At 40.6% G+C, this 144,179-nt stretch overlaps 2 long non-coding RNA genes across 2 annotated transcripts; one reads left to right on the top strand and one right to left on the bottom strand.

Moving 5' to 3' along the window:
- Positions 1–64,783: 64,783 nt before the first annotated feature.
- LOC134480965 (uncharacterized) lies at positions 64,784–87,696 on the bottom strand. Its single transcript, XR_015633229.1, has 3 exons — positions 87,629–87,696; positions 74,165–74,493; positions 64,784–65,669 (listed from the first exon to the last, which is right to left on the bottom strand). It is a non-coding gene; the product is annotated as an uncharacterized LOC134480965 (long non-coding RNA).
- On the top strand, positions 64,941–116,408 carry LOC148002494 (uncharacterized). Its single transcript, XR_015633228.1, has 4 exons — positions 64,941–66,257; positions 72,429–72,654; positions 74,401–74,546; positions 116,127–116,408. It is a non-coding gene; the product is annotated as an uncharacterized LOC148002494 (long non-coding RNA).
- The last annotated feature ends 27,771 nt before the right edge of the window (positions 116,409–144,179 follow it).

Raw genomic sequence — 144,179 nt, 5'->3', positions numbered from 1 at the left:
ACAGAGTTCAGCAATATCTGTGTTCTCGGGTGTCCACCGGGGATCTTAAAAGCTCTTCCCTAAGAGTGAAGAGATGCGTCAGAGAGCTGGGTGGCACTGTGGCGTGCTGTGGTCAGGAATATTATTCAGGAATTCCACATGGAACTCCTTCTGCTTCTCCAGTTGAAGTGGTAACTCCAATCACAGCACTTTATGATGAGGATCTCAGGGGCGAATTCTAACCTAACATTTTTCTTTTTTTGCCATTGTAAATACGGCTGCAAATTTTAAATATGTGAAAGTAAATAGGTGGTCTTTGTCAAGCTTCTGATCATGGCCAACGGCAGGCGTGCTGTGGTGAGAGACAGAAGTAAGAACTGCAGATGCAAACATCTCAGTGGTGATCTCGTGTTGTCATCGTTTGAGTACACATTTCTAAATATACGCAGTGTGTCCCCACATGTGAGTCTGAATGAACTTGGGAGGCTCTTTCACAATCCGGGGCCTCTTTCTCAGGTAGCTACAAGCTATTTTGTGTTCTGAAATGGACAGACAGTCTGAGAAGTACAACCAAGTGTGACTGCTCAGCTGTAACACCTTAAGTGATGCCTCAGGAGAATGTGAGGGACCGTGGCTTTGCAAACTCCAGGTTCCATATATTTAGAACATTAAACATTAGTATCTTTGTCCCCTATGAGTAACCCTATACTCTCAGCATGTAAGTCTCCAACTTTATTCATCTCAGACCCTCAGTATACATCTTAGAGCCAGACACAACACACTCAAATTTAGAATAAACTAGAAATGACAGTGCCCCTATGCCCATACAAAAGAATCACTCTTCCTATTTCTTAATGAGGAGGGGAGATACAAAGAGACAAAAGTTCCACGGGCCATGGTTATGTGCAGTAGGTAGGGTTAGAAGTGTCCATTGTACAGACCCTGGACCCCACAGGCAGTTGGAAGGTAGGTCCCACCATTTTCAATTTAGCCTTTGTCCAAAGACAGAAGGTCAGAGAACCTGCATCCTTGGTAAAAGCAGCGGTGTGTTTCCAATTGCAAACTAATGCTGGTTTTAGGGTTTTCGGGAAGATGCATCCACCCAGTCACCTGGATAAACCTCAGCTGGACGTCACCACCTCTTTGTGGGCCACAAGCCCTTGACAATTGTTGGGAGAGTGTGGGTCGCACTGCGATGACAGTCCATAGCTTCCCTGAGCAGCTGGTGGTTGGCTCCATTGATGCTGGACCGTTTCTAAGCCAGGTGTGGGTTTTGTTTGGATTTTCCTCAGTCTCATAAAACCTCAGCCTTAAGGGACATTTAAGGACATGGAAGGCACAGTGGAGCATGGTTCCTGAAATGGGATATCTGTGCTGGCCATGAGGTGTCTCTGTCATGTGCTTGGGGCGGTATAATTATAATACAGAATATGGTGCCTTCTCGGGAATTGAGAATTTATTTACAGATCTGGTAACATCGCATAGTTTCTGAGTGACCTTGGGCTGCTTAATTTCTCTAGGCTTCAATTTTTACAGAAATGAGGCATTGAGCTCTAAATAGGGATTTCCGTAAGGGATCTCTCACTCCTTACTAATGATATTTCTTTCATTTTGGAGGGATCTCTCTCTTCCTTTGTTAGCTTAGGGCTTGTGACACATCCTGTATCCAAGGCACGCTTACCCACCTGTTGAGGATAAGCATGCGAGCCAGTGTAAGCCAGCCTCTGCACCTTCCACTGGGAACAACGTTCTTTTTATTTGTTTGAAGTTCCGTGAGTGTATACGATTGGCTTCATTTGCAGTCCCCACCAAACCTTATGGTCACTCGAACCCCTCACTCTGCTGAAGCATCTCCTTTCTTCCTAACAAGTCTCACTCTGGGAAGCTTCCTATGGGGGAATAGAATATTTTTCGCTGGAATGGGCAGGGAAGGCCCACCTCTTTCTTCAGAAGTGCCTCCCTGTCTGTTGTAGTGAGTTAGTTCCAAGGCATATTCACAACCTTCCAAGGTTTGACTTACTTGATATTTGCTCCTGTCAGAACACAATGAAATCCACAGACAGTTTGAGCATCGTGGTGAGAGACTACATTTTTTCTCTTTTCTTTAACTTAATATTGATTTTTCCTTTCACACTCTGCACCCCGATCCTATTCATTTTCCTACCCTTCATATCTGCTCTCTGCCGTTGAGACCTCCTCCCCAAAAGGAAACAAAGAAAAAGAAAATAAACCAAACCACCACCATCACCATCACAACCACCACCCCCACGACCACCACCACAACCACCACCACCAACAACAACCAAGACCACCACCACCCATTTAACCACCATGGAAGCTGCATGAGTGTGTCACAGTGTTTCACAGAGCATATTCTTTTGCCCAAACAGATTTCTAGCAAATGTTCATTGCAATGAGTCATTCATTGGTCTGGTTAGAGGCCTCTGGTTTCTGCCACAGCATCTTCACCAGGACTCATCTCGGATATCCTGTTGTTGCCCTGTATCATTGAGTTCCTGCAGCTTTGGATCTGTAGGGCAGCCCATCTAGCAGTGATCTAGCAGTCCATAGATGGAGTCAGACCTTGAATCTGGGCCTGGGTTGAAGCTGAGTTGTTCAGCCTGACAGCTCTCTGGCTTTCCCCAGGCAAGTGGAAGGCCCAGCTCTCCTGTCTGTGGCAGCTGGCCGGGGAGACTGGTCTCCTATCCTTTAGGGCCAGTTCTCTCCAACCCACACCACTAAGGCCAGCTCTATTGTGCTGTCCAGGAGACATGTAGGGGCTACTCTCCAGAATGCTGTACCCAGTAAGAGGCTGGACCAGCTCTGTGCAGCCCTTGGATATTAACAGACAGCAGCTGAGACAAGAGAAATGACATAACCTTCAGTGATAACACAGGTCACAGACATCGACACAGACCCTCACTGCTGCAAAGCTACAGACCCAGACATGGCCCTTCACAGCTGCCCAGTTTGGAACATTGTCCTGGCCTCAGATGACAGTACAGGTTTCTCATATCAGGCTGTTTCTTACTACCCTCCCTTCTCTACGTCTGCCTCTCTGGTGCACAAACCATCCGGCTTCTCTTGCACTCCTGTCTTTCCACCATATACTGTGATTTCTCATCACAGTGGCAGGCAGGCCTCTGAGTATCTTCTCCTTGATGCACCATGTGGTAGCAGGCTGACCTCTCAAGACTCATTTCTGTAGCAAAATAAATTCATGGCTACTAATTGAGTGAGGGATTTTGCTGTTACATAGAAATTAGGAAACTCATGTCTTTGGGCTGACTTGGCTAGGTTTTATATTCAGCTTAGCCCTGTGTCACTCAGATGTTAAGTACCATCTCTGGCCTGGACTATACTTAGCAAAGAGATGACATTTTCCCCTCCACCTTGCTTCTTATGGATTTATTAATTAGAAATCCCAGCAATGGAGAGGTATCATTTACTATTCCTTGTGTCATAAACCTTAGCAGGAAGTCTCTCCTGAGAGTTTTGGTTCTATTGAAGAGTTACCATGGGGATCACTGCAAGTTAGGGAGCCAGGGCAAGCATTGATTATGGCATGGCCTTTTACTTCCCTAGGCTACTGATAAACATGCATGTGTATACTTTTCTTGGCACTGCCCTAGAGCTCATCAGAAGCTTATGTGCTTTGAAGCCCCTTTACCTTCAAGGCAGATTCATAAACGTTCAAAACTACCGATATGACGATTTGCTTCTCTCAGGATTTCTCCAGTGAGGCCTACAACCTTTGCAAGGAAGCTTCAAGTTCATGTGAAGTCGGTATATAAGAATGGCATGTGTGTGTGTGTGTGTGTGTGTGTGTGTGTGTGTGTGTGTGTGCGCGCGCACTTTGAGGTTACTCCCAGAGAAGAATTCTCCCTGATCAGAGTGGCGTGCCTGTACTTTAGGGAGAAGCAAAGAGACTTAGCAATATTCTTGAATGCTTCCAGACCCTACAGAAGACATCAATGAAAAGATATGCATTTAGGCATCCTTTACTGTGTCTCAGTTCAGTGGAAACAAACTGTGCACACTTGGATCCAATGTTTGACTCTGCCCGGATGCCTTTTAGGCATGGTCAGGGATAGGTGCTGAATGAATGACCTCCACTGTGTGGTGGCCTCTCCCTGGCATTTCTGACAGGGATGTTTTCAGGAGGGGAATAGGAGGATCGTGACCTGGCATCTTGAGGAAGTTGAAATACACAATCTCCCTGCTTGCTTCTATTTTATCCCCCTTCCACCCCCAAGGAGTATTTAGAACAGAAAAACGACATTTGGATTTTATAAAACAGATCAAGTCCTTCTTGTGGTTTCACCCTGGAGCCTGGCATGGAGAGTCATTCTAACGGATATTTTTCAAAAATCATTAGACTCACCAGAATTCAAGCTGGCTCATGACATTTGGATGGGATCCATTGTTTCAAAACTAATGCTTTCTACCCCCAGTGGTCTCTGGCCCTCAATCCTGCATTCTACATCATAGGTTTAGTAAAACACAAGTATTTGTCCACTGAAGACATACTTAGAGTTCTGTGTTCACAGATTTCTGGGTAAGCACAGCCCCATGAACATAGAAATTGGAAGCACAGTCAATGCATAACTACCTTTTGGGGAGGCCCCATGATATTTATAACCCCTGATTTCTGCCATCATCCTTTTTGAGTCTTGTTGGTCTTTTCTTCATGATACATTATTTTCACATGTATCCTAGATAAAGTCTAGGTAAATAGGTTAAAATAGTGATTATTAAAACTGGATTTTTTTAGGGGACTTTTACATCTTTTCATTTTCAGGGCATGGTTTCTCCATGGCCCTGGTTGTCCTAGAATTCACTATGTAAATCAGGAAGGCCTTGAACCCAGAGATCCGCCTGTTTCTACCTCTCAAGTACTGGGATTAAAGGCATGTGTCTTCTAGCTCCTGGCAACTTTTATACGTTTAATGTTTGCTGATTGTGGAATATGTTCGCATAGTTAATTAGTAAAGGCATTGTTATTTCACTAGGGTGTGTATTAGTTTCTTACTACTGCTGTAACAAATTGTCACAAGATAGCATTAAACATAGCACAGATTTATTATTGCCTCATTCTGGAGGTCAGGGCTCTGAGATGGTCTTACTGGCCACAATGACAATGTCCACAGAGCCTCTTCTGGAGTGCACAGAGTAGGAAGTTTTCTCCAGTTCTTTTGGACGTAGGGCACAGAGTAAAGTGGAAACGTAAGGGTTCTTTGGAAAGTTAGTTGGCTGGTATTTTCCTGGGGCAAACATATGAAGGAATGTTTCATTAAAATGGACATAGATGTAAAACGCCATGGCAGACTCTTGAAGGAACATTTTGCTGAAGCAGACACAATATAGAGGGTGTTCTGCTAAAGCAAGCACATGAAAGGACATGTGACAAAGGATTCTTTGCTAACAACATGCATGTGTTGGCTGTCAAGAGTCCACAGAGAAAACTGCACCAAAAAACTTCTGGTGATGTACTGCTTCCGTGGACGTGGGCTGATTGTGAGTGAATCGAGGTTAAAGCACTTAAGAACCATCATTAAAAATAAGGATTGAAAAAGATTAAAGTTACAACCGAGTCACTCCAGTCTCTGAAAAACCCAGGAAATTCTCATCTATTTCAAGATTGAAACAGATTTCATCTTCAAAGTTCACCTGTCATCAAACATGCTAGGTTTCCAGATTCTAGAGCTGATGAGTGTGGGGTGTCTTTGTGAGGAGGATTTGCATTATTTTCCTCACTATGGGTGTTTTCAGAACAATTCCCACATCCACACCAGGCACAGGATGATCGGGGATTATCTAGCGATCACTGCTAGAGGGTTATTGGTCTGGATCTAACTCATTTCCTAATCATGAGACAATGCAGCACGCTTTTTCATTCTTCCACAGCCACAACAAGGACTTGCCCTCATGCCCTACTTTCTTTTCCAAGACAGGTTCTATCCCCTCACACTGAAAATTAATATGAACCCATTCTCTTTTAGTTGTCTCTTGTCACAAGTTGCCATGGAAACAGCAATGAATACTATACTGGCTGGTTGTGTGCTTGTGGTTGTGGTTGTCAACACCACCAGGCGTTATCATAGAGATAGCAGCCTCCCTTGAGGAAATGCCTCCATGAGATCCAGCTGTAAGGCATTTTGCCAATTTGTGATAAAGGTAGGAGGGCCCATTGTGGGTGGAGCAGTCCCTGGGCTGGTGGTCTTGGGTTCTATAAGAAAGCAAGCTGAGCAAGCCAGGGGAAGCAAGCCAGTAAGAGATATCCCTTCCACGGCCTGTGCATCAGCTCCTGCTTCCTGACCTGCTTGAGTTCCAGTCCTGACTTCCTTTGGTGATGAACAGCAATGTGGAAGTGTGAGCTGAATAAACCCTTTCCTCCCCAACTTGCTTCTTGGTCATGATGTGCAGGAATAGAAACCCTGACTAAGACAAATACACTGAGGCTATTAAGAGGAATTGCTTCAGAGGTCAGGAGTGCGAATTCTCCTTTCACAGTAACTGGACTTAGGGGACGAGAAACCAGTGAGCACTAGCTTGATCTCTGCCTCAGCTCCTGTTCGCAATCTCTGGGAACTTTTTGAGTGTACATGGGAGAAGGCAGTAGAGACCATTAAGCCACTCAAAGATTTCCTCCATGTGGTTCTGCCCACAGCTCTCTAGGTTGGAAACAAGCCAGGCAGTTGATCTGTCTTCCATCCCCACCTCTCCATTTGCCTTATGAGTACTCTTTGATGTCATCTCTCAATAAGCTACAGCATGGACGTTCTAGCGTAGGCTCTGCATCTAAACTGAGATATACACAGGAAAGTGCCCGAAGGTACAATTAACTTCAATTCGACGGAGCCTGTGTGCATTGCAAGCTGCCTTGGTAACAGCCAGGTGATTGATTATTCAATAGAGAGTGACCGAAAATTTCAACTGGCTTTCTCTACTGAGCGTACATAAAGAAACGTGCAAAAAAAAAAACCTTGAAGAAATTAATCTTAAAAAGCAATATGTGTAACCAAGAAGTAGATCTGCAGAAAGCCAGGACACGAATGCAGAGACATCATGAAGAGAAATATTTAGGGCAATTCCTCTGGAACAACTGCAACTTTTCACCAAACTATTTTTCCCTCTTATGAGATTTTCTGCCACTCTCTTGTTACAACCAGGAACTATAAAAGGAGTCAACTAAAATGTCTGATTCTTTTAAGTTAATCTTTATTTGTAAAGGCAAATCCGACTCATGCTCTATTTTAGAGTTAATAGGAAGTAAACGAACTTGCCCCCTCAACTTCAAGTGAAGTCCTGTGTCTAGCAATGTGATTAGGTAAAAGTCTACTTAGTTTTTGAATGTTACCATTCTTATTTAGCTGTATATAAAGTGTCCAATTTGTGTATTACATTTTGCCTCAATGGACTAAATCTTATAACCAAAGTTTTAATTTATAGAGGATTGTGTAAGACAGGGGCTCTGGCAGGTTGAAAGTTATCTAGCCATGAACTTTGAACACGGTTTTGTTTATAGCCATAACCAGAGAAAACCAAAAGGAGAGAAAATGAATAAACATATCAGTAGCTTCCTGAAGATATTAACATGCAGAGCCTGAGGGCTTGGATATGAGGGTGAGTATCTGGTCCCTCTTGGATGGTTCCTTGACATACATGGTCATCAGCAAGCATGTACTTATCGTTTATCCTCTGAGAACCATGGCGACCTTTATATGTGCCATGTTCAGTGGGATACTGGTACCAATTAGTCTGCTGCATGATATTCAGTATTTCTGAATAAATTTTTTCCTAACAACCAAGTTGCAGTGCTTTAATAAGTAGCAGACTTGGAGCAGAAGAAGAGACATTGAGAGAAAGGCAGGGCTACTCACACATGAGAAGGTTGCAAAGAAACTTAAGATCATCTAAACTGGCAGTTCTCAACCTGTGAGTTGTGACCCCTTTGAGGGTTGACTCTCCCTTTCCCAGGATCACCAAAGATCATCAGAAAACACACTACAACTTATGAAAGTAGCACAATTACAGTTACAAAGTAGCAGCAAAGATAATTTTATGGTTGGGGGTCAGCACAACATGAGGAGCTTTATTAAAGGGTCACAGCATTAGGAAAGTTGAGAACCACTTAACGCTAAATGTTCAAAATCATTTTGACTCTTCCCTGTGGGATCGTGTCTCTTAGTACTTTCACAAGCTACAACTGTGAAGTCTCAACTATGTGGCCGCCTAAACATGAACTGAACAAGGACATCAGCAACAGATGTGCCACAGTGGATGGGGAAAGCCCACGGGGCCTTATCCCTACACAAAGAACTACAGGCAACCAAAGTCTCCTTTGGGAAAAGCACACCGATTGGTTATCCTGAGCCAAACAGTCAGCCCTGAAAGCTAACATGCAGTAACAGTATATAGATTAATCGGATTGTATTGTTAAACTTGAAAGGTGAGTGTGTGGATGAGCGCATGCGCGCGCGCATGCGTGTGAGCATGTACCAACAATTAAAAAAAGGCCATGAATTTGAAAAAAAGGTGGTATATATGGGAGGTCACGTGGGGAGGAAGGGAGAAGCAAATGATGTAATCATATTATGATCTGAAAATAAGAAGTAAAAAATAAATAATAAAACATTTTTTTCTTTTTTTCTTTTTTTTTATTAACTTGAATATTTCTTATATACATTTCAAGTGTTATTCCCTTTCCCGGTTTCCGGGCAAACATTCCCCCACCCCCCTCCCCTTCCTTATGGGTGTTCCCCTCCCAACCCTCCCCCCATTGCCGCCCTCCCCCCATAGTCTAGTTCACTGGGGGTTCAGTCTTAGCAGGACCCAGGGCTTCCCCTTCAACTGGTGCTCTTACTAGGATATTCATTGCTACCTATGGGGTCAGAGTCCAGGGTCAGTCCATGTATAGTATTTAGGTAGTGGCTTAGTCCCTGGAAGCTCTGGTTGCTTGGTATTGTTGTACTTTTGGGGTCTCGAGCCCCTTCAAGCTCTTCCAGTTCTTTCTCTGATTCCTTCAACAGGGGACCTATTCTCAGTTCAGTGGTTTGCTGCTGGCATTCGCCTCTGTATTTGCTGTATTCTGGCTGTGTCTCTCAGGAGCGATCTACATCCGGCTCCTGTCGGTCTGCACTTCTTTGCTTCATCCATCTTGTCTAATTGGGTGGGTGTACATGTATGGGCCACATGTGGGGCAGGTTCTGAATGGGTGTTCCTTCAGTCTCTGTTTTAATCTTTGCCTCTCCCTTCCCTGCCAAGGGTATTCTTTTTCCTCATTTAAAGAAGGAGTGAAGCATTCACATTTTGATCATCCGTCTTGAGTTTCGTTTGTTCTAGGGATCTAGGGTAATTCAAGCATTTGGGCTAATAGCCACTTATCAATGAGTGCATACCATGTATGTCTTTCTGTGATTGGGTTAGCTCACTCAGGATGATATTTTCCAGTTCCAACCATTTGCCTACGAATTTCATAAACTTGTTGTTTTTGATAGCTGAGTAATATTCCATTGTGTAGATGTACCACATTTTCTGTATCCATTCCTCTGTTGAAGGGCATCTGGGTTCTTTCCAGTTTCTGGCTATTATAAATAAGGCTGCGATGAACATAGTGGAGCACGTGTCTCTTTTATATGTTGAGGCATCTTTTGGGTATATGCCCAAGAGAGGTATAGCTGGATCCTCAGGCAGTTCAATGTCCAATTTTCTGAGGAACCTCCAGACTGATTTCCAGAATGGTTGTACCAGTCTGCAATCCCACCAACAATGGAGGAGTGTTCCTCTTTCTCCACATCCTTGCCAGCATCTGCTGTCACCTGAGTTTTTGATCTTAGCCATTCTCACTGGTGTGAGGTGAAATCTCAGGGTTGTTTTGATTTGCATTTCCCTTATGACTAAAGATGTTGAACATTTCTTTAGGTGTTTCTCAGCCATTCGGCATTCCTCAGCTGTGAATTCTTTGTTTAGCTCTGAGCCCCATTTTTTTTTCTTTTTTTTTTATTTTATTTTTTTTTATTATCTTGAGTATTTCTTATATACATTTCAAGTGTTATTCCCTTTCCCGGTTTCCGGACAGACATCACCCTCCCCCTCCCCTTCCTTGTGGGTGTTCCCCTCCCAAACCTCCCCCCATTGCCACCCTCCCCGCATAGTCTAGTTCACTGGGGGTTCAGTCTTAGCAGGACCCAGGGCTTCCCCTTCCACTGGTGCTCTTACTAGGATATTCATTGCTACCTATGGGGACAGAGTCCAGGGTCAGTCCATGTATAGTCTTTAGGTAGTGAGCCCCATTTTTTAATAGGGTTATTTGTTTCCCTGCGGTCTAACTTCTTGAGTTCTTTGTATATTTTGGATATAAGGCCTCTATCTGTTGTAGGATTGGTAAAGATCTTTTCCCAATCTGTTGGTTGCCGTTTTGTCCTAACCACAGTGTCCTTTGCCTTACAGAAGCTTTGCAGTTTTATGAGATCCCATTTGTCGATTCTTGATCTTAGAGCATAAGCCATTGGTGTTTTGTTCAGGAAATTTTTTCCAGTGCCCATGTGTTCCAGATGCTTCCCTAGTTTTTCTTCTATTAGTTTGAGTGTGTCTGGTTTGATGTGGAGGTCCTTGATCCACTTGGACTTAAGCTTTGTACAGGGTGATAAGGATGGATCGATCTGCATTCTTCTACATGTTGCCCTCCAGTTGAACCAGCACCATTTGCTGAAAATGCTATCTTTTTTCCATTGGATGGTTTTGGCTCCTTTGTCAAAGATCAAGTGACCATAGGTGTGTGGGTTCATTTCTGGGTCTTCAATTCTATTCCATTGGTCTATCTGTCTGTCTCTGTACCAATACCATGCAGTTTTTATCACTATTGCTCTGTAATACTGCTTGAGTTCAGGGATAGTGATTCCCCCTGAAGTCCTTTTATTGTTGAGGATAGCTTTAGCTATCCTGGGTTTTTTGTTATTCCAGATGAATTGGCAAATTGTTCTGTCTAACTCTTTGAAGAATTGGATTGGTATTTTGATGGGGATTGCATTGAATCTGTAGATTGCTTTTGGTAAAATGGCCATTTTTACTATATTAATCCTGGCAATCCATGAGCATGGGAGATCTTTCCATCTTCTGAGGTCTTCTTCAATTTCTTTCCTCAGTGTCTTGAAGTTCTTATTGTACAGATCTTTTACTTGCTTGGTTAAAGTCACACCGAGGTACTTTATATTATTTGGGTCTATTATGAAGGGTGTCGTTTCCCTAATTTCTTTCTCGGCTTGTTTCTCTTTTGTGTAGAGGAAGGCAACTGATTTATTTGAGTTAATTTTATACCCAGCCACTTTGCTGAAGTTGTTTATCAGCTTTAGTAGTTCTCTGGTGGAACTTTTGGGATCACTTAAATATACTATCATGTCATCTGCAAATAGTGATATTTTGACCTCTTCTTTTCCGATCTGTATCCCCTTGATCTCCTTTTGTTGTCTGATTGCTCTGGCTAGAACTTCAAGAACTATATTGAATAAGTAGGGAGAGAGTGGGCAGCCTTGTCTAGTCCCTGATTTTAGTGGGATTGCTTCAAGTTTCTCTCTATTTAGTTTAATGTTAGCAACTGGTTTGCTGTATATGGCTTTTACTATGTTTAGGTATGGGCCTTGAATTCCTATTCTTTCCAGGACTTTTATCAAGAAGGGGTGTTGAATTTTGTCAAATGCTTTCTCAGCATCTAATGAAATGATCATGTGGTTCTGTTCTTTCAGTTTGTTTATATAATGGATCACGTTGATGGTTTTCCGTATATTAAACCATCCCTGCATGCCTGGGATGAAGCCTACTTGATCATGGTGGATGATTGTTTTGATGTGCTCTTGAATTCGGTTTGCCAGAATTTTATTGAGTATTTTTGCGTCGATATTCATAAGGGAAATTGGTCTGAAGTTCTCTGTCTTTGTTGGGTCTTTGTGTGCTTTAGGTATAAGAGTAATTGTGGCTTCGTAGAAGGAATTCGGTAGTGCTCCATCTGTTTCAATTTTGTGGAATAGTTTGGATAATATTGGTATGAGGTCTTCTATGAAGGTTTGATAGAATTCTGCACTAAACCCGTCTCGACCTGGGCTCTTTTTGGTTGGGAGACCTTTAATGACTGCTTCTATTTCCTTAGGAGTTATGGGGTTGTTTAACTGGTTTATCTGTTCCTCATTTAACTTCGATACCTGGTATCTGTCTAGGAAATTGTCCATTTCCTGTAGATTTTCAAGTTTTGTTGAATATAGGTTTTTATAGTAAGATCTGATGATTTTTTGAATTTCCTCTGAATCTGCAGTTATGTCTCCCTTTTCATTTCTGATTTTGTTAATTTGGACGCACTCTCTGTGTCCTCTCGTTAGTCTGGCTAAGGGTTTATCTATCTTGTTGATTTTCTCAAAGAACCAACTTTTGGCTCTGTTGATTCTTTCTATGGTCCTTTTTGTTTCTACTTGGTTGATTTCAGCTCTGAGTTTGATTATTTCCTGCCTTCTACTCCACCTGGGTGTATTTGCTTCTTTTTGTTCTAGAGCTTTCAGGTGTGCTCTCAAGCTGCTGACATATGCTCTTTCCTGTTTCTTTCTGCAGGCACTCAGCGCTATGAGTTTTCCTCTTAGCACAGCTTTCATTGTGTCCCATAAGTTTGGGCATGTTGTATCTTCATTTTCATTAAATTCTAAAAAGTTTTTAATTTCTTTCTTTATTTCTTCCTTGACCAGGTTATCATTGAGTAGAGCATTTTTCAATTTCCACGTATATGTGGGCATTCCCTTATTGTTATTGAAGACCAGTTTTAGGCCGTGGTGGTCCGATAGCACACATGGGATTATTTCTATCTTTCTGTACCTGTTGAGGCCCGTTTTTTGACCAATTATGTGGTCAATTTTGGAGAAAGTGCCATGAGGAGCTGAGAAGAAGGTATATCCTTTTGCTTTAGGATAGAATGTTCTATAAATATCCGTTAAGTCCATTTGGCTCATGACTTCTCTTAGTCTGTTGACATCACTGTTTAATTTCTGTTTCCATGATCTGTCCATTGATGAGAGTGGGGTGTTGAAATCTCCCACTATTATTGTGTGAGGTGCAATGTGTGTTTTGAGCTTTAGTAAGGTTTCTTTTACGTATGTAGGTGCCCTTGTATTTGGGGCATAGATATTTAGGATTGAGAGTTCATCTTGGTGGATTTTTCCTTTGATGAATATGAAGTGTCCTTCCTTATCTTTTTTGATGACTTTTAGTTGAAAATTGATTTTATTTGATATTAGAATGGCTACTCCAGCTTGCTTCTTCTGACCATTTGCTTGGAAAGTTGTTTTCCAGCCTTTCACTCTGAAGTAGTGTCTGTCTTTGTCTCTGAGGTGTGTTTCCTGTAGGCAGCAGAATGCAGGGTCCTCGTTGTGTATCCAGTTTGTTAATCTATGTCTTTTTATTGGGGAGTTGAGGCCATTGATATTGAGAGATATTAAGGAATAGTGATTATTGCTTCCCGTTATATTCATATTTGGATGTGAGGTTATGTTTGTGTGCTTTCATTTTCTTTGTTTTGTTGCCAAGAGGATTAGTTTCTTGCTTCTTCTAGGGTATAGCTTGCCTCCTTATGTTGGGCTTTACCATTTATTATCCTTTGTAGTGCTGGATTTGTAGAAAGATATTGTGTAAATTTGGTTTTGTCATGGAATATCTTGGTTTCTCCATCAATGTTAATTGAGAGTTTTGCTGGATACAGTAACCTGGGCTGGCATTTGTGTTCTCTTAGGGTCTGTATGACATCAGTCCAGGATCTTCTGGCCTTCATAGTTTCTGGCGAGAAGTCTGGTGTGATTCTGATAGGTCTGCCTTTATATGTTACTTGACCTTTTTCCCTTACTGCTTTTAATATTCTTTCTTTATTTTGTGCGTTTGGTGTTTTGACAATTATGTGACGGGAGGTGTTTCTTTTCTGGTCCAATCTATTTGGAGTTCTGTAGGCTTCTTGTATGTCTATGGGTATCTCTTTTTTTAGGTTAGGGAAGTTTTCTTCTATGATTTTGTTGAAGATATTTACTGGTCCTTTGAGCTGGGAGTCTTCACTCTCTTCTATACCTATTATCCTTAGGTTTGATCTTCTCATTGAGTCCTGGATTTCCTGTATGTTTTGGGCCAGTAGCTTTTTCTGCTTTACATTATCTTTGACAGTTGAGTCAATGATTTCTATGGAATCTTCTGCTCCTGAGATTCTCTCTTCCATCTCTTTTATTCTGTTGGTGAAGCTTGTATCTACAGCTCCTTGTCTCTTCTTTTGGTTTTCTATATCCAGGGTTGTTTCCATGTGTTCTTTCTTGATTGCTTCTATTTCCATTTTTAATTCCTTCAACTGTTTGGTTGTGTTTTCCTGGAATTCTTTCAGGGATTTTTGTGTCTCCTCTCTATGGGCTTCTACTTGTTTATTTATGTTTTCCTGGAATTCTTTCAGGGATTTTTGCGATTCTTTCAGGCATTTTTGCGATTCCTCTCTGTAGGCTTTTACTTGTTCTCTAAGGGAGTTCTTCACGTCTTTCTTGAAGTCCTCCAGCATCATGATCAAAAATGATTTTGAAACTAGATCTTGCTTTTCTGGTGTGTTTGGACATTCCGTGTTTGTTTTGATGGGAGAATTGGGCTCCGATGGTGCCATGTAGTCTTGGTTTCTGTTGCTTGGGTTCCTGCGCTTGCCTCTCGCCATCAGATTATCTCTAGTGTTACTTTGTTCTGCTGTTTCTGACAGTGGCTAGACTGTCCTATAAGCCTGTGTGTCAGGAGTGCTGTAGACCTGTTTTCCTCTCTTTCAGTCAGTTATGGGGACAGAGTGTTCTGCTTTCGGGCGTGTAGTTTTTCCTCTCTACAGGTCTTCAGCTGTTCCTGTGGGCCTGTGTCTTGAGTTCACCAGGCAGCTTTCTTGCAGCTGAAAATTTGGTCTTACCTGTGGTCCCGAGGCTCAAGTTCGCTCGTGGGGTGCTGCCCACGGGCTCTCTGCAGCGGCAGCAACCAGGAAGACCTGTGCTGCCGTTTCCGGGAGCTTCATTGCACCAGGGTTCCAGATGGTCTTTGGCTTTTTCCTCTGGCGTCCGAGATGTGTGTGCAGAGAGCAGTCTCTTCTGGTTTCCCAGGCTTGTCTGCCTCTCTGAAGGTTCAGCTCTCCCTCCCACGGGATTTGGGTGCAGAGAACTGTTTATCCGGTCTGTTTCCTTCAGGTCTGGTGGTGTCTCAGGCACAGGGGTCCTGCCGCTCCTCATAATAAAACATTTTAAAAAATCCTTCTGAGTTTGCACTACATACCAGGAAGTATGATATCAAAGACCTTCTTAGAAACAGTGCCGCATGGGTAAAGATGGTGGAGTCTTAAAGTTGCAGAGAATGGAGTTCATCTCTGTTGCTAGAATATTTGTCCTTCTCCTTTAGAAAAAGGCCCCCATGGAGCTCTGCCGTGGGCAGAGATCTCTGAAGCAACAGGAGACATAGTCTTCTGACTTAGGGTTGGTGACTCAGAAGATGGCTGAGTTGCACATATGCAGTACACATAGACTAATTGTTATCAGAGTATACTGGAGTGTGCCAGGCCTCCAGAGTCTTGGAGATACAGAAGCCTTGGACATAAGGCATTGAACTTCTTGCCTGGCCTCTCCTGAGTGCTGCCTCTACTAGGCACAGCACAAGAATGAGAGCCACGTCCCTGCACTGGTATTCATGAAAATGGTTTTTACTCTTTAAGTACACACAGCTCATTCAAAAAGTCTTCAGGAGACTTTTTGAACAAATAAACCAGATATAGGAAATTCAGGTGTTTTTCTTTGTAGTTATATAGTCTGTTCGTTCAGCAATTTTCTGCCCCTTCTGTAAGATTTCTATCCTTCATTGACTTAAGAATTCTTGGCTCATCAGACAATCTGAGACCATAGCACACCATTTCCTACTTAAAAGATTTTTTTCATTTACTACAAAGCATCATGGAACTTCCTTTTAACTCTAATTTTATTTTGAAAATTTCCTATGTGTATACAATATGTTTCGGTCAGATTATGTTCCCACTCCCTCCAGCTTTTCTCATCACCCCCCAACATATCTATCTTCTACCCCTCTCAGCATCTTGTCTCCATTACTATCAACAGTTTTCACTCCTCCCCTCTTCCATCTTCTGTCTCTGATTTCTGTTTCTGCTCTAGTTTTAGGTCTTCACCTTCAACCCCCCCCCCCCCAGAAGCTATGGGGATTTGTTTTTTTGCCAGGTTTTGTGAAAGAACTTTTGGAAGCTAGTCTTTGTTATTTATAGACCTCTCTCTCTCTCTCTCTCTCTCTCTCTCTCTCTCTCTCTCTCTCTCTCATCTATCTACATACACACACACATACATATCGAACAAACTGAAAGAATAAGGTGTCTTTTCTTTTTAGCAATATGTAGAATTTTAATTTTGGGTGATCAAATGCATCAAATTTTCACTTGAACACGTGTCTGTGTGGTAGTTATGATCTACTTTGTGAATCAAATCTGGTGTGAGCATAGGTAATTCATTTAACCTTTCTTTGCCTCAGTTTTCCCAGCTGTAAAATGGGAGTAGGCATCAGGGTCGATCTGGGATGTTTTTAGGGAATACGGTTCAGGTTAGTACTTATAATGCATCGGAACAGTGTGGGCTCAGAGTAAGTAGAATATATGTGTTTGCTCTTACAGAGAAGTTAAAATGATCAATGTTGCTGGTGCACTGAAGCTCCCGGAAAGGGCGGCGCAGATCTTCCTGGTTGCTGCCGCCCCAGAGAGCTCATGGGCAGCACCCCGTGAGCGAACTTGAGCCTCAGGACCACAGGTAAGACCATCTTTTCTGCTGCAAGTGACCTGCCTGGTGAACTCAAGACACAGGCCCACAGGAACAGCTGAAGACCTGTAGAGAGGAAAAACTACACGCCCGAAAGCAGAACACTCTGTCCCCATAACAGGCTGAAAGAAAACAGGACAACAGGTCTACAGCACTCCTGGCACACAGGCTTATAGGACAATCTAGCCCCTGTCAGAAATAGTAGAACAAAGTAACACTAGAGATAATCTGATGGCGAGAGGCAAGCGCAGGAACCCAAGCAACAGAAACCAAGACTACATGGCATCATCGGAGCCCAATTCTCCCACCAAAACAAACATGGAATATCCAAACACACCAGAAAAGCAAGATCTAGTTTCAAAATCATATTTGATCATGATGCTGGAGGACTTCAAGAAAGACGTGAAGAACTCCCTTAGAGAAACACAGGAAAACATTCATAAACAAATAGAAGCCTACAGAGAGGAATCGCAAAAACCCCTGAAAGAACTGGAAGATCTTGAAGGGGCTCGAGACCCCATATGTACAACAATGCTAAGCAACCAGAGCTTCCAGGGACTAAGCCACTACCTAAAGACTACACATGGACTGACCCTGGACTCTGACCTCATAGGTAGCAATGAATATCCTAGTAAGAGCACCAGTGGAAGGAGAAGCCCTGGGTCCTGTTAAGACTGAACCCCTAGTGAACTAGACTGGTGGGGGGAGGGCGGCAATGGGGGGAGGGTTGGGAGGGAACACCATAAGGAAGGGGAGGGGGGAGGGGGATGTTTGCCCGGAAACTGGGAAAGGGAATAACACTCGAAATGTATATAAGAAATACTCAAGTTAATAAAAAAAAATAAAAAAATATCAATGTTCTCACTGTAGGACTCTCATAAGCCTACTCTGTGACTAGACCAACGCTTTCTAGTACAAAATAAGATAAACTGTAGGTTTCCTTTTTATATCTCTAAAACTCACATATCAAAACGTAAAGAACTAAATTTTAATGATATATTTTAACTTAGGCTACTGTATAAAAATACCTCAGGATGCAGTCAATATAAAGCTATGGACAAACGATTTTGAACAATTATCATACTGTGTCAGGATATCGATGTATATCATACTGGCAGGCCAACTCAGTTCGGGCTGACTATGTTTAAGGGCTCAATGCTGTCTCATCCGGATGGATAGTATACCTGGTGTTGCAGAGGTGGACCATAAAACATTAAGACTAATATTGTGAAAGAACACCCCTTTTGCCTTTATAGTCTCTGTGGCATTGTTATCAGACTATTTGGTGGTATTGGTAACTTTGGAACAGCATTGTGCTCAAGAAAGCATGATGCAGCATGCCAATAATTCCAGCACCACGGAGCCTTAGGCAGGAGGATTTAAAGTTAGAGGACAACCTGGGCTTCATAGCAAAACCTAATCTCTCTCTCTCTCTCTCTCTCTCTCTCTCTCTCTCTCACACACACACACACACACACACACACACACACCTGCTGTTCCTCTAGCCCCAGTGAGGTTTTCCCTCCTCTGGTTCTCAAATTGGAGCTCGCTTTAACAAGCCCTGGTTTTCTACACTCCCAACTCTGGTGTACCTCATTCCTCTAGGACCTTGGTGTGACTAAACTAGAGTCAGTTCTCATTATCCTCAGCAGTTACATAACTGTTACAGGCATCGAATTAGTAAACATGAAACCAGAGTTCCCAGGAGAAATGTAAGATTAGGTTTCTGTGAGCCTCTAGCCACAACATGATACTAATATAATGTCGTTCTATGAACGTTTCAGCATATAGACGTCTAAATGTAGGTCTTATCCATCTGTATTAAACTCACAATCAACAGTACTATAATTTATGGTCAAATGAGTCTTTTCTAATGCATACGCTAGTCAACACTTCAGCACTGTGCTTGGGTCGTTTTACCGATGGAAATCATCACCAGGAAGTCCACAGATATAAAACAAGGCAGTAAGTGGACTTGGGAAAGAACACTTGTTTTACAACGTGAAGGAAAGAGGAAGGCAGAGTGTCGCCTCGCTTGACCTCGGCTGGGATCTGCTGCACTGCGTGTTTCTGTGAATGGCCAGGAAAGCAACTGGGAGCGCTGACTGTGAAGTTACAAATAAACGTCAGTGAATAGGCATATCTGTGAATAATGAGGATCAGCTGTACTGTTTACTTTCTTGACAACATTTTCATTTTCAGAAATACCTTCAGGATACTTGGGTGGGCAGTTGTGAAACTTCTCGGATTCTTCGAGCCTCATCATGTTCGGCAACAGAGAGCTGTTGGCCCCGGGAGTAGAACAAGCCAGGTAGGGTATCCTGAGAATTTTCAGGGATGGGGTCAGCTCTGAACAGCGAAATCCAGAGAAGGAGCAAGGCTTCCCACTTGGGGAAATGCGAAAGCCAAGGATCTCAGAGAACACAGACTTTACGTTCAAGTTCCTCACAGTCTGGGATAAAAAAAAAAAAACAGGCAGTAGAGGAGCCTTAGACAGTGAGGACATGTCACTGAGAGCTAGCATCAGTCACCATGGACTGCAAAGGCTAGGTAGGATTCTGGGTGAATGTGGCTGAGGCACCCAGGGCAGCCTTTTCTTGAATTTTGCATGGCAGATCCCAAGAACATTAACTGTGAGATAAAGATACAGGATTTTGAGTGAAGACAATTGCTGGCCCACACCCCAGCTTACACAACCAGCTGCAAATTATGCAAGGCATTTTGATATTTTCATCTAGTTATCACTAATCTCATCATTAATCAAGTTGACCCAAATTTCCAAATTCACCAGGGCCAAACTCTGTTTCTTGTCAGACTATTTCTTGTTTGAAACCAAGGAACATATATGTATGAGATGCAAGTGGTCTTAATGAATGAAGGAAACTGGGACATATTTAACATGTCCAGTGATTCTGTTATCATGTAAATTTACTCACTCCATAGCTTTCCCTTGGGAGACCTTGGACAAACATGGCACTTCCTTTTTTTATAAACCAGGGATGGGACTTGTTGTTCTTATGGGAACCAGTCCCATTTCACTGCAAAAAAATTCTCTGAGTCAGGTTTGTTCTTTTCATTGGAAGCACTCTTTTGCTCCTCTTTCAGAGGGAGATGGCTTTTCCCAGGGCTTATTTTATATATGATTCAGTCTTGCTTCATTTTCTTCCCACTCTGTTCTGAAAGGTTGTGTACACAAGAAGACATGTTTATATATTCATTTTTAAAACATCGGCATTCAAGTTTGCAGCTTTCATGGCATTTTTAGAGGCTTTTGGTTGCTTCTCACCCCCTGACCCTAAAACCCACTCGTCTACTCTCTCCTTGTGCCCCTTCCTTGTATAATAAATATTCTTTTTAATTCTTTTAAGAAGTTCATGTAATGTAAGTTGTTCATTCATCCACATTTCCCCCACCTCATCCTAGATCCACTCCTACTTCATTATCCCCCAAATTAGTTCTCCTCTGCTTACAAAAATAACCCATCAAGTCCAATTTGTGTTACCCATATGTACTCCTGGGTGTAGGGGTCATCCATTAGAGTGAGGCTGGTCCACTAGAGGCTTGATGAAACTGACTCTTCCTCCCACAACTATCAACTGATATTCAGGGAAGGGTGATAGCTCATCCTTCTCCGTCCACGCTAGCGTGTTGACTGTTTTGCTCTTGTGCAGGCATCCGCAGTGGCTGTGATGCATGAGTGCAGGGGTCTAGTCATGTGCAGAGGACTCTGTTTTGCTCCCTTCTGGACCTCTGGCTTCTGCAATTTTTCTACCCCCTCTGTCATGATGATCCTTGAGCCTCGTGGTGGGAAATGTGCTATAGATGTCCCATTTGTGACCGAGACTGCACTGTCTCAATCTCTGTCCCTTGACCACTGATCCCTACTCTCCTCTTAAATATATGAGATTCTTCATGGATGCATGCCATTTCTGAGAGGGGGGCATGATTACTTTGACTTTGGTAGATGCCCTACTGAAGCAAGCACCATATTTATATTTTAAACGAAATTAGCCAGCCTCCATGAATGCATTTTTGTGTTTTATTCCAATTTTATAAAAGTCAGTGGAGAACACAGAAAAAGAATAGGAAAAACTCATGGGATGCTATAACATGACACCATGAGAAGACCAACCATGGCGAGAAGGTGCTAAGAACCAAGCAAAATGAATCTGGATAAGATGAAGCTTAAAAAAAGTCGATCTCATTGAAATATAAAGGGATTAATTACTACTACTAGGGAGAAGGTACCAAAAGAAGATCGTCAGTGGGTTCGAGGGTATGCAGCAAAGCACAAATAATTTTATTTATTCTTCCCTTTTATAATGCATCCTAATTGCAGTTTGCCTTCCCTTCATTCCTCCTAATCACCTCTCCCACCTTCCTTCTCCCTTAGGTCCACTCTTTTTCCATTTTCCTTCAGAAAAATGCATGCCTCACAGGGATAAAAATTGAACATGACACCTCATAGGGATACAAACCAAACATGACATAGCAAGTAACCATACGACTAGGTACAAACCCTCATATCAAGACTGGATGAGGCAACCCAGTAGCAGAAAAAGGATCCCATGAGCAGGCAAAAGAATCAGAGACAGGCCATTCCCACTGATAGGAGTCCCACAAGACCACAAAGCTATACAAACATAACATATATCTAATATTTAGATGAGTATTTTACTAAAAGTTACCAAAACAGTGATAAAAGTATTGAAAAAAAGGCTTCCATGCCTCTTAATACTAATAAAACTCTATAAATGTCACATCTTTATCTGTCTGTGCACTGAAAGGTGAGTAGGGTTTGTCAGCTTAAGTAGAAATTAAGAGTGATTTCCAGGTCTTTCATTCCTGCACAGAAGGCTACTTGAGCCTCAATTCACTTTGTTTTCTTAACTGCATAAAAAATAAATAGATAATATGTGCAGGACAGTGAACAAGAAAGCTGAGGTAACTCTAAGCAAGTGGGTTTTACACTTGTTCTGTACCATTGCAACACTTCTGAATGCCCAAGAAAACAATTTCTAAGTTGCCATTCTGGTATGGGTTTATAGAACAGAGGCTGGACTTACACTTGTACACAGCATGTCTACCATGGGAGTGAGAGTTTCCAATACTGCCTTATACATTTTTCTCATTCGTACATATTTCTGAGAATATCCTCCAAGTGAAGCTGTGTTCCAGTGAAGCGAGTTCTGAGGTCTCAAGGGGTCTAGGTTGGGAGGTATCTTAGTTTGGGTTTTACTTCTGTGAACAGACACCATGACCAAGGCAACTCTTTTAAGGACAGCATTTAATTGGGGATGACTTACAGATTCGGAGGTTCAGTCTATTATCACCAAAGTGGCAGCATGGTAGTGTCCAGGCTGGCATGGTGCAGAAGGAGCTGAGAGTTTTACATCTTCATCTCAAGGCAGATAGAAGACTGGCTTCCAGGCAGCTAGGATGAGGGTCTTAAAGCCCACGTCCATAGTGACACACCTACTCTAACAAGGCCACACCTACTCCAACAAGACTACACCTACTCCAACAAGGCCACACTCCCTGGGCCAAGCATATACAAACCATCACAGGAAGTGACAGCAGTCTTACTCTGCTGAGCATCTTCATACTTGTCACAATTGCAGGCTATGATTCTGGGCAGAATGTCTTTTGCTATGGACGTTCTGTTTGCAGCAACCTCCTCATTCATATGCTGAAATTTAATCTACAATTAGATGAGATTAGAAGAGAGAGCCTTTGGAAATAAAGTTAGTGTTCTTACCACATGGACCCCAGAAAGCTCATTCTCTTTTGGTGGAGATGAGAACACAAGTAGACAACAACCTCCAGAACCTGACCACAAGGGCACCCTGAGCTCGGACTTCTGGCCTCCTGAGTGGTGACATATGCATACATTCTCTTTGCACTATCCACTTTCTACAATCTATTCTGTCTGAATGAAGACATCTCCAGATGTCACTCAGGCAACTGAAGACTATGCCAAGGATCTTTACCTTCCCCAGGGCTTCTGGCCTGGTTCAGCATGCTCTGTTCCTGGGCCAGGATGCTCTGGAAGCTGGAGAGGACCTCAAGCAGAAAGCTATAATCCTCTCAAATAGCGATAGTATCCATGATGCTCCTTGAGTTTCACATCCTCATCCATCAGCTATTTTTTTATTCCTTCCTCATGTTCAGGGCCAAAAGCTCCTCCTTCCACCATCAAACAATTAAGAGGCCAGGGTATCTGGAAAGGAAAAGGGTATATGACCAAAAGAGAATATTATAGAGATCTCTATTTTTTTCCAAAATTAAACGTAGCATCTAGCTAATATATTTTAATAGTGGACCATATTGAAAATCAGGCTCTAGAACATATAGTGGAGGTAGAAAGGGTAAAATGATAAAAAATAACAATGCTCTTGAGTCCAACAGGTTCTAGTCTATAAAATACCAGCAGAGGTGGGGCAGGGGCTGTAAAAATCCTTGGCAGAGAATAGGAGGTATTAACTACACAGTGACAAGTGTTTTCTCAAGAATGATATGATGACAAGACTATTTAATGAAGAATTTAGATGGGATTTTATTTAAGGAATATATTTTCTGAAGTCTTATAATGCTGCCCAAGTATTTTGTATGAAGTGTGCACATGGAGTCAGGCTTCTTTGAGTCTTTCCTAAGAAAAGGGGAGAAGAAATGGTGTTTCATCCTTTTTTTGTTCAGAATGTGCTCACTGTTCTCAGATGGTCCTTCTTTCTTGTTTTCTACTTTTCACCCCAAGGCAATCCTTTTGCATCAGTTTTAGGGATCTGGGGTGACAGGCATGAGCTGCCATATATAGTTTTGGTCACTTTTTATTGCTGTGCCACTCCCTGACTCTCAGTGTTAGTTATGACATGAAGTGATGTGCTTTTTGCATTGCTTAAACATTTGGAAATGAATCAACATGAATGGTGACCCACTCAAAAAGCATTTAGGTGGTGCGTGGCCAACAAACTTGGAGAAACTATTTTGACTTGGGAAACAATTTAGGGATCATTTCTCTCAACTGTGGCATCTTATCAGTACCATTTCAAAAGACAGCATTTTCAACAAATAGTTCAACTGGAGGTCAGCGTGCAGAAGAATGCAAATCAATCCAACCATATCGCCTTGTACAAAGCTCAAGTCCAAATGGATCAAGGACCTCCACGGCAAACCAGATACACTCAAACTACTACAATGGAAAGTGGGGAAAAGTCTTGAATACATGGGCACTGTGGAAAATTTCCTGAACAAAACACCAATGACATGCTCAAAGATCAAGAATCGACAAATGGAACTTCATAAAACTGCAAAGCTTCTATAAGGCAAAGGACACTGCCTTTAGGACAAAATGGTAACTAACAGATTAGGAAAAGATTTTTAACAATCATAATTGGTCAAAAAACGGGCCTCAACAGGTACAGAAAGATAGAAATAATCCCATGCGTGCTATCGGACCACCACGGCCTAAAACTGGTCTTCAATAACAATACGGGAAAGAATGCCCTCATACACGTGGAAATTGAACAATGCTCTACTCAATGATAACCAGGTCAAGGAAGAAATAAAGAAAGAAATTAAAAACTTTTTAGAATTTAATGAAAATGAAGGTACAACAACCCAAACTTATGGGACACAATGAAAGCTGTGCTAAGAGGAAAACTCATAGCTCTGAGTGCCTGCAGAAAGAAACAGGAAAGAGCATATGTCAGCAGCTTGACAGCACACCTAAAAGCTCTAGAGCAAAAAGAAGCAAATACACCCAGGAGGAGTAGAAGGCGGGAAATAATCAAACTCAGAGCTGAAATCAACCAAGTAGAAACAAAAAGGACCACAGGAAGAATCAACAGAACCAAAAGTTGTTTCTTTGAGAAAATCAACAAGATAGATAAACCCTTAGCCAGACTAACGAGAGGACACAGAGAGTGCGTCCAAATTAACAAAATCAGAAATGAAAAGGGAGACATAACTACAGATTCAGAGGAAATTCAAAAAATCATCAGATCTTACTATAAAAACCTATATTCAACAAAACTTGAAAATCTACAGGAAATGGACAATTTCCTAGACAGATACCAGGTACCGAAGTTAAATCAGGAACAGATAAAGCAGTTAAACAACCCCATAACTCCTAAGGAAATAGAAGCAGTCATTAAAGGTCTCCCAACCAAAAAGAGCCCAGGTCCAGATGGGTTTAGTGCAGAATTCTATCAGACCTTCATAGAAGACTTCATACCAATATTATCCAAACTATTCCACAAAATTGAAACAGATGGAGCACTACCGAATTCCTTCTATGAAGCCACAATTACTCTTACACCTAAAGCACACAAAGACCCAACAAAGAAAGAGAACTTCAGACCAATTTCCCTTATGAATATCGACGCAAAAATACTCAATAAAATTCTGGCAAACCGAATCCAAGAGCACATCAAAACAATCATCCACCATGATCAAGTAGGCTTCATCCCAGGCATGCAGGGATGGTTTAATATACGGAAAACCATCAACGTGATCCATTATATAAACAAACTGAAAGAACAAAACCACATGATCATTCATTAGATGCTGGGAAAGCATTTGACAAAATTCAACACCCCTTCATGATAAAAGTCCTGGAAAGAATAGGTATTCAAGGCCCATACCTAAACATAGTAAAAGCCATATACAGTAAACCAGTTGCTAACATTAAACTAAATGGAGAGAAACTTGAAGCAATCCCACTAAAATCAGGGACTAGACAAGGCTGCCCACTCTCTCCCTACTTATTCCATATAGTTCTTGAAGTTCTAGCCAGAGCAATCAGACAACAAAAGGAGGTCAAGGGGATACAGATCAGAAAACAAGAAGTCAAAATATCACTATTTGCAGATGATATGATAGTATATTTAAGTGATCCCAAAAGTTCCACCAGAGAACTACTAAAGCTGATAAACAACTTCAGCAAAGTGGCTGGGTATAAAATTAACTCAAATAAATCAGTTGTCTTCCTCTACACAAAAGAGAAACAAGCCGAGAAAGAAATTAGGGAAACGACACCCTTCATAATAGACCCAAATAATATAAAGTACCTCGGTGTGACTTTAACCAAGCAAGTAAAAGATCTGTACAATAAGAACTTCAAGACACTGAAGAAAGAAACTGAAGAAGACCTCAGAAGATGGAAAGATCTCCCATGCTCATGGGTTGGCAGGATTAATATAGTAAAAATGGCCATTTTACCAAAAGCGATCTACAGATTCAATGCAATCCCCATCAAAATACCAATCCAATTCTTCAAAGAGTTAGACAGAACAATTTGCAAATTCATCTGGAATAACAAAAAACCCAGGATAGCTAAAACTATCCTCAACAATAAAAGGACTTCAGGGGGAATCACTATCCCTGAACTCAAGCAGTATTACAGAGCAATAGTGATAAAAACTGCATGGTATTGGTACAGAGACAGACAGATAGACCAATGGAATAGAATTGAAGACCCAGAAATGAACCCACACACCTATGGTCACTTGATTTTTGACAAAGGAGCCAAAACCATCCAATGGAAAAAAGATAGCATTTTCAGCAAATGGTGCTGGTTCAACTGGAGGTCAACATGTAGAAGAATGCAGATCGATCCATGCTTATCACCCTGTACAAAGCTTAAGTCCAAGTGGATCAAGGTCCTCCACATCAAACTAGATACACTCAAACTAATAGAAGAAAAACTAGGGAAGCATCTGGAACACATGGGCACTGGAAAAAATTTCCTGAACAAAACACCAATGGCTTATGCTCTAAGATCAAGAATCGACAAATGGGATCTCATAAAACTGCAAAGCTTCTGTAAGGCAAAGGACACTGTGGTTAGGACAAAACGGCAACCAACAGATTGGGAAAAGATCTTTACCAATCCTACAACAGATAGAGGCCTTATATCCAAAATATACAAAGAACTCAAGAAGTTAGACCGCAGGGAGACAAATAACCCTATTAAAAAATGGGGTTCAGAGCTAAACAAAGAATTCACAGCTGAGGAATGCCGAATGGCTGAGAAACACCTAAAGAAATGTTCAACATCTTTAGTCATAAGGGAAATGCAAATCAAAACAACCCTGAGATTTCACCTCACACCAGTGAGAATGGCTATGATCAAAAACTCAGGTGACAGCAGATGCTGGCGAGGATGCAGAGAAAGAGGAACACTCCTCCATTGTTGGTGGGATTGCAGACTGGTACAACCATTCTGGAAATCAGTCTGGAGGTTCCTCAGAAAATTGGACATTGAGGATCCAGCTCTACCTCTCTTGGGTAAATACCCAAAAGATGCCCCAACATATAAAAAAGACACGTGCTCCACTATATTCATTGCAGACTTATTTATAATAGCCAGAAGCTGGAAAGAACCCAGATGCCCTTCAACAGAGGAATGGATACAGAAAATGTGGTACATCTACACAATGGTATATTACTCAGCTATCAAAAACAATGACTTTATGAAATTCGTAGGCAAATGGTTGGAACTGGAAAATATCATCCTGAGTGAGGTAACCCAATCACAGAAAAACACACATGGTATGCACTCATTGATAAGTGGCTATTAGCCCAAATGCTTGAATTACCCTAGATGCCTAGAACAAATGAAACTCAAGATGGATGATCAAAATGTGAATGCTTCACTCCTTCTTTAAAAGGGGAACAAGAATACCCTTGGCAGGGAATAGAGAGGCAAAGATTAAAACAGAGACAGAAGGAGCACCCATTCAGAGCCTGCCCCATATGTGGCCCATACATATACAGCTATCCAATTAGACAAGATGGATGAAGCAAAGAAGTGCAGGCCGACACGAACTGGATGTAGATCTCTCCCGAGAGACACAGCCAGAATACAGCAAACACAGAGGCAAATGCCAACAGCAAACCACTGAATTGAGAATAGGACCCCCGTTGAAGGAATCAGAGAAAGAACTGGAAGAGCTTGAAGGGGCTCGAGACCCCATATGTACAACAATGCCAAGCAACCAGAGCTTCCAGGGACTAAGCCACTACCTAAAGACTATGCATGGACTGACCCTGGACTCTGACCTCATAGGTAGCAATGAATATCCTAGTAAGAGCACCAGTGGAAGGGGAAGCCCTGGGTCCTGCTAAGACTGAACCCCAGTGAACTAGATTGTTGGGGTGAGGGCGGCAAGCGGGGTAGGATGGGAAGGGGAACACCCATAAAGAAGGGGAAGTGGGAGGGGGATGTTTGCCCGGAAACCGGGAAAGGGAATAACACTCGAAATGTATATAAGAAATACTCAAGTTAACAATCCTACATCCACACCCGCGGATCCCGGCCCGCAGCAGCTCTCTGCTCCCAAGCCTCGTGGGAGAGAGACCTCACCGCCTGGTCAGGTGGGCATTCCTGAGGCTGCAGAGCAGAGGAGACCACCAACACTGCCCACCCCTGCCCACATCCCTGGCCCAAGAGGAAACTGTATAAGGCCTCTGGGTTCCCGTAGGGGAGGCCCCAGGAGCGGCAGGACCCCTGCGCCTGAGACACCGCCGGAACCTGAAGGAAACAGACCGGATAGGCAGTTCTCTGCACCCAAATCCCGTGGGAGGGAAAGCTGAACCTACAGAGAGGCAGACACGCCTGGGAAACGAGAAGAGACTGCACTCTGCGCACATCCAGACGCCAGAGGAAGGCACCAAACGCCATCTGGAACCCTGGTGCATGGAGGCTTCCGGAAAGAGCGGCACAGATCTTCTCGGTTGTTGCCGCCGAGGAGAGGACTTGGGCAGTACCCCACGAGCACACTTGAGCCTCGGAACCTCAGGGGAGGGCCCAGGAGCGGCAGGACCCCTGCGCCTGAGACACCGCCGGAAACTGAAGGAAGCAGACTGGATAAACAGTTCTCTGCGCCCAGATCCCGTGGGAGGGAGAGCTAAACCTACAGAGAGGCAGACACGCCTGGGAAACCAGAGGAGACTGCACTCTGCGCACATCCAGACGCCAGAGGAAAACACCAAATGACATCTGGAACCCTGGTGCACGGAGGCTCCCGGAAAGAGCGGCGCAGATCTTCTCGGTTGTTGCCGCCGCAGACAGGACTTAGGCAGTACCCCACGAGCACACTTGAGCCTCGGAACCTCAAGTAGGACCAACTTTTCCCCTGCAAGTGACCTTCCTGGTGAAATCAAGACACAGGCCCACAGGAACAGCTGAAGACCTGTAGAGAGGAAAAGCTACACGCCCGGAAGCAGAACACTCTGTCCCCATAACTGGCTGAAAGAAAACAGGAAAACAGGTCTACAGCACTCCTGACACACAGGCTTATAGGACAGTCTAGCCACTGTCAGAAATAGCAGAACAAAGTAACACTAGAGATAATCTGATGGCGAGAGGCAAGCGCAGGAACCCAAGCAACAGAAACCAAGACTACATGGCATCATCGGAGCCCAATTCCCCCACCAAAATAAACATGGAATATCCAAACACACCAGAAAAGCAAGATCTAGTTTCAAAATCATATTTGATCATGATGCTGGAGGACTTCAAGAAAGACGTAAAGAACTCCCTTAGAGAACAAGTAGAAGCTTACAGAGAGGAATCGCAAAAATGCCTGAAAGAATTCCAGGAAAACACAATCAAACAGTTGAAGGAATTAAAAATGGAAATAGAAGCAATCAAGAAAGAACACATGGAAACAACCCTGGATATAGAAAATCAAAAGAAGAGACAAGGAGCTGTAGATAGAAGCTTCACCAACAGAATACAAGAGATGGAAGAGAGAATCTCGGGAGCAGAAGATTCCCTAGAAATCATTGACTCAACTGTCAAAGATGATGTAACGCAGAAAAAGCTACTGGTCCAAAACATACAGGAAATCCAGGACTCAATGAGAAGATCAAACCTAAGGATAATAGGTATAGAAGAGAGTGAAGACTCCCAGCTCAAAGGACCAGTAAATATCTTCAACAAAATCATAGAAGAAAACTCCCTAACCTAAAAAAAGAGATACCCATAGGCATACAAGAAGCCTACAGAACTCCAAATAGATTGGACCAGAAAAGAAACACCTCCCGTCACATAATTGTCAAAACACAAAACGCACAAAATAAAGAAAGAATATTAAAAGCAGTAAGGGAAAAAGGTCAACTAACATATAAAGGCAGACCTATCAGAATCACACCAGCCTTTTAGCCAGAAACTATGAAGGCCAGAAGATCCTGGACTGATGTCATACAGACCGTAAGAGAACACAAGTGCCAGCCCAGGTTACTGTATCCTGCAAAATTCTCAATTAACATAGATGTTGAAACCAAGATATTCCATGACAAAACCAAATTTACACAATATCTTTCTACAAATCCAGCACTACAAAGGATAATAAAGGGTAAAGCCCAACATAAGGAGGCAAGCTATACCCTAGAAGTTGCAAGAAACTAATCGTCTTGGCAACAAAACAAAGAGAAGAAAAGCACACAAACATAACCTCACATCCAAATATGAATATAACGGGAAGCAATAATCACTATTCCTTAATATCTCTCAATATCAATGGCCTCAACTCCCCAATAAAAGACATAGATTAACAAACTGGATACGCAATGAGGACCCTGCATTCTGCTGCCTACAGGAAACACACCTCAGAGACAAAGACAGACACTACCTCGGAGTGAAAGGCTGGAAAACAACTTTCCAAGCAAATGGTCAGAAGAAGCAAGCTGGAGTAGCCATTCTAATATCAAATAAAATCAATTTTCAATTAAAAGTCATCAAAAAAGATAAGGAAGGACACTTCATATTCATCAAAGGAAAATCCACCAAGATGAACTCTCAATCCTAAATATCTATGCCCCAAATATAAGGGCACCTACATACGTAAAAGAAACCTTACTAAAGCTCAAAACACACATTGCACCTCATACAATAATAGTGGGAGATTTCAACACCCCACTCTCATCAATGGACAGATCATGGAAACAGAAATTACACAGAGACGTAGACAGACTAAGAGAAGTCATGAGCCAAATGGACTTAACAGATATTTATAGAACATTCTATCCTAAAGCAAAAGGATATACCTTCTTCTCAGCTCCTCATGGTACTTTCTCCAAAACTGACCATATAGTTGGTCAAAAAACTGGCCTCAACAGGTACAGAAACATAGAAATAATCCCATGTGTGCTATCGGACCACCACGTCCTAAAACTGGTCTTCAATAACAATAAGGGAAGAATGCCCACATATACGTGGAAATTGAAAAATGCTCTAGTCAATGATAACCTAGTCAAGGAAGAGATAAAGAGAGAAATTGAAAACATTTTAGAATTTAATGAAAATGAAGGTACAACAACCCAAACTCATGGTACACAATGAAAGCTGTGCTAAGAGAAAAACTCATAGCGCTGAGTGCCTGCAGAAAGAAACAGGAAAGAGCATCTGTCACCAGCTTGACAGCACACCTAAAAGCTCTAGAGCAAAAAGAAGCAAATACACCCAGGAGGAGTAGAAGGCAGGAAATAATCAAACTCAGAGTTGAAATCAACCAAGTAGAAACAAAAAGGACCACAGGAAGAATCAACAGAACCAAAAGTTGTTTCTTTGAGAAAATCAACAAGATAGATAAACCCTTAGCCAGACTAACGAGAGGACACAGAGAGTGTGTCCAAATTAACAAAATCAGAAATGAAAAGGGAGACATAACTACAGATTCAGAGGAAATTCAAAAAATCATCAGATCTTACTGTAAAAGCCTATAAACAACAAAATTTGAAAATCTGCAGGAAATGGACAATTTCCTAAACAGATACCAGGTACCGAAGTTAAATGAGGAACAGATAAACCAGTTAAACAACCCCATAACTCCTAAGGAAATAGAAGCAGTCATTAAAGGTCGCCCAACCCAAAAGAGCCCAGGTCCAGATGGGTTTAGTGCAGAATTCTATCAAACCTTCATAGAAGACCTCATACCAATATTATCCAAACTATTCCACAAAATTGAAACAGATGGATCACTCCCGAATTCCTTCTATGAAGCCACAATTACTCTTATACCTAAAGCACACAAAGACCCAACAAAGAAAGAGAACTTCAGACCAATTTCCCTTATGAATATCGACGCAAAAATACTCAATAAAATTCTGGCAAACCGAATCCAAGAGCACACCAAAACAATCATCCACCATGATCAAGTAGGCTTCATCCCAGGCATGCAGGGATGGTTTAATATACGGAAAACCATCAACGTGATCCATTATATAAACAAACTGAAAGAACAAAACCACATGATCATTTCATTAGATGCTGAGAAAGCATTTGACAAAATTCAACACCCCTTCATGATAAAAGTCCTGGAAAGAATAGGAATTCAAGGCCCATACCTAAACATAGTAAAAGCCATATACAGCAAACCAGTTGCTAACATTAAATTAAATGGAGAGAAACTTGAAGCAATCCCACTAAAATCAGGGACTAGACAAGGCTGCCCACTCTCTCCCTACTTATTCCATATAGTTCTTGAAGTTCTAGCCAGAGCAATCAGACAACAAAAGGAGGTCAAGAGGATACAGATCGGAAAAGAAGAAGTCAAAATATCACTATTTGCAGATGATATGATAGTTTATTTAAGTGATCCCAAAAGTTCCACCAGAGAACTACTAAAGCTGATAAACAACTTCAGCAAAGTGGCTGGGTATAAAATTAACTCAAATAAATCAGTAGCCTTCCTCTACACAAAAGAGAAACAAGCCGAGACAGAAATTAGGGAAACGACACCCTTCATAATAGACCCAAATAATATAAAGTACCTCGGTGTGACTTTAACCAAGCAAGTAAAAGATCTGTACAATAAGAACTTCAAGACACTGAAGAAAGAAACTGAAGAATACCTCAGAAGATGGAAAGATCTCCCATGCTAATGGATTGGCAGGATTAATATAGTAAAAATGCCCATTTTACCAAAAGCGATCTACAGATTCAATGCAATCCCCATCAAAATACCAATCCAATTCTTCAAAGAGTTAGACAGAACAATTTGCAAATTCATCTGGAAAAAGAAAAAACCCAGGATAGCTAAAACTATCCTCAACAATAAAAGGACTTCAGGGGGAATTACCATCCCAGAACTCAAGCAGTATTACAGAGCAATAGTGATAAAAACTGCATGGTATTGGTACAGAGACAGACAGATAGACCAATGGAATAGAATTGAAGACCCAGAAATGAACCCACACACCTATGGTCACTTGATTTTTGACAAAGGAGCCAAAACCATCCAATGGAAAAAAGATAGCATTTTCAGCAAATGGTGCTGGTTCAACTGGAGGTCAACATGTAGAAGAATGCAGATCGATCCATGCTTATCACCCTGTACAAAGCTTAAGTCCAAGTGGATCAAGGTCCTCCACATCAAACCTGATACACTCAAACTAATAGAAGAAAAACTAGGGAAGCATCTGGAACACATGGGCACTGGAAAAAATTTCCTGAACAAAACACCAATGGCTTATGCTCTAAGATCAAGAATCGACAAATGGGATCTCATAAAACTGCAATGCTTCTGTAAGGCAAAGGACACTGTGGTTAGGACAAATCGGCACCCAACAGATTGGGAAAAGATCTTTACCAATCTTACAACTGATAGAGGCCTTATATCCAAAATATACAAAGAACTCAAGAAGTTAGACCGCAGGGAGACAAATAACCCTATTAAAAAATGGGGTTCAGAGCTAAACAAAGAATTCACAGCTGAGGAATGCCGAATGGCTGAGAAACACCTAAAGAAATGTTCAACATCTTTAGTCATAAGGGAAATGCAAATCAAAACAACCCTGAGATTTCACCTCACACCAGTGAGAATGGCTATGATCAAAAACTCAGGTGACAGTAGATGCTGGCAAGGATGCAGAGAAAGAGGAACACTCCTCCATTGTTGGTGGGATTGCAGACTGGTACAACCATTCTGGAAATCAGTCTGGAAGTTCCTCAGAAAATTGGATATTGAACTGCCTGATGATCCAGCTATACCTCTCTTGGGCATATACCCAAAAGATGCCCCAACATATAAAAAAGACATGTGCTCCACTATGTTCATCGCAGCCTTATTTATAATAGCCAGAAGCTGGAAAGAACCCAGATGCCCTTCAACAGAGGAATGGATACAGAAAATGTGGTACATCTGCACAATGGATTATTACTCATCTATCAAAAACAATGACTTTATGAAATTCGTAGGCAAATGGTTGGAACTGGAAAATATCAACCTGAGTGAGGTAACCCAATCACAGAAAAACACACATGGTATGCACTCATTGATAAATGGCTATTAGCCCAAATGCTTGAATTGCCCTAGATGCCTAGAACAAATGAAACTCAGGACGGATGATCAAAATGTGAATGCTTCACTCCTTCTTTAAAAGGGGAACAAGAATACCCTTGGCCGGGAAGAGAGAGGCAAAGATTAAAACAGAGACTGAAGGAACTCCCATTCAGAGCCTGCCCCATATGTGGCCCATACATATGCAGCCACCAATTAGACAAGATGGATGAAGCAAAGAAGTGCAGACCGACAGGAGCCGGATGTAGATCTCTCCTGAGAGACACAGCCAGAATACAGCAAATACAGAGGCGAATGCCAGCAGCAAACCACTGAACTGAGAGTAGGACCCCCGATGAAGGAATCAGAGAAAGAACTGGAAGAGCTTGAAGGGGCTCGAGACCCCATATGTACAACAATGCCAAGCAACTAGAGCTTCCAGGCACTAAGCCACTACCTAAAGACTCTGCATGGACTGACCCTGGACTCTGACCTCATAGGTAGCAATGAATATCCTAGTAAGAGCACCAGTGGAAGGGAAGCCCTGTGTCCTGCTAAGACTGAACCCCCAGTGAACTAGACTGTTGGCGGGAGGGCGGCAATGGGGGGAGGGTTGGGAGGGGAACACCCATAAGGAAGGGGAGGGGGGAAGGGGATGTTTGCCCGGAAACCAAAGAATTATTATTAAGTATTAAATAAATTAAAAAAAACTGAAAAAAAAAACAAAACAAAAAAAACCCCAACCAAACAAAAAAAATCCTACATCCAAGAGGGCTAATATCCTATATATATAAAGAACTCATGAAGATAGATTCCAGAGAGCCAAATAGCCCTATTTTTTAAAAATCGACTACAGAGCTAAACAAAGAATTCTCAAGTGAGGAATATCGAATGGCTGAGAAGTACCTAAGGAAATGTTCAGAATCCTTAGTCATCAGGGAAATGCAAATCAAAACAACCCTGAGATTCCACCTCACACCAGTCAGAATTGTTAAGATCAAAGCTCAGGTGACAACAGAAAGCGGAACACCCTTCTATTTTTGGTGAAGTTGCATGCTGGTATAACCACTTTGAAAATCAGTCTGGAGGTTTCTCAGAAAATTGGACATAGTACTACCTGAGGACCCAGCTATCCCACTCCTGGACATATAGCCAAAAGATGTTCCAACATATAGTAAGGACACATGCTGCACTATGTTCACAGCAGCCTCATTTATAATAGCCTGAAGCTGGAAAGAACCCAGATGTCCTTCAACAGAGGAATGGATACAGAAAATGTGGTACATCTACACTGGAGCACTACTCAGCTATTAAAAATAATGACTTCTGGAGGAAAAACCAGCAGGAGAGGGGGTTGCCAAGGCCTCGAGGCCAAGAGAACATGGCTCTGAGGACTGCCTGGTTGGAGTTGAAAACAGCCCAGATAGAATATAGTAAATAGTGATTGATAGCTCGTAGTTATCAATTAGAAGCTAGAGTCTAACAGCATGGAGGGTAGTAGTTGCCCAGCAATTGTGCTGCTTAAGGAATATTAAAATATAAAGGTGGTATGTGGGTGTCTCATTCAGGAACATAAATGGTCTAAGGCAGGTGGAAACTCACCTTTTATTAGTAATTATTATAGTCAGATGGAGAATTAGAAACAACAGCAGAAGGAGAATTAGAAATTAAGGTAGAAGAACAGAAGAAATGCAGTGTAGAAGCTAAACAGAAGCAATAGACACGTAACTTGTTAAAGATAGGTTTTCCTCCTTTTTTCTTTCTCTGAAAAATAAAGATTGGAATCACTTTTCAAAAAAAAATAATGACTTCATGAAATTCATAGGCAAATGGATGGAACCAGAAAATATCATCCTGAGTGAGGTAACCCAGTCACAAAAGAACACACATGGTATGTACTCACTGATAAGTGGATTTTAGCCAGAAGTTTGGATTAGCCAAGATACAATCCACAGACCACATGAAGCTCAAGAAGAAGGACAACTGAAGTGTGGATGTTTCAGTCCTTAAAAGGGGGAACGATAGGAGGGGATATGGAGACAAAATTTGGAGCAGAGACTGAAGGAATGGTCATCAGAGCCTGCCCCACCTGGGGATTCAGCCTGTATACATTCAGCCACCAAATCCAGACAATATTGCTGATGTGAAGAAGTACATGCTGATAGAAGCCTGTTATAACTGTCTTCTGAGAGGCTCTGCCAAAGCATTACAATTACAGAAGCAAATGCTCTCAGTCAACCATTGAACTGAGAATGGAATCCCCAGTGGAGGAGTTAAAAAAAGGATTGAAGGAGCTGAAGGGGTTTGCAACCCTGTAAGAACAACAATACCAACCAACCAGAGCTCCTGGGGACTAAACCACTACACAAAGAGTACACATGGACAGATTCATGGCTCCAGCTGCATATGTAGCAGAGGATGGCCTTGTCAGGCACCAATTGGTCCTGTCAAGGTGTGATGTCCCAGTGTAGGGGAATGTGAGGGCAGGGAGGTGGGAGGCAGTGGGTAGGTGGGTCAGGGAGCACCCTCCTTGAAGCAGGAGGAGATAGTGGGTTTCTGAAATGTAAACCGCCCCCCCCCCCAAAAAAAAAGAGCAAAAGTAAGGGAAGTGAAGTTTGGTGAACTTGTGTTTCTTCAAATTTCTTTGAAGAACAAGATCAGACTACTCATTGGCTGGCTTTTCTGTTTTCAAATCACAGTCCCAGCAGGATGCCAATGCAGTCCAGGAGTTTAAGTCATTATTATCCGAAGTCCAAGTGAGTGAAATTTTAATCTCTCCTCCTAACCACTCCATGTTGGCTTTATCTGTAATTAACTTAGCGAAAGGCCCCCGATGACAGATTCTTCCTTGTGCTATAATTCCCTCACTCAGAAGGTTCTCCACGGAGTTTGATTTAACAGCTCTCTACAGAAGAGTGCCATGTGCTAATGCCAGGATATTAAATAGGAACACTAGGTGTTTTACCAAGGCATCCCAAAGGTATTATTGGATGAGCTCACATCGGGAATGTGTATAAAGCCTTGACTGGTGTGGTCAGGTCCTGGTCAGCATCGTGGTCAAAAGAACACAGGACTGAAACCAAAATGAGCTTCCAAGGAAATGAAATCCTTTTCAACTTTCAAAAGTAATGCTTTTAAAAATCCCTTCTTCCTCTTGTCAGCCCACTGTACACTTTCTGCAGGTGTTCCTCCTGGGCTTTTATTTTCAAATGTCCTTCACTAGGGGGAAGCTGTTCACCTAATTTTATCCTCCCACCCTAGGTTCCTGTGCCTGTGTCCCCTGCTGCCTGAAAGATTTTCCCTGCATGCTGTTCTAAGAGTCAGTCTGCAAAGAGGAGAAAGTTGGAGAAGATAGACAGGCTACGGGAAGTTAGCATCCCTTTAAAAGATTTTTGTTGTTTTTGAAAATGAATTAGTTTTTCATGTGTCTGTGTATGGTTGTGTGTGTGTGTGTGTGTGTGTGTGTGTGTATGTGTGTGCATGCATATGAGTGTTGGGAGGGATAGAATGGGTTGGCTCAAGAAATGTACCCAATTAAAAACATATGGAATATTTATGTAAATTATCACTCAATAATTTTTATATTTTTATTAATCACAGGGCACTGAAACCACTGAAAACAAAAACTGTAGATTGAGGGTCTCAGTGCATGTAGCTAATGATTTAGGAAAATGCATGGCATAATAGCTTGAAAGATCATTGCATTAATAACAGACACGGGTGTCTTCAAAAGGTTACCTTAAGACATTTGAGGGACACATTCCATAATTCCATCCCTCTGTGTGCCATTAATGACTTTGGGAAGTGCTTACGGCACAGAATCAGTGTTCTCAGGATTAAAGGACGTTAAGAGAAACTATTCCTACTCCTTTAGCTTTATTTCAGTGTTTTCCTTTGAGAAATACTGTCATTCCCTGAAGCATTTCAGCCAACTTTGTCAGATGTCCTTCTGTTCAGTTGCACCTTCCTTGAACTGCATGGTCAAAATTCCTTAGGAACCCGCATCTCAGAAGGAATCAGCATTGTGTGCATAATTTACTTTGAGGATCCCCTTTGTTGAAGTTCCAAATGACCCTTGTCACTTTTCAAAGGGACAGTATATTTAACACCATGTCATGATTCGTCCACCATTTTCTTTGGTCATAACAACTGTTGAGAACCTTGGCATTTGTAATGGTTAGTTTTACTGCCAGTTCCATGTAATTTAGAGTCACCTGGGAGGTGGACTAAGTGAGTGATTATCTAGGCCGGGTTGTCCTGGGATACGTCTATGAGGAATTGAAGTGAATATGTTAGAAGACCTGGTCAAATGCTAGTGACACTCTTCCCTGGGTTTGGGTCTCGGATTGCATAAGGGTAGCGAGAGTGGGCTGAGCAATAGGGATTCACAGATTCATTTTTTTCTGCTATTGCTGTGCATGTGATGTGACCTGCTTCAAGTTCCTACCACCTTGACTTCCCTCCAGTAATCTGGAACTGTGATCTTAAACTTTTTTCCCACTAACTTGCCTTTTGTCTGGCTGTGTTAACACAGCATCAGAAAGAAAACCCAGAAAATGCCGCACTTTTGTAATGTGGTTCAAAGTAATTGATGCGTCTCTCTGGCCTGTATCCACATGAAATCTTATTTGCTGTCTTTATCTGGGGATTATAACTGTATCCTGGCATTATGATCCAAAAACAAGTTGATGAAAATTCTAAGGTAAATTATAACGTTGACGATATCATATGAGTAACACTGTGAAGAAGGCAAAATGTACTTAGAAGGGAGGACAAAAAAAAGATTTATGATAGGAGGGTTCAGTAAAAGTATTAAAAAAGAGATCTTCAGTAACTTCCCACACATAAATTTAAAATAGATGACTTATGGAGAGGAGAGACTGTACTAATTGTAGGAAGAACATTTTATTGACTAGAAGGTAAGTTTCTTATGTGTCTAGGTGCTTTGTCTTAAGACATACATTAAATATATTTTGAAAACATTTAACCTAGGAGGCTGGAGAGATGGTTCACTGATTAAAAGTGCTTGCTGTTTTCCTCGAGACTCAAATTCAGTCCCTGAACCTACATCAGGTGGCTTACAACTACCTGTAATATCAGCTCCAGGATATCTAGTGTCCTTTTCTGGCCTCCATGAGCAGACATATATGACCACACACATATAGACACATACACAGACATACACTCAGACACACACACACACACACACACACACACACACACACACACACACACAGACTGTCACTTGAGTTTTTGATTTAAGACATTCTGATTTGTGAATCAGAATCTTAGGGTTGTTTTGATTTGCATTTCCCTGGTGACTAAGGATGTTGAACATTTCTTTAAGTGCTTCTCTGCCATTCAAGATTCCTCAGCTGAGAATTCTCTGTTTAACTCTGTATCCCATTTTTAAATTGGGTTGTTTGGTTTTTTGGAGTTTACTTTCTTGAGTTTTTTGTATATTTTGCATCTCAGCTCTCTATCGGATGTAGGGTTAGTGAAGATCTTTTCCCAATCTGTAGGTTGCTAATTTGTCCTCTTGTCCTTTGCCTTACAGAAGCTTTGCAGTTTCATGAGGACCCATTTATCATTTGTTGATCTTAGAGCTGAGCTATTGGTGTTATGTTCAGGAAGCTGTCACTGTACCAAGGAGTACAAGCCATTTCCCACTTTCTCTTCTGTTAGATTCAGTGTATCCAGTTTTATGTTGAGGACTTTCACCCTCTTCAACTTGAGTTTTGTGTAGGGTGATAAAAATGGGTATGTTTTCTTTCTTCTACATGCAAAGTTCAGTTAGATCAGTACCATTTTTTGGAGATATTCTTTTTTCCATATTGTGTGGTTTTGTACTTTTTTTTTGGTCAAAAATCAAGTGTCCATATGTGTGGGTTTATTTCTGAATCTTTGATTAAATTCTATTGATTAGCCTATTTCTTTCTCTACCAATATCATGCAGTTTGAATCAGTATTGCTCTGTAGTACAGCGTCAGAAATTCAGAGGTTTGAATTGAGAATTTTCTTCCTTGGAGAAAATGAATCTTTCCTCTGTGAGTCATTGATACTTGGAGATAGATTCTGGGTTAGGGATGGGGCTTGTGTTCATTGCCCTTCTCAGCACTTGGGCTCTATTCAGTTTGGACCTGTGCAGGCCCTATGCATGTGATAGGTCATCTTCTTGAACTATATTTACTCCCCTCTATTGACCTAAGAAGAGTCAGCTAATTTAACAATGTCCTAACTAAAGTAAAGACCTGAGAACTTGACTTCTCAAACAGTGTTTGTGTGTGTCTTCAACTTTTACCACTAGCTAGCAGTCACCATGATCAAACAAGCACAACGCCCTGAAAACTGGATGGAGTGCTAGGGTTCTGACTGAAGAGAGTGCTGACAAACTACCAAGAAAAGCATGAAGCACCCTATTCCACAGAATGTCATGCATTGCAATTTATTTCTATGACTAAGTCTGAATCAAGGTATCTAGTACGTTTTCCACAGGGTGAATGTACTTCTGTAAAAATAGTGTTCTTTTCTGAGCAAGTATAGCCTGATAAAATGATGAGGATGGGAAGAGAAGAGGTGATGTAGAGGGTGGGCTGCCTCAGAGAAGTGCTGCCTTTGGTTTGGAGCCATAGACAGAGCAAGAAAATTGTCAGGAGGGCTGGGTTCTGGCTTCCTACCCAGGTACAAGATAAATGAGAAAATTTATAATGTTTTTTGACAGGCTCATGCTGTGTAGACCAGACTGGCATCCCACTTAAGATCCTCCTTGCTCCAGCTTTCCAAGTGTTTGACAGATGTACACTCTCATACTTGACACTCAAATTCTTCATATGGGCTTCTCCCTCTGTAAACTTGTGTCTATAACAGCTTCCCTGGACATTATTTTCAGGACAATATTAGAAATAGGATGTAAGTCCTCTAAGATTATGCATGAGACACTTGTATTTAATGAGGTTGGTTTCACTTTTTAGCCTGTCTGGAGTAGCTATATAATGGGGAGACAATACCCCAACTAGACATCTCATGCTAACAAGTAAAATCTCCAGTGTCAGGAATGGATTGCATCTTGTCCTATCATTTGCTAAGAGAGTCCCATGGTTCCTTTCAAAATATCACATTTTATTGTCAAGGTGATTGGTTACCCTCCATAATCTGGTAAGACTCTATGGCTGAAAACAACATTTACTTATGATTTCATACATGAAGAAGTCCATGTGGTGCCTAACTAGAAATTAATGCTTAGCATTTATGGTGTTGGACGTTATTTTGTATACTAGTGGTGGAGAGAAGTAACTATCACTATTACCTAGATGCAAACCTCGTGGCCTACAACAGAGACACACTTTTAAGATATATTGGTGTAACAGTGGCACAAATGTTATGGCAGCAACCAAAATTTTTTTATTAGATTTAAGGCCCATATCATGAGACAGAACCCACACCTTACACTTCTAAGGTGGCCAAGAACCTGAGATTAGATAGATCATGGATGTAGAAGAAAATCTACTATTTTTCTACTAAACAAACATAGCAAAAAATGACTCTTAGTGTTATATTTCTATACCCAGAGATCAGAACATCATTCAACCCGCATCAGAAAAGTTTCTTCTTGCAATAGATGGGGATCAAAAAAAGTTTTCACAACTGAACAATGTGCAGAGAGAAAAGACTTTGGGGCATTCAGCCCTAAATGAGACTTAAAAAAAATCAAATCTCTTCCTTTATGGCTCAGATATCTTTGGGGAAGGGAAGGCAAAGTGATTGTAAGAGTGATATATGTTGCATGACTCCAAGGAAACATAACCTTACAGACACGACAAGGCTGATCAGACATGAACTCACAGAGACTATGACAGCATGCTTTGGATTTGCACAAGTTCAAATTAGACAAAATTCTAGCACTGAAAGGGGAACAAGACAAAGAATTCCATCCTTAACCAAGAAGCTATTTGTCATTGATACCAACTTGGTATTAATGTTTGGTATTTTTCAATGGAGTAGCACCAGGTGTATCAAACACACTTTGAAGAAAACTCCATGTCTAGAAGTACAAAGTATGATCTATAGTTTTTGTGAGCTTTTTGTTTTGTTTACTTGTTGTTTTTATTGTCATTGTTTGTCTTATTAAACTGGATAGTTTTGTATCAAGTTGATAGGAGTTAAAGTCACCTGATAGGAAGGAATCTCACTTGCAAAGTTGCCTCTATAATATGAAGTGTAAACAAGTCTGTAAGGCACTTTCTCTCCTTTCTTTCTTTCTTTCCTTCTTTCTTTCTTTCCTTCTTTCTTTCTTTCTTTCTTTTTTTTTTTTTTGGAGCTGATAACCAAATCCAGAGCCTTGCACTTGCTAGGCAAGCGCTCTACCACTGAGCTAAATCCCCAACCTGTAGGGGATTTTCTTAATTTTCTTAATTAGCATTGTAGGTGGTGCCACTCCTGGGCTGGTGGTTCTGGGTTCTATAAGAAAGCAGGATGAGTAAGCCACGATGAGTAAGACAGTAAGCAGCACCCCTCCATGCTCTCTGCATCAGCTCTTGCCTTCAGGTTCCTGTCCTATTTGAGTTACTATCATGACTTCCTTCTATGATAAATGGTAGTGTGGAAGTATAAATCCAAGTGAACTCTTTCCTTTCCAACTTACTTTAGTCATTGTGTTTCATCACAGTCATAGTAACCCTGACTAGACTATTTACTGATGTTTCTTTACCTCCTCCTCCCACTTCTCCTCTTATTTTGTTGTGATTTTTTTGAGGGAGGGAGGAAGGGAGGGAGAGAGAGAGAGAGAGAGAGAGAGAGAGAGAGAGAGAGAGAGAGAGAGAGAGAGAGACTGCATGGGTGGGTGGATAGGACAGTGGGTAGGACCTTGGAGGAGTTGGGGAAGGGGAAAAATTATTCAAGATATATTATATGAAACTGAAAAACACCAACCAACCAACAACAGCACAACTAAAGATGAAGGAGGAGGACGAGGAAGAGAAGAAGAAGAAGAAGGAGAAGGAGAAGGAGAAGGAGAGGAGGAAGAAGAAGAAGAAAAGAAGAAGAAGAAGAAGAAGGAGGAGGAGGAGGAGGAGGAGAAGAAGAAGAAGAAGAAGATTAAGTTTACAATGTGTATTTCCCTTCTTTAAACATTTTTTATCTTGCTAGAGATCTAGCAGATAAACTTTTCTTTTCCCTTAGAGGCAAGGGAAAAATATTTTGATGACTGCTTAAAAATAAAATTATGTTCTTCTGAGGCAGTCATATTAAATAGCATTGAGTGTGATGGAAACTGTGGCACAATTTAATTCCGATGGTGGGAACACAGGTAGGAGGCAGAGAGGGTACTCTACATATTGGTGCACAGAGGAGGTCACTTCAGTCCTTTGGAGGGAAAAACCAAGAGTAAAGAGGGTAGAGGACCACCACCCAGGACAACTTGTCTTTCAGTTGGTCAGAGGCTGTGGGTACTGCAGCTTTCTACCTCAGAGAATAGTAGTTCAGCTATAACATGTTTAGATATTTTCAGGGAAAGACAATAACCTATTAGATTTTATTGAACAGCTCTATGAGCTACAGAGAATATGCTTGGTATTTTAGTGGTTTAATGGCAAATTTGTACAAAATCAATTTGGGTGAGGATTCTTGGCGCACAAATTGAGTGTTTACACATCCTGTTTTACTTGGCATGACAAGAGGAGCCTATCAGAACCATCTGTTTCTGCCCAGTGGAGGTTTCAGAGTTGAAAGGAGGACAGGCGTGTCTATGCTTGCAATGAATCCCTTAAGTATGGGTAAGGCAAACATTACATGGTTGCCTTTAGCACTCTATTGATTATATCTTTTTTCTTTAACCAAAAAGATGTGTCCTAAATTTGCTAAACAGTTTAAAAATTCTTTGCAGTTTTAAAAATTTTACTTTGGGTAAATATGCATTCATTGTACATTTTAATAGGATCTAATGTGATATGTTTCAATGCCTGAAACCAGATCTATCCCTTCTCCCACTGTGCTAGTAATTAGTAATACTAGTAATTAGCATTCTACAGTCACATAACATATATATATATATATATATATATTTAAATTGACTTAGACTTCATCCCTACAGGCTAGCTTTCACAGTGTTGGAAAGTAGTAGGCATAAATGTTACCAAATTAGACAATAATCTCCAGTTGTGGACTCCATGAGTTACAATAACCACTGGTCTGGAAAGACATGCCCACTGGTGCAGTACTGGCATAAAATGGAGGGAATTAAAAATCAGCTTCTGATTGGGCATGAGTCCCATTCCACAAGATGAAACCCCTACCTGGCACGATTGTTGGACTGAGACCCTAAGTGCATACATATATATACACATACATCCACACAGGTCATAGACCCCAAGGAGAGATTCTACCATTGTGTGTTCTGCAGAATGGAGATAATGTTGAAACAACTCCTTATGACTTATCTTTATATCTATAGATTAATGTATTCCCCAACCATCATCAGAGAAGTTCTGATTTGTTGTTGATGGTGATTCACACAAACCTGTGACTGGCCATTGAGTAGAGAATAAGGGACTGTGTAATGTTCAGTCCTAAAGGGAATATTACATTTCTTCCTCAAAAAGCTCAAGGAGCATTGTGGATGGAAAAATGTTAAGAGCCAGAGGCAGTAGATGACTACAAGGAAATTGTGACTTACACAGCAGGACAGTTGCACATATGAGTACACAGTGCTTGTCACAGCACACACAAAGTCTGTACAAACTCAAGATACACAAAACCTTGGCATAGATACAGGAGTTGGATACAACATCCTGGTCCTAGCTGATGAGTTATTGGGAATTTATAGCTACTGGGAGCAGGGGAGTCAGTTTTCTTGAAAAATGTTGCCTCTTGTAAGTTGACCAGGTCAACACACACACACACACACACACACACACACACACACACACACACACAAGCACAGACAGACAGAGACAGACACACACATACAGAGACACATACACACACAGAGACACATACACATACAGAGGCACAGACACACACAGACAGACACACAAAGACAGACAGACAGACAGACACACATGTGGTCACAAAGTTGGGTAGGTTAAGGGAGGTAGATCTGGGAAGAGTTGGAAGAGGGAGTGAACATCACCAAAATACACTGTATAGAATTCTCAAGAAAGTAAAATACATAAAAACTCTGTCTATGAGTGAGGATCTACAACATATGTCTTTTTGTGTCAGGGTTATTGAATCCAACATAATACCATGCATTCTTCATTCCACTCCATGTTGCTGCAACAACAGTAAAAACATGGGTTTTTACTTTCTCATGCCTCCAGAGACAATGGTACTTAAAACATCTTCTTTGGCAATTCCAATGTATCTACTGTTTTTCCTAAATGTGATCACAGGGTCACGCACACTGCTCCTTCTGTCATGGTGTTTTAGGAAAATTTGTGGTAACCATTCAATGACTTTTTACTACTTATATTCTTTTCATTTTTGAGAAATCATTTAAAAAGAATGTTTCTAGTCCCAGAGTAAGCATGTTTCTAGTGAGTAAGCACAGCCTTTTCCGTTTATCTTATCTGAGATCTGATTAATGCATGCCTCTATTTAAATAGTAAGTGCTTCATAGCACATCACTGGGCCTGATAGTACTTGGTATCCGTTCTTACCTTCTTATTCCCCATGGTATTGATTTATAACTGTGCCATGTCATCAAGACAGTTGCTTATTTGGTGATAGTATTAAAGTAAATTCTGTACTCTGTATGTGTTTAAATATTAATAGCTAGCTTGTTCAGGATACAACTATAAGGTTTTTTCTGTGAACTGAGAATCTAGCATTCTCTAAAGAATAGATATGAGAAAAGTTTGGATTTCTCAGTCTCTAAAACCATGAGAAATAATTTCTGCTTCTTAAACTAAAGGATTTTGCTGCAGTAGCACACATGTACAGAGGCAGTCATAATTTTAACATAAGCTAAAATTTAGATTTTCTTCTGTGGTTCAAGAGTAATACTGAAGGTCACTTTTTAAAAAATGACTCCCAGTAATAACAACACAAATTAAAATATGTGTGTTCTGTTGGGTGGAGATGGGAAAGTCACTGGGATGCTTATATTTTGGTTTACATGATCAAAATATATGTAGGAAGAACATGGAGCAACATAACTGCTGGTAATTTAGTTGTGAGTTCTTATTGTCATCTCAAGTGGATGTTGGCATCAGTGTTTATGATTATGAATTTAGCTGGACCCATCTGTGATCCCAACAAGCCTGAGACAGGATGATCATGAGTTGGAGCCAGCATGGAGAGCATAGTGAAAACCTATCTAAACAAGAAAAACAAAAAAACCAAAAACCAAAAACCAAAAAACACGCCCCCCAAAACAAACAAAACAAAACAAAACAAAACAAGAAAGCATGGTTCAGTGCTTGGCTTAAACCGATTTTCTTTGTCATCTCAATAGGTGAAGATGTCTTAAGAGTTGGTAGAGAATGGGGTGGAGGAAGTCAGTTTTCACCAACTCTGGAACACTTCCAATTTATCTTTGGTGATGTGCAATTTTGGGTTTTACTTACAGCTTCTGATGACTTACTGAATTAGTTTCACTATTGTACAGACCTCACTGCTTTGCTTTCCCAATGTTTCTGAAATAAAGGAACAGCATCCTAAAAGGTGTGGAACTGAGTCCACATTCCTCCTGCGTGGCTGTAATTCTATTAAATTCTATTTAATTTGAATTGCAAAGACTACATAGAAAGACTCCTTTTTACAAAAGAACAGCAAGCAGGCTCGCCCTTCCACTAAAGAGGTTAAGACCCTTAGACTAAGTGTCTTATCAGCCTCCAGCAAGCTTAGCTTAGCAGTGATTCAAACATACTTGCCTTAAGACCTCAGGCTCTCCAAGAAATTGCCCTGTGTTGTGGTTTGAAGACTTGTATCTCTCCCAGATTCATGTGCTGTTGCCTAATTCCTACTCCAACGGCAATGGTACTAAGAGCTGGGGTTCTGGGAGGAGATTAGATTAGCTCAGCACTCAGGGATGCCTCAGAATCCTTTCCACAGAGCCTGGGGTCTGATTTGCCTCTTTCAGCCACAGAAGGATAGAGTGAGAAGAGACTCAGGTTTATCCACCAGGCAGCAGGTCTTCACCAGACACCGAATCAGCTTTCATCTGGCACTTTTCAGTCTCTGCAGCCATGAGTTACTGTAATTTCTCTTGGTTATGGGTCTGTCTCTGGTTCTGTGTCATGATAGCCAGGATTGAGGAAGACCAAGCTTCTATATGTGTCTAATGGCTCATTATTTATTCGTTAAAATATTAAGTGTGTACTGTTCATCAGGAAGTGTCTTAGGCACAAAAACGTCAAGAAAAGTGATTACAGTGTTGGCCTCAGACCTAAATGATCCTGGTGAAAAGCAGAGAATTGTAAAATGTTTTACAATTTTCAGTTTTAGAGAAGTAGAAAATAAGCGACGTACTGAAGGCTGAGGCAGGAGGATGCCAAGCCAGCCTGATCTACATGATGATACCTTGTCTTATGTTGTTTAAAAAATTATTCACAGGGCTGGAGAGATGTGTCAGTGCCTAAGAGCATTGGCTATTCTTCCAGAGGACCAGGGTTCAATTTCCAGCCCCCACGTGAGAACTCACAACTGTCGGTAACACAAGTTCCAGTAGATCTGACTCCCTTACCCAGGCATAGATTCAGGCCAAAGACTAATGCACATAAAACTGAAAATAAATGATAAAAAAGTATAATTATTCACTTTATTTTATATATGGCTGTGTAGCATGCGTGTGCTTTGTGCCTGTGGAAGTCAGAAAAAGGCATAGGATCCCTATGGAGCTGGAGTTATGGATGGTTGCGAACTGTCCTGTCGGTGTTGGGAATTGAACCCAGGTCCTTGCCATATCCCAACTCCCGAGAGCTTGTCTTGAAAGAAAAATAGGTAGAAATTCCTTGGAGACCCGGGAAGAGAGGGGTGAACACGTGATTAGGCTGAGGGAGGGGGGCAGAGAGGATTGAACATGTGAGAGATTAAAATATTGCTGCATTACAGTGCCAAGCAAAGGGGAAGGGAAGAGGAGAGGGTGCGCGAGACGGAAGCCAGATGATAGCTAGCTGGGTGCTGCCCTAGAGGTTTGAGACTAACCAGGAATGAATCGAGAGAATTTTTAGAGAATTTTAATGGGAGGCTTACGCTGTGTCAGTGACCTTGCAATGCTCTGCTGGGAGATGGTCTGAACTGTCCCTTCACTGTTTTTATTGCAGTGTTTTACTTACAATTACCAACTATTACATAGAATGTTTGAAGGAGATACGCGTTTTATTTAAACAAGGTTGCGGTACAGAGATCTGTAAGGCCTTTCTGCAAAAATTCAATGATTCAGGACGAGAATGTTGTTTTAGGTACTGAAAGAATTGAGGGAAGGAGCTACCTAATGTACTTGGCATCAATGTCCAATACTCTTGAGAAACTCGAGTATCCCCCAAATACTGATCGCGCCAGTGATTACAAGATGTGCTGCGTCTTTGAACACTAATCATGCCACAAGACTAAGTGTATAATGTCTAATCATTACTCATGCTGTGGTTAATGCCAAACAATGTTCCCAGGCTAGTAAATAAACCTTTAGGTTGGTGCGTTTTATGAAAATATGTTGGAAGCCAAAACACTCTTATCTTACAAGTGTGGAAGTGCAACAATCCATGCTGGATGTTAGTTCGGCTCAACATTGAGTAATCAGAGCAAAGGAGGCCTTCATGCTTTCTGACGGTATTTGAGACATGATTGATGTATGGGATCTCTGATGAGTGAGATTGGAGATATGTTACTGCCATGCTCAGAGTTATGTGAACCGCTGGGCTGACGAGGGCTTTTCCTGATTAACACAAGGACGAGGACATGTTTTTCCGCACGTCTTGAGACTGCAACATGATGTGATTCCTGAAAGATAAAAACGTTCTTACCCTCAACAGGCTGTGACTTGCCTGGTTACTATCCTTTTAACATTACCGCTGCAGAGTAAACACATTGAAGGAGAATCAGAGATTTTGATTAAGAAACAGACATAAAATTCTGTAACTTTTTGGAGGCATATCTCTACCCAATGCATCGCAGAAGATTTTAGATTCACATTTATTTGGCCTCAAGGCAAATTCTTGTTTGGTTAAAAATGTTGTATTCTCCTGAGAGACACAGGCAGAATACAGCAAACACAGAGGCGAATGCCAGCAGCAAACCACTGAATTGAGAACCGGACCCCTGTTGAAGGATTCAGAGAAAGGACTGGAAGAGCTTGAAGGGGCTCGAGACCCCATATGTACAGCAATGCCAAGCAACCAGAGCTTCCAGGGACTAAGCCACTTCCTAAAGACTATACATGGACTGACCCTGGGCTCCAACCTCATAGGTAGCATTGAATATCCTAGTAAGGGCACCAGTGGAAGGGGAAGCCCTTGGTCCTGCCAAGACTGAACCCCCAGTGAACGTGATTGTTGTGGGGAGGGCGGTAATGGGGGGAGGATTGGGAGGGGAAGCCCATATAGAAGGGGAGGGGGAGGGCTAGGGGGATGTTGACCTGGAAACCGGGAAGGGGAATAACAATTGAAATGTAAATAAGAAATACCCAATTTAATAAAGATGGAGAAAAAATAATTTATTAACTCACTTATTAAAAAAAAAAGATTCGGCCAGACTTCAAAAAAAAATGTTGCATGCAATGGTAGCCAAATCTTTATTCCTATGAAAGCATTAGTTTTAATAACTTGACTTCCTTGATAAAACTTGGACAGAGGCTTAACTTGGCTTCTATGCCCAAGACCCCTTGCAAACCATTCTCTTCGTCAGGGTGTTTCCTGGCTACTGTCACTGCTCATTTTTATAGCGTCTACAAAAACCAAATATGTGTTAAATGAACTATCGGTGTTCGTATTATCCATACATAATATATTTTATTTTTACTGGACATGTAATTCACCACCACAAAAGCCTTTTCTTTCAAAATATACATGTCAACGATTTTTGGTAATTTTATAAGTTGTACAACCATTACCACTTTTAATTCCAGAACATTCTCATCAGTTCACAACAGAAATCCAACTCATTAATAGCCACATCCCTTTCTCCCTTCCCTGAATTCCTGGCAAAGACTATTTTACCTCTATAGGATTTGCCAATTCTTAACTCTACCTAATAGATGCAAACATCCAATGAGAAGACTTTAGTGGCTAGACTCTCTCATCTAGCATAATGCTTTCAAAGTTCATCATGCTTTGCTGTGTATCAGTTCTTTATTTTATTGTAGAATGGTGTTCCATTCGTTTTTGAAATATACTTAGTTGTCTTAAGCCCTTGTCAGTCATTTTATATTTACATATGCATTTTTGGGTTATAATCAACAATATTGATGTAACATTCATGTACAAGCCTCTGTGTAGAACATATATTTATGGATTTAAATATATTTTTATTAAAGTAAAAACTTACAAGCATCAGTAAGTGCTGAGTCTGACATGGTCTTGCTGGGGACAGAATGACACGTTTCCTGTACGTGGGACATGGCCAGCAGATGTGGGCCTCCGAAAGGGTTGATGGCTATCCTAGGCATATGGCTGGTTCTTGTTTGTAAAATAATGTACATGTGTTCACATTTCTCTGAGGAGTGTCTCCCTGTTAATGTTAGTGACTCTATGATAATCTGAAACTGCATCATTCCAGGAGGCAAAGGTTTAGCTAATGTCTCAGCAAAATGGTAAACACTGGGATCTTCAGGACAACCTTTAAGGTTGTAGAAAAGAACTCTAAAATCATGAGTTCAAAGATATGTAATTTCCCAACTATGCAAAAATATAAAGGTTGCAATATGAATTCTATAAGGATTGAAAGGAATAGAGGCAGCTATGTCCAGCTTGTCAAAAAGATACAAAGATAGGCAGATGCCTGAGTTCAAAGTCACTCTAGGACACAGTGAGTCCAGGCCCAGGTGTGGCAGAAATGGTAATTTGAGGATGGGGTCCCATCCAGCTGGTTTATCTCTGTGCTAAACAGAGGCAGGCAGATCTCTGAATTCTTCTGCAATGTTAAAAGGAAATATGTGCTTGCTGTTTCCTAAGAATTAAAGGGCTGGGGTCATGGGACGCTGATTTATAGTATAATCAAAAGGAATCTGGAATAAATAGTTGAATTGATATGCAAATAAAAAACTGGGCTTTTGGTCTGCTGAGATGAGTAAGCAGAAAGCCAAGTGCTAAAGCTCATCTTTAGAATTTTCTCTAGTGAGAGCTGAGTTATCTGCAGATTTCCGGACAGCAATACCAGCTCTTTGAAAAATTTTCTAACAGGTTTTATGATTTTGGTTGGAGAATCCATGGAGAGCAAACACAGCTCTTTTAGAAATTTTCATAAATCTTTTAGAATTTTTTCTAACACGACTTCTGACCAATCCTAAGAATTATTAGAGAAAGCTGACAGAGCTCTTTTAGAATGTTTTCTAGCAGCTGTCCAGAGAAGGCTGCCTGAAGAGCCAACAAAGCTCCTTCAGAAACTTTCTGGCTTTTGTATTTTGATTGAGAAACCCAGAAATTACTTTTAGAATTTTTCTAACAGGATTTCTGACTTGTTCAGAAGATCCAAGAATTTTTTATAGCAGCTTTTCTGATTTTGGTCAGAAAATCCATAAGCTATTCAGATAGCTTTTAGAATTTTTACTAGCAGAGAGAGCTGTCTCAACCAGAGAGTTTTTAGAATAGCAAGAAAAAGCTATCTAGAGCAGAGCAGAATGCACGCGCGCGCACACAGACACACACACACACACACACACACACACACACACACACACACAGATCAGTTTGTCAGGGTAGGGAGGCGGGAAGGGGTGAGGGGTGGGTGGATGGGTAGGGAGAGATGAGATAGGGGGTTTATGAACAGGAAACCAGAAAAGGGATAACATTTGAAATGTAAATAAAGAAACATCCAATAAAGCCATCTCAACAGAACTTAGGCCCCTAGCTTGGACCCACAATTTGAGTGGTTTGAGTGTTTTGTTTTTCAGCTCCCTAACACCTCTCTCTCAGGAAACTGGACCTAGCTGAGGCTTGGCAAATAAATTCACTGAATTATTAAGTTAATATAGTACAAATAATCAAATGCATTAAATTACTATTCACATTTGATTCTTATCTCTTTTCAAGACTTCTCTGGCAATTTTTATATTTCAATTACAAGTATTCTCTTCTATATACTGTATCTTTTATTTACTTGTCTTATAGAAAACTATATATGATATGTACACATAGATTTTCATCATATGTTTTAAAATCATTGATTAAATAAAAATATTATTGTCAATTATCAAGCTGACTGTCTCTGCTTTTCTTTCTCTCTCTCATCTTCCCTCCTCTCCTCCCTCCCCCACCCTCCTTCCATCCATCTTTCTCTCCACCCATCCCCCACGCCATCCATTCCTCCATCCTTTCTGACTGTATATCTTTAGTAGTTAAGCCAAGCCTAGACTAGAACTCTCAATCTCCCCTATTCAGTTTCCCAAATGCTGGGATTTAAACTGTCTACTAACTTGCTTGAACAGAATTATATTCTGTGAATTGTAATTACATTTCTTGAAGGAAATTATTGGGCTTTACTCCTTTTTTTTTTTTTTTTTGAGCTGGGGACCGAACCCAGCTCTACCACTGAGCTAAATCCCCAACCCCTGGGCTTAATTCCTAATCACCCATTTCCCCCACCCTTCATGCCATTCCCTAGCATCTACTAGGTATTTTGAGTAATGGTCACCCAGATGTTTTTTGAAATGTATTGATAATATATATCATAACACTCAAGGATGAAGGAAATCTTAGAGATCAGTGGTGATGTCACTAAAATGGGTGACTCTGCTTCAAAGTGGTTTTCAAGTAGTGTCTATAATTTCAGTTTTTAAGTTTCCATATGCAGCCACTTTGTTACATTCTTGAATTCCATCCTGTGGGAAGATTTAGGAAGAACAATAGGGAGGAATAAGATTTAAAAAACTTTTATATTCTCTATCTTAAATTTGGAAATTTGGAAAGATCTATGATTTTTTTTTTTCCATCTTAAAAGTTCCTTACTGAGAGCACCAGTGGAAGGGGAAGCCCTGGGTCCTGCTAAGACTGAACCCCTAGTGAACTAGTCTATGGGGGGAGGGCGGCAATGGGGGGAGGGTTGGGAGGGGAACACCCATAAGGAAGGGGAGGGGGGAGGGGGATGTTTGCCCGGAAACCGGGAAAGGGAATAACACTTGAAATGTATATAAGAAATACTCAAGTTAATAAAAAATAAAAAAAAAGTTCCTTACTGGAAATGCATATTTTCTGAAATTACAAAAATTTCAAAAGTCATCAGAAATCCTAGATATCTCTGGTGTTATATCATTACATATTCATAAGTTGTATCCAAGGAGTAGAAAGGAGTAGAATGCATTAGTTTTGCCTGCTGGGTCCAATTGCTGTATTTTAAAAATATCACTAATCCTGGTAATACAGAATGTAGAACTAAAATACTATTTCTAAGTAAAAGAAAAGTAAAAGAAATCTGGAAATGTTTAGGGAAGTGTCTGATTCTAAGTTTGGGGGCAGCACGCACACACACACACACACACACACACACACACACACACATACACACACACATTTATACTCAGCCTGGAACAACTAGTCAGAGTAGATTTCAAGGAAGCCTCAGAAACCCTTATGCTCTTAGGAAAAGATTTCTGAAACCTCATAAGAAGTGACTTATTGGTCCAACTCTTTACAGTAGTGTATGACAGGTATTCTTTACTGTCAGCTTCACAGGATTTTGCCATCCTAGACACAACACCCTGTGTCTATGTCAGCTTAATTGAAGGGGAAGATGCACCATGAATGTGGATGGTAGTGTTTCATAGGCTGTGGTCCCTGAACTGTATAAAAAGGAGGAAGCAAGCTGGGTACTGGAATTCAATGTTCTTTGCTTCCTGTGATGCAACAGGACCAGTTGCCTGTTGCTACTGTTAACATTCTGTTCTCATCACAATGCTTTGTATTGCCTTGACATGTAAGTCAAAGTACATATTTTCTCCTCCCAGTTACTTCTTGTCAGATATTTTGTTGCAACAATGAAATAAGTGGCTATTAGATTAGAAATCCTTAAATCCATCTAAGCATTAATTGAAAGTTATTATTGAAGGTTGTTAGGAGATCACACCCTCAGTTTAAAATCAAATGAAACAGGGGAAAACAGTGTTGTTTGCTTCTATAAAAACGCACTCCAATTTCCGAGTGACAAAGTGGATTTCAATCCTCTTCTACAGTGATTAGAACAAGAATGGCTTCCATAGCCTCTTATTTTAAGTCTTAGTCACCAGGGAATGGAATTACTTGGGAAGGATTAGATGGTCTGGCCTTGTTTGAGTAGGTGTGGTTTTGTTGGAGAAAGTATATCACTGGGGTGAACTTTGAGGCCCCAAAAGCCTAACCCAGGCCCTGCAGCTCTCTTCTTCCTATTGACTGTGATCAGGATATAGAACTCTCAGTTACCATGCTACCATGTGCCCTAGTACAAGAATAGTGAATTAAACCTCTGACTATAAGCAAGCCTCAAGTGCTGTCTTTTATAAGAGTTACTGTGGTTATTGTGATTCTTCACAGCAATAAAATACTGACTAAAGACAAATGTTGGAACTAGAAAGCAGAGTATTGCTGTGGTGTGATTGACTATTCTGTTTGTTGATGGTATGTGGACTTTGCGATTATGGATTAGGGAAGCAGCTGAACAACTTAAGTGGGGCTTAATAGGCCATACTAGTAGGAGCAGGAAAGACAGTGGTGCTAAGAGCAATGTAGATTATGACAGCCCAGCTCAAGAGGTTTCAGAGGAAAAGAATATTAGTAATTGGCCTACGACAATTCTTATGATATTTTGGCAAAGAATGTGACTGCTTTCTGCCTTTGTCCAAAATATCTGCCTAAAGCTAAATCGACACCTTTTGGTGTTGACAGAGGAGATTTCAAGACAGTCTAGTATTGAGTGTGTCATGTGGTTATTAATGGCAACTCTTATTCAGATTTATAATGGAAAATAAAACAAACCAACAAGCTGAGTGAGGAAAAATACAAAGTGTACTGTTTGAGGAGAAAGGAGTATGAAGAAGTACAGTGGAGCTAAGTCCAGTGCTTAAGGAGATAAAAAGGTTAGAGAAAAGTCTGCTATTAAATGGTATAGAGGAAGTGATGAACTCAGGGTAAGACCTTACCCTTCTACACTTGCAACTTATGAAAAGTAATTAAAGATGAGCTTAAGCAGTAGAGGAAAGCATAGGTAACAGAAAGCTAATACAAGTATAATTGAACGAGGGGCCAAGTTCCAGCCTCAGCAAGCAGAAGAACATGGCAGCTTTAGCTACATAGTTCTGATTTTAGAGGCAAGGGTACACAAAAGGGGTTGTGGAATTTCCTTCATGGCTAAAGGGAGCTACTGAGGTCAGTTATGTGTCATGGTTATCCCTACACGAACATCCAGAAAGACCATTGTGTTAAGATATGAAAGTGAAGCCTGGAGACTCCAAGATGTTACAGTCAAAGCGGTAGACCAGGTATGGAACCAGTTCAAGGAGAGAAGTGTGGTATAGTAGTCAACAAAAGTTAAAGGAGTTAGAGATCTGAAGAATGTTTTGATTTTAGACATAGAGACCCATATAGGCTTTCTTTCTCCCTTGGTGATATACATATAGACCAGATTAGACCATTTTAGGACTTCAGGGGGAATCACTATCCCTGAACTCAAGCAGTATTACAGAGCAATAGTGATAAAAACTGCATGGTATTGGTACAGAGACAGACAGATAGACCAATGGAATAGAATTGAAGACCCAGAAATGAACCCACACACCTATGGTCACTTGATTTATGACAAAGGAGCCAAAACCATCAAATGGAAAAAAGATAGCATTTTCAGCAAATGGTGCTGGTTCAACTGGAGGTCAACATGTAGAAGAATGCAGATCGATCCATGCTTATCACCCTGTACAAAGCTTAAGTCCAAGTGGATCAAGGACCTCCACATCAAACCAGACACACTCAAACTAATAGAAGAAAAACTAGGGAAGCATCTGGAACACATGGGCACTGGAAAAAATTTCCTGAACAAAACACCAATGGCTTATGCTCTAAGATCAAGAATCGACAAATGGGATCTCATAAAACTGCAAAGCTTCTGTAAGGCAAAGGACACTGTGGTTAGGACAAAACGGCAACCAACAGATTGGGAAAAGATCTTTACCAATCCTACAACAGATAGAGGCCTTATATCCAAAATATACAAAGAACTCAAGAAGTTAGACCGCAGAGAAACAAATAACCCTATTAAAAATGGGGTTCAGAGCTAAACAAAGAATTCACAGCTGAGGAATGCCAAATGGCTGAGAAACACCTAAAGAAATGTTCAACATCTTTAGTCATAAGGGAAATGCAAATCAAAACAACCCTGAGATTTCACCTCACACCAGTGAGAATGGCTATGATCAAAAACTCAGGGGACAACAGATGCTGGCGAGGATGTGGAGAAAGAGGAACACTCCTCCATTGTTGGTGGGATTGCAAACTGGTACAACCATTCTGGAAATCAGTCTGGAGGTTCCTCAGAAAATTGGAAATTGAACTGCCTGAGGATACAGCTATACCTCTCTTGGGCATATATCCAAAAGATGCCCCAACATATAAAAAAGACACGTGCTCCACTATGTTCATCGCAGCCTTATTTATAATAGCCAGAAGCTGGAAAGAACCCAGATGCCCTTCAACAGAGGAATGGATACAGAAAATGTGGTACATCTACACAATGGAATATTACTCAGCTATCAAAAACAACGACTTTATGAAATTCGTAGGCAAATGGTTGGAACTGGAAAAATATCATCCTGAGTGAGCTAACCCAATCACAGAAAGACATACATGGTATGCACTCATTGATAAGTGGCTATTAGCCCAAATGCTTGAATTACCCTAGATACCTAGAACAAATGAAACTCAAGACGGATGATCAAAATGTGAATGCTTCACTCCTTCTTTAAAAGGGGAACAAGAATAATCTTGGCAGGGAAGAGAGAGGCAAAGATTAAAACAGAGACTGAAGGAACACCCATTCAGAGTCTGCCCCACATGTGGCCCATACATATACAGCCACCCAATTAGACAAGATGGATGAAGCAAAGAAGTGCAGACCGACAGGAGCCGGATGTAGATCTCTCCTGAGAGACACAGCCAGAATACAGCAAATACAGAGGCGAATGCCAGCAGCAAACCACTGAACTGAGAATAGGTCCCCCGTTGAAGGAATCAGAGAAAGAACTGGAAGAGCTTGAAGGGGCTCGAGACCCCATATGTACAACAATGCTAAGCAACCAGAGCTTCCAGGGACTAAGCCACTACCTAAAGACTATACATGGACTGACCCTGGACTCTGACCTCATAGGTAGCAATGAATATCCTAGTAAGAGCACCAGTGGAAGGAGAAGCCCTGGGTCCTGCTAAGACTGAACCCCCAGTGAACTAGACTGTTGGGGGGAGGGCGGCAATGGGGGGAGGGTTGGGAGGGGAACACCCATAAGGAAGGGGAGGGGGGAGGGAGATGTTTGCCCGGATACTGGGAAAGGGAATAACACTCGAAATGTATATAAGAAATACTCAAGTTAATAAAAAAAAAAAAAGACAAAACAGCAAAAAAAAAAAAATAATGGATGTTACATATATTGGCTAAAAAAAAAAGTAGATAAAAACAGGTTTATTAGGAGACAGCTCTTGAATATGTTTACCAATCTCATAGATGGAGGTTAGTGAAGTCACACATCCAAGCTAAAGAAAGGTGTTTTAGAACTTTAGGCAAGAGGTGATGGTATGCCAGATAGGAGCTGGGATTGTGTCCCTACATGGTCAAAAACTGAGCTCCTGACTGGGCACTCTTGGCTGGGTTGTGGGGAAACTCACAGAGAAGGGGTGATGACGTATTACCCAGGAGGAGTTTTCTCTAAGTGGAAGTGATGGTGGGGGGTGCTTTCTGTGCAGGCAGAGATGGAGGAAGGAGGACAATAGGGATTTTTGAGCTGTGCAGGGGATGGGCATGTGTTCTAGCCTATCACAGAGTTGAGAGTTTTCCCAGCTGATTTTTGGTGTTGCTTGTTCCAGTATTTCCTCACTATTCTTCCCGTCCTCTCATTAGGAATGCTAATGTATGTTTTATGTCACTGTAGGTTGGAAATATGTGATCTGTTTTTGATTTTGATTTTTGTGGAGGTTACAGTTAAGATTGCCTTGGCATTCAGAAGAGACTTTGAACTCTGGACTTTGAAACAGTGTTTAGACTGTGATAGACCATGCATACTACTGAAGTTGGACTGAGTGCATTTTTGCATTGTAATATGGTTAAAAGCCCATAGGGGTCAGACAGTGGAATGTGGTGGTTTGAATAAAAGTGACCCCTATAAGCTCATATGGTTGAATACTTAGTAGCCAAGGAGTGGCATTACTTGGGAGGGATTAGGACGTGTGGCCTTGTTGTAATAGGTAAGTTCTTGTTATAGGAAGTATATCACTAGGGGTGGCCTTTGAGGTTTCAAAGGTCCAAGTCTCTTCCTGCTGCTTGTGGAACCACATATAGAACTCTCAGCTACCATTCTGCCTACATGCCACCATGAGGATAAATGAATGAAACCTCTGAAACTGTAAGCAAGCCATAGTTAAATGCTTTCTCTTATAAGAGTTGCTGTGTTCATGGTGTCTCCTCACAGCACTAGAACACTAAGATATCTTTCAATCATGGAATCAGAAATAGTGCCAGAAAAAAATTTGATTGGAGAAAATAACTGTGAAGGATCTCTTGTCTTCAGTGATGAATTTACAGTAGGCACATATTTTCTACACATTTGGTCTTCTCTTTAATTGCCTCCTTCTCTCTATTTTTTCTTTCCTTTCTTCACTTGGATTTATCATATACAAAGGGGACTAGGAAAGCCATTGCTAAATAGGCAGAGATTTTTATTTGTTTAGTTGAATTGTGAGTTGGTAAATTATGACAAGAGGAGTCTTAGTTGACAACTGTGAGTGGAGCTTTGCATTTCTGACATTTAATTAAAGCAAATGGAGAGAAATAGAAAAAGAGAGAGGAAGCCAAGGGGCATGATCCTGCAGGATATCTGAGACTGCCAGTGCTTTGGAGAGTCTACCAATACATCATTGCATTAAACCTTTAAATGTGAGACTTTCATTTTATTAGATGATAGAGACCGACCATTGCATGAAGAATCATCAGGGGTCACATCAAAGAGGACACATGTCTTCTCTCTTTCTCTCCTCTTTCTCTTTAGTCAGAGAATTAAGCTCTCATCCCAAACTTGCATGTACTCTCTAAGTGTCTCATCTTGGTTACTGCCTTAGCGTTAATAATTATCAAGCAGGGAGTATGATGGCCTGCAGTCAGACCAACCTGGTACTGAATAAACAGCTGAAGAACATATCCTGATCTGTAGGTGACAGGCAAAAAGGGAGTGCTTGGGCTTTTAAAACATTAAAGCTTACCTTCAGTGACATTCCTCCAAGTAGACCATACCTACTCCAATAAGGTCACACCTTCTAATCCTTCTCAGACAGTTTCACTAATCTTTCAGTAACCAAGGATCAAACATTCATTTATGAGAGCCTATGGGAGCCATTATCTTTCAATCAACCATAGTTTAAAAAAATCTCTTTCACACTTCTGACAGAGAAGTGGCACTTACATATGATTTCTGTACAAGGATTTGTTTTAATAGTCTTCTTAATTGCAGAAGATGAAATTCTTCCTCTAATGGTGTACCATCTGTTTGGTGGAGAATATGATGACAAATACCATTTTTCTCCATCTTTGTAAACTTCTAAGGGAAACATGGCACACTGATGACATAGAACAGTGTGCACATTGGCAACTGTTCCTCTGAATGAGCGGGTGGGAAAAAGATGGAAAGAGATGAAGACAGGACTTAGCCTGAGAAGTTCCACACGCTTTAATTATTTACAAAGAATAAAAGAGAACTGGAGAAATAAGATGTCTACAATTTGAGGTCAAGCTTCACTCTAGGGTATTTGCTTTGCATGAGGGCCTATTTCCACCACATGTGCTATGATATTCAAAAAAGCATGTACTTTCAAAGTGGGTATTATTGGTCATATGGCTGATGGACCTACCATTGTTCTGTTCTACTGTAGCATGAATAAGTCATAGACTTTGTAACTTTTGTCTCCCAGTGAAATAAAAGGAAAGACTATATATTGGATTAAAGGTTTTATAAATGAAATAATGAATATTTCCACTGTGGCAGAATTTATAGGTGACGTTGAAACCAAAATTTCCAAAGACTGGAAATGATTTAGATGACTGTTTGTGGATGGTGGAAGCAAAAGTCAGATGTAATTAAAGAAGCCAGACATCCTAGTGACTAAGCGTGTAAATGAGGTTTATGAAAGAGTGACGTTTCTGGTGTTGCTATCTTGAGTTCAGCGTTTTGGGGATCTCATCAAGCACCCCAAGTCTTCTCACCACGTGATGAGCAGTAGGTAATTCACCCTTCATTGCCACTGCTAGTCATACGGACTACTCTTTGCCATAATCGTTCTCCAGCCTGGGAAATAACATCATGTAGTCTATCAAATGGCTGATTTTATTGTGATTGAACCAAAGTCTGGTTTTTATTTACTTCCAAGGCTGGACCCTTCCTTTTCCAGGGTCCAACAGGAGAGGTTGCTTAGGGAGGATGTGTGCTGGCATTGACACGTTACATCTTTCTCTTTCATTGCTCCCACCACCCCTGTTGCATTCCCTCTATGGTCTGCTCTCATGTTCTTCCCAAGATGTGACTAACAGGTTCCTCATCTGTTTGGCCTTTTAAAAGCAAAGATGAAGTACAGGTGCAGTATACAAATTACAGTCATGACTAAGTATTGGTCATAGTCTCTGAAGCAAATTCCCTTCACAAAGGCTCTCCTCTGCTATATACAACTCTAGCCTCTACAACACGGTGCCTCCATTAACTTAAAGGACAGAAGACAAGATAGCCCTAAACTTCAGTGTATCATGTCTCTTTCCAATAGAATAGCTCTTCTGTGACACTTCAAAGAGTCACTAGTTTAGAAAGATCACTGTCGTGCAATGTCAGCTACCAAGAGTCTTGGGATAATGGACGATGCCCATGTGTGTGTTCTTCACAAAAGGTTTGAATAGAGAGAAAGCATATTCCTATAACCTCTACACAGTACACAGCATCAAGACACTCTGGAACTTTACAAGATAGCACATGTGGCTACAGGACTTGGTTGAGTGAAAGAATATACATGTCTCTAAATTGTTTTCATTTCATGTTCATGAAATAAAACTAAGAGGCATTTTTAATGTCACATGGGACAAAGCCATTGGCATTAGATCTTTTGCACATTTAGAATGCAGGCAGACATGATTTTGCAAAACTATAAATTCTACATTTAGTTTAAGAAAGTGTATTTTCGACTGAGGTTAACACAGTATTTAACTTAATGGAAAACATGCTTCTACTGAAGAGTGTTTCCACCAAGATTGCTGGATTCTGTACAACAATCTGTTTCTATTTTGAAAAAAACTGATTTTGTTTTGTGACCTAAATATTCATGTTTCCCCTTTTCTTTCACGTGTCTGCATTCATTTGTGACTCTCCAGGTATATTAAATAAACGACATAGGATGAATGTAGACAAAAATGTTTCTTAATTGTACATATATAAATATATATTCAGTTTTTAATCTTATGTGTATGTGCACTGCCTGTATACAGTGCCTCGGGAGGACAGTAGAGGCTGTTGGAGATGTCCTGGAAATGGTGTTAGAGATGGATATGGGCCACCACCGTCAGGGTGCTGGGAGATGAATCTGGGTCCTCTACAAGAAAAGTCAGCACTCGCACTCAAAAACTGGGCCATTTATCTCTTCAGCAACCAATAGTATGCATGTATGTATGTATGTATGTATGTATGTATGTATGTATGTATGTATCATCTATCTATCTATCTATCTATCTATCTATCTATCTATCTATCTATCTATCATCTTTTCATCTCTTTAATGGTTCATACAATTACAAAAGAACCTTAAAATTTGAGCTTAACTTCTTTGTAGAAAGCATAGGCTCTCACTGCTTCTAACCCAATGATAGAGGAGACAAACAAGTATAAATACTTAGTAATAGGGTTGGGGATTTAGTTCAGTGGTAGAGCGCTTGCCTAGCAAGAGCAAGACCCTGGGCTCAGTCCCCAGCTCCGAAAAAAAAATTTAAATACCTAGTAATAAATCATCCAGGTATTTACAGTTGAAGCCCTTTAATGCCCATGGATTTTAGAGGGAGGTTGGTTGACCTGGCCAGTACCTGTTTAAAACAAGGTCTGAGTGAACTTAGTTTCTTGGATCTAAGCCTCTCAGTGTATGGTAATTGATGCACCCAATTACCAATTACTAAAGAAGTTACAAGTTGGACATTTCTCCAACAGCTTCAAGGGGACAAGTGGGATGAAAGTGTAAGTTTAGAATGACTTCATTGGCCAAAGTAGGCCACATGGTACATCTCTTACTTTTTCTGTTGTGGTGACTATATACACTGACCTAAGCAAATTAAGGGATAAAAATTTGTTTTGGCTCATGGTTTGAGTGTACAGTCTTTCGTGGCAGGGGTATTCAGGTTGTAGGAACGTAAGTTGGCTTGTCATAGCACATCCATAGTCAAGAAGCAGATGCAGAGAGTAATGGATGAGAGTACTCAATCTGCTTTCCTTTTTTTTTTCAGTCTAGGGCCCCAGCCCACAGGAATGGTGCTGCCACATTGAACTTCCATAACATAGTCTATATAACTCTCTTACTGGTGTGGTCAGACTCAGTCAGTTTATTCATTCAAAAGGTGTCAAGTTGACAATATAAACCGTCACTCATGGCTAAATCTAATGTCAACATCATGAAGAAATTTAGCAGGAAGAACCAACCAACCAACCAACCAACCAACCAACCAACCAACCAATCAACCAACCAACCAACCAACCAGCAGAAGTGTGGAGATATGGGGTAGGAAAGAACAGGGAAGTAATAATTCAGCTGCTCAGAAGCCCAATTCGTTCTTCTCTCCTGTCTATAGGTGGAGATATTGCTATTGCATGATTTTGCCTTTTCGATGGGGGTGGGGTGGGTTAGGGTGAGAGTGGAGGTCAGGGCAGGGGCTGGGGCTGGGTGAGGGTGGGGGTGGCATTTCTGAACAAGGAAAGCAGCTGCTCCGGGAGTGTCTGGGTCTGATTGTAGGAACTCTGAAGCTTTGGTGTAGGATGGGATTCCTGCTGAGGTTGAGAAAGAAGATCCTAGACATTATTTTATGTTTGTATTCAACACACTGTAAAACAGTATTCTGCTCTACATAATTGTTCCTCAGTCTAGCTATTTACCATACCAAGAAAGCAATATCCCCAGAAATGGCTTCTTTCTTTTTTTCTTGTCAGTATCCAAAGACACATACTGACAACTTCAATTTCTTTCTGGAATTAATTTCACAAAAAATTATTTGAGCATACAACTACTTTAAATAATTTTGAAATTGTAGTCTAAAGGGGCCATAACAATTGAACATAGACAATACATTGCAAATTTCCCACTGAAATCACATATTTTCCTAAGCATTAAAACAATGGGAGATAGAATGAGAAGAAATTAATTTCAATCTGCTTTCTTTTAAAGTCTAGACAAATGGGAACAAACTCAAACACACAGGGAACAACATGAAACTATGATACAAACATATATATATACACACACACATACATACACACACACACTTATTTTTCTGGTGAGATGTTAACAAATTTCTATTTGCCCCAGAAGTGTACTTATGATAGGCCACAGGAATAATTCTACCCATCTAGCTTATCGAATCCATGAATTTTCCTGCATTATTACTTTTATTACCTCTCTGTTGCTGTGATAAAGACCATTGCCAACAGAACCTTGGGGAGTCAAGGGTATATTTGGCTTACACTTGTATATTACAAACACAGGTCATCATTGAAGGAAGCCAAGGCAGGAACTCAAGCAGGGCAGGGACTTGGAGGCAGAAACTCAAACAGAAGCCATGGAGTACTGATTATTAGCTTGCTGCTAGTGACTTGCTCAGTTTTTTTCTTATAAAATGCCAGGCCACCTGCCCAGACAGGTGCTACAGGCAATGGCTGATTACACCATACATCGATTATTGCTTTAGAAAATGCTACATAGGCTTGCCTCCAGGTCAATCTAATGGAGGTATTTTCCTAACTGAGGTTCCTTCTTCCCCAGATAGTCCTAGCTTGTGTCAAATGGACAAAACACTAGCCTGTACAACTTTATAGAATGGATGAGGGGTTTTGTATAGTTGAATGCCCAAAGAGCCTACCCAAGTATGTGGAATGACTCATAAAAGTTGGATGCTTAGAGCTCTGCATAACTGGAATGCAACTTGGTCAGTTGGCCACTCTACCTAACTCTTTTTTTAAAATGTGCATACATGTGCACATGGAAGTCAGAGGATAACAGTATAGCCGTGCATGCCATTTTTTAGGAAGGTCATTGTATTAGTTACTTCCCCATCACTGAGGTAAAGCACATGATCAAAAGCGACTTACGGAGCATAAAGTTTATTTTGGCTTACTCTTCAGAGTACACGTTTGTCATGGCAGACAGGTATGGCAGCAGGAACAGGAAGCTGAGGCCTCACATATTAAAATAGAAGCAGGAAGCAGGAAGCAGGAAGAAAGAACTAGAATTAACAGGTCTTCAGATTCTCAATTCCACTTCCGATTGATGTTCTTTCTAAGCTGCTCCCCAAAATGGCACCAACTGGGGACCAAGCGTTTAGCTATCTGAAACTACAGGGAGCTTTTCTCATTAGAGCTACCACAGTCATCCATCTTGTTAATTAATTAATTAATTAATTAGCGACAGAGTCTCACTGACCTGGAGCCCTGGCTGGCCAGCAACCTCAGAGACCCATCTCTGAATTCCCAGTATTTGGATTATAAATACGTGCCACTATACCTGGCTTTTAAAATGTGGGTTCTGAGGATGGTATCCAAATCTTTATGCTTCTAAGGCCAGTAATTTTCCAGTCTGATTTCTTTCCCCAGCCCTCTGTCATAATTGTTGTTATTTATGTAACTTTTAATAGGTGCCTTAGGAATCTCCTATGTTTCAGGAATTTCCTGGAACTTGAAAGTTTCATTTACTTCTCGAGTCTTCAGAAGCCTCTGCCTATATACCCTTTTGTTGGGTAGACTTTAAATTGTTGACTTTCGGGTAGAGTAGAGTCATATTTATGAAGTGGTAGACCTCATCCAAGTGGTTAAAGACCTGACTGGAACACAAGAGATGCCTTCCCATAAACCAGAGTGATTTCAAATAATTGTGTTTAGTAAAAAAATATCTTCATGTTGGGATTTTGATGTAGGAAAGCCAATGTTCTCACCCATGTCTGTGAGTGGTTCACTCCAGGACAAAGAACCAGCCATCTAGAAGAAATCAAAAGACAGTTGGATGCAGAATTGTTTTTTTCTTGCTTTTGCGGAAGCTGATCTTACTCTTCAAAGGCCTTCAGCTATTTGGATGAGCCTCATTGCCTTACAGAGGTCAATATGCTGTGTTCAAAATTTTTCAATTTAAGTATTAATCTCATCCCAAAGCAACTTCCCAGAAACACTCAAGAAAAATGGTTGGCCAAATATCTAGATACTATGGTACAATCAATTTGGTACACAAAATTAACATCACCATGGTCACGTCAAGATTTAGTCCAATTTGAAAGTACAAGTCCTGTTGTATGCCTGTACATCTTATATCACTATAAAGCCACAAAAAGTTTAAGTCTAACTGTTGTGAGTAGAGGGCCACTCGCATTTGTTACCTTATACTCTAGAGATAAATGACTTGATGGTTTTAAAGTTTGTTTTTAATCAGACAGTGGTGGACCCAAATTTATAGATACTCTATAATATATTGGAAGAAATTTAAATAACCAAATTTAAAATGTTTTTATAATTTACCTAACCCTCTTCAAAAATGATTATTAACATCTTGGAGAGGAGATACAACTTGAATCGGTAAGTCTACATCTTGAATTAAAATGTGGAAGGGGAAGCCCTGGGTCCTGCTAAGACTGAACCCCCAGTGAACTAGTCTATGGGGGGAGGGTGGCAATGTGGGGAGGGTTAGGAGGGGAACACCCATAAGGAAGGGGAGGGGGGAGGGGGATGTTTGCCCGGAAACCGGGAAAGGGAATAACACTCGAAATGTATATAAGAAATACTCAAGTTAATAAAAAAAAAAAACAAAAAAAAATCTTCCTACAAAACCAAAAAAAAAAAAATAAAATGTTTAATATGGACTAAAACTCATATATTTGTTACAATTATAAATATTAATCTTATAGTTGTGAGTAATCTTTAGAGTTGAAATTACCTTTGACACTATGAAAGATTCCACACTTACTGCTAGTCAGTTCTATTGCAATATAAAGCTTCTTATTTCTCTGAGAATTTCATCATGAACTCTAATGAATAACATTCATAACTGTTATTAAAGACCAAGGCACTCAGTATTTCCTATAAATGTGCAAATCTACAAAAGTAAGCTTAATACAGAAGTAGAAGATTTTGTAGAAAAAGATTTAATTGATGAGATTGATAGTATATATTTTAACACTTACATGTTAAAAAATTTAAAGGTAATTGAAGTTTGGATTCCAAAATGCTCCTATTCAATCAAAATAAAACTGTAATACATGCACTGCATGTGATTTGCTTCTTTGAATTGGATAGAGTTAAAGAGAGGACAAAAAAGAGAAATATTAGATGTGGTGAAACACATTCTTCATAGCTCTTTAAACCATAGGCCTATGTTGTGGTTTTACTGCTGATGAGTAAGAGAAAGTAAACACTCAAAAACATATGGCACAATTTATACAGTGCATGTATGTATATTTATTTATGGCTTCATCTGAGCCCAAAGAGAAATTATAAATGTTTTATAGAGACCACAAATCTTTTGCATATAGGTCAAAATGTTTATTCTGTGTGGTTTGGGATTATACATAAAGCTTCCATATGGAAAATTTTTTTTAATACAAAAATGAAAGCATTAAGCTTCAAAGAACCAACTGAATGACTGACCAACAGTCTCTCAGACTTCTAGGTTGTGGTTTGAGTGTATGCATATTTTATTTTGCAGTGTGCCTTTTGTTTTTGCTCAGGTTTACAGGGTTTCATATGAGATTGTGTTATATGCATAGTGTAAAAATGTTCACGTACCTATGCATGTATGTCTATGTGTGTATATGTTTGTATACATATGCCTTATTTTTCTAGATATTGTACTGCCATGTCTCATACTGTATACAGACCTAAGAAACGGTTAGTCATTCCAAGTACTAAATGTTCTCAGAATCTGCTTCTTACTGGGGTGGTTTCTTCCCCTTAGCACTTGGTGAGTGGCAATGCAAGGGAAAAACGGGAAGGGCAGAAAGAGTGGGCTGGGGTTTTCCAGCTTGACGAGTTGGCACTGTATGACACTTAGGAAGGAGACAAGGAAGATAACTAACAGATAAAGTGAAAGGATATGAGGCAGCAAAGAAACACGAGGACCGGAAGAGGACACAGAGGTAATTATTTTTTCTAACTTGAGCTTTGCCATTTTACAATTTCTTTTGCTTCATAGTGGATGAGTGTGCACAGATGGGATTGATAAAGAACAAAACCATAAATGAAGCCCCACAGCTCCCGAACAGCCATTAAATTGTGCAGACGTTTATTGACGCAGAGAGTCTGAAACTGGCAAGTGTTTAGTGGCTGCCATATACTGCTGTGAAGTGCTTTTATTTGTAAATTTGTTACAATAAAGTGGTTTTGTTTAAAAAGTGCCACTGTTTGATTCTGAGTTCCCAAATCAACCATTCTAGAGTTGGCTTGTTAGATAGTGAAATTACCTTTTAATTTATCAGCTGTACCAAAAATACCTATTAAGATAATAAAATTCACCAGGAAATAGATGCAATATAGGAGACAAACAAAGCCAAGAGTTCATTATCTTTTTTTTTCAGATTACTCAAACCTGTCATAGTTTATTACAGCAATTCCAGTCAATAGGTTGACATAGAACCACCCTTCAGCCATTCACTATCGTGCAACTGAGTCTTCCTATGACTGATTTGAGGTAGTATTTTCATGGGCCGATGAGTTACTGCACTGAGAACTTTGGGAATATTTTACCCAATCCTAAATTACTGGGAAGCTATGCTTGTCCAAGTTCTTGTCATTCTTTTTTTTTTTTTTTTATTAACTTGAGTATTTCTTATATACATTTCGAGTGTTATTCCCTTTCCCGATTTCCGGGCAAACATCCCCCTCCCTCCGCCCCTTTCTTACCGGTGTTCCCCTCCCCATCCTCCCCCCATTGCCGCCCTCCCCCCAACAGTCTAGTTCACTGGGGGTTCAGTCTTAGCAGGACCCAGGGCTTCCCCTTCCACTGGTGCTCTTACTAGGATATTCATTGCTACCTATGGGGACAGAGTCCAGGGTCAGTCCATGTATAGTCTTTAGGTAGTGGCTTAGTCCCTGGAAGTTCTGGTTGCTTGGCATTGTTGTTCATAAGGGGTCTCGAGACCCTTCAAGCTCTTCCAGTTCTTTCTCTGAATCCTTCAACGGGAGTCCTATTCTCAGTTCAGGGGTTTTCTGCTGGCATTCGCCTCTGTATTTGCTGTATTCTGGCTGTGTCTCTCAGGAGAGATCTACATCCGGCTCCTGTCGGCCTGCATTCTTTGCTTCATCCATCTCGTCTAATTGGATGGCTGAGTATGTATGGGCCACATGTGGGGCAGGCTCTGAATGGGTGTTCCTTTTGTGTCTGTTTTAATCTTTGCCTCTCTATTCCCTGCCAAGGGTATTCTTGTTCCCCTTTTAAAGAAGGAGTGAAACATTCACATTTTGATCATCCGTCTTGAGTTTCATTTGTTCTAGGCATCTAGGGTAATTCAAGCATTTGGGCTAATAGCCACTTATCAATGAGTGCATACCATGTGTGTTTTTCTGTGATTGGGTTAGCTCACTCAGGATGATATTTTCCAGTTCCAAACATTTGCCTACGAATTTCATAAAGTCATTGTTTTTGATAGCTGAGTAATATTCCATTGTGTAGATGTACCACATTTTCTGTATCCATTCTTCTGTTGAAGGGCATCTGGGTTCTTTCCAGCTTCTGGCTATTATAAATAAGGCTGCGATGAACATAGTGGAGCACGTGTCTTTTTTATATGTTGGGGCATCTTTTGGGTATATGCCCAAGAGAGGCATAGCTGGATCCTCAGGCAGTTCAATGTCCAATTTTCTGAGGAACCTCCAGACTGATTTCCATAATGGTTGTACCAGTCTGCAATCCCACCAACAATGGAGGAGTGTTCCTCTTTCTCCACGTCCTCGCCAGCATCTGCTGTCACCTGAGTTTTTTATCTTAGCCATTCACACTGGTGTGAGGTGAAATCTCAGGGTTGTTTTGATTTGCATTTCCCTTATGACTAAAGATGTTGAACATTTCTTTAGGTGTTTCTCAGCCACTCGGCATTCCTCAGCTGTGAATTCTTTGTTTAGCTCTGAACCCCATTTTTTAATAGGGTTATTTGTCTCCCTGCGGTCTAACTTCTTGAGTTCTTTGTATATTTTGGATATAAGGCCTCTATCTGTTGTAGGATTGGTAAAGATCTTTTCCCAATCTGTTGGTTGCCGTTTTGTCCTAACCACAGTGTCCTTTGCCTTACAGAAGCTTTGCAGTTTTATGAGATCCCATTTGTCGATTCTTGATCTTAGAGCATAAGCCATTGGTGTTTTGTTTAGGAAATTTTTTCCAGTGCCCATGTGTTCGAGATGCTGCCCTAGTTTTTCTTCTATTAGTTTGAGTGTATCTGGTTTGATGTGGAGGTCCTTGATCCACTTGGACTTAAGCTTTGTACAGGGTGATAAGCATGGATCGATCTGCATTCTTCTACATGTTGACCTCCAGTTGAACCAGCACCATTTGCTGAAAATGCTATCTTTTTTCCATTTGATGGTTTTGGCTCCTTTGTCAAATATCAAGTGCCCATAGGTGTGTGGGTTCATTTCTGGATCTTCAATTCTATTCCATTGGTCTATCTGTCTGTCTCTGTACCAATACCATGCAGTTTTTATCACTATTGCTCTGTAATACTGCTTGAGTTCAGGGATAGTGATTCCCTCTGAAGTCCTTTTATTGTTGAGGATAGTTTTAGCTACCCTGGGTTTTTTGTTATTCCAGATGAATTTGCAAATTGTTCTGTCTAACTCTTTGAAGAATTGGATTGGTATTTTGATGGGGATTGCATTGAATCTGTAGATCGCTTTTGGTAAAATGGCCATTTTTACTATATTAATCCTGCCAATCCATGAGCATGGGAGATCTTTCCATCTTCTGAGGTCTTCTTCAATTTCTTTCTTCAGAGTCTTGAAGTTCTTATTGTACAGATCTTTTACTTGCTTGGTTAAAGTCACACCGAGGTACTTTATATTATTTGGGTCTATTATGAAGGGTGTCGTTTCCCTAATTTCTTTCTCGGCTTGTTTCTCTTTTGTGTAGAGGAAGGCTACTGATTTATTTGAGTTAATTTTATACCCAGCCACTTTGCTGAAGTTGTTTATCAGCTTTAGTAGTTCTCTGGTGGAACTTTTGGGATCACTTAAATATACTATCCTATCATCTGCAAATAGTGATATTTTGACTTCTTCTTTTCTGATCTGTATTCCCTTGACCTCCTTTTGTTGTCTGATTGCTCTGGCTAGAACTTCAAGAACTATATTGAGTAAGTAGGGAGAGAGTGGGCAGCCTTGTCTAGTCCCTGATTTTAGTGGGATTGCTTCAAGTTTCTCTCCATTTAGTTTAATGTTAGCAAGAGTTCATTATCATAAAACATAAAGTTGGTAAGCCTCTGTGAAAACTGGCCAGGAGATAAATATGAACAGCCCCAAAAGTAAACAGCAGTGCAGAGTTAGAAAACATGGGAAAGCGTGGAGCACGGGCACAGAGACAGTGAGATGATATCTTGAACCACCCAAGGCCAATAATTATGAAAATGTAGATGACATAGTTCTACTGTAGAAAAACCACAAACTCTGACCTTCTAAAGGAGACTGCTTGATTACTGGCTTTATCATGCTATTAGAATTATTAAATAATTGTTTCATAAATAAATGCCTTTCTTCAGAGATAATTATAGTCCCATGTGAGCTCCTTGTGCATTTTTAAACATTAAACCTTTTTGATAATGTCGTGCACGAGTGCTGTATCGCATCATTTCTATCTCCCTCACCCCTCCCATATCCCTCATTCCAATTCCATCTCAAATCCATGGTCCTTACTTAGGCATTGTTATATACCGCACACACATGTGTACATGTGCACGCCACACACACATCACAGAATGCATACACACACACCCTTTTACATACAACATACACACAATACACACATACATAATAAACACAGACAGAGAAAAGGGAATATCATTTGAAATGTAAATGTAAATACATAAAATACCCAGTAAAAATGGGTGCTCAAGATACTGTTATTTATACCTATTTGTTGTATTATAAAGATAAAATCATTATGGCCAAATAGATGGATACGGTATGAATTAATATAACTATGAGAATTTGTATATGTTTGAGTGATAGATTAAATCTAATACTTTTGACTGTTCATGTGCAACAAGTGTTTAAGAAAATGCCAACTCAAAATTTTTGGTGTCTTTAGAAAGCATCACACACCAGAGTTAACCATACTGGGCGGAAGCCTATACAAGTCAATGAATTTTTTTAGAGTTAGAATAGTGAGTCGGAAGCTGTGGACATTTACTTCCCATATTTACATCATGGGAAACATGGCATCAGCATGTACATTAATAATGTAATGGATGACATAATAGAAATCTAAAATCAGGTTGGAAATAATCAGGTTCAACAAGACTTAGTGTGGTAGGTGTTCTTGTAAATTACCTCAATAAATCTAAAAATTAACTGTATAAATAAAGGGTAGACAAGATGTCTCTAAACATTCACTTGTAAGATAAGAACCATGAACATTTGTCAATCATGAGCTTGGGATAATCAGTGATATGATATGTTTGCTTAAAACTTGCTAATTACATTCAAGGCATAGACTCATCCATTTTCTTCAAGGACGCTCCCATTCCTTACATATTATTTGTTTTTTAGGAAAATGGAACTCAGAAGAGGAACTAAAGTAGGCCTGTCTGAGAGAAAGTCATTTGCGCAGGCAGGAATGATTTATTTCACGATGTGTTTAAACGAGTGTCTCCAGTTCATCTCAATGTGAAGTTGGTTGCATTTCCTTTCCTGCCTTCGTCAGAAGCCCACTAAATCACTCCAGTAACATGCTTTCTCTTGGAGACAGAATCAAGTTTTCCACTCAGGTGTTTAGGTAAGATTGCCCAGAGCTAAACTGAACTGCCTATTTACCCAATGGCCTGTAGAAGATTCAGGTGTTCTCTGGTTAGTCATCTGTCTATAAAACTGAGTGCACGGATGATATGCCTTTAATATCATGTTACTTATGCATTCCCTGGTGTTGGTGTTTGATCCTGATAGTGTGCTAAGTAAAACTCTATCCATAGACTCTACACATGGCACACCTGTTTGCTCTCACAAATATATTTTTTCTTTTCTTTTATTGGATATTTTCTTTATTTATATTTCAAATCTTATCCTCTTTTCTGGTTTCCACTCCAGAAACCCACCTATCTCATTCCCCCCAACCCCTGCTTCTATGAGAATACTCAGCCAGCCAACCACCCACTCTCTCCCTCCCCCACCCCTACACTGAGGGTCCAGCCTTCACAGGACCAAGGGCTTTTCCTCCCATTGTTGCCAACAAGGCCACCCTCCTCTGCATATGCAGCTAGAGCCATCAGCTCTCTCCAGGTGTACTCCTTGGTTGGTGTTTTAGTCCCTGGGAGCCTTAGGTTTTCTTGTTGGTTGGTATTGCCACACAAATATATTTTAAGCACACTGCTCACCATGTCTAAAATTTTGTACACGAAGAGAGGAGCGGTTTAACTCACATAATTCTTAGTTGGAAAGTCAATGTCCTCAAGTCTTTATAAAATTTTGAGTGACTTGAGAGTGAATTTAAATCACATGCATATTTTTCTTCTCTTAGTATGTTATACAGTTAGCAGCTCTAGGGAAAAGTCGTGTTTCAATCCAAGTCTATCTAGGAAGGTAGGCCCAAGATAACGTCATTTATGGTTAAGGGAGATCATTGTTGTGCTTACTAATTTCTTGTGGTTACGAGCCCTGGGATTTGGGATTGCTGGTTGGCTTTCTGTAATATTGTATGGTAAATATGGATGTATTATAGTACAAGCATTTAAAATCCCCAGCATGTTTTGTCTAAATAAAAGAATAATTATCCAAATTATGCCAAGCTGTATCCCACATTTTCCCACTGTGTTTCTCTTTCTTGTCTGTTTTCTTAATTGTTACAATTTTCATGGTATTGTGTTAGATTTCCAGTGCTAATATGTTTGTGTGTATATTTATTTTATGTTTTTTAGAATAATTGAGTTGGAATTTCTGTCCTCTTACGCAAAGTCACAGTATTCAAATTACAGAATTTGGGTTTGATTGTAACAGTAGACAAGGCTAATTACTCCCTGAAGTTACTCTTGGCATCATTTAGACACTGAAGGATTTCTGCCTTTTCGGATAGATCATTAACTTCCTACCATGAGCAGCATGTTATACACTTCTGCGTAACTCAGGTCTTTTCCCTCCCCTTCTCATAGGCCATGCTACTCTCTTGTCTGTTTAATTGTTTTTTTTTGTTTTTTATGCATAGAAGATCATCTAACAGGAGAAAATTATCAAAATTGTTGTCTATGCATGACCAAGTGAACACTGAAAACACAAACAGTTGGCTTAACACTTACCATGAGCTGTCACTATAACAATTCTCTCATTGTCAATTCTCTCAGTATCTTGGAAGTAGATTTTCTTTCTAAGTAACTAACAATTATGAAGTTAAACAAGTTATCAGGAGTTACAAACTCATGAAATACGGGCACAAGACTGTGATCCTAGGCTCTCCTGACACTGCAGTCCCTGGACCAGGTTTTCTCTTGATGATGGGCTTATTTTGCTTCTTATTGTATGTCCTGGTGACCAGATGACCAGCCAGATTCTGCCATACAACCTGCCACCATGTTCTGCTTCACAACAGGTCCCAAAGCGAGAGGGCTAAGTGACCACAGACGCAAACCTACAAAATAGGAGACAAAATCAACCTTTCTTCTTTATTAAAAACAAAAAAAGGTATGTGAAATTTTTGACTATTTCTTTTTAGTGGGAGATGATAATACTATCTTGAACATTATAAAAAAGTAATTATATTAGTCTATGTATAACTAAGATGCATCCATTATACTTAATGAAAAAACATCAAACATATATAGAGAATGAGTGTTGAGTTGGTGCAGGTTAGAGTATATATTGGCTGTTTTAGGCCCAGGACCACATTTCCCTAGATACACGTTCTTCTGTACTGCTGGCAAAATTTGTCTTTGAGGAGAAATTCAATGAGAGTTGGAAAGCTCACGTGAAGTACAAGCTATTATTCTTGCCAAGTCAGAGTTATTTAGTTGTCTTGACACCCCTAGAAATTTCTGTACTAGGGTCTAGCACTTCCTTGAATTGCATAAGACCATGTTTTCTTTAGGTTGTGGCAATGAATGTGACTTTCAAGCTTTTCTGAGTGGTCCACCTCATGGATTCAGTCAGTTTGTCTTCCCAAGGACAGTTTACTCTTTCTTAGGACAATTTCTAGCTAACATGATTCAGATTGTCATGGCTGCTTCCTCTCATAGCTCTATAGTTTGATTTTCTAAATTCCATCCACTTTCCCTACAATGTAGACACTGGCTTAGTCTTTCTGACTAAACTCAGATGAATATGAAGTTTTTGTTGTGATACATTTAAACAGACTTTAGTCATATATCAGTATTTCATTTTCACTGCCCCCTTACCCTAGGAGTGAAGAACAGGAGAGGAGAAATATAGATATGAAATTAGAAGCAATCATATATTGAGGAGAATCTGAAGTTGGCAAAGGTTCTGCTAGTTTTATTGATTCCTTATATAAAAGTTCATGCTTTGGAGTATATAGTATTCAACCTAATTTTGTTCTTTTAGGACCCACTGAAGATTCTTTATGGTAAGATGGGAGCTTCCTGTATTAGGAGTTACAAGTAGAGCCAATTCTTTTTTTTTTTTTGCAATCAAGAAAATTTAGTTAATCGATTTGTACATTGCATTTGTTTTCTTTTTTTTTTTATTAACTTGAGTATTTCTTATATACATTTCGAGTGTTATTCCCTTTCCCGGTTTCCGGGCAAACATCCCCCTCACCCCTCCCCTTCCTTACGGGTGTTCCCCTCCCAACCCTCCCCCCATTGCCGCCTTCCCCCCACCAGTCTAGTTCACTGGGGGTTCAGTCTTAGCAGGACCCAGGGCTTCCCCTTCCACTGGTGTAGAGCCAATTCTTACTGAGTTTACCGTGAGTCAGAGGCTTGCATTTGATATTCAGGAACTAAGGGGAATAAGCAATCTGGCATAAGTCACTAGATGGTGCAAATTCCTGAATTGATATTCTGATCTGTCTGATTTTCAAATTTCCAATGTTCTTTTCATTGGCCTGAGCTACTTCCTGCCTCTTGAGAGTTTTAAATTGGAATTGACATGGACAAGTACATGTATTTATTCCTCATCATCCTTGAAGAACCTAAATGGATTACTCTAAAAACCACTTAGAGTCAAATTCACTCTTCCTAACCACTGACAATTTTTATACATTTAGACACAATCATGGCCACAATCAATTACCTCATACAGCTGACCACACGACTCTCATCTGTTCATGTTTCAAATGCCAATTTTGGTTTGTCAAAAACAAATCCAGAATCAAGACCTTATATTACTATACTCATAAAATTGGTGAAAAACACAAGAGAAAATTAGAGGAAGGATACATTTATAATTGATCAATCTTCAAGAGTAGAAAAAGAAAAAAAGAGAAAAAATCAAGAGGAAAATGTTTCTTTGTGGCATGGCTACAAAATGCACCTCGAGAAGACACAATTTTTCTACCTGAACTTTTTTGGGGGGGCAAATGTTTAAATTGAAAGCAAATTGGCATCTTAGTGAACATTCAGTACAAGATGGACATTCATGGATGAGCTGGGTGCTGTGAGAAATCAAGGATATCAGTGAGTATGTATCTTCCATACTTGTGCAAAGCAGAGATTAAGGACACAGATTGAAATTGGCCCCAATAGTTAGCATTTGAAGCTCTTGGCATAAAGAATCTGAAACTGCCAGCTAGTTATAGTAGTCATGTTGTGAGGAACAACTTACTTGAGAAGTGGACATAATATATACTGGGCAACTTTTCCAGAATTCAACATTTGGGTTAAACTGAATTGTAAGTGGATCCAATAGCAGCACTTTTTCTTCCTCCCCAGAAAGGGATCCCAGCAGATGCAGCAATGCATCTACTATGTTTGTTCTACCCAACAGGGACATAGGCAGGCAAGTTGTGCCCGAGAAAGCCTCTGTTCAGAAATGACCTATATGCTTCCCTTGACTTGGGTTGTTGGGCAAGGATAGCTTTGTTAACCTTTCTCCTTTATGCACATCCCATCACCAAGCAAAGTCAAGCCTCAGTCTCCTTTCCTCTCTAAATGAGGGAAGGGACAGAGAAAAAAATATTCTGGAGAAAACCATGAAGGGAATTAAGGGATGTAAGTATTTCTCTGGTCATTGAGTGAACCTATTTGCTCTAAAATTAGCTTCTTTTTAAAACTGCCCAATTCCACTATTAATAGATACCTTAGTCCTATTATAAGCAACACGTGACATTTGTAAAGTGTGACTGATAGAGATGAGGAGAAATGTATTTATCAGGAGCCAATGATAGATTGAGAATAAGGATTATGGATTTGTTTAGACAACTGTAACAGACAAAAAGACATGCAGATATGAGGTTAGTTGGCGAGCATCTGTCTGTTTTAGTTTAGGTGATTGAAGGAGGCCCCCCCTAAAAATGTCCTATTTAAAGTAAGATCTGAATTCAAAGACATCAACCATGTAAAAGTGAAGGGGATGCGGGTCTGCAAAGAAAGCAGAGACTTTTAGTATAGGATCAGATACATCTGAGGAGGACAAAAGAGACAGCATGCACTTGAGTTTAGCAAGATACAGAGAGTATTTGATCAATGTCAGGGTGCATGGTACAGTGGCATCATTGTCAGGGGCTTGGCTTTTCTTCCAAGTTTGCTGGAAGACCCTGTTGAGTATGAAGCACTGGTAGGAGTTTAGCAAAGTTCTTCTGGTTTTTCTGGCAGGTGTTTCCTCTAGGCACAATTACAGGGGACTCAGCAGAGAAGTAACCCAGCTGAAAAGTAAGTACTATGACCAAAACAGGGGACATCAGAGGACTGTGGTAAAATGGAGAGAGAGAGAGAGAGAGAGAGAGAGAGAGAGAGAGAGAGAGAGAGAGAGAGAATTATACTTGCCGATATGAGACTCAGATTAAATGACTGTTGTTCTTGGCATGGCAGGCCCTGGAAGTTTCATTATTTGGATTAGCACATATTCGGAACATCATTTATTCTTCATGGGTCTTTGACTTCTCAAATACACTAGGAATATGCTTTCCATTTTTAATTTATTTTTATTGGATATTTTATGTATTAACATTTAAAATGTTTTCTCCTTTCCTGGTTTCCCCTCTGGAACCTCCTCTATCCCATTCCCTTCCCCCTGCTTCACTGAGGATGCTCCCCCTTCCAGCCACCTACTCCCACTTGAACACCCTGGCATTCCCCTACATTGGGACATTGAGCTTTCACAGGACCCAAAGTTTCTCTTCCCATTGATGCCAGACAATGCCATCCTCTGCTACCTATGCAGCTGGAGCCATGGGTCCTCCAATGTGTACTCTTTGGTTGGTAGTTTGGTCTCTGGGAGCTCCTGGAGGTAGGATCTGGTTGGTTGATATTGTTGTTCTTTCTGTTCCTTCAGTCTTTTCTCTACCTCCTTCATTGAAGTCCCCATGCTCTTAACACTGGGAGGAAAGAGTAAAGCAAATAATGCCTTTTAAAGAGTAGGTAAGTTATTCTGTCACTTGGGAGTCTTCTGGCTGTCATAGTTGAGAATTCTAACTGAAATGACCATGCACACTGGAGGTCACTAGTTTTCTCCCCTTCTTTCATTTAAGAGACTATATTTCAGATAGTCTCCCTTCATTAAGGTCATCTTTATAGACTCATGAAGAATTCAAGGGGTTCATGCATTTTTATTCTGTCATTATTTTAAGACGAATTCATCTTATTTAGGCAAGATGTCTCTTGGTAGCAAGAAGGACTTCATGATTCCTGTCCATGTGCAGGGGGAGTGAGGAAAATCCAATATAAGCTTCTATGATGATCTTATTGGGTCAACTTTGGCCATGGGCCAGACCAGGATCTATGCTGAGCAATGACATCTCTAAGATTAGATTAGTCTAATCCGCAAATAGTGATATTTTGACTTCTTCTTTTCCGATCTGTATCCCCTTGACCTCCTTTTGTTGTCTGATTGCTCTGGCTAGAACTTCAAGAACTATATTGAATAAGTAGGGAGAGAGTGGGCAACCTTGTCTAGTCCCTAATTTTAGTGGGATTGCTTCAAGTTTCTCTCCATTTAGTTTAATGTTAGCAACTGGTTTGCTGTATATGGCTTTTACTATGTTTAGGTATGGGCCTTGAATTCCTATTCTTTCCAGGACTTTTATCATGAAGGGGTGTTGAATTTTGTCAAATGCTTTCTCAGCATCTAATGAAATGATCATGTGGTTCTGTTCTTTCAGTTTGTTTATATAATGGATCACGTTGATGGTTTTCCGTATATTAAACCATCCCTGCATGCCTGGGATGAAGTCTACTTGATCATGGTGGATGATTGTTTTGATGTGCTCTTGGATTCGGTTTGCCAGAATTTTATTGAGTATTTTTGCGTCGATATTCATAAGGAAAATTGGTCTGAAGTTCTCTTTCTTTGTTGTGTCTTTGTGTGGTTTAGGTATAAGAATAATTGTGGCTTCATAGAAGGAATTCGGTAGTGATCCATCTGTTTCAATTTTGTGGAATCGTTCGGATAATATTGGTATGAGGTCTTCTATGAAGGTCTGATAGAATTCTGCACTAAACCCGTCTGGACCTGGGCTCTTTTTGGTTGGGAGACCTTTAATGACTGCTTCTATTTCCTTAGGAGTTATGGGGTTGTTTAACTGGTTTATCTGTTCCTGATTTAACTTCGGTACCTGGTATCTGTCTAGGAAATTGTCCATTTCCTGAAGATTTTCAAGTTTTGTTGAATATAGGCTTTTATAGTACGATCTGATGATTTTTTGAATTTCCTCTGAATCTGTAGTTATGTCTCCCTTTTCATTTCTGATTTTGTTAATTTGGACACACTCTCTGTGTCCTCTCGTTAGTCTGGCTAAGGTTTATCTATCTTGTTGATTTTCTCAAAGAAACAACTTTTGGTTCTGTTGATTCTTTCTATGGTCCTTTTTGTTTCTACTTGGTTGATTTCAGCTCTGAGTTTGATTGTTTCCTGCCTTCTACTCCTCCTGGGTATATTTGCTTCTTTTTGTTCTAGAGCTTTTAGGTGTGCTGTCAAGCTGCTGACATATGCTCTTTCCTGTTTCCTTCTGCAGGCACTCAGCGCTATGAGTTTTCCTCTTAGCACAGCTTTCATTGTGTCCCATAAGTTTGGGTATGTTGTACCTTCATTTTCATTAAATTCTAAAAAGTTTTTAATTTCTTTCTTTATTTCTTGCTTGACCAGGTTATCATTGAGTAGAGCATTGTTCAATTTCCACGTTTATGTGGGCATTCTTCCCTTATTGTTATTGAAGACCAGCTTTAAGTCAAAATATCACTATTTGCAGATGATATGATAGTATATTTAAGTGATCCCAAAAGTTCCACCAGAGAACTACTAAAGCTGATAAACAACTTCAGGAAAGTGGCTGGGTATAAAATTAACTCAAATAAATTAGTAGCCTTCCTCTACACAAAAGAGAAACAAGCCGAGAAAGAAATTAGAGAAATGACACCCTTCATAATAGACCCAAATAATATAAAGTACCTCGGTGTGACTTTAACCAAGCAAGTAAAAGATTTGTACAATAAGAACTTCAAGACACTGAAGAAAGAAATTGAAGAAGACCTCAGAAGATGGAAAGATCTCCCATGCTCATGGATTGGCAGGATTAATATAGTAAAAATGGCCATTTTACCAAAAGCGATCTACAGATTCAATGCAATCCCCATCAAAATACCAATCCAATTCTTCAAAGAGTTAGACAGAACAATTTGCAAATTCATCTGGAATAGCAAAAAACCCAGGATAGCTAAAGCTATCCTCAACAATAAAAGGACTTCAGGGGGAATAACTATCCCTGAACTCAAGCAGTATTACAGAGCAACAGTGATGAAAACTGCATGGTATTGGTACAGAGACAGACAGATAGACCAATGGAATAGAATTGAAGACCCAGAAATGAACCCACACACCTATGGGCACTTGATTTTTGACAAAGGAGCCAAAACCATCCAATGGAAAAAAGATAGCATTTTCAGCAAATGGTGCTGGTTCAACTGGAGGTCAACATGTAGAAGAATGCAGATCGATCCATGCTTATCACCCTGTACAAAGCTTAAGTCCAAGTGGATCAAGGACCTCCACATCAAACCAGATACACTCAAGGTAATAGAAGAAAAACTAGGGAAGCATCTCGAACACATAGGCACTGGAAAAAATTTCCTGAACAAAACACCAATGGCTTATGCTCTAAGATCAAGAATCGACAAATGGGATCTCATAAAACTGCAAAGCTTCTGTAAGGCAAAGGAGGCTGTGGTTAGGACAAAACGGCAACCAACAGATTGGGAAAAGATCTTGACCAATCCTACAACGGATAGAGGCCTTATATCCAAAATATACAAAGAACTCAAGAAGTTAGACCGCAGGGAGACAAATAACCCTATTAAAAATGGGGTTCAGAGCTAAACAAACAATTCACAGCTGAGGAATGCCGAATGGCTGAGAAACACCTAAAGAAATGTTCAACATCTTTAGTCATAAGGGAAATGCAAATCAAAACAACCCTGAGATTCCACCTCAAACCAGAGAGAATGGCTAAGATCAAAAACTCAGGTGAAAGCAGATGCTGGCGAGGATGCCGAGAAAGAGGAACACTCCTCCATTGTTGGTGGGGTTGCAGACTGGTACAACCATTCTGGAAATCAGTCTGGAGGTTCCTCAGAAAATTGGACATTGAACTGCCTGTGGATCCAGCTGTACCTCTATTGGGCATATATCCAAAAGATGCCCCAACATATAAAAAAGACACGTGCTCCACTATGTTCATCGCAGCCTTATTTATAATAACCAGAAGCTGGAAAGAACCCAGATGCCCTTCAACAAGGAATGGATACAGAAAATGTGGTACATCTACACAATGGAATATTACTCAGCTATTAAAAACAATGACTTTATGAAATTCGAAGGCAAATGGTTGGAACTGGAAAATATCATCCTGAGTGAGGTAACCCATTCACAGAAAGACATACATGGTATGCACTCATTGATAAGTGGCTATTAGCCCAAATGCTTGAATTACCCTAGATGCCTAGAACAAATGAAACTCAAGACGGATGATCAAAATGTGAATGCTTCACCCCTTCTTTAAAAGGGGAACAAGAATACCCTTGGCAGGGAAGAGAGAGGCAAAGATTAAAACAGAGACTGAAGGAACACCCATTCAGAGCCTGCCCCACATGTGGCCCATACATATACAGCCACCCAATTAGACAAGATGGATGAAGCAAAGAAGTGCAGACCAACAGGAGCCGGATGTAGATCGCTCCTGAGAGACACAGCCAGAATACAGCAAATACAGGGGCGAATGCCAGCAGCAAACCAGTGAACTGAGAAAAGGACCCCCGTTGAAGGAATCAGAGAAAGAACTGGAAGAGCTTGAAGGGGCTCGAGACCCCATATGTACAACAATGCCAAGCAACCAGAGGTTCCAGGGACTAAGCCACTACCTAAAGACTGTACATGGACTGACCCTGGACTCTGACCTCATACGTAGTAATGAATATCCTAGTAAGAGCACCAGTGGAAGGGGAAGCCCTGGGTCCTGCTAAGACTGAACCCCCAGTGAACTAGATTGTTGGGGGGAGGGCGACAAGGGGGGGGAGGGTGGGAAGGGGAACACCCATAAAGAAGGAGAGGGGGAGGGGGATGTTTGACCGGAAACCGGGAAAGGGAATAACCCTCGAAATGTATATAAGAAATACGCAAGTTAATAAAAAAAAAAGATTCGTCTAATCCAATGTAGAATTTATCTAGTGTAGAAATTAGAAAAAAATACCTGAATAAGTTAGAGTTCTAGGAGGAAAAATGAAAGAAACTAAAGGATGTTGTTGGGTAAGTAATCACTAGGATTACTGAGAGTTACTAATGTTTACTTATTTTTAATTTTGATTTTAATTTTTTTCCATGAAAGAGTTTCTCTATATAGCTCTGCGTGTCCTGAAATGGTAGACCAGGTTGGCCTTGAATTCAGAGATCTGCCTGCCTTCTTTTTGTTTTAATAAAGCTAGAAAGAACTGCTTATACTTTAAGTTTGGGAACCACCCCCGCCCCAAAAAAATGGTGTGGATAACCTTTTTTTTTTTCTGGTTCTTTTTTTTTTTTCGGAGCTGGGGACCGAACCCAGGGCCTTGTGCTTCCTAAGCAATCGCTCTACCACTGAGCTAAATCCCCAACCTGATAACTTTTGAAATAGTAAGAAGTTCTGACATCATAGAGAAAATGTAGCAAAGTGACCCAAGAAACATGGCTGACTATTCAACTTATAATCAAGGTCTTAAATACAGAAATTCAATTATTTAATTCTCTGATCTGTGCTCAAGAAAACTTTGTCAGACATGCCATGGACTGAATCTGGTTGTTTTTACTAGTTTTTCATATTTTGATGTTTTCTTTCTGCATGCCACCTAGTTCTTTCCCCTAAGTTCTCATCCCACATTTCTTGTACATAAAATAATGGCAAACTAACCCCAGAGCAGACTTCGAGTTCTCTTTCCCTGTGATGCTATTAGCAGATAGCCTTTGAGATGGCTGACGTAAGTGATTAAAGAAAAAAACCTGATGGACTTTGAAAGCCATGGTCTGAATTTTATAATAATGTTCTGTTGTACAAAGTCTATCTATCTGGTAATTATATAGCACAGACAAAAATGAAGCACAGAGGTATGAATTTTGACTGGACTTAGTTCAATCTGTGATAAAAGCTCCCCCATAGATAATTATGTACTTAAGGAGCAATGGCTGAAAACCAAATAATGCTAATCTACATCAACTGAACACTTGAAATAGACAAGCCATTTGTATTTTGTTGCGAAAAGCTCTATTTTAAATTTATCTTATTTATCTCCCTCAAAACTGAATTCTACATTGAATAGTTATTTTTATAATTTTATGTTTTGAAATAACTCTCCTAGTATATTTATTATGGCTAAACTAAAAAAGTGCAGTGATTTATTAAATTGCTAGATGATCCTTGCATACTTATACGAACTCTGGGAGGTAAAAGAACATCTGCAGCAGTGGGCGGTGCTCTACTCAGTTTTTAAGGCATTTGTATTTGACAGCTGGGAAGGGTTTTATATCCAAAATATACAAAGAACTCAAGAAGTTAGACCGCAGGGAGACAAATAACCCTATTAAAAAATGGGGTTCAGAGCTAAACAAAGAATTCACAGCTGAGGAATGCCGAGTGGCTGAGAAACACCTAAAGAAATGTTCAACATCTTTAGTCATAAGGGAAATGCAAATCAAAACAACCCTGAGATTTCACCTCACACCAGTGAGAATGGCTAAGATCAAAAACTCAGGTGACAGCAAATGCTGGCGAGGATGCGGAGAAAGAGGAACACTCCTCTGGGTTGGGGATTTGGCTCAGTAGTAGAGCGCTTGCCTAGCAAGCACAAGGCCCTGGGTTCAGTCCCCAGCTCCAGAAAAAAAAAAAGAAAAAAAAAACCAAATAAGAGGAACACTCCTCCATTATTGGTGGGATTGCAGACTGGTACAACCATTCTGGAAATCAGTCTGGAGGTTCCTCAGAAAATTGGATATTGAACTACCTGAGGACCCAGCTATACCTCTCTTGGGCATATACCCAAAAGATGCCCTAACATATAACAAAGATACATGCTTCACTAAGTTCATAGCAGCCTTATTTATAATAGCCAGAAGCTGGAAAGAACCCAGATGCCCTTCAACAAGGAATGGATACAGAAAATGTGGTACATCTACACAATGGAATATTACTCAGCTATTAAAAACAATGACTATATGAAATTCTTAGGCAAATGGATGGAACTAGAAAATATCATCCTGAGTGAGGTAACCTAATTACAGAAAAACACACATGGTATACACTCACTGATAAATGGATATTAGCCCAAATGCTCGAATTACCCTACATGCACAGAACACATGAAACTCAAGAAGGATGACCAAAATGTTAATGCTTCATTCCTTCTTTAAAAGGGGAACAAGAATACCCTTGGGAGGGAATAGGGAGGCAAAGTTTAGAACAGAGGCAGAAGGAACACCCATTCAGAGCCTGCCCCACATGTGGCCCATACATACTCAGCCATCCAATTAGACAAGATGGATGAAGCAAAGAAGTGCAGGCTGACAGGAACTGGATGTAGATCTCTCCTGAGAGACACAGCCAGAATACAGCAAATACAGAGGCGAATGCCAGCAGCAAACCACTGAACTGAGAACAGGACCCCCGTTGAAGGAATCAGAGAAAGAACTGGAAGAGCTTGAATGGGCTTAAGACCTCATATGAACAACCAACCAGAGCTTCCAGGGACTAAGCCACTACCTAAAGACTATACATGGACTGACCCTGGACTCTGACCTCATAGGTAGCAATGAATATCCTAGTAAGGGCACCAGTGGAAGGGGAAGACCTTGGTCCTGCCAAGACTGAACCCCCAGTGAACGTGACTGTTGGGGGGAGGGTGGTAATGGGGGGAAGATGGGGAGGGGAACACCCATATAGGAGGGGAGGGGGAGGGATTAGGGGGATGTTGGCCTGGAAACTGGGAAGGGGAATAACAATTGAAATGTAAATAAGAAATATACAAGTTAATAAAGATAAAAAAAAAGAAGTGATGCATTTTGATCTGCTTGATTCATACTCTCTTTTAGAACAGCAATGTCGGTTCAACCCTGTCCAGAGTACATGTGTCCTCAATCCACAGAACATAACTCTGGTGCTGTCTCCTCTCCTCGTGACAGTGGTTCATGCATTCTTGACTCCTTGGCCCTGTGCGATTACAGTCACTGCCACTTCTGGTCTACTTACCTTTCACTCCTTTTGCTATTGGCTTTTTTTAAAAATCTTACCTCCTAAATAAAATAATTTCTTAAGGCTCACTTTTAATCGACTTCTTCAGTCTCTTTTATTCAACCTTTTGTTTCTTAAAGCCCCCTTCACCTTGCGAGTAGCTTCATCCACCCCTATGACTCAATTTTTATCACATGTCCAAGATGTACCAATATGTGTCTTAAACCCTTCCAACTAATAATCGATTTCCATTGTCTGGCCATATCACACTTTCTGGATATTCTGTACATGGGTCCCACAATGACAAGCTTAGCTGTCAACTCAATTGAACTGACACTTAGAAAATTGGTAAAACATACTCCTGGGTGTGCCTCTGAGAGTGTTTTGAGAAGTAATTGACCAGAAGTCAAAGATGTGCCCAGATGAGTGATGCCATTCCATAGTTTGGGGTCCTGGGTAGAGCAAAAAGTCCAGGCGTACATGTTTGTTCTTTCTTAACAGTGTATTTTTTCCTGCTATTAACACGCATGGATAATCATATTTAAGGTTCCTTACTTTTGAACATAAGCTCATAGCAATGCTGTTCCAGGGGATTCTAGACTTATATCCTCAAAATTGGGTTATGTCTTTGGTCCTTCTTGTGCTGAATGTTCTAGTTTCTTGGCTTAGGCAGCCAGTGTTTTCATCACCTCCTCGCTAGCCTCTGACAGTAGAAATCAACCTAACACCCACCATGCATATACATATGTTTTTCCAGCTTGGGAATGTCAACTGAAGCGTCTTCTAAGTACAACGTCAAGTAAGAACCTCTGACAGCATTGTCTACCAGCCCTCCACATAGCCACTAGTAGTACCTCATTCTTTCTTTTTGTGACTTGGACACTATAGTGTTTTCTCATTTGTCCCTTCTCTCCATAATTGCTCACTACACCTATTGTTCCACTTCTGAAATGTTCTTCCTCCCTTTTCACATCCAAGGTAATATGTGGTATTAACTATGACAGTGCAACAATTTGGTCCAAACTCCTTACCTCTTTGTGATTCAATTTATTCTCTGCAGTCATCCGTTCTAACGCATTTCTCAATTTCTCATTTCTCAGGATCTGAATAATCTCTTCTAGAAATCAAATGTCCTTTCCAGGCCCCAGCTTTGGTTTTCAGCCTCATTTCCATGGATGCATGGGTGGCATCTGAATTACTTGTTTCCAAACATGCCAGGTACTTTAGTAGTTTATTATTACTTCAATGTTCTGTTCTTTCTGGTTATTTGCTCTGACTTCATTTTACTCGTCGCTTTCCCAAAGTCTTACTGTACTTCTTTTGAATATGTTTCTTCCTTCACCAAGAATAATATTTTCTTTGGCTTTAGCATCACAAACTTCTGGTTCTCTCAAGGGCGACCTTGCTCCTCATTTCCAAGGAGACTCCTTCACAACAGTTAAGCCATATTCAAGTACTAAACTTCTTTACATTCAACTACTCATTACTGCCATAGTCTCTTGTCTCTCACATGAGGTTGTAATATAAATAAAGCCTTTCTTTTTATTATTATTACTTAATATCTAAAAATGTTCCTGCCATGAAAAAGATACTTAGTAATATTGGTGAGTGAATGAACAAGTAAAGATTTTATTTATGGCTGTGTATGGGAACACACACACACACACACACACAAACACACACACACACACACACACACACACACACACACACACACACACACACACACACACACACACACACACACGTTGATCACTGCACCAGGCAATAAAGCACTCATTTCCCCTCTACCCTAACTCCTTTCTTCTATACAAGGTTAGTTTTGTGAAAATTGTCATCAGCTTATACATCTCTGTTTAAGTTAGTTAGATTATATGACTTAGAAATGGAAAAGGCAAAAGCAAGGAAGTACTTTTTGATGTGATCTTGGAGATCGGTTCTGTCCATCTGATTATCAGCAAACTTTAGTGGGGCAACAGTGAGGTGGGGGAGGGGAGACATCTGAAAATTCTCCTTTGTCTTTGGAATCCTGTTTCTTTGACTCATGAATCCAATGCAGCCATTCACTGAATAGACACTTACTGACCCCCCTTCCCTATGACAAATACCAGTGAATGTGAGAGAAAAAAAATGATAGTGAGCAAGTAGGACATGAGCCTTGCTTTTAGGGAATCTTACAGATTTGTGTAGGAAAAGATCTTTATATATGATCACACAGCTTTATTACAAGATGAAACTGGTATTTCTGGAACCCAGGCACTACATATTTTCATGTGATTTATGGCAACAGAGTTATCTCTAGGCCAGATGTCAAGTATGATTTTGATTTTTGTAATGGAAAATAGATTCTTTTCACATAGGATATATCCTGACTGTAGTTTCCCATCCTCCTGGTTCCTTCCCTCTTCCCCTCCCTTCCCCTTCCTTCCAGATCTACTACTTTTCTCTCACTAGAATAGAATAGTCTTCTAAGAGATATCAACCAAACATGACAAAATAAAATATAGTAAGATGAATATATTGAAGTTGAAAGTAGCAACCAGCAGGAGGCAAAGAGTCATAAGAGTAGACACAAGAGTCAGAAATTCACCAATTTTACGGTCATTGCTGTGTTAGTCTTTATGAGCTTTTTAAAAAAATATCTTTATTAACTTGAATATTGCTTACTTACATTTCGATTGTTTTTCCCCTTCCTGGTTTCTGGGCCAACATCCCCCTAACCCCTCCCCCTCCCCTTCTTTTTTTTTTTTTTTGTGTGTGTGTGTAATTTTTTTTTTTACATTTTATTTATTTATTTTTTTATTAACTTGAATATTTCTTATATACATTTCGAGTGTTATTCCCTTTCCCGGTATCCAGGCAAACATCCCCCTCCCGCCTCCCCTTCCTTATGGGTGTTCCCCTCCCAACCCTCCCCCCATTGCCGCTCTCCCCCCACCAGTCTAGTTCACTGGGGGTTCAGTCTTAGCAGGACCCAGGGCTTCCCCTTCCACTGGTGCTCTTACTAGGATATTCATTGCTACCTATGAGGTCAGAGTCCAGGGTCAGTCCATGTATAGTCTTTAGGTAGTGGCTTAGTCCCTGGAAGCTCTGGTTGCTTGGCATTGTTGTACATATGGGGTCTCGAGCCCCTTCAAGCTCTTCCAGTTCTTTCTCTGATTCCTTCAACGGGGGTCCTATTCTCAGTTCAGTGGTTTGCTGCTGGCATTCGCCTCTGTATTTGCTGTATTCTGGCTGTGTCTCTCAGGAGCGATCTACATCCGGCTCCTGTCGGTCTGCACTTCTTTGCTTCATCCATCTTGTCTAATTGGGTGGCTGTATATGTATGGGCCACATGTGGGGCAGGCTCTGAATGGGTGTTCCTTCAGTCTCTGTTTTAATCTTTGCCTCTCTCTTCCCTGCCAAGGGTATTCTTGTTCCCCTTTTAAAGAAGGGGTGAAGCATTCACATTTTGATCATCCGTCTTGAGTTTCATTTGTTCTAGGCATCTAGGGTAATTCAAGCATTTGGGCTAATAGCCACTTATCAATGAGTGCATACCATGTATGTCTTTCTGTGATTGGGTTAGCTCACTCAGGATGATATTTTCCAGTTCCAACCATTTGCCTACGAATTTCATAAACTCGTTGTTTTTGATAGCTGAGTAATATTCCATTGTGTAGATGTACCACATTTTCTCTATCCATTCCTCTGTTGAAGGGCATCTGGGTTCTTTCCAGCTTCTGGCTATTATAAATAAGGCTGCAATGAACATAGTGGAGCACATGTCTTTTTTATATGTTGGGGCATCTTTTGGGTATATGCCCAAGAGAGGTATAGCTGGATCCTCAGGCAGTTCAATGTCCAATTTTCTGAGGATCCTCCAGACTGATTTCCAGAATGGTTGTACCAGTTTGCAATCCCACCAACAATGGAGGAGTGTTCCTCTTTCTCTACATCCTCGCCAGCATCTGTTGTCCCCTGTGTTTTTGATCTTAGCCATTCTCACTGGTGTGAGGTGAAATCTCAGGGTTGTTTTGATTTGCATTTCTCTTATGACTAAAGATGTTGAACATTTCTTTAGGTGTTTCTCAGCCATTCGGCATTCCTCAGCTGTGAATTCTTTGTTTAGCTCTGAACCCCATTTTTAATAGGGTTATTTGTTTCCCTGCGGTCTAACTTCTTGAGTTCTTTATACATTTTGGATATAAGGCCTCTATCTGTTGTAGGATTGGTAAAGATCTTTTCCCAATCTGTTGGTTGCCATTTTGCCCTAACCACAGTGTCCTTTGCCTTACAGAAGCTTTGGAGTTTTATGAGATCCCATTTGTCGATTCTTGATCTTAGAGCATAAGCCATTGGTGTTTTGTTTAGGAAATGTTTTGCAGTGCCCATGTGTTCCAGATGCTTCCCTAGTTTTTCTTCTATTAGTTTGAGTGTGTCTGGTTTGATGTGGAGGTCCTTGATCCACTTGGACTTAAGCTTTGTACAGGGTGATAAGCATGGATCGATCTGCATTCTTCCACATGTTGCCCTCCAGTTGAACCAGCACCATTTGCTGAAAATGCTATCTTTTTTCCATTGGATGGTTTTGGCTCCTTTGTCAAAAATCAAGTGACCATAGGTGTGTGGGTTCATTTCTGGGTCTTCAATTCTGTTCCATTGGTCTATCTGTCTGTCTCTGTACCAATACCATGCAGTTTTTATCACTATTGCTCTGTAATACTGCTTGAGTTCAGGGATAGTGATTCCCCCTGAAGTCCTTTTATTGTTGAGGATAGCTTTAGCTATCCTGGGTTTTTTTGTTATTCCAGATGAATTTGCAAATTGTTCTGTCTAACTCTTTGAAGAATTGGATTGGTATTTTGATGGGGATTGCATTGAATCTGTAGATCGCTTTTGGTAAAATGGCCATTTTTACTATATTAATCCTGCCAATCCATGAGCATGGGAGATCTTTCCATCTTCTGAGGTCTTCTTCAATTTCTTTCTTCAGTGTCTTGAAGTTCTTATTGTACAAATCTTTTACTTGCTTGGTTAAAGTCACACTGAGGTACTTTATATTATTTGGGTCTATTATGAAGGGTGTTGTTTCCCTAATTTCTTTCTCGGCTTGTTTCTCTTTTGTGTAGAGGAAGGCTACTGATTTATTTGAGTTAATTTTATACCCAGCCACTTTGCTGAAGTTGTTTATCAGCTTTAGTAGTTCTCTGGTGGAACTTTTGGGATCACTTAAATATACTATCATATCATCTGCAAATAGTGATATTTTGACTCCTTCTTTTCTGATCTGTATCCCCCTGACCTCCTTTTGTTGTCTGATTGCTCTGGCTAGAACTTCAAGAACTATATTGAATAAGTAGGGAGAGAGTGGGCAGCCTTGTCTAGTCCCTGATTTTAGTGGGATTGCTTCAAGTTTCTCTCCATTTACTTTAATGTTAGCAACTGGTTTGCTGTATATGGCTTTTACTATGTTCAGGTATGGGCCTTGAATTCGTATTCTTTCCAGGACTTTTATCATGAAGGGGTTTTGAATTTTGTCAAATGCTTTCTCAGCGTTTAATGAAATGATCATGTGGTTTTGTTCTTTCAGTTTGTTTATATAATGGATCACGTTGATGGTTTTCCGTATATTAAACCATCCCTGCATGCCTGGGATGAAGTCTACTTGATCATGGTGGATGATTGTTTTGATGTGCTCTTGGATTCGGTTTGCCAGAATTTTATTGAGTATTTTTGCGTCGATATTCATAAGGGAAATTGGTCTGAAGTTCTCTTTCTTTGTTGGGTCTTTGTGTGGTTTAGGTATAAGAGTAATTGTGGCTTCATAGAAGGAATTCGGGAGTGATCCATCTGTTTCAATTTTGTGGAATAGTTTGGATAATATTGGTATGAGGTCTTCTATGAAGGTTTGATAGAATTCTGCACTAAACCCATCTGGACCTGGGCTCTTTTTGGTTGGGAGACCTTTAATGACTGCTTCTATTTCCTTAGGAGCTATGGGGTTGTTTAACTGGTTTATCTGTTCCTGATTTAACTTCGGTACCTGATATTTGTCTAGGAAATTGTCCATTTCCTGTAGATTTTCATGTTTTGTTGAATATAGGCTCTTATAGTAAGATCTGATGATTTTTTGAATTTCCTCTGAATCTGTAGTTATGTCTCCCTTTTCATTTCTGATTTTGTTAATTTGGACCCACTCTCTGGGTCCTCTCGTTAGTCTGGCTAAGGGTTTATCTATCTTGTTGATTTTCTCAAAGAACCAACTTTTGGTTCTGTTGATTCTTTCTATGGTCCTTTTTGTTTCTACTTGGTTGATTTCAGCTCTGAGTTTGATTATTTCCTGCCTTCTACTCCTCCTGGGTGTATTTGCTTCTTTTTGCTCTAGAGCTTTTAGGTGTGCTGTCAAGCTGCTGACATATACTCTTTCCTGTTTCTTTCTGCAGGCACACAGCGCTATGAGTTTTCCTCTTTGCACAGCTTTCATTGTGTCCCTTAAGTTTGGGTATGTTGTACCTTCATTTTCATTAAATTCTAAAAAGTTTTTAATTTCTTTCTTTATTTCTTCCTTGACCAGGTTATCATTGAGTAGAGCATTGTTCAATTTCCACGTATATGTGGGCATTCTTCCCTTATTGTTATTGAAGACCAGTTTTAGGCCGTGGTGGTCTGACAGCACGCATGGGATTATTTCTATCTTTCTGTACCTGTTGAGGCCCGTTTTTTGACCAACTATATGGTCAATTTTGGAGAAAGTACCATGAGGAGCTGAGAAGAAGGTATATCCTTTTGCTTTAGGATAGAATGTTCTATAAATATCCGTTAAGTCCATTTGGCTCATGACTTCTCTTAGTCTGTCTATGTCTCCGTTTAATTTCTGTTTCCATGATCTGTTCATTGATGAGAGTGGGGTGTTGAAATCTCCCACTATTATTGTGTGAGGTACAATGTGTGTTTTGAGCTTTAGTAAGGTTTCTTTTACGTATGTAGGTGCCCTTGTATTTGGGGCATAGATATTTAGGATTGAGAGTTCATCTTGGTGGATTTTTCCTTTCATGAATATGAAGTGTCCTTCCTTATCTTTTTTGATGACTTTTAGTTGAAAATTGATTTTATTTGATATTAGAATGGCTATTCCAGCTTGCTTCTTCTGACCATTTGCTTGGAAAGTTGTTTTCCAGCCTTTCACTTTGCGGTAGTGTCTGTCTTTGTCTGTGAGGTGTGTTTCCTGTATGCAGCAGAATGCAGGTTCCTCGTTGTGTATCCAGTTTGTTAATCTATGTCTTTTTATTGGGGAGTTGAGGCCATTGATGTTGAGAGATATTAAGGAATAGTGATTATTGCTTCCTGTTATATTCATATTTGGATGTGAGGTTATGTTTGTGTGCTTTTCTTCTCTTTGTTTTGTTGCCAAGACGATTAGTTTCTTGCTTCTTCTAGGGTATAGCTTGCCTCCTTATGTTGGGCTTTACCATTTATTATCCTTTGTAGTGCTGGATTTGTAGAAAGATATTGTGTAAATTTGGTTTTGTCATGGAATATCTTGGTTTCTCCACCTATGTTAATTGAGAGTTTTGCAGGATACAGTAACCTGGGCTGGCATTTGTGTTCTCTTAGGGTTTGTATGACATCAGTCCAGGATCTTCTGGCCTTCATAGTTTCTGGCGAAAAGTCTGGTGTGATTCTGATAGGTCTGCCTTTATATGTTACTTGACCTTTTTCCCTTACTGCTTTTAATATTCTTTCTTTATTTTGTGCGTTTGGTGTTTTGACTATTATGTGACGGGATGTGTTTCTTTTCTGGTCCAATCTATTTGGAGTTTTGTAGGCTTCTTGTATGCCTATGGGTATCTCTGTTTTTAGGTTAGGGAACTTTTCTTCTATGATTTTGTTGAAGATATTTACTGGTCCTTTGAGCTGGGAGTCTTCACTCTCTTCTATATCTATTATCCTTAGGTTTGATCTTCTCACTGAGTCCTGGATTTCCTGTATGTTTTGGACCAGCAGCTTTTTCCACTTTACATTATCTTTGACAGTTAAGTCAATGATTTCTATGGAATCTTCTGCTCCCGAGATTCTCCCTTCCATCTCTTGTATTCTGTTGGTGAAGCTTGTATCTACAGCTCCTTGTCTCTTCTTTTGGTTTTGTATATCCAGGGTTGTTTCCATGTGTTCTTTCTTGATTGCTTCTATTTCCATTTTTAATTCCTTCAACTGTTTGATTGTGTTTTCCTGGAATTCTTTCAGGGATTTTTGCGATTCTTTCAGGGATTTTTGCGATTCCTCTCTGTAGGCTTCTACTTGTTTATTAATGTTTTCCTGTGTTTCCCTAAGGGAGTTCTTCACGTCTTTCTTGAAGTCCTCCAGCATCATGATCAAATATGATTTTGAAACTAGATCTTGCTTTTCTGGTGTGTTTGGATATTCCATGTTTGTTTTGATGGGAGAATTGGGCTCCGATGGTGGCATGTAGTCTTGGTTTCTGTTGCTTGGGTTCCTGCGCTTGCCTCTCGCCATCAGATTATCTCTAGTGTTACTTTGTTCTGCTATTTCTGACAGTGGCTAGAGTGTCCTATAAGCCTGTGTGTCAGGAGTGATGTAGACCTGTTTTCCTCTCTTTCAGTCAGTTATGGGGACAGAGTGTTCTGCTTTCGGGGGTGTAGTTTTTCCTCTCTACAGGTCTTCAGCTGTTCCTGTGGGCCTGTGTCTTGAGTTCACCAGGCAGCTTTCTTGCAGCAGAAAATTTGGTCTTACCTGTGGTTCCGAGGCTCAAGTTCGCTCGTGGGGTGCTGCCCACGGGCTCTCTGCAGCGGCAGCAACCAGGAAGATATGTGCCGCCCCTTCCGGGAGCTTCAGTGCACCATGGTTCCAGATGGCGTTTGGTGTTTTCCTCTGGCGTCCGAGATGTGTGTGCAGAGAGCAGCCTCTTCTGGTTTCCCAGGCTTGTCTGCCTCTCTGAAGGTTTAGCTCTCCCTCCCACGGGATTTGGGTGCAGAGAACTGTTTATCCGGTCTGTTTCCTTCAGGTTCCGGCAGTGTCTCAGGCAGGGGTCCTGCCGCTCCTGGGCCCTCCCCCACGGGAGCCCAGAGGCCTTATACAGTTTCCTCTTGGGCCAGGGATGTGGGCAGGGGTGGGCATTGTTGGTGTTCTCTTCTGCTCTGCAGCCTCAGGAGTGCCCACCTGACCAGGCGGTGAGGTCTCTTTCCCATGGGGTCTGGGAGCAGAGAGCTGCTGCGGGCTGGGATCCGCGGGTGTGGGACTTCCGGTAAACACAGGACGTGCCTGGTCCTAGAGGAATTCTGCCTCTGTGTGTCCCGATTTCACCAGGCAGCTTTCTTGCAGCAGACAAGTTGGTCTTACCTGTGGTCCCGAGGCTCAAGTTTGCTCGCGGGGTGCTGCCCACGGGCTCTCTGCAGCGGCAGCAACCAGGAAGCTCCCCCTCCCCTTCTATATGAGCTTCCCCTCCCCATCCTTCGCTTTTTAATGCACCTCGTTCAGTTGGTTCAGAGGGCCTTGTTCTCCTGGTGTCCTCCCTCCCTTCTGGATCTTACACTCTTTCCACATCTTCTTCCATGGGATTCCCTGAGCTTTGAGGGCAGGGGTTTGGTAGAGCCCTCTGATTTAGAGTCATTATCCACATAATGTCTTGCTGTCGGCCTCTGTGTCTGTTCCCATCTGCTGACAGACAAAGCTTCTCTGATGAAGAGTCTGCAAGACACTGATCTATGACTATAGAGAATATCATTAGGAGTTATTTTATTGATAGATTTTTTTAAAAGGACCTTTAGTATTTAGTTTTGTGCTATGTCTCTGGACTTCATCATCTCTGGGTCTTGGTTATCCAAGCAGTGCTATTTACGTGTTCCTTTTTGTGAAGAGGGCCTTAAGTCAATTCAAACGCTGGTTGGATACTCTCACAGGTTCTGTGTCACCATTGCCCTGGGTATATTTTGGAGACAGGACAGATTTTAGGTCAAAGGTTTTGTGGCTGTGTTTTCATCGTTTCTCTTTCCAGGTAGGCTGCAAACTCACCATAGAGACTCAAGTGTAGGTATAAAGGCTTTGTGTAGGTTTCACTCTGACTTCTCCACTTGTGGGTGTTTTTCTCAGCAATGGACCCCTGTTAGTTTGTGGACAGAAAATTTTGTCTTAGCCATAGGGTGGGTAATTTGAGAATTTCTATGAGACCCTGTTGGTCAACAGCTCAACTAATTGCAACTCAGTTCCACAACTGAAAACCTTGTCTTGTGACAAGAGATGACCAGTTGAGACTCTGTCTCCTCCATTACTAGTAGCCCTTACTAGGATCGCCTTCTTGTATTCCAGAAAGTTTCGACTACACTGTGTTTACACCCCCTCCATGTGCCCCACCCAATCCAGTTAGTCTTTCTGTACTCTCTCCTTTCATCCTACTTCCCATTAAACAACCTCATCCCTCCTGATCCTGTCTGTACCCACTCATAGTCTGCCCCCAAAACCTATTCTATTTTCCCCTCCCAGGGAGATCCATGCATTCCCCCAAGATCCATCCTCTTTACATAACCTCTCTGGATCTATGGATTATAGCTTGGTTTTTAATGACTAATATCTTATAAGCAAATACATACAAAACACATTTATCTTTCTGTGTCTGGGTTACCTCACGCAGGATAATTTTTTCTAGTCCTATTCATTTGCTTGCTAATTTTATTATGTCAGTTTTTGACAGCTGAGTAATACTACATTATGCAATGTACCACAATTTCTTTATCCATCCTTCTGTTGAGGGACATTTAGGTTGTTTCCAGTTGCTGTCTATTATGATTAAAATTAAAGTGAACATGGCTGAGGAAGTATTCTTGTGGTAAAGTGGAATGTCCTTTGTGTATATGTCCAATAGCGAAATAGCTGTATCTTAAAGTAGATTGACTCCCAATTTCTGAGGAACTGCCATATTGATTTTCATAGTAGCTGCGTAAGTTTGCCCTCCTACCAGCTCCTTAGTCTTTTTTTTTTTTGAGATCTTCTTCAATTTCTTTCTTCAGAGACTTGAAGTTCTTTTTTTTTTTTTTATTAACTTGAGTATTTCTTATATACATTTCAAGTGTTATTCGCTTTCCCGGTTTCCGGAAAACATCCCCCTCCCTCCTCCCCTTCCTTATGGGTGTTCCCCTCCCAACCCTCCCCCCATTGCCGCCCTCCCCCCATAGTCTAGTTCACTGGGGGTTCAGTCTTAGCAGGACCCAGGGCTTCCCCTTCCACTGGTGCTCTTACTAGGATATTCATTGCTACCTATGAGGTCAGAGTCCAGGGTCAGTCCATGTATAGTCTTTAGGTAGTGGCTTAGTCCCTGGAAGCTCTGGTTGCTTGACATTGTTGTACTTTTGGGGTCTCGAGCACCTTCAAGCTCTTCCAGTTCTTTCTCTGATTCCTTCAACGGGGGACCTATTCTCAGTTCAGTGGTTTGCTGCTGGCATTCGCCTCTGTATTTGCTGTATTCTGGCTGTGTCTCTCAGGAGCGATCTACATCCGGCTCCTGTCGGTCTGCACTTCTTTGCTTCATCCATCTTGTCTAATTGGGTGGCTGTATATGTATGGGCCACATGTGGGGCAGGCTCTGAATGGGTGTTCCTTCAGTCTCTGTTTTAATCTTTGCCTCTCCCTTCCCTGCCAAGGGTATTCTTTTTCCTCATTTAAAGAAGGAGTGAAGCATTCATATTTTGATCATCCGTCTTGAGTTTCGTTTGTTCTAGGGATCTAGGGTAATTCAAGCATTTGGGCTAATAGCCACTTATCAATGGGTGCATACCATGTATGTCTTTCTGTGATTGGGTTAGCTCACTCAGGATGATATTTTCCAGTTCCAACCATTTGCCTACGAATTTCATAAACTCGTTGTTTTTGATAGCTGAGTAATATTCCATTGTGTAGATGTACCACATTTTCTGTATCCATTCCTCTGTTGAAGGGCATCTGGGTTCTTTCCAGTTTCTGGCTATTATGAATAAGGCTGCGATGAACATAGTGGAGCACGTGTCTCTTTTATATGTTGAGGCATCTTTTGGGTATATGCCCAAGAGAGGTATAGCTGGATCCGCAGGCAGTTCAATGTCCAATTTTCTGAGGAACCTCCAGACTGATTTCCAGAATGGTTGTACCAGTCTGCAATCCCACCAACAATGGAGGAGTGTTCCTCTTTCTCCGCATCCTCGCCAGCATCTGCTGTCACCTGAGTTTTTGATCTTAGCCATTCTCACTGGTGTGAAGTGAAATCTCAGGGTTGTTTTGATTTGCATTTCCCTTATGACTAAAGATGTGGAACATTTCTTTAGGTGTTTCTCAGCCATTCGGCATTCCTCAGCTGTGAATTCTTTGTTTAGCTCTGAACCCCATTTTTTAATAGGGTTATTTGTTTCCCTGCGGTCTAACTTCTTGAGTTCTTTGTATATTTTGGATATAAGGCCTCTATCAGTTGTAAGATTGGTAAAGATCTTTTCCCAATCTGTTGGTTGCCGTTTTGTCCTAACCACAGTGTCCTTTGCCTTACAGAAGCTTTGCAGTTTTATGAGATCCCATTTGTCGATTCTTGATCTTAGAGCATAAGCCATTGGTGTTTTGTTCAGGAAATTTTTTCCAGTGCCCATGTGTTCCAGATGCTTCCCTAGTTTTTCTTCTATTAGTTTGAGTGTGTCTGGTTTGATGTGGAGGTCCTTGATCCACTTGGACTTAAGCTTTGTACAGGGTGATAAGCATGGATCGATCTGCATTCTTCCACATGTTGCCCTCCAGTTGAACCAGCACCATTTGCTGAAAATGCTATCTTTTTTCCATTGGATGGTTTTGGCTCCTTTGTCAAAAATCAAGTGACCATAGGTGTGTGGGTTCATTTCTGGGTCTTCAATTCTATTCCATTGGTCTATCTGTCTGTCTCTGTACCAATACCATGCAGTTTTCATCACTGTTGCTCTGTAATACTGCTTGAGTTCAGGGATAGTTATTCCCCCTGAAGTCCTTTTATTGTTGAGGATAGCTTTAGCTATCCTGGGTTTTTTGTTATTCCAGATGAATTTGCAAATTGTTCTGTCTAACTCTTTGAAGAATTGGATTGGTATTTTGATGGGGATTGCATTGAATCTGTAGATTGCTTTTGGTAAAATGGCCATTTTTACTATATTAATCCTGCCAATCCATGAGCATGGGAGATCTTTCCATCTTCTGAGGTCTTCTTCAATTTCTTTCCTCAGTGTCTTGAAGTTCTTATTGTACAGATCTTTTACTTGCTTGGTTAAAGTCACACCGAGGTACTTTATATTATTTGGGTCTATTATGAAGGGTGTCGTTTCCCTAATTTCTTTCTCGGCTTGTTTCTCTTTTGTATAGAGGAAGGCAACTGATTTATTTGAGTTAATTTTATACCCAGCCACTTTGCTGAAGTTGTTTATCAGCTTTAGTAGTTCTCTGGTGGAACTTTTGGGATCACTTAAATATACTATCATGTCGTCTGCAAATAGTGATATTTTGACCTCTTCTTTTCCGATCTGTATCCCCTTGATCTCCTTTTGTTGTCTGATTGCTCTGGCTAGAACTTCAAGAACTATATTGAATAAGTAGGGAGAGAGTGGACAGCCTTGTCTAGCCCCTGATTTTAGTGGGATTGCTTCAAGTTTCTCTCCATTTAGTTTAATGTTAGCAACTGGTTTGCTGTATATGGCTTTTACTATGTTTAGGTATGGGCCTTGAATTCCTATTCTTTCCAGGACTTTTATCATGAAGGGGTTTTGAATTTTGTCAAATGCTTTCTCAGCATCTAATGAAATGATCACGTGGTTCTGTTCTTTCAGTTTGTTTATATGATGGATCACGTTGATGGTTTTCCGTATATTAAACCATCCCTGCATGCCTGGGATGAAGCCTACTTGATCATGGTGGATGATTGTTTTGATGTGCTCTTGAATTCGGTTTGCCAGAATTTTATTGAGTATTTTTGCGTCGATATTCATAAGGGAAATTGGTCTGAAGTTCTCTTTCTTTGTTGGGTCTTTGTGTGGTTTAGGTATAAGAGTAACTGTGGCTTCGTAGAAGGAATTCGGTAGGGCTACATCTGTTTCAATTTTGTGGAATCGTTCGGATAATATTGGTATGAGGTCTTCTATGAAGGTCTGATAGAATTCTGCACTAAACCCGTCTGGACCTGGGCTCTTTTTGGTTGGGAGACCTTTAATGATTGCTTCTATTTCCTTAGGAGTTATGGGGTTGTTTAACTGCTTTATCTGTTCCTGATTTAACTTTGATACCTGGTATCTGTCTAGGAAATTGTCCATTTCCTGAAGATTTTCAAGTTTTGTTGAATATAGGTTTTTATAGTAAGATCTGATGATTTTTTGAATTTCCTCCGAATCTGTAGTTATGTCTCCCTTTTCATTTCTGATTTTGTTAATTTGGACGCACTCTCTGTGTCCTCTCGTTAGTCTGGCTAAGGGTTTATCTATCTTGTTGATTTTCTCAAAGAACCAACTTTTGGTTCTGTTGATTCTTTCTATGGTCCTTTTTGTTTCTACTTGGTTGATTTCAGCTCTGAGTTTGATTATTTCCTGCCTTCTACTCCTCCTGGGTGTATTTGCTTCTTTTTGTTCTAGAGCTTTTAGGTGTGCTGTCAAGCTGCTGACATATGTTCTTTCCTGTTTCTTTCTGCAGGCACTCAGCGCTATGAGTTTTCCTCTTAGCACAGCTTTCATTGTGTCCCTTAAGTTTGGGTATGTTGTACCTTCATTTTCATTAAATTCTAAAAGTTTTTAATTTCTTTCTTTATTTCTTCCTTGAGCAGATTATCATAGCGTAGCCAGCTCCTTAGTCTTATCAGCCTGAGTTGTCCCTTGTGTTATTGATCTTAGCAGGTGCGAGAGGTGTAAAATGGAATCTCAAAATAGCTTGGACATTTCTTTAAGTTTTTCTCAGCCATTTACCTTTTCTCTATGGAGAATTTTCTGTTCTAGATCTGTACTCTATTTTTGTTGGATTATTTTAGTTTTTCTTGATATCTAGTTTCTTGAATTCTTGATATTTTTTGGCTATTAGTCCTCTATTGAATATGGGGTTGGTAAAAATCTTTTCCCATTCTGTAGGCTGTCACTTTGTTTTATCCATGGTGTCTTTTGCCTTACAGAAGCTTTTCAGTTTCAATGAGGTCCCATTTATTTATGATTGATCTTAGTACCTGTGCTGTTGGTGTTCTGTTGAGAAAGAATTCATCTGTGGCACTGCATTCAAGGCCAGTCCTCGATTTCTCTTTGAGCAGGTTCAATGTATCTGATTTCTCTCTCTCTCTCTCTCTCTCTCTCTCTCTCTCTGTCTGTCTTTGATCTACTTGGACTTGAATTTTGTGCAGGGTGGTAGAGATCTATTTGTATTCTTCTCCATGTAGATATCCATTTGACCAGCATCATCTTTTGAATATGTTTTGTTTTTTTCAGTGTGTATTTTTGACTGTTTCATAAATAAATAGGTGTCTATATGCATGCGAAGTTGTGTCTGGGTCTTCAGTTTGATTCTCTCTATCAAGACATCTGTTTTTATGGTAAAACCATATCGCTTTTATTCCTATAGGTCTGTGGTATAACTTGAAATCAGGAATGGTGAGACCTCTAGCTGTTCTTGTATTTTCAGGATTGTTTTAGTTATCCTGGGCTTTCTGTTTTTCTATGTGAAGTTGAGAATTTTCCTTCCAAAGTCTGTACAGAATTGTGTTGGATTTTTTTTTTAAAATAAGGATTGTGTTAAATCTGTAGTTTGCTTTTATAAACAAGGTCTCAAAGTCTAATTTTTCATGGGATAGAACATCATATATTTTATTAAAATAATTTACATACAGTAAGTTTCCTTGAATAATCTGAGCTCCTTCAGAATATACAAACACAGAATAAATTCTTTTTAAGGTTGGCATCATGATTTTCAAGTTCTTAGCTCTTTGGGGTTTGCGTTGGGGTGGAGAGGAAGCATAGAGAAGAGGTGAATGTATAAAACAGTATTAAGGTATTTTAACTCCTGTTGACAAATTCATCATTGGCCACTTGGTTGTATTCCTAATTAAGAAACTTCCATTCTTCTTAGAATAAATATTCCATTCAACCACATTCAAGAACCATTGCACTGTACAGTGTTCTGTTCACCTTCAGTGAACCTGGAAGTGAAAAAGCAGATATTCAGCTTTGTCATTCAAAATTTTTCTCTTCCTATTCTGGGAAATACTCAATGTTCACAAAGCCTAACTGGAAAAGGATGGGGTAGAAAGCCTGGCTTTGCTGGTCAGTTTCTTGTAATATGCGTGTGGTTGCATTATCTAATCAGTCTGTATGGAAGCTATGCAAGGTTTTCCTCTACAACCACCAACTATTATACTTGGGCAATTCTTTCAGATAACAAATGTTCCCAGTCTTTCATTTCCCTGTTTTAATATCTAGGCTGAGTAAGCCACAGGAGGTAGGGTTGGGTAGAGTTGTGGCTAATTCCTCAGAATTTCCCTAGTTATACTTTATCAGCATTTTGTTCCTTTCTCAAAACAGTGGGTACCTTCTAAGTTTTCTTGGTGGCAGAAAAGAAACAAGCTCTGAGCACATTCAGAAGCACCTTTGTGACAGATAATATTTTCAAAAGATAAGTGCTTCCATATTGTTTTCTCATAATTTTTTCTTTAGTATGATTGTATCCACTTCCCACCTCTTCTCTTGGATCGTGGCTAGCCTACTTGACCAATGGAATGAATTAGAAAAGACAATACATGATATCTAAGACTAGTTCATGAGAAGCTTCTTCAGTTTGAATGTCTAGTCTTGTATTAGTACTTCTCAGACTTTCCACCCAATGATGCAGAAAGCCCAAGATTCATGGACAAAGGACATGCAAGTGCCATTATTGACAACTTTAGGTGAGCTCCCAGCCAACTTTTAGCATATCTCCTAGTTATATCAAAGAGGTATGTTGCATATCTGGCCCATGAACCTTCAGAGACCTCTAGAGTCAGCTGCTAGCTGTCTGAAACTACATGATAAAAGTGAAATAATATCATCTAGTTGTACCTAGAACTATGGATATGGTTATGTCGAGCCACTGTTTTGTGATAGTTACATAGGAAGAGATAACTGAAAACCCTTCAAACTTTATGACAGTCTCTTGTTGTAGTCCTTTATAGAAAAGAACATCTTCTGTAGACATGTTAAGAAAGAGGTGGCTACCTCCTGATACCCCCTTCTTCTAACCCCCCTCACTGAAAGAGGACAGACCACGGGGTCCTTAAGAATATTTTTGAAATGAATCACTTGGCTTCTTGTTTAAGGGTACATAAGGTTTTTACTGGGGTGAAGGAGGTATAACATTGGAGAAGTTTATATGTTTTCTTCATAGTCGTCTTTATGCTTCCACTATTATAAAGATAACACAGACATTTAGAAAGTTCTGCTTTATGTAGACTACTGGGATTTCACACTGGGAAAGAGTATTTTAAGTCCTATTGAACTTTGTGATCATTTTCATAAAGACGTAAACATTTGTAACTGACTCTAGGAGTTCTATGCTTAATTTCTGTTAGTCATCTGTGAGTCCTTAAAGACTCACTTCCCAGGTCGTCAAAGAAAAGAGAGGCAGCAGAGGAGGAATGAATTTCATAGCATTTTGATGAGGGGAATCCCACCTCAGAGGTATGTACATTGGCCTAAGGAGTCTTCAGCCATCTGGTGTGGCTTCTTAGAGCAACATCTCTATGATCCAGAACACTGACCTCATCTTGGAAAGCCTTTGAGTTAAAGTGCCAATCTCCTAGTACATTAGCAAAAACCATGGAGGAGGCAGAGTTTGTGCCATTCCTGGGGGAAAATTAGATTTCTAGGATCTCACGTTGCTTGGTCATTTCAACCAAAATACTGATGCAGTACTTTGCGATTACCAAGATAGGAATTGATCCGCCAAAATATTTGTAGTAGTTAAATTTCACAGAAAGAATTAAGATACTGATTTGTTTAGACTGTGAGAAAGTAGTCAGTGTTTAATGTTGCCTCCTTTGATTTTCTAAATCAATGATGGGGGAGGGCAAAAGCTTTGATTCCTTGCCCCTGGGACATGAGATGGGCTAGGCATCTCCTAAATGAATTTTCACTAATTCTTGGGTACATATTCCTCAGATTTATTTTTAAGAAAAAAAAAAGAGATGTTATTGATGTGCTCGAATTCAAATAAAAATAAAGATAAATGCTGCACGTGATTATTAAGTTTGATCCATGTGGTCTCAATTGCCGTTCTCCAAGTGCACGTCACTGGTTACATAGAGGAGGATGAAGTCTTCAGACACAGTACAGGAGGAGACCACATTCTTCAATTATTATGCAAAACAGAGCCTCTTAGTTGTCACTGTGCTGTGAATTAATGTTTTCATCTGTTTATACAATTACAAGAAACTATGATGAACTGAGTGGGTTATTACAACGGAAATTTAATTCTCTCAGTTTCAGGGACTAAGAAATCTAAGGTCAGATTTGGTATCTGATAAAGCTCTGCTTGCTTGTTTATAGATGGCAACATGTTCACTGTATTTCCCATTGTAGAAGAGCAAGAGATCTCACTGTGATCTCTTTTATTTATTTATTTATTTATTTATTTATTTATTTATTTTTTATTAACTTGAGTATTTCTTATATACATTTTGAGTGTTATTCCCTTTCCCGGTTTCTGGGCAAACATCCCCCTAATCCCTCCCCCTCCCCTTCTCTATGGGTGTTCCCCTCCCAACCCTCCCCCCATTGCCGCTCTCAGCCAACAGTCTAGTTCACTGGGGGTTCAGTCTTAGCAGGACCCAGGGCTTCCCCTTCCACTGGTGCTCTTACTAGGATATTCATTGCTACCTATGAGGTCAGAGTCCAGGGTCAGTCCATGTATAGTTTTTAGGTAGTGGCTTAGTCCCTGGAAGCCCTGGTTGCTTGGCATTGTTGTACATATGGGGTCTCGAGCCCCTTCAAGCTCTTCCAGTTCTTTCTCTGATTCCTTCAACGGGGGTCCTATTCTCAGTTCAGTGATGACACAAATACTATTTGTGAGGGATCTCAACTGTTCTATCATCATCACCTTAATGGTGAAGATTTCAACATAAAACATTTGGAAATTCACAACTAATCAAACTGCAGCGAGTATTGTGAAAGACTCAGCCACACATGGGGCATATATGTCACCTTCCTCCTCAGGGACCATCTGAGAGGAAGGTTTGGTTAAATTGTATGAGTCTCAGGTTGGGGAAGATCAGAATGAAACACCATCTCTTGGACATGCCAGGACTGCTATCGCCACAGTGTCATCTCAGCTGTGGTTCCCTGAATAAGAACTGCATTAAATCAAGCCAGTCAGCATTCTGTCATGGAGGGGGATGCTCCATCCCTGACTGAGGAGCTATTGAAATTGATTGCGTTTGAGAGAAAATCATTTTTTTAAACAGGTATGAGTCCCTGGCTGATACATCAAACCCGAGGGGGAAGCTCTACTGTCATGAGCATAAGGGCAGCTGAAATTGGAACCAGTGAGATATTAAAAATGAAGATATTAAGCTGGGATTGGTAGAGTGTGAGACATGGATGTAGGAGGAGCCAGGGGATGAATGGAGAGGATGATTATGAGCCAAATACATTGTAGGCAATATAATAATAGTAATAAAATATATTACAAGTTGACTAGGAGAGTGTGGAGGTATGAATTTGCTCTATTGTGCTAACAAAATTATTGTCTTTTTCACTGAGATTTTGGGATTCTCTTTACCTCCTAAAGATGTCATTACCAGTATGTCAGGAGATCTAGCTTCAATGTATTTCTTAGAACCCAGTGTAAGAGATTGAATCTTATATCTATCTGCCCATGGAATTTGTATGTGTTCTTTTGACTTATGTGCTAGACGCATCAAAAATTTACTTGAAAGTGAAATTTTCATTCTTGTGGGGAGACTTTTCCTCATGGGTGAGCTTTAGCAGGATAAGGTTGGCCTCTTAACAGTGGTGTAGAACTGGGAGGGAAGTGGCTGATCTGGATACTGCTGCTTGTTTTAGATTCAACTTTAGTCCTGTATAACAAATCTGAAGTCTTTACTTCATTCACATGGAGAAGAAATCTTACTTTTCTAAGTGAAGTAAAAGACCTTTCTCAGTCTCTGGGGTTGGCACAATGATCCTTGAGCCTCAGTTCACTTTTGTCAGTTCAGAGGAACCCACTGTTCAGATGACTCTTCTGTTACAAAGTGGGGGAACTCATGCTCTTGGTTATAAGTCTTTTCAGTGGTCAGACTCAAGTCTCACAAAATTTTTTTTCCTCTCACAGGTACTGGTGGCTTTGAATATGTATACAAGGAAATGAAATTCTGTTTTTTTTTTCAGTTTTTTTTATTTATTTAATACTTAATAATAATTCTTTGGTTTCCGGGCAAACATCCCCCTTCCCCCTCCTCTTATGTATGGGTGTTCCCCTCCCAACCCTCCCCCCATTGCCGCCTCCCCCCAACAGTCTAGTTCACTGGGGGTTCAGTCTTAGCAGGACCCAGGGCTTTCCCTTCCACTGGTGCTCTTACTAGGATATTCATTGCTACCTATGAGGTCAGAGTCCAGGGTCAGTCCATGTATAGTCTTTAGGTAGTGGCTTAGTCCCTGGAAGCTCTGGTTGCTTGGCATTGTTGTACATATGGGGTCTCGAGCCCCTTCAAGCTCTTCCAGTTCTTTCTCTGATTCCTTCAACAGGGGTCCTATTCTCAGTTCAGTGGTTTGCTGCTGGCATTCGCCTCTGTATTTGCTGTATTCTGGCTGTGTCTCTCAGGAGCGATCTACATCCGGCTCCTGTCGGTCTGCACTTCTTTGCTTCATCCATCTTGTCTAATTGGGTGGCTGTGTATGTATGGGCCACATGTGGGGCAGACTCTGAATGGGAGTTCCTTCAGTCTCTGTTTTAATCTTTGTCTCTCTCTTCCCTGCCAAGGGTATTCTTGTTCCCCTTTTAGAGAAGGAGTGAAGCATTCACATTTTGATCATCCGTCTTGAGTTGCATTTGTTCTAGGCATCTAGGGTAATTCAAGCATTTGGGCTAATAGCCACTTATCAGTGAGTGCATACCATGTATGTCTTTCTGTGATTGGGTTACCTCACTCAGGATGATATTTTCCAGTTCCAACCATTTGCCTACGAATTTCATAAAGCCGTTGTTTTTGATAGCTGAGTAATATTCCATTGTGTAGATGTACCACATTTTCTGTATCCATTCCTCTGTTGAAGGGCATCTGGGTTCTTTCCAGCTTCTGGCTATTATAAATAAGGCTGCGATGAACAGAGTGGAGCACGTGTCTTTTTTATATGTTGGGACATCTTTTGGGTATATGCCCAAGAGAGGTATAGCTGGATCCTCAGGCAGTTCAATGTCCAATTTTCTGAGGAACCTCCAGACTGATTTCCATAATGGTTGTACCTGTCTGCAATCCCACCAGCAATGGAGGAGTGTTCCTCTTTCTCCGCATCCTCGCCAGCATCTGCTGTCACCTGAGTTTTTGATCTTAGCCATTCTCACTGGTGTGAGGTGAAATCTCAGGGTTGTTTTGATTTGCATTTTCCTTATGACTAAAGATGTTGAACATTTCTTTAGGTGTTTCTCAGCCATTCGGCATTCCTCAGCTGTGAATTCTTTGTTTAGCTCTGAACCCCATTTTTTAATAGGGTTATTTGTCTCCCTGCGGTCTAACTTCTTGAGTTCTTTGTATATTTTGGATATAAGGCCTCTATCTGTTGTAGGATTGGTAAAGATCTTTTCCCAATCTGTTGGTTGCCGTTTTGTCCTAACCACAGTGTCCTTTGCCTTACAGAAGCTTTGCAGTTTTATGAGATCCCATTTGTCGATTCTTGATCTTAGAGCGTAAGCCATTGGTGTTTTGTTCAGGAAATTTTTTCCAGTGCCCATGTGTTCCAGATGCTTCCCTAATTTTTCTTCTATTAGTTTGAGTGTGTCTGGTTTGATGTGGAGGTCCTTGATCCACTTGGACTTAAGCTTTGTACAGGGTGATAAGCATGGATCGATCTGCATTCTTCTACATGTTGACCTCCAGTTGAACCAGCACCATTTGCTGAAAATGCTATCTTTTTTCCATTGGATGGTTTTGGCTCCTTTGTCAAAAATCAAGTGACCATAGGTGTGTGGGTTCATTTCTGGGTCTTCAATTCTATTCCATTGGTCTATCTGTCTGTCTCTGTACCAATACCATGCAGTTTTTATCACTATTGCTCTGTAATACTGCTTGAGTTCAGGGATAGTGATTCCCCCTGAAGTCCTTTTATTGTTGAGGATAGTTTTAGCTTCCCTGGGTTTTTTGTTATTCCAGATGAATTTGCAAATTGTTCTGTCTAACTCTTTGAAGAATTGGATTGGTATTTTGATGGGGATTGCATTGAATCTGTAGATCGCTTTTGGTAAAATGGCCATTTTTACTATATTAATCCTGCCAATCCATGAGCATGGGAGATCTTTCCATCTTCTGAGGTCTTCTTCAATTTCTTTCTTCAGTGTCTTGAAGTTCTTATTGTACAGATCTTTTCTTGCTTGGTTAAAGTCACACCGAGGTACTTTATATTATTTGGGTCTATTATGAAGGGTGTTGTTTCCCTAATTTCTTTCTCGGCTTGTTTCTCTTTTGTGTAGAGGAAGGCTACTGATTTATTTGAGTTAATTTTATACCCAGCCACTTTGCTGAAGTTGTTTATCAGCTTTAGTAGTTCTCTGGTGGAACTTTTGGGATCACTTAAATAAACTATCATATCATCTGCAATTAGTGATATTTTGACTTCTTCTTTTCCGATCTGTATCCCCTTGACCTCCTTTTGTTGTCTGATTGCTCTGGCTAGGACGTCAAGAACTATATTGAGTAAGTAGGGAGAGAGTGGGCAGCCTTGTCTAGTCCCTGATTTTAGTGGGATTGCTTCAAGTTTCTCTCCTTTTAGTTTAATGTTAGCAACTGGTTTGCTGTATATGGCTTTTACTATGTTTAGGTATGGGCCTTGAAATCCTATTCTTTCCAGGACTTTTATCATGAAGGGGTGTTGAATTTTGTCAAATGCTTTCTCAGCATCTAATGAAATGATCATGTGGTTTTGTTCTTTCAGTTTGTTTATATAATGGATCACGTTCATGGTTTTCCGAATATTAAACCATCCCTGCATGCCTGGGATGAAGTCTACTTGATCATGGTGGATGATTGTTTTGATGTGCTCTTGGATTCGGTTTGCCAGAATTTTATTGAGTATTTTTGCGTCGATATTCATAAGGGAAATTGGTCTGAAAATCTCTTTCTTTGTTGGGTCTTTGTGTGGTTTAGGTATAAGAGTAATTGTGGCTTCATAGAAGGAATTCGGGAGTGATCCATCTGTTTCAATTTTGTGGAATAGTTTGGATAATATTGGTATGAGGTCTTCTATGAAGGTTTGATAGAATTCTGCACTAAACCCATCTGGACCTGGGCTCTTGTTGGTTGGGAGACCTTTAATGACTGCTTCTATTTCCTTAGGAGCTATGGGGTTGTTTAACTGGTTTATCTGTTCCTGATTTAACTTCGGTACCTGATATTTGTCTAGGAAATTGTCCATTTCCTGTAGATTTTCAAGTTTTGTTGAATATAGGCTTTTATAGTAAGATCTGATGATTTTTTGAATTTCCTCTGAATCTGTAGTTATGTCTCCCTTTTCATTTCTGATTTTGTTAATTTGGACACACTCTCTGGGTCCTCTCGTTAGTCTGGCTAAGGGTTTATCTATCTTGTTGATTTTCTCAAAGAACCAACTTTTGGTTCTGTTGATTCTTTCTATGGTCCTTTTTGTTTCTACTTGGTTGATTTCAGCTCTGAGTTTGATTATTTCCTGCCTTCTACTCCTCCTGGGTGTATTTGCTTCTTTTTCCTCTAGAGCTTTTAGGTGTGCTGTCAAGCTGCTGACATATACTCTTTCCTGTTTCTTTCTGCAGGCACACAGTGCTATGAGTTTTCCTCTTAGCACAGCTTTCATTGTGTCCCATAAGTTTGGGTATGTTGTACCTTCATTTTCATTAAATTCTAAAAAGTTTTAAATTTCTTTCTTTATTTCTTCCTTGACCAGGTTATCATTGAGTAGAGCATTGTTCAATTTCCACGTATATGTGGGCATTCTTCCCTTATTGTTATTGAAGTCCAGTTTTAGGCCGTGGTGGTCTGATAGCACGCATGGGATTATTTCTATCTTTCTGTACCTGTTGAGGCCCGTTTTTTCACCAACTATATGGTCAATTTTGGAGAAAGTACCATGAGGAGCTGAGAAGAAGGTATATCCTTTTGCTTTAGGATAGAATGTTCTATAAATATCCGTTAAGTCCATTTGACTCATGACTTCTCTTAGTCTGTCTACATCTCTGTTTAATTTCTGTTTCCACGATCTGTCAATTGATGAGAGTGGGATGTTGAAATCTCCTACTATTATTGTGTGAGGTGCAATGTGTGTTTTGAGCTTTAGTAAGGTTTCTTTTACATATGTAGGTGCCCTTGTATTTGGGGCATAGATATTTAGGATTGAGAGTTCATCTTGGTGGATTTTTCCTTTCATGAATATGAAGTGTCCTTCCTTATCTTTTTTGATGACTTTTAGTTGGAAATTGATTTTATTTGATATTAGAATGGCTACTCCAGCTTGCTTCTTCTGACCATTTGCTTGGAAAGTTGTTTTCCAACCTTTCACTCTGAGGTAGTGTCTGTCTTTGTCTCTGAGGTGTGTTTCCTGTAGGCAGCAGAATGCAGGGTCCTCGTTGCGTATCCAGTTTGTTAATCTATGTCTTTTTATTGGGGAGTTGAGGCCATTGATGTTGAGAGATATTAAGGAATAGTGATTATTGCTTCCTGTTATATTCATATTTGGATGTGAAGTTTTGTTTGTGTGCTTTTCTTCTCTTTGTTTTGTTGCCAAGACGATGAGTTTCTTGCTTCTTCTAGGGTATAGCTTGCCTCCTTATGTTGGGCTTTACCATTTATTATCCTTTGTAGTGCTGGATTTGTAGAAAGATATTGTGTAAATTTGGTTTTGTCATGGAATATCTTGGCTTCTCCATCTATGTTAATTGAGAGTTTTGCAGGATACAGTAACCTGGGCTGGCATTTGTGTTCTCTTAGGGTCTGTATGACATCTGTCCAGGATCTTCTGGCCTTCATAGTTTCTGGCGAAAAGTCTGGTGTGATTCTGATAGGTCTGCCTTTATATGTTACTTGACCTTTTTCCCTTACTGCTTTTAATATTCTTTCTTTATTTTGTGTGTTTGGTGTTTTGACTATTATGTGACGGGAGGTGTTTCTTTTCTGGTCCAATCTATTTGGAGTTCTGTAGGCTTCTTGTATGCCTATGGGTATCTCTTTTTTTAGGTTAGGGAACTTTTCTTCTATGATTTTGTTGAAGATATTTACTGGTCCTTTGAGCTGGGAGTCTTCACTCTCTTCTATACCTATTATCCTTAGGTTTGATCTTCTCATTGAGTCCTGGATTTCCTGTATGTTTTGGACCAGTAGCTTTTTCTGCTTTACATTATCTTTGACAGTTGAGTCAATGATTTCTAGGGAATCTTCTGCTCCCGAGATTCTCTCTTCCATCTCTTGTATTGTGTTGGTGAAACTTCTATCTACAGCTCCTTGTCTCTTCTTTTGATTTTCTATATCCAGGGTTGTTTCCATGTGTTCTTTCTTGATTGCTTCTATTTCCATTTTTAATTCCTTCAACTGTTTGATTGTGTTTTCTTGGAATTCTTTCAGGGATTTTTGTGTCTCCTCTCTATGGGTTTCTACTTGTTTATTTATGTTTTCCTGGAATTCTTAGGCATTTTTGCGATTCCTCTCTGTAGGCTTCTACTTGTTCTCTAAGGGAGTTCTTTACGTCTTTCTCCATCATCATGATCAAATATGATTTTGAAACTAGATCTTGCTTTTCTGGTGTGTTTGGATATTCCTTGTTTGTTTTGGTGGGAGAATTGGGCTCCGATGATGCCATGTAGTCTTGTTTTCTGTTGCTTGGGTTCCTGTGCTTGCCTCTCGCCATCAGATTATCTCTAGTGTTGCTTTGTTCTGCTATTTCTGACAGTGGCTAGACTGTCCTATAAGCCTGTGCCTCAGGAGTGCTGTAGACCTGTTTTCCTGTTTTCTTTCAGCCAGTTATGGGGACAGAGTGTTCTGCTTTCGGGGGTGTAGTTTTTCCTCTCTACAGGTCTTCATCTGTTCCTGTGGGCCTGTGTCTTGAGTTCACCAGGCAGGTTTCTTGCAGGGGAAAAGTTGGTCCTACCTGAGGTTCCGAGGCTCTAGTGTGCTCGTGGGGTACTGCCTAAGTCCTCTCCGCGGCGGCAGCAACCGAGAAGATCAACGCGCTCTTTCCGGGAGCCTCCGTGCACCATGGTTCCAGATGGCGTTTGGGGTTTTCCTCTGGCATCTGGATGTGTGCAGAGTGCAGTCTCTTCTGGTTTCCCAGGCGTGTCTGCCTCTCTGAAGGTTTAGCTCTCCCTCCCACGGGATTTGGGTGCAGAGAACTGTTTATCCCGTCTGTTTCCTTCAGGTTCCGGCTGTCTGAAATTCTGTTTTTATTAGAGATTTGCCACAGCTGGCTTTGGTTAATACACAAAAATATCCAGCCTAGGAATTGACTCACCAATTCCGTTCAGCTCACACCACCACCTGCCCTCACTCTTCAAGACTCCTGTCTTTGTGAATCTGACATACAAAAGCTATAGACTTTCCCTTGGCATTGTGGTTGCAAGAGAACAAACTTTTAAAAACACGAATGTGTCATCTATCTGAAGTTAAAATTGGAAAAGGGAGAGTTCCTTTATCCCTTTGTTAAAGTCTACATCTGTGAAATGAAACAGAAAAGTAGGGAACAAGACACTACTCCGTTTTCTTCTTGCCAGCATCCTCCATTGCAACCCTTTAAAACATATTCAAGATTCAAGGTAAATTTTATTACTCTGTAGTGTATGAGAAAACGGGGATATTAGGTTCACTGGGCTCTGTGACTGCTCTGTTCTCCAGAAGGAAAGCCAGGCAGATACTGACATGCCATCTAGAGATGGGTGTGCCCCAAACAAAAGGCTGAGTTCTAGAGATTAGCTATGTCATGTAAACCTGGGACAGGCACAAAGTAAACATTTGATAAGTGCAATGTCCTACTTGATTGCTCTCTGTCTCTGTCTGTCACACACACACACACACGCACACACACACACACACACATTCACACATAGGGACTTGCAGAAGTATCTTGAAGTGTTTGTTGAGGTGATGGTACTGGTGGTAGGAAACTTTTCAGTCATTTAGACATCTGTGACAATCAGGGATTTCAGAGGCAACTGGATTACATTTTCAGTGACCATGTTTCCATGATTTTGTGATAAGCTTGCTGTCCGTTCCAATTGTTCTTCCTTGAACTTAGTCACTATATAAAGAACTCCTTTGCTGGAAGACTAGGAGCTCTTCATTGGAAGACTTCTCAGTGCTCAGGAGAATTTGGTATTCTTGTTAAGGACTTATAGACAATGGCCTCTTGTTCTGAGTTATGTCCATTCTAAGGATCTTGGCTCTTTAGTGTATTTCTATCTTCTTCTTAGGTAGTGGTTAGTATAGGAGGATGGAGGTAAGCACTTTATTTTTTTTTTACCACTCTTCATTTTCTAGTTACAACTTGTAAGGACCTTAAATAAAGGAAGGCTAAATATCTCCTGTTCCCATGACCTAGTTTGGACTCCTTTGTATCTGTTCACTTATTTAAACATTATTATTTTCCATATACCTTAGACTTTCCATTTAACTCTGTTCTTGAATAATTTGAGCAAATTTTCATTAGGTCTTAGTTTTATTACAGGATCTTGACTTTGGTGACACAGTACAGCTTTGCTCTGCTCTGTTCACCTCATCTCTGCTGGTTTCCCAACATCCCTGCTGGCCCTGTTACCACCATACCTTTGTGGTAGCTTGTTGGCTCATAGGTGGTCAAGTTTTGACAGATTTATAACTACTCGAATTCTGAGCCCAAGAGTTAATGGGTAAAGCAGCTTAATCAGGGTTCTTCATCTGAATCACAGCATAGAGATTTAGATCAGAACGAGTTTCTTATTTATCCTAACAATAAATCTTTGAAAGCAAGGCCTCAAGAATTATGCTGAGTAGTCACATAGATCATACTTAGATAAACTGATATAGTTTACTGTATTTACAAGGTGTATTGGTGTGACTATCTTCCTATCTTCAGATTTTACCTCTGCCTCCAGGATTTCTTAGATTTTTCTAGACTTTACTTCTCTGCTCTCTATTATTTTTATAATACATTTCTGTCATTTGATCAATTACTATATCCTTTTACCATCTGCTTCCTTGTGTACTTTAATTCTTGGACAGGACTGAAGAAATATTAGCTTCAAAAGGGCAAGACCATTACTTGGCACAGAAGCTGAGAGCACTGAATTAAGATGGGTTGAACTGAGTCGATCCACACTCTACATTCTTGAATGCCCTGATTCTGGCACAAACAACAGTCATTAGACATTGTGCTGTTTGGTAAATATATGGATATTTAATTATTTCTGTCTTGTTTTCGGTCAAACGAGGCATTTCTTCTCCTCCAAATCATCATGGAATACCACCTTTTCAACCATGAAGGCTTCTTAAAATGACCCCACCTTTCTCCATTGCTGGACTCTTTTGAGGTGGGGCTCATTACATCATTCCTATGTGAGTGTAGTTTCTGCTTTTTCTTATTTTCAGTGCTCGTTCTTTGCAGTAGCTGGGTGACTATTATAGATTTCCCTATTGAAGAAAGTCTTGTTTCTCTGCTTCCCCTTCGCTCTCAGTCTAGGCTAGCAGCCTTGTCCCTGGCTCTGAGGGAATAGATGATGTGGTGATTGCACTGCGCACGTTGTCTGCTCAGAGTTCTTGCTGTTCTTAGAAGAGGGAGACAGCGTGAGGGAAGCCAAGTTGTCTTTCTCATGCTGTAGCTCTCATGAGCAAGATGCAATGGTTCTGTGAGGGAGTTCATAAGCAGCATGTGAGTGAAGCCATCCTAGACATTCAGTTGACACTTGAATACCAGGCCTTCAATCCGTAAGAGTGAAATAGAAGCTGCAGAGATGCCTGTCTATCAGAACTGCCCTCAGAATTAAAAAAAAACTGTTGTTTTAAAATCTGAAGGTTTCAGGGTGGTTTAACATGAAGAACAAACTAACTGGTAAGTGATAAAAATTGGACCATTTCTTGCCTTTACTAAAGGCTGAAAATCCTCCCCAATTTATTCTGTAAATCAGTCACAGTTCTTCCCGTGTGACAGTTGAGATTTCCCCAGTGCATTATGCTCCTCTTTCCGTTCCCATTCCTCTCTTCTCATCTGGTTACCCTCTGTTGGTGCCCTGGGGAGTCTAATCTGTAGACACTTCTCGGTGTCCTCTTGGTACTTCATTATTAATCTTACCACTGGACCTTGATGTAAACAAGTACATTTACACTCTCTAGGGATATTGTGAACATATCAACACTAAAGTTTACCTCTTTGTCCCTCGCGCGACCTCCCGCCGGCAAGGAGCACGTGGACATTAGAAATCCTTACTGTGACCACTTTATTAATCTTAGAAGAGGAAAAGCCACTCCGCACCAACATGGGGCGCTTATAAAACCCTCGTGCGGCGCACCCACACCTGATTGGTTGTTACCCATGATCTCATAAGGCACGCCCCGGAGTGGGCAAAGACCTGGCACGAAGGCACTCTTGCACATGCGCACAGTTAATTTCCTGAAAGGGGGGGGGGCGGCTGGCGCGGCGAAGGTTGGCGCCATCTTGCAATGGCAGAGTCTATCCTGACCTACCACGTGGGGCGCAGTGGAAGACAGCGCCATCTAGTGGTGGCGAACATATTGCGGCCCTCTACACCTCTTATTCTTTGTAGATATATAAGCCAGGTTTTAGTAATACAAAAATAAATAAAACGTAACATAAAATAGTATGTAAAGTTCATGACCACCTCTCTAACCTTCTAGAGGTCAGTAAATAAATTATTGGCTTTTAATCTAGTCATTTCCCTGCCTATGAGTTTTATTTTCCAATTTCCTAATGAGTTTCTTTCTAATGGTTATAGATTTTATTGACATGAAAAGCAAGAAATGTGAATCTTTAATTTTATAACAATTGTTAATTTAACTATCATGGTGGCATTACACTATGTTACCATCAAATTGGTAGCTTAGTGCTTCACAGTTCTGAATTCACACATGATGATTTCATTTGGTTTGGCTTCCTGGAAAACAATTTCTTAATTTATCCTAGCCTTAATTTATTCTATGGGCCTGTCTATGCCCAATATTATGTGATTTTTTCCAGATTTCTTAAAGGAAACATAAGTTTAATAATTAAAATCCTTTTCTTTTCTAGGCTGGGGAGATGACTCATTAGAGAAAGGTACTTGCTGACTTGCTACCAAGCTCCACGGATGACTTCAGTTTAATCTTTGTGACCTACATGAAGGAAGGCAAGAACAGACTTCTACAAGTTGTCATCTGAACTCTATATACATGCCAAGGAATGTGCATGTACAAAAATGCATACTACACACATACACACGCACACTAAATTAAGTAAAGTAAAAAATGGTTTCTGATATATTGAAGCAATTACTGTCTATTGTATTAAATAAAAACTATGTGTCAAACCTGATCTGTTAATCCATTTGATTCATTGTGGCATAAATCACACAGGTGATAACATGAGATTATCAATAGAGATGAAAATGTGTGAGAATCGAGAATTCAACCCAGATAAGAGAAATTAAAATTCCTTGGGATCACTATTCTCATATCAAAAGAAGAGCAAGATAAACATACTGCAAACATAACACCTTCTCCACAAAACTGTGGCAAGCCTGAGTCAGCCAGTATACAGAAAGTGATGTGAATGTTCTTCCTGGAAATCTAGTCTGGAAACAAAGAAGGGAAGTGACAGAGTGATTTGTACGTGAACTACCCAGCCCTCTGTCAGCTCAGCAGACAGAGGATGAGGATGAACAATGAGAAAGTGCCCATAGTTTTGGTTGTTAAAATCAATAAGACAATGCTGATGTCATAGTTTAAAACTTCATTTTTGGTTGTTACGTGTGTGCTTCTTTCAAATCTTCCCTAGCAAAATTCTTCCAGTAGTAATTTATGGGGGTGGGGTGCTAGAAATGCTAAGTACAAGCCAGGCTGTTCTAGGGACTTGGATTTAAAAGAAGAGTTATAGTCTCTGACCTAATTATAAGGGAGGTTGGTTGTTTGGATAAAGCATCATAGTTGATATTAAATAAGACAATAAAACCATACCGGCGATGGTATTCAACAGAAGTTTTTTTTTTTAATTGTAATATAGATTTAATGCAGACTCAAAAAAAAAAAAAACCCATGTTTTCCCCTGGACGATTTCTTTCTCTTGACTGTCTCTGAACTTGAACAGACCACACCTGACAAATAACAGGAATGTAGCAGGAAGAGGGAAGCTAGAGCAGAGAGGATTGTTCCCTGATAATCACCCTGGCCCAATCACGGAGGCTAACTTTATGAAACAGAAGAAAAATAAACTCATAAATGATGAAGAGAAAGAAAGCCAAGATGGCTAATGTTACATAGAAGGCATCATGGTTTCTTACCCTGTCTCTCAAGGCTCTGTTATCAGTTCAGACAAAAATGAAACACTTTCTGGTTCTACAAAGGAGAAAAATGTAACACGCTGCCCTGTCTTAAGGGCGGGACGTGCAGAACACTGTCCCCTTGAGTCTGGAGCTAAAGAGTGTGCCCAGCAGGAGCAGGCATGGAAAGCAGTCCTTCCCTGGTAAAGGACAAAAGTTGAACAAGGGACCTTTGTGGGTGGAATACTGTGGCGGTCATTCGTACATTATGAAGGACCATTTTGAGAGAAAAATGAGTAATCGAAGTACTGACTCAAAGGCCTGGAACCAAAATAGACACGCTCGGAACCAGAACAGCGCTGAGATTTTCTTCAAGCTTCTCTACTGTCACCAGCCTCTTTCAAAAAGTTCTCTGTGTGTGGGAAAGCTGTGTGACCAGAGGAGCCAGTTCGGAGCAAGAGTGAGGTCAAGATTTATCCAAACCCTGAAAATCTCTTCCTAAAACCAGCAGGAGTTGGACATTTTCCTTCTTGCTCTGGGCCTGCATGTCTGGGTGCAAGTACCCTGAATGACCCCACCTCTGCCATGCTTGAGGTTGTAACATACCTTGGTGACAAAATTACATCTTTAACTTATTTTCTCCCTGTAAGAAGGTCACATCCAGCAAGCACCTGTAATCCCTCTTCATGCAAATGAAATGTTCCTTGTACCAGCCAATAATGTACTCTCACCCTAAAAGCCCCTACTCACTCCCCAAGGTTTATATAGCCCTTGTTACAATAAAAGAGAGCAGCTTCACTGAAAACCAGTCTCAGAGAAGGCTGTTTTTCCCCGGGTCTCACCACTAGCTGAGATCCTAGATCCCATCCACATGGACTAGGTTTGTTCCTTTAAATCAGGCCCGGTGTTTATCAGTGACTGGACACCCAGGGCGCAGAAGCAGACCCTGGCAGGCATTCAGCAACATGGCAGGATAGGCTGTGGTAACCCATATGGAGGTGCTGCACAGCCATGTAAACTACAGTTCAGATCCCGACATCTATATACCATGTTCCTCCCTCCTCTGCATTTGTAACCCCAGCTGAGGGGACAGAGACAAGAGAAGGACTAGGGGCTTATTGACTTCCTGCCTACTTGAGAAAATGTTAGAGAAATCTTGTCTCAAAGGAAGGAGTAGGTAGTAATAAGGAAGTACACTGATGTCACCTTCTGGCTTCTACATTCAGCTCCATGTGTCTGTTTGTCTGTCTGTCTCTGACTCTCTGTCTCTGTGTCTGTTTAGCACCCCCACTCCTGTCTCTCTCTCTCTCACACACACAGAGACTAAGTATTTTAATTAGAGTAAACCCAGGCAAAATAGAAACTCCTACACTTTTCATACTTCCAAGGTCTCAGTGCCCCCATTGAATACCCTGGAGAGAATTATTGTTGAAAGTCTTGTTGGGTGGCTCCAGATGAACATCTTCAGAGCCTGGGATTGAATGTGTTCCTGAAAGTCAGTAGCAGTAAGGTCTCTATTGTCTCAAGGAGCGGGTATCTATGTGGGAGTACCTACTTCCCAGGGAGGTGATAATGGATCAAAATGGTCTTTTGAAGGATAAAGGGTGTACAATCATGCCTGCCACACAGCAGCATAATGGATTAGCATTCTGTCTAAGCTCCACCCCATGGTTATCTGGTAACAGCCACCCAGGTATGCCTGAGACTATAAAAGGAGCTGCTTGCCCCCTCCTTTCTCTCTTGCTCTTGCTCCTCTGTTCCTTCTCTCCCCACTTCCCTCTCCCTTCTCTCCATGTGCTCATGGCCAGCCTCTACTCCCCTCCTTCTCTACTCTTCTCTACTCTCTCTCTTTCCCTGCCCTACTACCCTCTTAACTGCCTGAATAAACTGTAGAGTGGCTGGTCCCTCAGGGGGAAGGGCTGCCTCAGTATGCACCTACTGAGGCACTCCCTTTCCCCAGACCTCCATAGAACATAATTCCTCCTTTCCTTTATTCTTTTATAAACACAACATTGATGCTGAAACCCAGAACATATCCTCTCCTTATCTTTTTATAAACACATCAGTGCTTGTTGTCTGTATTTCATATGAATACTTACACTGTTGTCAATTTTTAGTAGTTAGAAAGAATTGCTCATACTTTATCCTTGTGAACGGAATGCATTGTTTGGATGAAGTAGCATTGAAACCCCACAGAGAAACTAGAAACGGAGGAAAAAACAGATTATTTGACAGATGAGAACTTTGAGCCCTAAGGTCAACTAAGAGACGAGATTAAAAAAAAACTTGGCTGATTTATTTTTCATTTAACTAAAATATAATTACATCATTTCTGTCTTCCACATCCCCTCTCCTACTCCTCATGTGCTCCCTCTCCCTTCCAGATTTAAGGCCTTAAAATGTTTGTTGCTACATATACATATAAACACAACCTATTGGGTTGGCTCAGTGTTCTTGCATATATGTTGTCCTTGATATAGGATAACCAATCAGGTGTGTCCTTCCTGGGAAAGGCTAATTGTCACTCTCTTACAGCTGTTATTTCCTTTCAGCTCCTCATCTAGAGGTAGGGCCTCACGAGATTTCCCCATCTACACTGGCATGTCAACTGGTGACGGGCTCATTCAGGTCTTGTTTAGACAGCCATGTAGTTGAGATTTCAAAGGCACGGCTTCCTCGGCACCATGGGTTTTACTTACAGTATAAAACTGTGCTATATTGTCTTGTTCTGCAAATGAAAAACAGCACTCGGGTCTCTAAGACTTGACTAAACTTAAAGAATGATTTGCATATACCTTACATAGTACAAACAGTTGATCAGCACAGAGCGCTTGTTATCTTGTGGTGCTGTGCACCCCCATGTGCTGGTATAGCCACTTTACAGGCACTGAATCAAAGCAACCCTGACAGTTAACTCTATGAGAGCAGTGCTGTTATGAGCTCATAGTATAGGGAATAACTTAGATAACTGAAGCCTGTTCATTATATTGAATGAAGGCTTAGAGAGGTTCAGAAAATTACTTTGATACTCCAAATGCCTGTTTTTATGGAATCTATACACACTGCCGTTCAGTCACACATACAAGTGTGCACAGGTAGTTGACCTCTAGGAAGGCTGCCTAGCCAGTGAATAAAAGAGACTGGTAATTGATGCAGAAACCCAGGGACCTTTGCTTAATAGTTTCTGGGCTACTTAAACAAGGCTATTTCAGTTCTCTGTGCAGTGTGCATATCCTGACTCGCCCTTTCCTTAGGGAAAACGGGGAGCAAAATACACGTAGAAATGAGCCCTTTGTTGCTTCGCCAAATTTGGCAAATATGGTGATCACAGCCTCCTAGCAGCAGAGGAGAACTTCCCTGCCCGTAAATGAGTGCGGCTTTCAGAGCCAGATGAAAGGGTCCTCTGTGCATACCTGACAGCCTGTTTCAGCCTCAACAGGGCTTCTGTGGGAAAACAGAAAAGGGACGTGTTAACAGAGTCAGATCTAACCATAGACCGACCCTGGGTTTGAAAATAAATAATTGTCAATGAAATAAAGCCTCTTGAGTCAGAGGATGTGACATCCTCATTTGCATGATTCAGAATGGCAGTGACGCCACAGGCAGCCAGTCCCGGGGAGGAGTTCCTGAGTGTGGAAACACTGAACAATTAAACGGCCACAGGGGCTGGCACCAAATGAGTTGCCTTAGATAACTGAAGCCTGTTCCATTGGCTCCCCCACACGGGAAGCGGGTGGCTATCAGGACTTCACAGTAGGTCATTCCTGTTACCGCCCTCATGTTTTCTCTAGAGTGTGGGGCTGACAGCAGACAGTTCTGTGAGGTGAACTGAAGTACTGGGCTTCTTTAAAAAACCCATAATACTTTTATTTATCTATAGAGATTTTCATATGTGCATACACTGTATTTTGATCATATCTGCCCTTCCCTTCATCCTCCCAACTAGTGATTCAATCCTCCACTCCAACCCCTTCCCAGCTTCATATCCACTAGTTTTTAAATATTTCACTGAGTCCAATGTTGCCCTCACATCCGTGGGTGCTGGACTATCCACTGGACCATGATCAACCTACCCTGGGCCACATCCCTGAAGAAAACAGACTTTACTTTCCCTAGCAACCATCCACTGTCAAGAGCTGCTCAGCTGGTAGTAGGATTCATGAAGTTCTCTCATACTCCATAGAAGACTGTGAACAGAGTTCATCTTCAGGTTTTACGTGTCCACAGTTGTGTGACTTTATCCACAGTCTTTTTGGGGTCAAAAGACACAGCTATTCAGCCCCTCCCACACCCCTCTCCCCAGTCTCTAGCTCTTACATTTTTCTGCTTCCTCTCCTGTCACGCTCCCTGAGCCTGTGTGGAAGGTTTGATACAGATGTTCCATTTATGACTGAGTTATTCCCTAGATATCTTTTCTCTGAGCTGCAACCAGTTGTGAGCTCCTGTGCTAACCATCGTCTACTACAAAGAGAAACTTCTTTGATGAGATCTGAGAGCTGCACCGATTTGCAGCCAGCAGCTGTTTATTTCAGGGACAATGCCCAGTCCTTAGAAAACCACATTTGTCTTTCGAAGGTCTCTCATAATCACCATATTGACCACAGTGAATTTTATAACTTGATTGCAGAAGTAGAGAATAAAAGGCCTTTACAGAACCATGAACTTCACTGAGCGTGGAGGCCAATTATCTACTCTGGGAAAATGATCCAACGTTTCTATGGCATTCTCAAAAGAGACATTTGAACGTTCAAAGTTATAACTATGGTCCTGGCAGTTATAGTCTAGAGATGATAAACAGAACTTCAGTATATATTATAATCCCATAGAATTTTAAAAACTAGGCTCTGCCAATGAAGTGACAACACTTTTACTGCTGAATATACAACACTCCAATCTTTGATCAGTATTTTTAAAATTAAAACATCTTTATATACATTTTATTTTGATTGTATTCTTTCCCCTCCTCCCCAACTCTTCCAGATCCTTCTTACGTCTCTATCCACAAGGTATACCTTCCCCGTATCCAGGGCAGGTCCCTTACCCAGGGACAGGCCAATACAGATGGATTACATTTTTTCCTCTCTGTTTATTTTTTAACACGCAGGAATGTGCCTTGCTACCCATGAGGACTCAGCCCCTGTCAGCCCACTGATGTAGCAGCTCTCTTGATCAGACTCTACTTCCTAAATAAAACCTTGCTGTGATTTGGAGAGTAGACAGACCAAGAGAAGAGCTCTCCGCACTTTGAATGTAAGCCTTTCTGTTGCAGTAGGATTTAAAAATCTCATCTGTGGATTGTCATCTGTAAGAAACATTCTAAAAAGATGAAGTAATTCTTGAGCACCCTGGCCCCTGAATGGAGCGCTTTTGATGGTTGAAGGGGGCAACCCTCTGAAGAAACCCATCTGAAACCTGCCAGCACATTTCTTCTCCAGCCACTAGGAGCAAAACTCACACAGCGATGCCACTCAATATAACCCCATCTAATGTGTAAATACGTCATATTTGGGAATCAGGTGATACCATTGCCAAAATGCAGTAGATTACTAAGGGTCAAAGTGGCAGCCATGCCAGGAGACATACGAATAGGAAGAAATGAGTAAGTACTCTGGCTTCATTTCCTCTTGTGGTGTGCTGACAATTGAAATCAAGTATTGTCATCAAGAGAAAACCTGTGAGGGCTGTATCCACAGCCTTCCCAGTTCCCCTGCAAGCTCCTTCCTCTCCTGATTCATTAAGTAGACAGCTGCTGCCAAAACACCACTGTTCCAGCTCTCTGTTAGCTGCTGTCATTCTGTTACTGGGCAAATTCAAATGCACACCAGATACTAGAAGAGTCAGAAGTAGGTATTCTGACATTTTTCTAAATATGACTTTCTTCCTTGTAAGCCAATGGTACAAGAACAAAATTGTTCACTTTCCATTGTGAGGGCAGTAGAAGAGAGTTAGTAATGCTGACATAGCAGAGAATGAAACACGTTCTGTTTTGATTTTGCCCAGTCCAAAACAGCATTCCATGGAACACAGGCTGTCTTGGAGAAGAGTTTGCAACACACGCACACACACACACACACACACACACACACACACACACACACACTTCCTTGTTATTGAGAAAGGTTACCTAATTCACTTCTGCTTAAAAGAAGTTACTTAAGTGAAGTTTAGGATGAAAAAAATTGTAATTTCAAACAGGTTGGCATGATACACGCTATGTATCCCAGGATGCCCTTGAACTCATGGTCATTCTCTAGCTTCAGCCTCCCAAGTGCTATAGGGATAGGCCACCATACTCAGTGGGAGAAAGCCCACTTTCAACTACAGTTTTACTGACACAAATAAAAAAAGGTGACACAATAAAGATTGTGTTTTGGTCCTTCTTACATTGCTAACCTCGTTAGTAATTCAGATGTTTTGATTCCATTTTAGATATGCTGACCTACAATCTGTATTGTAAGAAGACTCTCCGGGGATTTATATGGATTTATATCAAGTTTGAGAAGCCCTTGTTTCTACTGAGAAGCCTTGGTATTATTTTTCAAGATTAGTTAACTAACCTAGTCACCAAGTGTGAGGATCTTAAGGAACAAAGACCCTTCATGTGTCTTCAGCCCACCTTCTACCTTTATAAATGTTCTATTTACCTGTAGTGAAAGACACTCACTGACTTGACATATTTGTTCCTCCAGTACTAAAAATATCATATAAATAATGTAAACCAGCAATCCCATGGGAGAAGAGATTGGTACTCTCTGCTCTTTTTCTTTCTTTCTAAGTCGGTCAAGCAACTGTGATTAAATCTTACAAAACTAAGTCATGCTCTGGTTTCTTTACAGATGTCTCTAAGCGTTTACCTTGCAGGTGTAAAATATATTAGATGGCTTCCCTGTTTATTGAGAGACCTCCATGAGAAAAGAAATCCACACTCCACATTCAGCTTGCGCCCAATCGGTATGTATGTAGGTTTCAGTTTTGTATAACGACGTGCACATGCTGTACTTTTTCTCCCTGGTCCTCGTACTTGATGGAATTTTTGTGCTGAGCACATTGAATGCCAGATATAAATTTGTTATGGTTTTTACTACATATATTCCTGGATTTATTCCCAGACCACTGAATTCGGGTGGGGCCTGGAATATGTATTTTAAAAGCCACCTGGCAGTCAGCAAGGCTTGGAAATTATTGAACTAGTGGATCCTGAGGGACTAACCAATATTATAATAATAAGAGTATCTAGCAGCTTTAGGTACTTTAGTTAAATGACTGGTTTGGTATTTATTTAAAATAACTAAATTGTTAATTGAGAAAGATTAATTCATTTCGACTTACTGACAAATTCGCTAAAGAATTTCCAGAACACACACACACACACACACACACACACACACACGTACACCACTCAGCAGGTTCCACAGATAATCTTTTGGAAGTGGTTTATATTTCCTGGAATGGTATTTTTGAAAAGAATTTTCCCTAGGGTTGAACCAGCTGGTCCTCCTGGAAAGTCAGTCTACAATAAGGAAGGTAGAGGAGATAGTGATCAAAATTAACCTGACTTACTTCTGAGTGTTTAAACTCTGCCAATACAGACCATCTTAGAGGGCTGCACATCTTTTCTTTGGAAGGAAACTCCATTGTCCTGATTTCAAGAATTATTTTCACACAAGGTTCTACCCAAACAAAGAGGCGTGGAGATTTCGAGGAGACTTGTATGTGTTTATGTAGGAAAACAACTTAGGGGTGGGTTAAGTTTGGAGCATGCTCAGTTTAAGACCTCATTCCTGAGGAGACTCAGCTTCAGGTCAGAGATGAAGAAGGAAAGAGAGAAGACATGGTTTTATGTGCACGATCAGCCAAGAGCACAGAGCGCATGCGCAGACGGTCACAGTGGAACACAGAGCCTCTCAGACATGCTCAGATTTTTCCAAAATGTTTTTGCTGAAACAAAGGCTAAAGATACTTTGAGAGTATATTACTATACTAACTCGCCTTTTAGAATTAGCCGTCTCTAAGCCATTGTCCATCGAGATGCTTTACTCCCCATTCTCGAGTGACCCTGAGAGTAAGGCCACTCTTATGAAGATGCTCGTGGCTAGATGGGGCTGATTTATGTCTCATCCTAGTTAAGATTGTGACACTCTTAAGGCCAGTAGGAGATGGGCTTCAGGATCAGGAAGAAGAGCCAATGACACCATAGTTTGAATTTCTCTTCTAATCACATTATAACGCTTTTAAAAAAACATATGTAATTATGTTCTAAACCGCAAATAAAACAGTAAAATTAACCTCCCTAATTTGAATTTCACAGAAAGTATAGACTTAATGTTCTGGGGGAATGCATGCCAAGCCACAATTAAACAAACATGCTAATCGGATACCATAGAGGGTTACTTAGTATTGTATCTAATAGTTAAAGTTTAAGTCTGGTAAGCCACAGGCAGCACAGTAAGACTTTGGAATACTAAAGCTAATTGAACAAACAGACCAATAGGAAGACACTAATAAAAATCATTTGCTGCTTGACTCTGCTGATTATTAATTTAGTTATCATTCCCCCCCACCTCCGGCTGTTAGTTCTTTAAAGTGGGGTCTCCAGGACACTGGCTGTCCTGGAAACTTGCTATTAAGAACAGGCTGGCCTTGGACTTACTGAGTTTGATCTGTCTCTGTTTTCTAAGTGCTCAGATTAAAGGATTATGTAAAAGTAACTTTTATTCACCAGATGTAATTGTCTTCTCAGAGACTTATTGCTAAATAAGCTCACCCTTTCTAGTTGAACTCTGGCTGGCTGGTTCAATTCAGTTGTTCCAGCTCAACTTCTCTCCAAGCTGACCGATTCAAAGCAGCTTTGCTCAGCTTCTGACTGGATTGCTCTGCTTGGCCTCAAACTAACTGTGGCAATTTGTTCTCATCTTCTGATTTCCCATTGTTTGGCTCTTTCTGTCTTTACCTGCAACCTGTCTCTGCCTCCTCCTCCTCCCCCAGCTCTCCCTTTCTCTCTGCGCCTTCACCCTCCACTCTCTAAAGTTGCCCCTTTTCTGTCTGCTCTTGTGAGAGTTGGGCATATCCTTTCTCTGACTCATTCTGTCAAATCTTTCTTTGATTCATCACTTTGTTTGTCCCACAATTAGATAGATGCAACTTTCGAAGATGGCTGTTTCCTTCTATAAACTAACCTTACTTTCATTGTTTGGGGTTAAAGGTGTATACTAAGGGCATGTCTATATTCCAGCCATATCATGCTGTAATGCAGGAAATGCCTCCATTCCATTGGGATCACATAGACCTAGAAGGTCTTTGGATATGATCCCTTGCCAGAGCAGACAAGTTGCTGGATTAAAATTACTCTATAGGAATATGCCACTATGCATGGCCACAAATTTTGTTATCCTTAGTATGAGCCCTGGTTTTAGTTCACAGGAGCAAGCATTTGTAAGATTGCTGAAATTTTCCGACTCTTGTTCTTCATGTTGGTATAATGAGTCCAAGGACTCATAGGCTTGATTCAGATTCATGTGATAGAAATGTATTCCAATGTTAAAAATGTAAAACTATTGTTAACTAGGATAGATAGTTATTCCAATTTCTCAGGAAGCTTTCTATGGTTAGGCAACCTTGACTATGCTGTGCTTCAAGATGAGGACTCCTTTTAATTTGTGAGACTTCTAGTGTGAGTCTGTATAGACATATATTATGAGATGAAACCCCTGTCCACAGTCTATGAGGGTCTTGCTATGACTTTAAAAGTTGCCTCTTACATTGAACTGCCTGAGGATCCAGCTATACCTCTCTTGGGCATATACCCAAAAGATGCCCCAACATATAAAAAAGACACGTGCTCCACTATGTTCATCGCAGCCTTATTTATAATAGCCAGAAGCTGGAAAGAACCCAGATGCCCTTCAACAGAGGAATGGATACAGAAAATGTGGTACATCTACACAATGGAATATTACTCAGCTATCAAAAACAACGAGTTTATGAAATTCGTAGGCAAATGGTTGGAACTGGAAAATATCATCCTGAGTGAGCTAACCCAATCACAGAAAGACATACATGGTATGCACTCATTGATAAGTGGCTATTAGCCCAAATGCTTGAATTACCCTAGATGCCTAGAACAAATGAAACTCAAGACGGATGATCAAAATGTGAATGCTTCACTCCTTCTTTAAAAGGGGAACAAGAATACCCTTGGCAGGGAAGAGAGAGGCAAAGATTGAAACAGAGACTGAAGGAACACCCATTCAGAGCCTGCCCCACATGTGGCCCATACATATACAGCCACCCAATTAGACAAGATGGATGAAGCAAAGAAGTGCAGGCCGACAGGAGCCGGATGTAGATTGCTCCTGAGAGACACAGCCAGAATACAGCAAATACAGAGGCGAATGCCAGCAGCAAACCACTGAACTGAGAATAGGTTCCCTATTGAAGGAATCAAAGAAAGAACTGGAAGAGCTTGAAGGGCTCGAGACCCCATATGTACAACAATGCCAAGCAACCAGAGCTTCTAGGGACTAAGCCACTACCTAAAGACTATACATGGACTGACCCTGGACTCTGACCTCATAGGTAGCAATGAATATCTTAGTAAGAGCACCAGTGGAAGGGGAAGCCTTGGGTCCTGCTAAGACTGAACCCCCAGTGAACTAAACAGTTGGGGGGAGGGCGGCAATGGTGTAGGGTTGGGAGGGGAACACCCATAAGGAAGGGGAGGGGGGAGGGGAATGTTTGCCCGGAAACCGGGAAAGGGAATAACACTCGAAATGTATATAAGAAATACTCAAGTTGAAACCAAGACATTCCATGACAAAACCAAATTTACACAATATCTTTCTACAAATCCAGCACTACACAGGATAATAAAGGGTAAAGCCCAACATAAGGAGGCAAGCTATACCCTAGAAGAAACAAGAAACTAATCGTCTTGGCAACAAAACAAAGAGAAGAAAAGCACACAAACAACCTCACATCCAAATATGAATATAACAGGAAGCAATAATCACTATTCCTTAATATCTCTCAACATCAATGGCCTCAACTCCCCAATAAAAAGACATAGATTAACAAACTGGATACGCAAAGAGGACCCTGCATTCTGCTGCCTACAGGAAACACACCTCAGAGACAAAGACAGACACTACCTCAGAGTGAAAGGCTGGAAAACAACTTTCCAAGCAAAGGGTCAGAAGAAGCAAGCTGGAGTAGCAATTCTAATATCAAATAAAATCAATTTTCAACTAAAAGTCATCAAAAAAGATAAGGAAGGACACTTCATATTCATCAAAGGAAAAATCCACCAAGATGAACTATCAATCCTCATCTTCGGTTGGTTTATATACAAGTGTGCAATTTCTAGGCTTGAAAGTAAAATGATGCTATCTGGTCCTGGATAGAGGAGCCTTATTTTTTATTATGGCAGCTTGCTATTTTTGTAACATGGTGATTTGGTTGAACACAATAAAGTACAGTAGTAACTGATCTCCCCTTCTTCCTGGATGAGTGAGGAGATGATTAAATGTTGATGTCAGCATCCTTGAGCATATTCAGATGAGCTTCTGCTTCTGTTGAAAAGGATGCTGTGTTTGATTGTGGTCCAAAGCTTTGAAGCACTACTTGGCATCTCCTTCCTTGGAGGTCTCACTGTTTAAACATAACAGATTTGATAGCTTGTTGGTATGGTGAGGTCCAGCTTGTCTCCACTAGGTCATCTTCATGTGAATCCGGTGGTTATACGGTTTTGTTTTAGGGATATTTCATTTTTTTAATAACGGTTTTAGCTGACATTCATGGAGAGAATGAATCCTTAGAACTGTGCCACTAGTGAAAGGAAATCCTATCTAGAGTATGTTTCTTTACAAAGCTGTGTCACACCATCCTTTGGGCCCTCTGCTGGAAAAGTAGAATCAAGTCTCAAATAATGCCTTTTAAATTGTATCCTCTAGTATTATAGATGTAGGACAGTACTGTATCATACCTCTGTGGATGTAAAATAGCTTGTACCTGCTTTATGATACGTAGTAGTGACCGTGCTTTATCAGAGCTATTTTTTTTAACTTTTTTTTTTTTTATTAACTTGAGTATTTCTTATATACATTTCGAGTGTTATTCCCTTTCCCGGTTTCCGGGCAAACAACCCCCTCCCCCCTCCCCTTCCTTATGGGTGTTCCCCTCCCAACCCTCCACCCATTGCCGCCCTCCCCCCATAGACTAGTTCACTGGGGGTTCAGTCTTAGCAGGACCCAGGGCTTCCCCTTCCACTGGTGCTCTTACTAGGATATTCATTGCTACCTATGGGGTCAGAGTCCAGGGTCAGTCCATGTATAGTCTTTAGGTAGTGGCTTAGTCCCTGGAAGCTCTGGTTGCTTGGCATTGTTGTACTTTTGGGGTCTCGAGCCCCTTCAAGCTCTTCCAGTTCTTTCTCTGATTCCTTCAATAGGGAACCTATTCTCAGTTCAGTGGTTTGCTGCTGGCATTTGCCTCTATATTTGCTGTATTCTGGCTGTGTCTCTCAGGAGCGATCTACATCCGGCTCCTGTCGGTCTGCACTTCTTTGCTTCATCCATCTTGTCTAATTGGGTGGCTGTATATGTATGGGCCACATGTGGGGCAGGCTCTGAATGGGTGTTCCTTCAGTCTCTGTTTTAATCTTTGCCTCTCCCTTCCCAGCCAAGGGTATTCTTTTTCCTCATTTAAAGAAGGAGTGAAACATTCACATTTTGGTCATCCGTCTTGAGTTTCGTTTGTTCTAGGGATCTAGGGTAATTCAAGCATTTGGGCTAATAGCCACTTATCAATGAGTGCATACCATGTATGTCTTTCTGTGATTGGGTTAGCTCACTCAGGATGATATTTTCCAGTTCCAACCATTTGCCTACGAATTTCATAAACTCGTTGTTTTTGATAGCTGAGTAATATTCCATTGTGTAGATGTACCACATTTTCTGTATCCATTCCTCTGTTGAAGGGCATCTGCGTTCTTTCCAGTTTCTGGCTATTATAAATAAGGCTGCGATGAACATAGTGGAGCACGTGTCTCTTTTATATGTTGAGGCATCTTTTGGGTATATGCCCAAGAGAGGTATAGCTGGATCCTCAGGCAGTTCAATATCCAATTTTCTGAGGAACCTCCAGACTGATTTCCAGAATGGTTTTACCAGTCTGCAATCCCACCAACAATGGAGGAGTGTTCCTCTTTCTCCACATCCTCGCCAGCATCTGCTGTCACCTGAGTTTTTGATCTTAGCCAATCGCACTGGTGTGAGGTGAAATCTCAGGGTTGTTTTGATTTGCATTTCCCTTATGACTAAAGATGTTGAACATTTCTTTAGGTGTTTCTCAGCCATTCGGCATTCCTCAGCTGTGAATTCTTTGTTTAGCTCTGAACCCCATTTTTTAATAGGGTTATTTGTTTCCCTGCGGTCTAACTTCTTGAGTTCTTTGTATATTTTGGATATAAGGCCTCTATCTGTTGTAGGATTGGTAAAGATCTTTTCCCAATCTGTTGGTTGCCGTTTTGTCCTAACCACAGTGTCCTTTGCCTTACAGAAGCTTTGCAGTTTTATGAGATCCCATTTGTCGATTCTTGATCTTAGAGCATAAGCCATTGGTGTTTTGTTCAGGAAATTTTTTCCAGTGCCCATGTGTTCCAGATGCTTCCCTAGTTTTTCTTCTATTAGTTTGAGTGTGTCTGGTTTGATGTGGAGGTCCTTGATCCACTTGGACTTAAGCTTTGTACAGGGTGATAAGCATGGATCGATCTGCATTCTTCTACATGTTGCCCTCCAGTTGAACCAGCACCATTTGCTGAAAATGCTATCTTTTTTCCATTGGATGGTTTTGGCTCCTTTGTCAAAAATCAAGTGACCATAGGTGTGTGGGTTCATTTCTGGGTCTTCAATTCTATTCCATTGGTCTATCTGTCTGTCTCTGTACCAATACCATGCAGTTTTTATCACTATTGCTCTGTAATACTGCTTGAGTTCAGGGACAGTGATTCCCCCTGAAGTCCTTTTATTGTTGAGGATAGCTTTAGCTATCCTGGGTTTTTTATTATTCCAGATGAATTTGCAAATTGTTCTGTCTAACTCTTTGAAGAATTGGGTTGGTATTTTGATGGGGATTGCATTGAATCTGTAGATTGCTTTTGGTAAAATGGCCATTTTTACTATATTAATCCTGCCAATCCATGAGCATGGGAGATCTTTCCATCTTCTGAGGTCTTCTTCAATTTCTTTCCTCAATGTCTTGAAGTTCTTATTGTACAGATCTTTTACTTGCTTGGTTAAAGTCACACCGAGGTACTTTATATTATTTGGGTCTATTATGAAGGGTGTCGTTTCCCTAATTTCTTTCTCGGCTTGTTTCTCTTTTGTATAGAGGAAGGCAACTGATTTATTTGAGTTAATTTTATACCCAGCCACTTTGCTGAAGTTGTTTATCAGCTTTAGTAGTTCTCTGGTGGAACTTTTGGGATCACTTATATATACTATCATGTCATCTGCAAATAGTGATATTTTGACCTCTTCTTTTCCGATCTGTATCCCTTTGATCTCCTTTTCTTGTCTGATTGCTCTGGCTAGAACTTCAAGAACTATATTGAATAAGTAGGGAGAGAGTGGGCAGCCTTGTCTAGTCCCTGATTTTAGTGGGATTGCTTCAAGTTTCTCTCCATTTAGTTTAATGTTAGCAACTGGTTTGCTGTATATGGCTTTTACTATGTTCAGGTATGGGCCTTGAATTCCTATTCTTTCCAGGACTTTTATCATGAAGGGGTGTTGAATTTTGTCAAATGCTTTCTCAGCATCTAATGAAATGATCATGTGGTTCTGTTCTTTCAGTTTGTTTATATAATGGATCACGTTGATGGTTTTCCGTATATTAAACCATCCCTGCATGCCTGGGATGAAGCCTACTTGATCATGGTGGATGATTGTTTTGATGTGCTCTTGAATTCGGTTTGCCAGAATTTTATTGAGTATTTTTGCGTCGATATTCATAAGGGAAATTGGTCTGAAGTTCTCTTTCTTTGTTGTGTCTTTGTGTGGTATAGGTATAAGAGTAATTGTGGCTTCGTAGAAGGAATTCGGTAGGGCTCCATCTGTTTCAATTTTGTGGAATAGTTTGGATAATATTGGTATGAGGTCTTCTATGAAGGTTTGATAGAATTCTGCACTAAACCCGTCTGGACCTGGGCTCTTTTTGGTTGGGAGACCTTTAATGACTGCTTCTATTTCCTTAGGAGTTATGGGGTTGTTTAACTGGTTTATCTGTTCCTGATTTAACTTCGATACCTGGTATCTGTCTAGGAAATTGTCCATTTCCTGAAGATTTTCAAATTTTGTTGAATATAGGTTTTTATAGTAAGATCTGATGATTTTTTGAATTTCCTCCGAATCTGTAGTTATGTCTCCCTTTTCATTTCTGATTTTGTTAATTTGGACACACTCTCTGTGTCCTCTCGTTAGTCTGGCTAAGGGTTTATCTATCTTGTTGATTTTCTCAAAGAACCAACTTTTGGTTCTGTTGATTCTTTCTATGGTCCTTTTTGTTTCTACTTGGTTGATTTCAGCTCTGAGTTTGATTATTTCCTGCCTTCTACTCCTCCTGGGTGTATTTGCTTCTCTTTGTTCTAGAGCTTTTAGGTGTGCTGTCAAGCTGCTGACATATGCTCTTTCCTGTTTCTTTCTGCAGGCACTCAGCGCTATGAGTTTTCCTCTTAGCACAGCTTTCATTGTGTCCCATAAGTTTGAGTATGTTGTATCTTCATTTTCATTATATTCTAAAAAGTCTTTAATTTCTTTCTTTATTTCTTCCTTGACCAGGTTATCATTGAGTAGAGCATTGTTCAATTTCCACGTATATGTGGGCATTCTTCCCTTATTGTTATTGAAGACCAGTTTTAGGCCGTGGTGGTCCGATAGCACGCATGGGATTATTTCTATCTTTCTGTACCTGTTGAGGCCCGTTTTTTGACCAATTATATGGTCAATTTTGGAGAAAGTACCATGAGGAGCTGAGAAGAAGGTATATCCTTTTGCTTTAGGATAGAATGTTCTATAAATATCCGTTAAGTCCATTTGGCTCATGACTTCTCTTAGTCTGTCTACATCACTGTTTAATTTCTGTTTCCATGATCTGTCCATTGATGAGAGTGGGGTGTTGAAATCTCCCACTATTATTGTGTGAGGTGCAATGTGTGTTTTGAGCTTTAGTAAGGTTTCTTTTACGTATGTAGGTGCCCTTGTATTTGGGGCATAGATATTTAGGATTGAGAGTTCATGTTGGTTGATTTTTCCTTTGATGAATATGAAGTGTCCTTCCTTATCTTTTTTGATGACTTTTAGTTGGAAATTTATTTTATTTGATATTAGAATGGCTACTCCAGCTTGCTTCTTCTGACCATTTGCTTGGAAATTTGTTTTCCAGCCTTTCACTCTGAGGTAGTGTTTGTCTTTGTCTCTGAGGTGTGTTTCCTGTAGGCAGCAGAATGCAGGGTCCTCGTTGCGTATCCAGTTTGTTAATCTATGTCTTTTTATTGGGGAGTTGAGGCCATTGATATTGAGAGATATTAAGGAATAGTGATTATTGCTTCCTGTTATATTCATATTTGGATGTGAGGTTATGTTTGTGTGCTTTCATTCTCTTTGTTTTGTTGCCAAGACGATGAGTTTCTTGCTTCTTCTAGGGTATAGCTTGCCTCCTTATGTTGGGCTTTACCATTTATTATCCTTTGTAGTGCTGGATTTGTAGAAAGATATTGTGTAAATTTGGTTTTGTCATGGAATATCTTGGTTTCTCCATCAATGTTAATTGAGAGTTTTCCTGGATACAGTAACCTGGGCTGGCATTTGTGTTCTCTTAGGGTCTGTATAACATCAGTCCAGGATCTTCTGGCCTTCATAGTTTCTGGCGAGAAGTCTGGTGTGATTCTGATAGGTCTCCCTTTATATGTTACTTGACCTTTTTCCCTTACTGCTTTTAATATTCTTTCTTTTTTTTGTGCGTTTGGTGTTTTGACAATTATGTGACGGGAGGTGTTTCTTTTCTGGTCCAATCTATTTGGAGTTCTGTAGGCTTCTTGTATGTCTATGGGTATCTCTTTTTTTAGGTTAGGGAAGTTTTCTTCTATGATTTTGTTGAAGATATTTACTGGTCCTTTGAGCTGGGAGTCTTCACTCTCTTCTATACCTATTATCCTTAGGTTTGATCTTCTCATTGAGTCCTGGATTTCCTGTATGTTTTGGACCAGTAGCTTTTTCTGCTTTACATTATCTTTGACAGTTGAGTCAATGATTTCTATGGAATCTTCTGCTCCTGAGATTCTCTCTTCCATCTCTTGTATTCTGTTGGTGAAGCTTGTATCTACAGCTCCTTGTCTCTTCTTTTGGTTTTCTATATCCAGGGTTGTTTCCATGTGTTCTTTCTTGATTGCTTCTATTTCCATTTTTAATTCCTTCAACTGTTTGATTGTGTTTTCCTGGAATTCTTTCAGGGATTTTTGCGATTCCTCTCTGTAGGCTTTTACTTGTTTATTAATGTTTTCCTGTGCTTCCCTAAGTGTGTTCATGACTTTCTTGAAGTCCTCCAGCATCATGATCAAATATGATTTTGAAACTAGATCTTGCTTTTCTGGTGTGTTTGGATATTCCATGTTTGTTTTGGTGGGAGAATTGGGCTCCGATGATGGCATGTAGTCTTGGTTTCTGTTGCTTGGGTTCCTGTGCTTGCCTCTCGCCATCAGATTATCTCTAGTGTTACTTTGTTCTGCTATTTCTGACAGTGGCTAGACTGTCCTATAAGCCTGTGTGTCAGGAGTGCTGTAGACCTGTTTTCCTCTCTTTCAGTCAGTTATGGGGACAGAGTGTTCTGCTTTCGGGCGTGTAGTTTTTCCTCTCTACAGGTCTTCAGCTGTTCCTGTAGGCCTGTGTCTTGAGTTCACCAGGCAGCTTTCTTGCAGCAGAAAATTTGGTCTTACCTGTGGTCCCGAGGCTCAGGTTCGCTCATGGGGTGCTGCCCAGGGGCTCTCTGCAGCGGCAGCAACCAGGAAGACCTGTGCCGCCCCTTCCGGGAGCTTCAGTGCACCAGGGTTCCAGATGGTCTTTGGCTTTTTCCTCTGGCGTCCGAGATGTGTGTGCAGGGAGCAATCTCTTCTGGTTTCCCAGGCTTGTCTGCCTCTCTGAAGGTTTAGCTCTCCCTCACACGGGATTTGGGTGCAGAGAACTGTTTATCAGGTCTGTTTCCTTCAGGGTCCGGCGGTTTCTCTGGCAGGGGTCCTGCCTCTCCTGGGCCCTCCCCCACAGGAGCCCAGAGGCCTTATACAGTTTCCTCTTGGGCCAGGGATGTGGGCAGGGGTGAGCAGTGTTGGTGGTCTCTTCCGCTCTGCAGCTTCAGGAGTGCCCACCTGACCAGGCGGTTGGGTCTCTCTCTCACCGGGTCTGGGAGCAGAGAGCTGCTGCGGGCCGGGATCCGCGGGTGTGGGACTTCCGGTAAACACAGAACGTGCCCGGTCCTAGAGAAATTCTGCTTCCGTGTGTCCCAAGCTCACCAGGCAGCTTTCTTGCAGCAGAAAATTTGGTCTTACCTGTGGTCCCGAGGCTCAGGTTCGCTCGTGGGGTGCTGCCCAGGGGCTCTCTGCTGCGGCAGCAACCAGGAAGACCTGTGCCGCCCCTTCTGGGAGCTTCAGTGCACCAGGGTTCCAGATGGTCTTTGGCTTTTTCCTCTGGCGTCCGAGATGTGTGTGCAGGGAGCAGTCTCTTCTGGTTTCCCAGGCTTGTCTGCCTCTCTGAAGGTTTAGCTCTCCCTCCCACAGGATTTGGGTGCAGAGAACTGTTTATCCGGTCTGTTTCCTTCAGGGTCCGGCGGTGTCTCTGGCAGGGGTCCTGCCACCCCTGGGCCCTCCCCCACGGGAGCCCAGAGGCCTTATACAGTTTCCTCTTGGGCCAGGGATGTGGGCAGGGGTGAGCAGTGTTGGTGGTCTCTTCCGCTCTGCAGCCTCAGGAGTGCCCACCTGACCAGGCGGTTGGGTCTCTCTCTCACCGGGTCTGGGAGCAGAGAGCTGCTGCGGGCCGGGATCCGCGGGTGTATCAGAGCTATTTTTAATGATGTTGCTCAGAATGTTTTCTTTCCAGATGATGATTGAGAAGCTAATATAAAAAAAAATGGTGCCAGGTACCACAAGAGTAACAGAACTGTGATGTTTTCTCGGGTTTTGTTTTTTTACTTTTTTTTTTTTAATGGAGTGTGCTGGATGTCTCTACAGTTTTGTTCAGATGACTGCAGAACCTAGAAAAGCTGTTGCTGCTGTTGATGCATAACACACTGCTATTATTGGTCTTTTTATATAAATATAAATATATATATATACAGATCTATATTTTGAATTTTTTGAAACTTTAGCTGTGCTGTCAACTTTGGAAAAAAGTATCCCCGTTTACTGTGTTGAGTTGGCACTGTACAGAAATTAACAGCCATATTGGTCTAGAAATGTTGAACTTAAGTTTTTTCCATTTGTACAGGGGTAACGCACTGTATTAAATATGTAAGGTCTTATCTACGTGGGTTTGATTACAAAAACTAATAAAGTATTCTCTAAATTTAAAAAAAAAAGAAAAAGAAAAATAATGCCAACCAACCAGAGCTTCCAGGGACTAAACCACTACTGAAAGACTATACATGGACTGACCCATGGCTCCAACTGCATATGTAACAGAGAATAGCCTTGTTGGGGCACCAGTGTAAGGGGAAGCCCTTGGTCCTGCCAAAGTTGGATCCCCAGTGCAGGGAGATATGGGGGGGCAGTAAGGTGGATGTATGGGGGAATAACCGTATGGGGGAGAGGGAGGGGAGGGGATGGGGAAGGGGAATAACATTTTAAATGTAAGTAAAGAAATATATCTAATAAAAAAATTAAAAAAAAAGAAATACTCAAGTTAATAAAAAAAAGTTGCCTCTTCTCTACATGTATTGAGTTCTATGAGCTGACTGAAGGATCAGTTCCGTTCATCAACAAAGAAAAATATTTAAGAAAAAGGTTCAAAGTCGCTAGCAGATTATCAGAAGGCACAGTGGCAGTATGTGACCAAGGAGACAGGCCTGACGAGCTTATTTCTTTTTCTAGCTCTGGACCTCTTTCTACCAGTTCAGGGAGTGAGCTCAAGACACTGGTTTTCTTCATTGTCCTCCTTTTCAGGAATCAAAAAAAATCCCACAAGCCTTCAAAAATAAATTCTGGGTTATGAACTTATAACCAAGTGCAATGTACTCACAGTTGGATGAATGCAAAACTCCAAGTAAGGGTAGCTAAGAAAAAAAAAGAGTGAAGACATTGCATTTAAAGCATTATTAAAACAATGACATATGGCACTCTTTCCAGAAGAATAGAGAAAGGTTTATGAACTATAGAAGGTTTACGAAAGCCTGGAAATTATTTCCAAGACAATCCTCTTCTCAGTGTTTCCTTATTTAATGCAAACAAGCATGGGGAGTTGAGAGAGGTGATATTGTAAGGATTAAGCTGTTTTTGACTTTCACCATAGCAGTGGGCCCTCTAATCTGATTTGTTTGTGTGACTTTATGCTTTCTGGCTTCTAACCTGGACACTAGTAAGCTGTAGATAAATGAAAACTTAATCTTCAAATGACAGAAAATCTGAATAAAATGAGGATATTACATCTCTTTTAGAGATGATAGCCATGATTATTCCTGGATTGGATTTGAGTCTTTTCTTTAAGGCTTTAGGAATGTAGCTTTTTAAGGTGATGCTTTAAGTGAGGTGTCTGCTGTATTTTGTCATATGTGTTGATATAGCCTTGATATTTGAGCATCAGTTAGATACTGAACATCCACCAGCGTCTCTGCTTACCTTGGGATTTTTGTTTTGGAAATGTTCATGACCGAATACATATGTATGTGGATTGTTATGAAGACACCCTACAGCTTGCATGTTGCTTATAGAGAAATCAATCGGATGGACACTAAGGTGACAGTGCTTTTTTGTGCTGGTGAATCCCATAGTGCTAAAAGAAGCTATGTAGGCTGTTAGGATAGGGGCGTTGCGTGAAGGCCCCAACAGTCTTGCCTAGTTGTGAACTTTATGAAGTATAATACCAAGTTGCCAGGAAAGATGTGTCCATTGGTGCAACAGTGGCATGGCTCTTATGGTTGTCACCAACCATTCTCTGATTGGATTTAAGGACCATGCTAAACACACACACACAAACACACACACACACACACACACACACACACACACACAGAGAGAGAGAGAGAGAGAGAGAGAGAGAGAGAGAGAGAGAGAGAGAGAGAGAAACACCTACTATTGTAAACTCTATACAACCCATGACTGAAGAGGCCCTTTAGTTTTAGGAGGAATCTATGACTAATATTCAGCTAAATTGGTAAACCATGAAACCTTCTAAACATTTATACCACGGAGTAAGGCTATGTCCGAAACTTCTCCCTGGCAGTGAACAGAGGTAAAGGTAGAGCACCGTAAATGCACAAAATGCTGAGAATTATGGGTGACTGAGGGCTCAGATACAAACAGAAATATGCTTTCTTTATGCTTTATGACAGAAATTATTGATTTAAACTTTGTAGAAAATAGCAAATCCTATGGAATATATCATGGGATAACTTGGTGATGTAGGAAGCTACTTGAGTTTTGAATTCAAAATTCCGGTGATTGACTTTAGTTTAAACTTTTTCTAAAGACAAACATATGATTTTAATATGACATTCCCCCATATTTCCATGAGGATAGAAGTAAACATTTGTGTTGTTAAATTTTTTCTTACTTAAAGATGGGTCATATTAATACACGTACCAAGACAAATTAAAACTATTTTGGTAATAAGACAAAGAGCTTCTGCATTTCATAGACTCCAGATTTTGCTTGTTCATGAGTTTGAGCTGCCGGCAGTTGCTTGGCATTGCAACCTGGCATCAGAGTTTTAAGAGACATTTTTTGCAGACTGAGTCATATGGTGTTTATCTAGGATTATGGTTTGTGGGAATAGTCGTTTCTTGATGTGATATTGATTTGCATGCTACGCTTAGCTGTTTGTGACCCAAACTCAAATTAAAAACACATTACTTTAATAGGTTCATTCATTACTGTTGACAATGGGAGGGAAAAGAGAGCACTGATCTAGGAGCTCTTTTATTCTGCTCTATACACAGAAAGAGCAAAATATTCTCAAAGAAAGTGCATTAAAGTAGAATCTGGATAAAATGGTGGATTTATTGGTATCCTGTGGTAAGGGAGCAAAAGAGCTCTTTTATGAGTTTGTTTTAGTGTCATTGGGAGACGTAGCAGTGGGTGATGAGATAGCCACTTTGCAAATGCCTTTTACCTGAGTCTTCTGATTTAGTAAAAGGGAGTAAATTTACAGAATGGCTGTAAGTTTGATAAGTCTTCAGTTTCAAATTTCGGTGACCTTGTGTCAGGTTAGAATATTTATTTTTAAAATGCCCTTAAGGGTATGTGAACACAATGTAACTTCTCGAAGTCATTAAGTTATATGAGGTGTCCCAAATCTGCACAAACTTTTACTGGAAACCAGAGTCTCAGTTTAAGACACCTGTCACACTGTACCACTGTGTGGACAACAGCAGTGAAGTTTCCCTCGGTTTTCCTGGAGAAGAGGCTGAAATTAAATTGTTTACAAGGCTGGTTTCTCTTGAGGGCTAGAGGGAATCTTCTAGGCCCGTCTCCCCAGTTTGTAGCTGGCTGCCTTCACGCCATCATGGCCTTTCCGTATGTGTGTTCTTAGATGTGAATTAGTTATGCTGAGTTTGAGACCACTCTCACGGCTCCACGTGAGCCCCTGTTAGACCACTGACACCTAATAATATCATATTCTATGGTACTGGATACTAAACTTCACTTTAATGTTTTTAGATGAACACAATTTAGTCTAAATCAGAAGAAATGCATTACACACCCCACCGAAATGAGTTTTCCATTATAAATAAATGCAAGATCATAAACTATAAATGGTAGAGCCAGCTTTTCTATACCATGCTAGCAAATGTTAAGAATAAGCCTAATCTTCAGGGAGATGTGTGGCATTATACTGTCAAAGATTTGAAGTACCTGAGGACAGGTGTTCTCGGCAAGTGCCTCAAGGGCTCCTGAAGGAGTATTTCATTGGCTCTTTGGCAGATTAAGAACTAGTTTTTCACCAATATCAATTTACATAGTAATTACTGGGAAAGGAGAGTTCATTCCAAAACACACATCGAATGTGGTTCACCTTGGCGTCAACGTTATTTAACTGATGGACTTAACTTTGCCTCAATAATCAATTTAAAACAAGACTCCAAGTTCAGTTTTAATACAAATCTTTATTTCCACTGGAAGGCACTTAGAAGTATTCAATAAACCACGAACCCCGTGTCAACATCGTGTGCCATCTATCAAGGAGTAAGTGCACAGTCATGGAAAGAAAATAGATCAGCAAAGTCTCCTTGCACAAAGTTCAAGCAAAAAAAAAATTCTGTTTTTGTGGATATAGGATTGCATGTCACGGAAACCTGAAGATTTTATTTTGGAAAGTGAAACAGCAGAGGGAAAGACTATGAGGGCTTTGAAATCCCTAAACTCTGTTTCAAGTAAAACTAATTTTAATGTGCTTATTGCACCACTCAAACTATAAACTTTTTTTTGACACAGTGTGATTTTACTTTTCCTGTTTTTTTTGTCTTTAAGATACTTGTGAATTCCAAATAGCAGAATATTAGATGTTGGCTATGCCTTCCAATTTTGTCCTTCCTGGAAATAGCCTACACTTTAAGACTTTTGAAGTCTTGTTTTACCCTGTCATTGACTAAGAAAATGCCCCACGTCGGGCCCTTAGAGAGACAAGTATCAACAGATCTTTTGGATTGTTTAAAAAATGAGTTTTGCAGACTTCTATATGGCAGAGATTGAATGCTTTCAAAAGGAGAAAGGGAAGGAAGGGGGAGGGAGAAATGGAGGGAAGGAAGGAGGGAGAGAAAGAGGGGGAAGGGAGGACAGCCCTTATTGGAACTTATGGCAGAAAATTCTAGAACTTGAATCAAGGATTGAGTGACAGAAGCCATAGTAATTGTTATGGGATATGAAAGGCAGGCAGTGAAGATTTTACCATCTGAAGGCACAGTTCAAGGACATCTACAATGAAATCGATGCACTGACGGCACGTGATAGCAAGCCCTTCATTATTTCATCCCTGTTGCTTCCCCAGGTCCTTTCCTAACTCTTCTGCTCCTCCACTCTCTGTTCTTACCCTTTCAGAATTATTGTTCTCAAAGCTAAATTGTTTGCCATCTCAGGGTCCTTACTCTATCCGTATCTCTGCCTGACAAGTTCTTCTGGTCTTGACATAAATATAACATTCTTTAACTGGGCTATTCTGACTCCAATCCCAGCTAGCCACCAGGCCATGCATCTGCCTATGACTATAGACTTCTTTGTTTAATATACCTGTTTTATATTTTCCTCCTTTACTTTATTAAAAGCTAAATGCTTGTGGCTACTCTAGTGAACTCTAAACTCTCTGAGGACAAGCTCTTACCTGCCTTATTCTGTTTGTGCTTATGTAATTGCCTGCCACATGGTTAGGTCCAACTGTGACTGATGTTTTGTGTGCAAAGAATCAAAAAGCAAACTAACTAGAAACTGCCTTCAGCCAGAAATTAGAATTAAAATGGATATTAGAGTCATTCTGTAAGAGGAGCTGGCAATGTTCACCTTGGAAAATATTTCGGTGACCAAGGAAAAGAACTCACAACTGCACAGAATCCAATTTTCTAAAAGAAATTATTTTATGATAATTCTCAGCTTGCCCACAGGGCAATAGACCAGTGTCTCTGCACAGGAAAATTCCATGGACAAACTGCAGGCCTGTGCATTAGGGAAGTTTTAGAGGAAATTTTGCAGGTAGTAGTATTTAGAACTCTATAAACCTTTATAAAAATTAACGTCTTACTATTATAACACTTTTCATAAGATATTGTAGCTTTTCGTTATAACATTTAATGTTATAAAATAATTTATAACAAATTATTTTAAGTCAATCCATTTGAGGAAAAATGTTCTCTGTGCTACTGGACAGTTTTTTTTATCATTACAGGTAGTGTAAAATTAAGAAACAGACCGACCTCATGATATGTCTGATAAAGCATTTGCTTCTGAGTAGAAGAGGCATTCTCATGACAGTTTCCTCGTTTCTTGTATTTTTAGCCTTTCCTTCAACCTCCACGAGTCTTTTAAGGTTACATTTTGGTGATAATTAAAAAAAAACTGCTGAGATAATTCAGTGCGTTTGATCACAGTGTGCTAAGAGTAATCTGACGATTTCACTGCCAACCAGTTTATTACAAAGCATCCCCTTAGGAGACCTTGTGATGAGTGACGCTAATACATGGACCTCATGAAAATCCTGTTGATGTCATGCTTCAAATATGAGCTATGACGATTCATTTCTTCTTGGTATAAGCATTGACACAAGCTCTAAAGTGTGTTGTCCATTTTCCAGTGGGTTAGTTTCTGCCTCTTTTGGTGTACGGACCCCACTGGGTGCTAGATAACACAAGTAAGGAAGCTCTAAGAACAGTTGTTAAGCCTTTCTATTTGGAATATAAGTGTGATGCATTAGTGACTAAAATCCAAGGCAGGAGGATGTGACATTGCATATGAGGTGGGTTATGAGTCCAAAAATTCTACTCTGAATGCTCCAGAACAAAATTCAAACATAAAGCTAGATAATGTGCAGACCTAGAAAGATTGCTCATGTGTTCTGTTCTTTCAGGGGACTGAACTCCATTCTCAGTACTCATGGCTGGCAGTTTATAACTTCCTGTTGCTCCAGCTTCAGTCTGGGCTCCATAGACACTAAACTCTGGTTTACACATCCTCACTTAGGCACAGACAATTAAAATAAAATCTTTAAAAACAGTCCACTCTTTTCATTTATCGACTAGAAAGTAAAAGTTCTTATATCACGGATCTTTGGCAAAACTATTATACTTTTAGTTCCAAATCTTCTGTTCTCTGTCCTCTTGGTGCTGATGCCGGTGGTGCTATGCTCATGTTTCTCATTGTCGAAAAAGGAGATCATGGACAGACACAAGAGGAGAGAGAAGTGTGGCAGGTTAGGGAAGAGAGGTGAAAGGCAGGATTGTAGTCATACCTTGAAAAGTACCTCTTTCTCCCCTCTTTCTACATTTTTGTACTCAGTTCTGGGTCATGGAGCATATTCAATTTTTCTAGAAGCTACCAGATTGGTTAACCACTTTGCTTAAGAACAAGGCAGGCAAGTAAGGGTCCATTTTAAGTGAGGAAGGAGAGGGCATTTCCCTGAATGTTGGCCATGCTGGGCAACCCACATTTAAGAAATATTGTCTTTGGACACAGAAAGGGTGTCCTAAGCCATGAGTTTGAAGAAACTCCCAAAAGTTAGGAAAGAATTATGGAGTTCCATTTGTGGTGGGAGGAGACCTCACTGAAAAAAGAAATGTGCACAAGATTATCCGCTGTCCATTAGTGCTCCTTAACAGTCATGAGATTTCTGTCCGAGTGCCTTTCTAGGTAGGGATATGCCATGTGCTTCAAGAAGGCACTGGTGTTACTTTGGAGAACAAACTTTTTTGATGGGTCTTAAATCACATGGCATCTACTAAAGTCCAAACCCTAGGGGATCGTATGTTATCGAAATGTCACTGTAATCTAATTTATACACGGACGTGTTCTTCTGAGAAACATTTCGTTTAGTTTTACAAATTGCCTATCATGTTTTTCTTAATAGCCTGACAGCCCAAGAACGTGGTGACAACTCCAG

The sequence above is a fragment of the Rattus norvegicus genome, chromosome 11 (assembly GCF_021556685.1).
Source record: "Rattus norvegicus strain SHRSP/BbbUtx chromosome 11, alternate assembly SHRSP_T2T, whole genome shotgun sequence".
Taxonomy (NCBI): Eukaryota; Metazoa; Chordata; class Mammalia; order Rodentia; family Muridae; genus Rattus; species Rattus norvegicus.
The sequence above is the reverse complement of the archived record's forward strand: the minus strand, read 5'-3'. Positions and strand labels throughout refer to the sequence as shown.